Source organism: Lissotriton vulgaris, chromosome 7 (assembly GCF_964263255.1).
Source record: "Lissotriton vulgaris chromosome 7, aLisVul1.2, whole genome shotgun sequence".
NCBI lineage: Eukaryota > Metazoa > Chordata > Amphibia > Caudata > Salamandridae > Lissotriton > Lissotriton vulgaris.
Window position 1 is genome coordinate 450,164,400 of NC_141695.1, and position 144,179 is coordinate 450,308,578.

Genomic DNA, 144,179 nt, shown 5'->3' on the forward strand with positions numbered 1-144,179 from the left:
TGTTTGTTTTAAAATTTGAAGTTTGTTCTGTGGGAATACTAATTTTTACCCCTCCGCAATCCAACACTTTCCCTACTGTTGCACTTGCTCGAGTGGGAATAGTAATTTTATCCCCTTCAGTATCCAACACTTTCCCTACTGTTGCACCCGCTGGAGTGGCAATAGTAATTTTTACCCCACCGCTATCCAACACTTTCCCTACTGTTGCACCCTCTGGAGTGGGAATAGTAATTTTTTACCCTACTCTATCCTACACTTTCTGTACTGTTGCATTCATTGGAGTTGGAATAATAAATTATTCCCCTCCGCTATCCAACAATTTCCCCACTGTTGGACTGGCTGGAGTTGGAATAGCAAATTTTTCCCCTAAGCTATCCAACACTTTCCCTACTGTTGCACTTATTAGAGTGGGAACATTACAATTTTTTACACTATGCTATCCAACACTTTCCCTATTGTTGCACTCGCTGGAGTAGGAATATTAATGTTATCTCCTCCGCAATCCAACTCTTTCTCTACTGTTGCACTCAATTTAGTGTATAATGTAGGTTTAAAATATATTAAATAGTTCAATATTTTAATTTATAATAAAAATATATTTATTGATTTTTATGTCACAGGTGTATGCATATATAATTTTTTTTATATATTTATGACATTTTAAAATGAATTAAAATTATTATGTATTAATTGTTTTTAAGTTAATATATATGTATTACATTTTGGGGTCTATTCCGATTCGGAAAACCAATCCGTACGATGATTAGTATTCTTGGCCTTTCCGTACGAATCGTACAAATCCGTCCGAATCTTTGCGAACGGTACGAAAAGCAAGGAAAAATCCGTACGATACAGACCCTCACAGTGAACCGTACGAATCGTAACCATGCTGTACGACTCGACAAGTACGATCACGACCGGGGGACAAGAACACGAATTGTACGGATAACGTGCATATGAGCAATTCGTATGGAGAGCCACACATTCACATATGCACCACACCCCTGCAATCATGGGGATATGCACCGTACCCCTATGCACCGTACCCCTTCACACCGTATCCCTATGCACCGTACCCCTATGCACCACACCCCTGCAATCGTGGGGGTATGCACAATACCCCTATGCACGGTAAGCCTATGAACCGTAGCCCTATGCACCGTACCCATACGCATCGTACCCCTGCAATCATGGGGTGTACTTACATACCCGGGGAGGTCCGTTTCGTACGCGGTTCAAGTCAAAATCTGCTTTTAGGGACGTTTTCAGCTGTCATAGAAAAAGAGTCATACGGAGTGTTAACGCGACGAATCGTACTTGTTGGGTCGGAAAAAGCTGCTTCGATCCGTACGGACGTCGCGTACTGCGTGTTCCGAATGCGATTTGTACGGATTTTGAAGTCACACAGACTTTCCTACGATTCGTACGGAGATCTGCTTTGGGTTTGGATCGTACTTCATTGTACGTACGGGGACGTTGAAGGTGTACGATTCGTACGGGAAACATGCTCCATACGGCTATTCGTAGGGGATTCTACGAATCGGAATCGGCCCCTTTATATATGTATAAGTTTTTTTAAAATTATATTTATTTATTATAATTGTTAACATTTACAAATAAACCTACATAATGTTTTTTAAGTTACACTATTTATTTACTTCATTTTACATCATTTTTTATATATATATCAAAAACGATATTTTCTACAATTGTATTTTATTCTCAATATTGTTGTACTTACCATTATGAAGATAGGAAGTCAATATTATTGATAATGATATTTTTTACCCAATATTTTGGTAGCTCTATATTGTGGTCATCTATATTCTGTCAGTGATCCATCTATGTCCATTGTAGCTAAAGTTGTAAACATGTATTCCCATTCAACAGTGTTGATTGCCTTCTCCCAGTCCAACACTACACATGCCACATAAACCCATTGGGCTGGTGCACTCTCCAAAACCCAGTAGAGTCTGTGAATATTAAGTGTAGTGGACCGACCCGTTACAAATCCATTTTAGTCCAAATTAACCAGGCAGGGAAGGTGTTCGAGAAGTCACACTGCAGTGATTTTGATAGTTTTTTTTAGTCCGTTCCTAGTATAGACATGGGTCAATAAGACACCATCGCCAAAGGATCTCTTCCAGGTTTTAGAAGCAAAAACAGTATTGCCTCCCGAAGTGTTGGAGGGAGCCTCCCCTGCGTTAGAGCGGCCATATACATTTCCAACACCTTGGAGACCAGTATGCCTTCATTCATTTTATAAAACTCAATAGGTAACCGGTCCAATCCAGGGCGCAGGATGGCACCTCGGATTTCCTGCTTTGTAATGGGTGCACTGAGTTCTTCCCTCCCTATTGGCTCAATGGCAGACAGTGTGATCCTACTGAGGAACTCTCGGATTGGAAATTGATGATCTACTGGGGGGGATCATTGAGAGTTAAATGCCTTGTGTATGTCCATTTGTCTAGTAGCAAGTAGTGTAGGGGCTACTCATATTACTGTTATGGACATGGCCGCTAAGGTGCTTTTCAATAGCCATGCTAACAGCTGGACTGATTTCTCAAGCTTCACTTGCACCCTTGGTACGCTATGTAATCCAGGCTACTCAGCGATTCAAAAAGGCAAGTGTGGCGATGCAGTTAGCACTGGTTTCTGATCAGAGGCGACTTCAGGGTTCCAAGTGACGCCATCACAGTTCAGGACAGCTTGTCCTGCACCAGTTATCATCAGAAAGAGCCAGAACAAGGCCACCCTCCTTGGCTCTACCACCGGACATTAATTGCTATTTGCACTAAGAGTATTAAGCATCCTTCAGATCTATTTCTACGTCAGTACTTGATTGCACCCCCTCTGGCCTGCTTCATGGAAGGGCCTTTCCTCCTATGGACTAAGAGGTGGGATTGTTGGGTGCCTACGGGTGAATGTGGTTGAGCATGGGCCCAACTGTCGTTTGTGCAGCAGCCTACGATATAGCCCCTTTCTTCCTTATGGCCTCTCAATAAGATTCAATCTTGTCCTTCATTGTATTGGAACACACAAGAGCAATTTTAAGGTGCTCTTCAGACATTCTACCCTTTGCCATGGGTTTCTTGTCTATGACCTGATATCAATATTATTGTTTGGGCTAACTTCCCCGACTGTATTTGAATTGAATTAAGCAAGGGAGTTGCTGCGTGGCTGGGGATTAGGCCGTTCATGTGTTCACTGTAACACACGAGGGGAACTCCAAGTTCCAGTGAGCCTTGTGCCTGGAGGTGCCAACATTGAGGAAGGGGGAGGAGTTGGCCCTAACATTGGGGCTCATTACAATGGCTGAAGGACCTGAGTCCGCCCGCCATCGTTGTGGAGTTTGGGACTGACTGCCAGACATGCAGCTGTCCCACCACTGCAATTAGGAAGGGCCCGCCATACTGGCAGGCGCATCGAGGACATTTAGCATTGCAGACAGTGCTGCTGGCTGCAGCATCGTGCGCAATGTTAAAATGTGATACTGTGTATTTCCCTGCACTACGTGGTCGGCACCACGGGGTGCAGCGGGCCCCCAAACCCAATCCCCACCAGCCATTCCATGGCGGTATTGCCTCCATGGAAAGGCCGTTTCTGACCCACATCCTAATTAAGTGGACGGTGCCTGCTAGGCACCCCCACTGTTTTAGGCACCCTGCAACGTCCGCCAGGCAATCGGTATGATTGCCTTAGGCAGTGAAGTGATTGGCGGACTTTACATCCGCCGCGGTACCCACCACCATCCTAATTGGGCAATGGGTAAATCGCTGTCAGATGGCGGAGGGCCCGCCACTGCATGCCTGCGGTGGTGGACCCTGCGCTATCGTAATGAGCCCTATTGTGGCTATGGCACTATCACCAACTTGTGTAGTATACTTGCATCACTCGAGGAGAGCTCCAAGACCCAGTGATTTTTGTGCCAGGAGATGCCAACGTTGAGGAAGGGGCAGAGTTCTCCTTAGTATCACGCTTATAGCGCTGCCGCCACTCCGCAACGCAAGACATTTGTATTACTTTCAGGGCCTAATACTTTCCTTTTTTTCCTTTCTCTTTTTCTAAATTATGGGTGAGATGTTTGATCACTAAATTGTTGTGTAAACTGCCCAGAACTTTCTGGGTGTGTGTAGATTTTACATTAGCCCTCTCTTATGACTTTGCCAAATATTTTGATTCAAAGGGGCTTATCACATTACGTGGAAGAGTGACTTCTAACAAGAGCCCATTTAGCATATTGTGTGCTTTTTAAGCTGATCTATTAGTGGTCTACCCATTTGAAAGGTCCTAGGTGAGGGAACATTGCGAGCACTAGTAGGAGATAGAATTGGTAAATGTAAGGTGTCCGAGGTACCACCTGGCAAAGGGAAACTGCCAAAAATGATGAAAAATGCAGGGGACAACTGCATGATGACAGAGATAGAAGACTTAAGAACTTGAGTCTATACTAGGTGACAAAGGGAAATTATTTAGTGCACAAACCTAAAAAAAACCTTCTATAAAAAAAATCAGGTGTGCAGCGAACAAAAGACCTTTGCCCTAAATCTGTTTCAGGAAACCAGGGATTACCCATCCCCCCATTAGTGGCCTGTAATGTAAGCTCACCGGATATTACTCAAGTAACTGGCCCTACCTCTACAGAGAAGGCAAGTCTGACAATCCCAGACAACGAGAGTGATGAGGAGACTGCCTTGGGGGTCACTTGCTTCAATAGGAACATGCTTTTGGCCCCCCAAGGAATCACCTAGAGCCGGTGAGGCTAATGTTCCTTTCTATAGTCCTATTAAACATGTGTCCGTGCTAACAGACAAACCCCACCCACTAAGTGAATTGCCTAAACCTCTTAACATGTTATGCTGTAACCACAATGATGCAGTGGCAGGACAGAGGTAACTCCGAAAATTGATACCTTAACAAAAGAGATTGCAGATGGGGAAGCATAAAATTGTCTTTACCCTCATTATTATTGACAAGTTCCACATATGTATATTGAGTAACCCTGGGCAAAGCACTATGCTACGCTCGCATAGTTTGCAAAGTTTGCGCTACTTCGCACTATGCGAATTGCACATAGCACAGTGCAAACACGCGTAGCGTACCGCAGCGGTCATTTTTTGCTTGCTCGCGGTCCCAACATCAAGTTGCCGATCGCGAGGGTGGAAAATAAACCTCCCGGCGAGATTCTCAACACAGGGAGGTCAGATTTCTCTTGCGAGTGGTCGCGTATGCTCGCGACCGCTTGCGATGAGAAACTACCAGTCCACGTTGAGAAAGCTGCTGCTCACGTAAAAATCTACTCGAGCGGCATAAAACGACAGCTCATACTGTGCAAGATGCCGTTTTCAATGATTTCACTGTGTGAACAAGCATCCTGCACTGTGCAATCATTGCGAACAACGCACTATGCAGTTCACGTAGCGCTACGCGTATCTCGCGTAGTGCAAAGTGCACTTCGCGCAGCTAAGCGTAGCTCTACTTCGTGAACTACGCCCGGGCTTAATATTGAGGCCTTATTTATTCATGAGATATAATGTAACTCGTAAGTGAAAACTACGCTTAAGGCAACATACAAAGTGCACGTGCTATGCAATTGTGACATTTATCAATGTGTGTGTGTTCGCTAAAGCTTTGTTTCCAGTACTAACTATTTTTAAGTTATATACATTTATAAAAAATATGGTATGCTAGTCGTGTATTAGCATTCATTTTGCAATAACGTCTATTGAAGTCTTGAATTTCTTAATTTGAGCAGCAAATGCCCTAAGCTCCTGGGTTTTAGAACATCTAACTTCAATGTGATGGAGCATTTTTCTCCTATCTCCAGTTATCTGGTACGACAACCTAATGAATGGAAAGAAGGCTCCTTTCGGCAGAAGAGATAAGGCAGGGAGCCAAGAGCAAAAGAAATCTCAGCCAGAGAGAAGGCTTACGGTCTGTGTGGAATGAAGGCCTAAATTCAAGGTCGTCTTGAGATATGTGCACCAAAGGAGAAAGAATTATTGACATGTTTTCGAGACTTACATCAAGGAAGAAGGAATTATGACCGTGTTTTGCTAAAGAAAGTACTGTTTGAAGGTGGTCTCTAATTGGGCTCATGGCAATCATTTAGGAAGGTCTTTGAGGGTGTAACTTGAAACTGTTCTGTGGCTTTCAACACACTACACTGAGACTTCATTAGGATTGGAGCGGTTTAGACCTCTGTGCATTTATTCTTGCTGTATGGCTTCATGCTATGCAATACTACAAACATAAACTTCTACTGATGTTTCACACTGACACCTTTCTGTTTATTTTATGGATCCAATTGAATCTTAGTATTGCATTTTAGTGTAGCTTAATTGGGCAAGTAGAAACCTTCATGCATCATAGAAAGGAGGATCTGACTTTTCGGTCTTCTCATTCTGCTGTGTTTCTATCATTATTTATCATCGCTACTTAGGTTCTCATTTGTTATTTTCTATTGAGAAATAATTTTGTTCACAGAGCTGGAAGTCCTTTGATAATTCTGTATTTCATTGCAATGTTTCTAAGACTGATTTATATGATGTTGGCTTTGAATTTGCAATACATCCATGTTTACCTGACTTCCAGACTTGGATTTTTACTATGTAGCCAAATGGGTTGCACTGTATTTTTGAATTTTAATTGAAATCTAACTCCTTTATTCCTCAAGCTTTCTAAAAATATTGGGATTGGGACGAAAATGGCCCAAATTTCCTTTGCTGAAGCAGATTGTAGCAGAGGATGGTTAGGGCCTTGAGATAGGGAGTTAGTGGTTTTCGTGAAGATAGTTAATGCCCCAGGTTTCAGCCCTGATGTTCATGATTCAATTTGGCAGATCGGCGCAGTTCATTTGTCCGGTGGTGGTGTAATAGCAGCGGGAGGAGTGAGTATTAGTAAAATTGTGTGCATATGGCTGATGCTGAGCTTGCTGTATCATAATGGTTGTGTGATGTCTGGCAGAGGTGTTATGTATGTTGTATGAATATGGTGCTTAGTGTGATAAAGCTGTTGACTGGTCTGATGTGGCCTAAGATAGTATTAAAAGGTGTAGAAGAGATCGTATTGCATTGTCTACTTGAATTTTGTGTGATTTGTCATGAGACGACGTTGGAAGCCCAATTAAGATAGGGACTCTTCTTTTGTGTGATTGAGGAGTACGATTAGTATGGTAGACCTTTAGCGCAGCGGAATGCTGTATTGATCAAGGTGATTCTTCACAAGTTGAGGTTTCACTTGAATGTGTGCTTGAAGACATTTTCTTGTGTGATAGAATTCTGTTGGTTTAATTAATAAAGCAGAAAATTGTTATATTGTATTTGGTTGTATGTATTAAGCTGAAAGAGTACGTTCGTGAAAAATTGTAAAGGAGGGTGAACACTGCAAGGAGTGAGATCGACGTTATGTTGTGCCGTGTTGGTATTGGTTGGTTGGTGTGAAGCCATGCTGTTAATGGTTGATTACGTCACATCGCGACGTGCTGCTATTGGCTGCTGATTCTGAAAACAAATTGTGTGGAAATCGTTGTTTTTCTGTGAAATTGGATAATATTGATTGTGATTTTGATATATTGTATTACGAATGAAATGCTCTTAAGTGATATCGGATTTGGTTAGAGAGGATGTGAATATTCCTGTAAGAGGGAGATGAGGCGTCGCCTGAGGATAAGGCAGGTCAATATATGGCAATAAATATAGGCTCCACACTTGGCTTTTGCAATTGTACAATATCACAGTAAAGGAGGGTGCATTAACGTGTCCTCGCTATGGTACATTTAACATAGGAATCATTGAAAATTTGAGACAAATTTTGCATGAAATTAAGCCACTAATCAGAACAGCATAATTCGGGACACTTAGGAGTCTATTACAATGTCGGGCGGATCGCTACCAGCCTCATGGCGGTGGCGATCCGCCCGACATAATCTCCGCCCGCTTCCCATTTACCCCCGCCATATTATGATGGCGGGGGGTACTGCGGCGGACAAGAAGACCTTCCGCCGCTTTTCCGCCCGGTCGACCAGTTGACCGGGTGAAAAAGGGTTGCATATGGTGGGGGTGTCTGCTAGACACCGCCATGCATATTACAATGGCTGCGGGAACCAGCCTTTCCATGGCGGCGCTGCCGCCAAGGAAAGGCATGCAGTGTTGGCAGTTAGGGGCCCGTTGTGGGCCCCCAGGATGTTGGGGGTGTGGGGGTATATTTTGGGTACCTATTGTACCCCTCTGCATTTGCATGCACGACGTGGTGCCTACCAAGTTGTGCATGCAAATGCAAAGATGCCTTTTTTACATTGCGGCAGGTGCTGCTGACAGCACCGCCCCCGCAATGCAAAAAATGTGGGATACCCCCGCCAGTGTGGCGGGCGCATCCTAATTGTACATGCAGGACAGCCGCACACATAGTGGGCGGTCCCATCTCCTGGTGCCGCCCGCCATCGTAACAGACCCCTAAATGCGTTGTGGGAACGTGCTGCACATGCTAGAGAGAAAGAGAGGTTTCAAGTAAGGGCTAGAAGGACGGTAAGTATATATGCATATGCAAGATGAGATGTAGGACTGAAAAGGTGGGGGGCGGATATGATAGAAGGAGCTCAATTATAACCAGCATTATCGGTTGAAGAGTTTGGAAAAGAAAACAAAAAGAAAGTGAGAATAGATGGGTTGACGGAACTAGATGAGGGAGCTGCAACTGATGAAAGTGACTCCAGTGATAATATTTTACAATTTTGCTGTCTAAGTGTCCACCTCCATACAATGAAACACGAGTGAGGGAAGGTGGAAGTTTAATGATTAACGGAAATTCAGAGAATGCTACTACACCTATGAATACAAGCACTAATGCGGTGGGAGATACCTGTATGAATTGGAATCAGAATATGACACGGTCTAATTCAGGAACTTTGGTACTTTGTCACCCTATAGTCCAAATAACTAAACCGCCCCATCCAGTATGCCCTCACGGTACCAGTCATGATTCGACACGTAGTCCCAATATATAACCGTAGTACTACAGAGAACGCTATAAGCAATGTTTCCATTCCAAGTGAGACAACACCCCCAGAAAAGGTTTCAACTAGATCAAATGTGCATTTTGCCCCTTTAGTTCCCATAAATGAGGATTCTCCTTGTGCTGTGAGTGCAAACCCATCATTGAGCCAGGGAGGATTTCAACCTTTAGGTCATTGCGGGATTACCAGAACTGCGTCCCCTTGTATGGGAAACACCTTTGAATGTACCCAAAAGCACGCCTAAAATTAAGATAGTGTGCAAGCCACCAAGGATGACATGTATACTGACAGATGAGAATATAAGTGAGTGGTTAGGGGAACACAATGTTCTGTCGAATGAGACTCAAAGTACAGAGATAAATTAGGGGAAATTCAGTCAGCTGTGAAGGTGAATTTGGTAGAAGTATACAAATTAAAACTTGAATTGGATGAAATGATAAGTAGAAGTTTGGATTTAAATTGGATTGACACGTATCGACTAAATGAGCTTTTGTTTATGAGCAAGGATGTTACTCGAAAGTTGAGACAGGCTCATGGGAAATTGTCCAAATTGGCACAGAAATATGAGGTAGATTTAGAACATACTAGAACTTTACAGAAAAGTCATTGACTTAATTTTTCCGATCAGGACTTGGGAAATATGAGGACGGTAGGGTTAAAAATGCACATTAGAAAGCTAATTCACAATATTCAAATTTGGGGAACATTGGAGAGGTGGGAAGTTAGATGGTCAAAGAATAAAAGCCCAGGAACACTGTTTGGAGAACTGCCACCTCCTGGAGATGGAGGAGCACGTGTTAAGATTTTATGTTTATGAGAAGTGCCTGGTAGAGATTATGCCATGTACTATAGAGTTGATGCGAACATTCACAAATGATTTTCCCAAATTGGAAGAGAAACCTGTAGATTGGTATACACAAGTTGACAGTTTTGTGAAGATTTCAAAGGTTTTGTGGATCCATTTGAAAACCTCATTTGATATTGTGGTTCTGGGTAGTTTGTGGTCTGAATGTAAAGTAGCAAATGAATGGCCCGAGAGACAGCCAGACAAAGAGGCACTGACTAATGGTCTGTCAGCGATTGTGATGAGGAAGTATAACCAAGTGATGGTATGGTTTTCATCTAAGGCATCACCCAGGGATGTTGATTGGCTTAAAATTGATGGTACAGCTCAGAAACCAAAGGAAGCGGTTTCTGCTTACTATGAGAGATTATTACAGGTGTTTATGCAGAATTATGGAGTGGATACAATGGAACTAAAGGATATGGGACATTTTGGGTCCAGGTTTGTGACAGGATTGAGACCTGAGATTAGCATGATGATAGAGCAGCATTTGATGTGCTGGCAAAATAAATCAGTTGATGAAATGTAGTGATTTGCAAAATGCTGTAGAAAAAATATTGAGATGAAGTAGAAAAAGTTGAAGGAAAAGTTTATGGTGGTACAAATGAAAGCAGCACAGAGAGGAAATTAAGGTCCACAATAAATCAATCAATCAATCAATCAGTCAATCAGGGACTTATAAAGTGTGACTACTCACCTGTGAGGGTCTCAAGGTGTTGGGGGGGAGGGGCTGGGTCTGCAGTTCAGTCGAAGAGCCAGGACTTGTGGTCCTTCCTGAATTGCGGCAGCAATCGTGATTACCTGAGGAGCAAAAACAGGGAGTTCCAGTTCTTCGCAGCGAGGTAGGAGAAGAATCTTCCTCCAGCCGTGGTCTTGTAGATCTCTGGGATGGTGGCCAAGGCCAGTTGGGTGGAGTGGAGATGGCTAGTGGGGGTTTAGAAGGAGAGACAGTGGTTGAGGTATGCAGGTCTGGCATTGTGGAGGGCTTTGCAGGCATGCCTCAGAAGCTTTAAGGTGATTCTCTTGTTTACAGGTAGCCAGTGTAGGTCTCTCAGGGGGCCGGTGAAGTGGTTGAGGCCTGGGATGCTCAGGATGAGTTTGGCAGAGGTGTTCTGGATTGTCTGCAGTTTCTTTTGGAGTTTCTGGGTGGTGCCAGCGTAGAGTGCGCTGCCTTAGTCGAGTCTGCTGCTGAGGAGCGTATGGGTGATTAGTTTTCCTGGACTCTGTTAGGATCCACTTGAAGATCTTATAAAGGAGGCAGAGTGTAAGGAAGCAAGTGGACATGACAGCATTGATTTGGCGGTTCGCTGAGAGCGAGGAGTCCAGGATGATGCAGAGGTTTTGTGTGGGGTCTGTGCATGTGGGGGGAATTCAGAGCACTGCAGTATACCAAGAGTCATCCCAGGTGGAGGGGAAAGAACCTAGAATGAGGAATTCGGTCTTGTCTGAGATAAGCTTGAGGCAGCTGTCCTTCATCGAGGTGGCGACTGCCTTAATCCCATCATGGAAGTTGCTCTTGGTGGCTGTGGATTCGTCTGTGAGAGAGAGAATCAGCTGGGTGTTGTCAGCGTAGAAGACGATGTTGAGGCCGTGGCTTCTGACGATGGCTGCAAGCAAGGCCATGTAGATGTTGAAGAGGGTGGAGCTCAGGGAGGATCCCTGAGGCACTCTGCAGCTGATCTCTGTGGTTCCTGATTTAAATGGTGGAAGTCTGACTCTCTGCATTCAGCCGGTGATTAAAGAACAGATCCATTCAAGGGCCTTGACGTGGATGCCGGCGTTGTGGAGTCTTGTGCAGAGGGTGTGGTGGGAGATGGTGTCGAAGGCAGCCAAGAGGTCCAGGAGGATGAGGGCTGAAGTCTGGCCTCGCTTGAGGAGGCTGTGGATGTCATCTGTAGCAGTGACAAGAGCGGTCTCAGTGCTGTGGTTGCTTCTGAGGCCCAGTTGGGAGGGATCCAGGATGTTGTTCATTTCAGTGAACTCGGAGAGTTGGGTGTTGATGGCTTATTGAATGACTTTGGCTGGGAAGGGGAGCAGTGAGATGGGTCTGTAGTTCTTTAGGCCAGTCAGGTCGGCAGAAGGTTTCTTCAGCAGGTTAATGTCGGCGTGCTGCCAGTGTTCTGGGAAAGTTACGGACTCAATGGAGCAGTTGATGGTGCGGCACAGTTCAAAAGCGATGGAAGTGCCGGCTCTGTTGAAGATGTGGTGAGGGCAGGGATCTGAGAAGGCTCTGGAGTGGATGTTCTTCATGATCCTGAGGGTGTCGTCAGAGGTAAGGTTAGTCCAGTTGGTCAAGGTCTGCTGGGTGCTTGATCCATTGGGTGCGTGTTTGTGGGTGGGGTGAATTGGTCTTGGGTTGCGAAGCTGTCGTAGATATCCTTGATATTGAAGTGGAAGAACTTAAGAAAGTGGCAAGGTTGTCACAGAGGTTTGCATTAGCATTGTTGCGTTCCACGATTTGATTTTGATTTTGATATTTATATAGTGCAGCAGTCACCCCAGGGCATCAATGGCTGCCTTATTTGCTGTTCAAATTAGGCTTTGTGTGCGGGTTGATACATTTGAAGGCTGCATGGTCTGCTGTGATCTTGCTGCCCCACTATCTTTTCTAGAGCCATCTGCAGGTGCTGGACTCTTGGAGGGCAGAAGAGAACCAACTGGCCTTCTTGGAGGGCTGTGTGCCTTAGGGTTTCTTGAGGATGGCCAGTGTGTTGGTGCAGTCGGTGATCCAGGGGGGGAGTTTGCATGCTATGGTGTTGGCATCGGTAGATGTCTATGGTGGGGTCTTGCTGAGGGAGGTGATGAGCTGGTCTTTTGTGGCCTTGTTCCAGTTTCTGTGAGGGTTGCGGTAGGTGTGGTGGTGTAGGGTGCGTTTGGTGAGGGAGATGTGGACGCAGTGGTGGTCTAGTGTGTCTCGACAGTGTGGCTGATAGAGATGTTGTTTGCGGAGAAGATGGGGTCGAGCGTGTGCCCTGCTGAGTAGGTTGGCATTCTGACCAGTTGTTTGAGTCAGATGGTGGTGAAGTTCTCCAATAGAATGAAGTGTGGTGGTCTTTGAGGTTCTCCAGGTGGAAATTGAGGTCACCGAGGAGGATGTAGTCTGTTAAGGGGAGAGCGTGGTGAGCAATGAAGTCGTCTATGGCATCGCTGAAGAGGTGGTGAAGTTCAGGAGATCTGCAGATGAGGGTGCCGTGGAGAGTGGTGTTGGGGTTGATCTGGATCTGGAAGTGGAGGTGCTCCATGTCAGGGTAGGGGTTGTCAGAGCTGGTTGTGAGGCAGAGGGTGTCTTTGTGTACAACGGTAATGCCTCCTCCCAGTTTATTGATGTGGTCCTTGTGAATGATTTTGTATGCATCGAGGAAGTTGGTTGTGATGTCCTGGGCTGAGCTGGAGTTCATCCACATTTCTGTTTAGTAGTCAACGTCAAGGGAGGTGGAGTTGAGCAGGCCCCAGATCTCCACTGCGTGTCTTTTGAGGGAGTATGTGTTGAGTAGGATACAACTGTGGTAGTCAAGTCCGGTTCTTGAGGGTCATGCAGTCGGTAGGTCTGGTGTGCGTATGCCAGCCAAGGTGCAGTTGTAGTTCCAGCAGGTGAATGGGCCTTTGGTGTTCTTCGGTGATTCGAGTTGGCAGGTGGAGTGGAGTCCTATGTTGCACATGTACTTCCTATGCAGGGAGTCCCAACCACCTAAGGTGGAGGTGAAGTTCCATCCTAAGGAATAGGTAGAGGAGTTTTTATTGACCCAGTACTTGAATTGATGTACCTACATTGAAAAAGTCCTATCCATGCCACATCTGTGATAGTTGGGGCACTATAAGCGAGAATGTTGGTTTAATCCAGTAAATCAAGGGCAAAATGCAGTGTTTGTACCTCAACAAGGTAACAGCTTTATGCAGATGCAGAGTTTGCGCAGGTCAAGAGGTCAACATTTCAATGGGCCTCAGACCCTTGTGATGCGGTTTCCACAACCCCCAATGCCACAACAAAATACAGCTGGTCCCTGATTTGTTTTGAATCAGGTTCAAAATGTAAACCAGAACTCAAGTCAGGAGATGGTTTGTATCAGCTATTTTCCATGTACGAGAATATTGACTTTTGTGGTGCAGATCAGTCAGCTGAACGGTGCCCAAGGGGGGAGGAGGATTGCATACTTGGTGCTGTCCTAGAGGTAGACTATAGAGGCCTTTATGTAAATGGTGCAGTAAATGGCCATGATGTATACTTCTTGGTTAAATTGGTGCTACCTGTTCTGCTGAATGATTAGTGGAACTTCCGAACCTATCCCTCTTAGGAAGAATGATCCACGTTTTCGGAGTTGCTAATCGACAGGTGAGGAATCCTATTACAGAGGAAGTCCCTGTTAGAATAGGGAGTTTTTTAGGCTAATCACCATTTCATGGTCATTGATGCAAGTCCAATAAATATGTTAGGACGTGATTTGCTGTGCAAGCTGAAGTGTACTATATATTGTATTCCAGGAGGTGTGGAGTTTCAGACATACGTTGAGGATGTGGCTTTTAAAATGAACAATCACACTCCAGTTGTTGCAATGTATCCCATGATGACATGTGAAGATAGGCCTTTAGACCTTAGAGACTCTGTGAAGGCTGAAGTGTGAAATTTCTCAGGAAAGGATGTTGGACTCATTAAAGGAGATGAACCTGTTCGCATAGAGATAAAGTCAAATGCAGACTTTCCTCAAACTCTGCAGTGTAATTTGTCTCCTGAAATGATTGCAGGAATAACACCAGTGATAGAATCCATGATTCAGCAGGGAATACTGAAATAAATGATGGGAGTCTGTGTAACTCACCCATTATGGGCTTGCAGAAGCCTAGCGGTAAGCACATCATAGTACAGGACCTACGTAAAATAAACAACATCATGGTCCCTTGTTGTCCAATGATCCAGAATCCTGCTGTAATATTGTTCCAGACTGCATGTGAGGCTGAGTGGTATTCTGTTATTGATTTGTGCCAGTCATTTTTCTCCTCCATACCCTTGCATGAGAGCAGACAGTTCCTTATTTCATTCTGGCTGGGTAACCTGTTTTGGTATGGAGTTGAGTTTCACAGGGGTATATATCTTCAACCATATTTTAAAAATAATCTGGAGTCTCTTTAGTCTTGGAATTCTGTCCTGGTCCAGTATATTGATGACCTATTGGTTGCGTCAAATGCTCATGAAGCATGCAAGGCTGATACCATCGCATTGCTGAACCGCTTGGCTTTGAATGAACATGAAGTCCCCAGGAAAGTTGCAGTACTGTCTGAAAGAGGTGTAGTACCTTGGTCATCATTTTGAAGGAGTACGAAAGGTGATACAAGCGAGAAACTCAGAGATTTTGCAAATGAAACCACCACCAACTCAGAAAGAGGTTAGAATATTTTTGGGAATGTTGGGCTACGTTCGCCAGTGGATACCCAACTTTTCCCTAGTGGCCAAGCCTTTAAAGGCTGACACACAAAGATGTGTTTGATCCAGTACCTTGGGACAATTACTGTTTGATTGCATTCCTGGAATTGAGATAAAGTCTTTGTTGCACCCCAGTGCCAGTAATGCCTGATAACAACAACGCGTTTTGGCTCTTTTGCAGATCGAGGGAGGGCTGCACTCTCTCATTGCTAACACAAACACATGGGACTGCCCATAGGCTGGTGGCCTATTTTTCAGCTACCTTGGATCCAGTATGGCGGCTCTGCCTGGATATCTTCAAAGAAGTGATGGCCGTATGTGTCAGCATAGAAAGATGTGAAGGCATTGTCATGGGTCGTCCTTTAAAGGTGTATATGCCTCCCTCTGTGGAAATATTGCTGACACATACCCAGACTCAGCATTTGACAAACAGCCGTCTCACCTGGTATGATCAGATCATACTTGCGGCTGAAAATGTCACGTTGAAGAGGTGTTCTGTTTTAAATTCGGCAACATTGTTACCTAGTCCTGATTTTGATGATGTAGAAAATGAAACAGAGCATGACTGCCTCAATGTCACTGAACTATGCGCCAAGCAATGACCGGAAATTCAAGATGAGCCACTACTTGAATCTGATTTTGCATTGTTTGTGGATGACTGGTGTTTGCAAGATCATGAAGAAAATTTACAAACTGCTTATGCGGTTTGCACAGTTTCAGAAATAGTTGAAGCTTTGTGGCTCCCAGATGTATATTCAGCACAAATGGCTGAGTTGATTGCTCTTACTGGGGCATGCTGTGCCTCTGAGCAACAGTCTACATGGAGAGTCAATAGGGCTTTTGTGTGGTTCATGATTTCGGACTGTTATGGTCCCAAAGGGGTTTTATGAACTCTTCTGGATCGCCCATTCGAAACGGGGAGCATGTTTGAAACTCCTCGAGGCATAGCAAATGCCAGTTCAGATTGCTATTGTTAAGTGCTCTGCACATTGTGAGGGTGATGATTATGTAACTGTTGGATATAGGTATGTAGATGAGTGGGTGAAATACTGTGCTTAAAATGCTTGCAATTTTATTGGTGAAAATACCAATGAGAGAACAGACAAAGCCACCTACAACCTATTATTGACAACAGCAGACATATGGGAAGAAGAAATTAGGTTGCAGGAGGAAGTGTCTGAAGAAGAACAGCTAGGTTGGGTCAAAGCAGGTTGTGTTAAGAGCGGTGAGGACGAGATTTGGGTTTCAGCAGATAGAAGACCAGTGATGTCTAATCGTTTTTTTATCACTGATGGCATGACACTATCATGGTCCCATTCATGTAGGAAGGGATGCGATGGTGAGGCTGTTCTGACAAACCTGGGTTAATCCCAGATTTAAGTTGATGGCTGAAGTGTTGTGTTACAGGTGTGTCGTGTGCCAACAGAATAATGTAGGGAAAAGAACTGCAGTTACATTGAGTCACATTGGAAGGTCTGGTGGTCCATTCAATAGGATGCATCTAGATTTCATGGAGATGCCTGTATGTAATCGACTGCAGTATGTGTTAGTTGCGGTTTGCCTTTTTTCACAGTGGGTCTAGGCATATCCTGCATGCAAGAATGTCAGTTTCAAAGTTGCAAATTTATTGTTGAGAGAGTTGATACCAAGGTTTGGCATCCGGTTGGAATCTCACCAAGGGACACGCTTCCTGAATGAAGTTTTGAGAATGCTGTGCACTGCTGTGCAGGTTGAGCAGTGACTGCATTGCAGTTACAGGCCTGAGGTTTCTGGTCAGGTTGAACAGGTCAATGGAACTTTGAAATCAAGGCTTACCAAAGTGTGTGCTTCTATGTAATTGAAATGGCCTGTTGCTTTGCCACTTGTGCTGTTGAGTCTTCGCAGCATACTTAATCGAAGGACAGAATTGCCCCCCCCATAAGAATATCACAGGTAGGGCTATGAGACTGCCTGCAGTGCCTGCAAATGTGCTTGTCAACATCACAGGTGATTTGGTGCTTCCCTACTGTAAAGCACTTGCTGTTGTGGTGTGTTCCGTGTCTCATCAGGTCAAAGCTGATCATCAGGAGCAATCCTATGACCTGACTCCTAGTGACTGGATCCTGGTCGAGAAGAACATGAGGGAAAGCTGTTTAGAGCCTTGCTGGCACGGACCGTGCCAAGTGATTTTGGTCACAATGATATAGAGAACTAAGAGTTGAGTGACACTGGAGAGGGAGAAGAAAACACACTCAGAAGGTCAAAGAGAGTGAGGGTGCCTTGTTGGAGGTACTCTTCTTCTGAATGAATATATTTCTTTGTAAATGACCAGGAGTTTGAATTGTTAGATTCCTGGAATACTAGTGGACATTTACGCATATCGGAGGGAACCTGATATACTGTTTGAGCTTCAGTTTGAACTTCCTTTGCTAATAAGTGCTTTGAGGTATTTCATTTTCAACATGACTGAGCTTCCTTTCCAGAACGCCAATGAGTATCCTGTCATTGAACTGAAAGATTTTCTTTTGGAACTGATTGCTAGTAAACTTCTGCCTTTTATCTCACGAGACATTTAATATGGTTCAAGAAAGAAAGAAAGAAAGAAAGAAGGAAGGAAGGAAGGAAAGAAAGAAAGAAAGAAAGAGAGAAAGAAAGAAAGAAAGAAAGAAAGAAAGAAAGAAAGAAGGAAGGAAAGAAAGAAAGAAAGAGAGAAAGAAAGAAAGAAAGAGAGAAAGAAAGAAAGAAAGAAAGAAAGAAAGAAAGAAAGAAAGAAAGAAAGAAAGAAAGAAAGAAAGAAAGAAAGAAAGAAAGAAAGGCTCATAAAGATTTTGTACAAAATTGTTGCTTCTGTTACAGAATGCAATTTCACTGGTTTTGGAGCATGAACAAGGGAATGGTTGTCATTCAATCCTGTTTTCAGTAAAAATAAACCCTGGGACAACACTCACCCATCATTGGCATTGAATATCTTAACCAGTTTGTGACATACAAAACTTTTTGGATGGTGTCTTTCCAAACAATAATCCCACTCATCAGCAGTGGTGATCATTTGACATGTATAGAATGCCATGATGCCTATTTCCACGTCCTAATTCATAACAGCTCATGGAAATTCTTAAGATTGACTATAGATGTAAACCATTATCATTTTCAAATTCTATCACCTTCAAAAAAGTACTTGCCCCATTTATCACAGAGTTGCATAAAGGAGGTATTTCTTTCTTCTGTTATCTGGACGAGTGTCTGATTTCTGCATCTTCATTTTTCAAGGTCAAAAGAGACATGATCAGAGTTAAAAACAATCTGACTAAATATAGATTTCTCATAAACATGGAACCAACCTGTGAGCAACCTTGCCAAGATTTGAAGTTCCGTAGAGCTCTGTTCCAAACATTCAATGGATTCATATCCCCTCCAGTGGTCAGAAAAATACCACTTTATAATCTACTGTTATCAGAGCTGCAATCACAACAAGTAACTGCCAGGGTCCAAGAGGCCAAGATTTATAAGCAGCCACAACAGCATGGATTCAACTACCCATAACACCTTGGGTTCAGCATCTTAACAGGAAAAAAAAGTATCAGTTGAAAAAAAACTATTATTCCAGTAAGTCAGGCGGACATGGGTATGAACAGGCTGGTGGTTAGAGGACATGCATGTGCAGCAGTGGTTGCCCTAAACACATTCTATTTATCATCAAGGCCAGTCTCCTGAAGTGATGAGCGACTTTCGAGGACTAATAAATTCAGTTTCATTGGCTCCTTGAGGAGCCCAAGAATTCCTCCAACTGTAGAGAGTTAAAAATGATCTGGAAGTCTCTTCTATACCATACCCCTTAATATCAGCTCAAACAGGTTGGTTAAAAATAAGCAACCAGATAGAAAAGGCTTACGTCAATCACGATGAGAGTACTCATTGTCCGTACCTAATGAGCATGGGCAACCACATATGTTCTGGGGAACAAACTCACGCAGTGCTGATTTCAGAAGCTTACATTTAAGGGAAAGCCAACATTCAAACTGACACTCTTAATCACAAATTCCCATACTTGGGGAGGTTTAGGCTTCACCTTTGAGTGCTTTACTTAATTTGTTGGAAGTGGGCTGCCTTATCCAGATTAGATTGCTTGCAAACTGGATGCCCTGCTGCCCATGTTTTTCTTTTTATAGAAGGGAGAACTGGAGTGGGCAGTAGAAACCCTGCCCATATTCTCAAGAACATGCGATAACCATCGCGAAAGTAACTTAACGCAACATCGCAGTCTATCGCGGGAAAATGACGCTGTGTTAACGAAGCATTCTCAACACGACGGTACCATGCGATAGTCACCAGATAATGAGTCAAAAATCTGCGCTAACACCAACACCACAAAAATGCAAAAGTAAAAAATCCTGCGATGAGGCCAATCCCGGTACAAAAAGCAGCAAAAACCAGCGACAGCCTGCAAATCCCACACATCTAGCGGGAAAAAGCACTATTACAGCTACAAAAACAACACACCAGAAACAATCCAAAGTGCATAGCGGCATGGATGCACCCTGACCAAGCGCAGAGGCAGACTATGAACTCCACAAGCCCCACAGATCACCAGCAAGGACAACGGGGTTGGGGAAGGCCAAGGAGAAGAGGGAGAGTAAGACAGGATGCAGTCCACAGCAAAACAAGCTCAGCGTCATGGATGTGACAGAACACAACCAACAACTGACCCACAATTAGACCACCAGGAATGCAGTCGGAGTGTTTAGGAGGCCAATGGAGGCGTCCAAGAGGTGCTGGCATGATGTGAAAATCCAAACCAGGCACAAAGGAGCTGCCAACAGGAAGGCAGCAACTGCAACAGAAGGTGGGAATCCTGCGCCATAGGAGGAGCTGGAGGAAACGGAGGCCACAGTCAACAGTGTGGAGATGGTGCAAGGAGGTGGGAGTTCGGACACAGCTCGATAGGACCTGACACAACAACAACAGGGTGAGTAACGACCAGGGACTGGGGGACATGGGCACAGTGGCACACATGCACAACGTTGTGTAGCACACTGCACACCCACAATGACCCTGGATCATGTCCCTCATCCCTGTGGCACACTGCAGCACACACACATAGCAAGAACAGCACATCCACATTGACAACAATGTGGTACAATATGAAACCCCGACAGAACAGAGGACACAATTGGCTCCGCACACGCGCAGAAACAGGCCTACTACATCTGACAGAGATGGAAACTGTGAAATGGAAATGTACGGGTACAACCTCACATCTGTCATGTAGTCCAAATGTACACTGTCCCACATCTAAATCCTGCACCTCCAAAACAGTCACAATGTACATTGGCATACCATCTGCATGAAAACAAGAACAATGCGCAAACACACATGTCAACACAATGTCAACATGCATCTCCCCTTCACATTGCAGAGGGATACACAACACCTCCAGCAGAGCAGACCAGACAACTCACCAGTGATGCTGGAGAGGACCACCACACCTTCAAAATCGATGCCCTACAACAGCTCATGGACATCCCACGCAACCCACCACCAGGACCAGGGCAGCCAAGCTACCTAGGGGAGAACCCAGCCCCTGCAACAGAACACACAGCATGAAGCATCCACAAGCACGGCATGCCCACAATACTTCACCGACTCACACATGGCACCCCAATGCCAGGTGTCAGAACGCCAAAAGGAGGTGGGTGAACAGGTGCGGGTGTGATTCGAACCCATGGAAGGTGAACTAGATCACATACGTGGGTGTCCATTACCCTTCAGGGACCACCTATACCCTACAAAGGACACCCACACTGGCATAAAGACATATGCAGATGCACATTTCCAGTACAGAACCACGCCCAGGGGCATGCACATATCAGTCACACACCAACGGTGGCTCTGCGTACGACGGGCCAGTCCACTCCCCTTACGAATGGAGTGGGTGATGATAAAGCTACATGTCCAAGCACTAACCAGCTGCCTGCGGTGACATGTCTGTGTCCGCTGTACACAGCACTATGTAATGTCGTACGGCCCGGGCCCTCATGCGTACAACAAGACCACAGGGACACACGCAGATATTATGTTATAATGGCTATGGTAATGTGAGCCCGGCCCCTTTATTGACAGGGCCACATGTACAGTGAGGCCTGTGCTGGATGTGTGTGGGATGAGTATGAAGCCAGCCTGCACAGAGTGCTTGGTGCCGGCAACAACTTGCACAGTGGACACCAGTGCAATGAAACAGAAAACACGTGCATAACAGAGTCAACTGCTGAGTAACATGGAGAGAGCCGGAGCAAGTACAGCGGTCACCCAACATGCAAACCGAAGTATCCGGGAGTTTCAGTGCGCTGAGTTTGGGGCACTGAGCTGAGTGCGCACATGTAAAGAAAATGTCTAGGACATTTCTGATGCAGCTGCAGGAAGGGTGTCTCACCTGCGTCACCTTCACCATCGTCGTCCCAGATCTCCCACACTGCTTGAGATGACATTGCTGCATGAGCACATAACCAAAACAATAATGGATGATGATTCGTGGGGAACTGAGTTAGCGGCACCTGGAGTGCTGGGCATAGGATCAGGCAGATGATGGCGTCCACGATGGGTGTGAGCAACTCCGTCAGTCTGCCAGTACCACTGTTTCAACTCTGGCTGATGGCGGTTGGAGGTGGTCCTGGCAATGGTGGCGTGTGCTTCCTGCGGTGATGCCACGCCTGGGCCAGTGTGGACTTGATATGATGTGCGAGCCCTGGCGGACCCTATTTGTGGCCGGAGGCTGCGGACAGCGCAGGGCCACAGACACATGGTATTGATGACGTCAAGACCATCACCTCGGAGGTCATCCAATATCTCAGAAGAAGGGGTCCCGGACCTGACCAGCACAGAGTTAGTGGCCCGGATGCACAGCAGCCGGCACAGGCACCCCGCCATGGGACGGTGACTTGCGGTCCACTAAGTTAGGGCCACGCAGACTGAGCCGGTTCCTGTCTAGGTCCAAGGTGAATGTGGCGGAGGGTTGCGGGGGACAGTGGAAGGTGTCCTCTATGTAAGCATGGGCGAATTTTGCGAATCTCGCGTTCGCGAATTTTGCGGATTTGCGAACTCGCAATCCGCAAAATCCGCGAATTCTCGCGAATTTTTTTTTTGTGTTCGCGCGGGTTTCTGCCAGTTCACGAGGGTTTTGTACAATTTCGCAAACGCGAACTTACCTGTCGGGTCGCAAGTTTTGCGAACTTGTTTCTACGTGTCCAGCCTGTTTGGGACACTCTTCTTCATCACTGCCACTCTCTGTCACCACTGCCACTCTCTGACTACTCATGCCACCCTCTGGCCCACCCATGCCACCCTCTGTTTCATCACAGCACCCTCTGGTGTACATTATTGTGGCAAAGCAAAGCACACCTTCCCTGCCTCAAGTGACCTGAATTAATTTGGGGCTGATTAATGTGTCACAGAATATTTTTTTAGCTGGCACCTGCTTCCTTAGTGCTTCCTGATTAGTGATCTTTTGCACTTGCTAAGTGCTTTCATTGTTGCAAAATTAGTTACAACACCTGCCCTGCCCCAACTGACAATAATGAATTAGGGGCTGATTAATGTGTCACTGAATTTGAACTTCCAGCCTGGCTCCTGCTTGTCTGCCTTAGCTGTAATTCAGGACCTTTGTGTAACTATTCTGAGGGTCAGAGCAGGGTCACATAATAGTTGCAAGTAGGCAACTGAACTCTGGAGGGGCCCCTCAGGAAGCACTACAGGAAATGGCTACTAATGATGAGCTTGAACTTTTGAACCTGGTAAGTAGTTTCAGTTTTGCTAAGATCGTATTTCTGCAATTTAGCACTTATTCGCAGGGCGCGAAGTTGAACTGGGAAGCCGCGAACTCACGCGAACAGTGCGAGCAAGCCATAAAATCCGCTATTTGCGGATTTTGCGGGAAATTCGCGAATCTCGCGGATTGCGAATTTACCGAAAATCCGCAAAATCCGCGTGCGGAACGGATTTTCCGCCCATACTTACCTCTATGGCATGATACAGAAGTCTGATCTTATCCGGAAACAGCAAATGGGGGAGTGAAAAGCGACAGCCTCGTTTCCACCACCAATTCGGTATCAGCTACATGAGGATGAAAACTCCCCCCTAGTCCACAGACTCAGACGCCACCAATGTATGACCAGAGAGTGTCGATGAATGTTGGGAAACAGACTTAGTGGCACCGGGGCTGAGGGGGATGCAGTCTGCGTTGATGCCGGTACACTGATATGAACTCAGTAATGGCTAAATCAAGACTCAGTGACCTACTGGACCACAGTGTAGGCAGGAGGCAGAGGTGAGCAGGGGCCCACAGCCACATGTCGTGGGCTCGCGATGCACAGAATTAGTGACACCAGGGCAGCTGTCAGTAGTGTTCGATCACCTCCGTAAAGATTATCCTTTTTTCCTCCCAAATGCAATGCGTCATCCTGTAGTGTAGTTCCAATATTCCCAATAGGCTCTGCGCATTGGAATAATATAAATAGCAGTGTAGACGTAGGACTGAGGTCGACTAGGTCTCTACTGACTATATTAGACTTAATTAGTTTCGCCAACTAGCTCAGAGGTCGCCAGAAACTTTCTCGAATGTTCAGGAAAGAGTTAACTCTCCGGATTAGGCAAGAAGGGATTAGCTTCTGACAACCGTACAAATATGACAACTTTGCTCCCTCAGAAAAGAGTGTATCTCTAGAGTTGTGTGAAAACAATAGGCATCTATTTCACTCAGTCAATCGTGCATACTTAGTTTCACCAGAGTGCAGAGAAATAGAGAGATGGGCGTTTCAATAAAAGGTGGTATTTATTGAGCAGTCTTCTTTCTCATGCAAGAGAAATGAATTGCCACAATTGCAATACTTATTATGAAGTAAAGTGTGTACAGTAAAAGTAGTATTATGAAATAATACTGTAAAAGCATAGATATGGTTTCTTAGCCATATGATACTTAAAATAGATAAAATATATATACATACATAAAACCATTGACTAACGTACTCAACTGGTGCTTCTAACTACGCCTACCCCGATGTACCTGACCTAAGCCTAATACTTGGGAAGTAGTAAGTAAGTAGCAGTTTATTAAGGTGGTTAAGATTGTTTTTGCCAAGGATCCGATTCAAGAATTCTCTTAAAAGGTTTAGTCAGCTCCGTACCTTAGTAATAGAATGTGGGAGGTCTGGTACCTCTTTCTTCAGGACTCGATCTCCCAGCAACCCGCAAGGGTGACTCGGGAACACCGGAGCTGGATTTTCTCAGCGTGAGAAAAAGTAGCTTCTCCAGCGCGTCAAAGGGGAGGGGCAGCTTCAGCTTCAGCTGGGATCTCGGGCAAGTAGATAGCCGCTCTGCTCCAAACCACCAGGTGTTTGCTTAAGGCAAACGTTGGTACTTTATACCTGAAAGGTGCCGGGTTTGACGTAAGGTTGGACATAAGACGTCACTAAGAACTAACAGTTCTTGCTGGACTCCAAGAGTTCTTGTTCAAATCAAAACAAAAGCAGGGGGGGAATTTCCCGGGTTGCTGGAGGCTTGGTTTGTTTAAAGAGCGCGTTGTGCTTTCTAGGAGTCGATGGGAGTAGCCGTGCTGTGCTTTGGACTGCATGGGTTATTACTGAATATGGATATGATTCTTATGCCTTTATAAGGATATTATTGATTATAACCGCACAAGGGCATGAATCGGGAATATCGAATTAGGGTCCTAGATAGAAATACAACAATCCTCTTACGCCTCTCCATGTATGCAATGCTATGTACTCTTCCCTTTAATCATCGATATCCAGTTCTAAATCTGTGACCTACTCAAGCGCAGTATAGGCTGCGGGCAGTACTCCGCGTGGGCCCACAGACATGTGTGGTTCGAATACTATACACAGACTTAATGGCACCACATTGAAGGGAGTAAGCGCTGCCTTAAATAATGTTCTCTGTCATGGTGTTATCAAGACTCAGTTCCAAATGTGTGACCTACTCGAGTGCAGCGTAGGCCGAGGCCAGTAGCCCGCCTGGGCCCACATGCACGTGTGGTTGTGATGCTATGCACAGACTTGGTGACACCACTAATCGAAGGGAGTAGATTTACATAAACTCTGCCACAATTAATGTTCTCTGCCATGGTGTAATCAAGACTCAGTTCCAAATGTGTGACCTACTTGTCCGCTGTGTCTGCCGGTGAACTACGTCAACAAGAACAGAGTACTGCTGGCCTGTGTTGCGGAGGCCGTGATGGTCTGAGAAGGCTGCCAGGGACGCTGCGCTCAGGTATGGAGCTTGCACCAATACGTGGTGGGCCCTCTTCGACACATGCCGGTGTCGGCAGGTGGGCATTGGGGCCTGGGTGCGCAGGCGTGGGTAAAACAGGTTCAGGGACCAGAGTCCCAGGGTGCAAAAGGTGCACAGGATCGCAGGCAATCCCGCTCACTGCAACAACCTTTTGGCAGGGTGAGATGTGCCGCCCTGGCAGAAATGTTTGGCATTCCGGAAGAGGACCACGCCCAGAGTTACATGTCTTTTATTCACACCACTACACCAGCCTGCATACACTCTGCTCACGCTTACTGGGGGAACGTAACAAGCTACATTACATCAATCTTCCCCACTGGCTGGGATGACATGGTTGCGTCCACTGTACACAACACTCCAAACGCCAAAGGCGTGTGTCGACAGGGATATGTGTGGGTGGTGTGCATACCGCGGTCTGGTCTCACATCCACGCCACACTTGGCATTAAGTACATTCTCATTCATTGGTCACTTGCCTCCTTGGCACATGCCTGGTCCACACCTCTTCCGACATTCTGCAATTGTGTGACTGAGGTGCCTAATGTACATGGCTGGGCCATGTTCCCACAGTGAGTTGTGCTGTCATGTCTGGCCGGTGTGCATGTTGTATGCGAGTTTGTGACATTGTCCATTTCCTGTGTTGTGAGTTGCATGATTGTGGGGTTGAGGTGTGTGGTGTGTGCATTTGGTATTGGCCAGCGAGCAGTGCATTTCGGTGGGTGTCGTCCTGGTAGCACAGGTTGATGATGGACTGTCAGAGGTATATGCATCATGCACACTGCCTGGGTGGTTAGCTGCGAAGTTGGCGGAGATTCCCTGGTGGTCCACTAGTGCATACACACTGGTGGGATACACCCGCTTTCTGTTGTGCTTATTGTGTGCAGTGTTGCCAGGGGGCACAAGTGGGACATGTGTTCAGTCAATTGCCCCCTGACATGTGCGGGAAGCCAGCTGTGGCGTAAACGCCTTGCTTGGTTTCTGGCTGTTCCTGCGCAGTGCAGGGGAAGTATTGTTACTGGGGTACAAAGCTGATGGTGTCATCCATGACAATTTTGAGGGGCTTTGATTGCCCTGGCTGTGTGACTCCGCTGACTCAGCTAGTTGTTGTTTGGAGGGAACCAGAGGCCAACAGGTGCATTACGGGCAGCAGCTTTGTCTGAGGTGGGATGTTGGTTGTCCACTGTGTTGGTACAGTCAGCCGGTGGCCAATGGTGGTCAGGAGGTGGAGGTAGGCTGTCCCTTTGGGCCTGGAGTGGGAAATGAATTTCTCTGGTGTAGTGGCTGTGAGGTTGGTGCATTTTCTGGGGTCGCTGTGTTTGTCTGTGCTGCCTCAGTGTTGGGCCGGGGGTGGTGGCGGTGGGTTTTGTCGCACTTTTGGGGCTCCACGCTGCATGATCGTTGGCTCCATGGCATCTGTTACCCTTCAGGTGTTGCTCTGGGCTGGGCTCCCTTCTGTGGTGCAGGCTGTGGTCCGGTCATTGCACCAGGTCAGAGCAGGTGTTAGTTTCTTGCTGCTAATGCGACTTATCACATGTTTTGTGTTCTTATCGCCTATCTGGCTGGTCATTGAGAATGTTGTGGAGTGGTATTGTCGTGGATTTTTGCTTGGGAACGCCTACTCTGCATCTCATAAGCTATAGTTGCCGGGGTCATTTGTGGCAATGTTTTTTGCGGCTGCTATCACGGGTAAACTGGTGCTATGAGCTGTTAGCACCAGCTTGTGACTCTGGCTGCGATAAAGTGCAGTTAACTCGGCGATAGCTCCTTGAAAATATGCCCCCCTCTTCTTTTTCTTGGAGCCAGAGAGCTTAGTGCACACCAGGACCGTTGGACTGGTCCTTACGAATTCCTTGAGAAGAAGGGTAAGGCCACTTACTTGGTGGAACCCTAGGCAACCCCACACGGTGCTGCATGCCAACCGCCTCAGACCCCACCATGAGGTCTGAGCTCACCTTGCTGATGGTGACTGATGAGGCAGAGGAAGAGGAAAGTGAGCCTCTCCCTGACCTCTTTGCCTTCCAAGAGAAGGACGGATCGGTGGAGGAAGTGGTCCTCTCACCATCCTTGACGCCGGAGCAACAGAGGGACTGCCGTCAGGTCTTAGAGCAGTACTCCTCATTTTTCTCCCTTATCCCTGGGATTACCCACCTGTGTACCCATGATGTGGACACAGGGGAAAGCCCCACCTGCCAAAACCAAGTCTTACCGGATGTCGGATAAGGTGAAGGGCAGCATCCAGAGTGAGGTCACCAAGATCCTGGAGTTGGGGGTGATAGAGCTCTTAAACAGCCCCTGGTCCAGTCCGGTGGTTCTGGTACCAAAGGCGGCCCCACCGGGCACCACACCTGAACTTAGGTTCTGTATGGACTACAGAAGCCTAAATTCCGTGTCCAAGACGGATGCTCATCCAATACCTACGGCAGACGAGCTAATTGACCAGCTGGGAGCTGCCCGATATTGGAGTACCTCTGACCTTACGTCATGGTACTGGCAGATCGCCCTGACGGAGGGAGCCAAGGAGAAGTCCGCTTTTTCCACCCCGAAGGGCCACTACCAGTTTCGGGTGATGCTCTTTGGACTGAAAAATGCTCCTGCCACATTTCAGCGGCTGGTGAACCGGGTACTCACTGGTCTGGAGGCCTTTTCCGCTGCTTACCTGGATTCAGTGACAGCTGGGAAGAACATCTGTGCCACCTTCGGGAGGTGCTTCAAGCTCTGCAGCAGGTGGGCCTGACCATCAAGGCCTAGGACACCTGGTAGGCGGAGTAAAGGTGCAGCCCCTACAGGCAAAGATAGAAACTATTCTAGCCTGGGAGCCTCCCAAATCCCAGACTGAGGTCAGGGCTTTCCTGGGCCACACTGGTTACTACCGCCGATTTGTCAAGGGTTATGGCACCATTGTGGCTCCCTTGACGGAGCTCACCTCCAAGAAACAACCCAGAACAGTGATTTGGACCAAAGCTTGCCAGAAAGCCTTTGATTCCCTCAAGCAGACCATGCGCACTGCTCCTGTGCTTAGGGCCCCTGACTTCTCCAAGGAGTTCATTGTGCAAACTGACGCCTCTGAACACGGCATAGGGGCAGTACTATCGCAACTCAATGAGGAAGGCCTGGACCACCCAGTACCTTTCATATCCAGAAGGTTACTTCCCCGGGAACAACGGTTGAGAGCAAAAGAAAGAGAAGCTTTCGCTGTGGTTTGGGCACTGAAGAAGCTGAGGCCATACCTATTTGGCTCCCACTTCCTAATTCAGACCGACCACCGGCCCCTCCGGTGGCTCATGCAAATGAGGGGCAAAAATCCTAAATTGTTAAGGTGGTTCATTTCCCTATACGATATGGACAGATCGAAGAAGTTTAGCCTGAAATAAATGTATTAGAGTCCATATGCCATTAAGTAAAATATAAGAATTAGTTTGGAAAAGTGAAAAAGGTAACCATCCAGATATATTACTAAGCCATATATTTTCCTATGTATCAGCAGACAAGGAAAGTGAAAGTTCATTATTCCAGAACGTTGCAATCATGTTTAAGTTACAACCAAGAGTATTGGACAATTTTTTATATAAAATAGAAACACCGTGAGCACTCATTGATCTAGTTTGGATATAAATGGATAAATCAGCTTGATTATTAGATGGAATAGCTTGCGAAAAGGAATCTAAAATCAAATTAATTAAATAATCATATTTTATAAGTTCAGAATCAGCTAAACCAAACTTAGGGGCCGATTAGGATTGCGCTGATTCTGCATCCTCCGGGCCGGCGGAAGCTACCGCCGGCCCTGGAGGATGCGAAATCACCGCAGCAGTGCCTCCAAAGACCCCATGCCAGATTAGGACAGCTGGGGGGTCATCGGGGAACGGGAAAACCGTCCACCGCTTTTCCGCCGCGGTCGCCTTACAACCGTGGCGGAAAAGCTCTAATATGGTGGAGGTGTCTATCAGACACCGCCAGCCATATGAGGATGGGGCAGGAAACATGCTTTTCCACGGCGGCTTTTCTGCCGTGGAAAAGCATGTGGTCTTTTCAGTTTTGGAGCCCCTTGCGGGCCCCCAGGGTGTCAGGGGGTGGGGGGTGCACATGGGGGGTACCAACGGTACCCCCCTGCATTTACATGAACAAAGCAGCAGGCACCGCATGGTGCCTGCCGCTTTGTACATGTAAATGCAATACATGAATTTTTAACCTTGCAGCGGGTGCTGCTTCAAGCAGCACCTGCCGCAAGGTTAAAGATAAGGGATGTGACCGCCAGGGTGGTGGTCACATCCTAATTTGCATGGAGGGACCGCCGCTGCCCATGCGGACGGTCCCTCTACCTCGTGGCGGCAGACGGATGCAGGTTCGTCCGCCATCCTAATAACTCCCTTGATTTGTAAATTCTCAAATGATATAAAAGTGTATTAGAATAAACATCTTTAAGATAAAAAATACCAGCTTTAATCCATGAAAACCAAAAACTAATATCTCTATTCAATGTAATAACATTGCTATACCATAAAGATAATTCCTCAGTACTACACATGGGATATTGAAAAATTGAATCAAAATCATTGAAAATCATTTCAGTGGATTTGAGGATATTAGATTTATGAAAAAATTAAGATTTGTTAAACATTGTTAACAGAGTGGGTTGTGGAAAGTGTTTCACAATGGATTTTTCAATATGGAGCCAAGTAGGTGGATTATGTAAAAATGATTGATTAAACCATATGGTACTTTGTTTTAAAATAAATGCTTTATGATAAAGAAGAAAATCTGGGATACCAAATCCAGCATTACATTTAGACATTTTTAATTTTTTATAGCTAATAAGGTGTGCTTTGTTATTCCAAAGAAATTTGGAAAGAAGTTTATCAACATCTTTATAAAAGTTTAATGGAAATTGAGTGGGGTTCATGGCAAGGGTGTAAAAGATTTTAGGAGCAATATTCATTTTAATAAATTCTAATCTACCCCACCATGAAAGATGCAATGAGGACCATTTAGATGTTTTATCTTTAATATAATCTAAAACAAACTTATTGTTTAAAGTTATTGTTGATTTTATAGAAGAAGAGAATAAAATACCCAAATATTTTAATTTATTCTTTTGCCGAATAATTTCATTCATGGAAAACATATCAGGAGTACAGTAAATATTTAAAGGAACAAATTCTGTTTTGTTAGTATTTAATTTGTACCCAGACACTATAGAATATTTTGTTACTATTTCTGTCAAGGAAGCAAATGAGGATAATGGATCACTGATAAATAAAAGTACATCATTGGCATACGCTAAGGTTTTAATAATAACATGCTTAACATTGACTCCTTTAATAGTATCACATTTTCTTATAGTGGCAAGAAAGGGCTCAATACCGATTAAAAACAATAGTGGGGAAAGGGAACACCCTTGACGTGTACCTCTAAGAAGAGAGAATTGATTTAAAACTTGGCCATCAATAAATAAACTAGCAGTAGGAGCAAATTATAAAGATGAAACCATGCAAGTGTAACCAAAATTAAAAGACGTTAAAGTATGAAATAAAAATTGCCAATGAAGTTTATCAAACGCTTTTTCAGCATCCAAAGCCATGACTCCTGAAGGACTAGTCAACGTATGATCTTGTTCAATGGCATGTAACTAAGTTCTTGTTTTATTAGCTGAATATCTATTTTTCATGAACCCAGATTGATCAAGAAGTATGATAGAATCTAATATAGGGGATAAACGTGTGGCCAATATTTTTGCATATAATTTACAATCTTGATTAATTAAAGAAATTGAGCGATAATTAGAAAAAACAGTGGGGTCTTTGTCTGGTTTAGGAAGAACAATAATGAAAGCCTCAGTAAAAGAACCAGATGTAATTCCTGAGGTGCCAAACAATGTAAAAAGTTGAAGTAATAAAGGTGAGAGTTGGGATTGAAATTCTTTATAAACTCTGCAGGTAGACCATCAGGACCCGGAGATTTATTTAGTTTGAGAGATTTTATAAGAGATAAAATTTCGTCCTTGGTAATGGGTAAGTTCAGTCCAAGTTTATCTGATTGAGAAATCATAGGTAGATCACATGATGATAGGAGAGAATCTTCCAAAGAATCATCATTAAAATCAGGTTTATTATATAGCTTAGAGTAAAAGTCCAAAAATTAATTAACAATATCTTTATGAGATAAAGCAATTTTACTATTGGGGCCATGAATAGAAGTGATTTGAGTTTTATCTTTTTTAATACGGAGGTAGTTTGCTAAAAGTTTTCCAGACTTGTTTGCATTGAAAATAAATTTAGCTTTGGCCTTAGAAATCTGAATGCCAGCTCTTTTACTAAGAATTGTATTGAAATCATAGCGGAGCTTGTGTAATTTATCCCTGTATTGTGGATTATTAGATGTAATAAAGAGACGCTCCTATTTTGCTATTTGTTTTTCTAAACGTTTAATATTTGCATTAAAGGTCTTATTTTCGTGGGCCATAATAGAAATATTAGTTCCTCTAGTATAAGTTTTAAAAGCATCCCATCTATTAACCATAGAAGTAGAACCTTCAGGATTCACTTGAAAATAATCATTAATGGCAGATAAAAGTTTTGGCTTATTATGTTCATTGAGAGCTATGCCAGAATACATTCTCCATCTAGATTTTTTAGTAAAGGTTGACTTTAGATTTAAAATACAAAAAGAAATCATAGCATGATCGGAGACATCAATATTTCCAATCATAGGGGTTTTGATAGAATTAATAAATTGTCTTGTGACTAATATATAATCAATTCTAGAATGGGAATTGTGTGGGTTTGAAAAGAAAGTAAACATTTTTTCTGAAGGGAAATGGAGACTCATCTAATTTAGTAGTTTGAAGAAACGTTTTAAAAGCAAAATAAACCTTAGGGGGACGGAATTTTGTACAAGATAATCTATCCAATAAAACATCAGCGATAACATTAAATTTACCAGCAACAATCAAAGAGGCATTCCCAATTTTTAACACCTCCGTTGCAAGATTATTCCAAAAAATAGGATCCTCCGCAGTGGGCCCATAAACATTTAATAAAAATATAATAGAGTTGTGAACTTTAACTTTAACAATTAAATATCTCCCATCTGTATCTGTAAATTTCCTCAAAATTTGGCAATGCGATTACCTTGAAAATAGTATAGCTACACCATTTTTCTTGCCATTAGCAGGAGAAGAAACAATATTGTCAACCCATTTCTCTTCATTTAATCTAAGATTTTATCATCAACATGAGTTTCCTGTAAAAAACAAAAATCAGCTTTGGAACTGCCTAAAAAATCAAAAAATTTTGTGCGTTTAACTGGATGGCGCAAACCTTTAACATTTAATGAAATTACTTTGATATTAGCCATAATGGAAAAAGAAGAGAGAAAAAGGTAAGAAGTGATACCGGAGAACTTTGAATATAATTTGTCGGAGTTTAGTATGTTGAGGATTGCGATGACAGGAGATCCTGTGGGTCTTATCAATCTCGAATTTTTCTTGAAATAGAATTTGCAGAAAGCCCGGAATCAGATTTTCCAAATATAGGGGCTAATTAGGATCGCGGTTTTCCCGCATCCTCCGTGGCCGGCGGAAGCCACCGCCGGCCCGGAGGATGCGGGAAAACCGCTGCTGAGGCACAAAAGACCCACTGCCAAATTAGGATGGCGGTGGGTCTCAAAATCTGTCCGCAGCTTTTCCGCCGTGGTCGCCTTCCGACCGTGGCGGAAAAGCTCTAAGATGGCTGGCGGTGTCTATCAGACACCGCCAGCCATAGTAGGATTGCGTAAATCATATGCTTTTCCACGGCGGCTTTTCCGCCGTGGAAAAGCATACGAACATTGACTTGGTGAAGGGGGGGTGGGGTGTGCACATGGGGGGTACCTATGGTACCCCCGAGCATTTGCGTTGGCAAAGCGGCAGGCACCGTGCAGTGCCTGCTGCTTGAAGCTGCACCCGCCGCAATGTTAAAGATTGAGGATGTGACCGCCACCCTGGCAGTCACATCCTAATCTGCACGGAGGGACCGCCGTAGCCCCTGCGGACGGTCCCTCCTACTCTATGGTGGCGGACGGACTCAGGTCCTTCCGCCATCATAATCGGCCCCTTAATCTGCAATTGCCACCCTCAACATCCTCTGGCAAATTAAAAATGCGTAAATTGTATTGTCGGTTGCGATTTTCCATATCTAAAAGCTGCATAGACATAGGTGATATTTTTGCAACAAGTGGGGTAAAGGATTCAAGCTTTGCCTTATTATCCTGTATTTTAATGGCATTATCGGAGGTTTTTATTGACAAACTCGCCATTTTCTTTCGCACATTTTTAATCTCTGAGGCCATAGAATCAGTATTAAGACAAAGTGCTTGAATTTCTTCAAAATTAAGGCTAAGGAAGGTTCTGGTGAATCTACAGCCTTTGATTTGATTGGTGGAGGTGAAACTTGCTGCCTCCTTTTAGAGGGAAGAGTATTTTTTCTATCCATTTTTGGATATGTGAGAGTAAAGAATTCGTAAATAGTAGAAAGAATGAGAAAATTACAGGTAGCAGTGAAGAAATCCTTATTAGAGCTGGTGCAGCAGCTAACATGGGCTACGGGAGTGGCTAGGCCTCAGCCAGGCCCTTTCCTAAAGAATTGCTCTGCCCCCCTGACTAACAAGTCTGGCTGTACCTGAAGGCAGAGCTGGAGCAGAGGCTGTAGGACGCAAAACGCCACTTTCTTCAATGAAATACAGAAAAAAACACACCAATCCACAGGTACTGGCACAATCAGCACAGCTTCCTCACTTTAGCGACATTTCTGGTGTTTTTGAGGTAAAACGGGCAAGAAAATTACAGAGCTCACTGGGGAGCGGCCATCTTGCGGTGTGCGCTCGCACGAGTCCTAGATACCTTTATTTCTTTATAAAAACTGGTGTGATGTCCTTTCATGAGTGCTTTTACTGTGTCATTGGAATGGTGTGGTTCACTGGTTAAAGGCGGCAGACCCGGAAGCAGAGGTCGGCCCGCGACCAGGGTTCGATTCCCAACGCGGCAGGGTCTTGGGCCTTGGGCCATGGTCAGCGGACTCGATAATTCTCGCCTCGGTGCCTACTCCAACCATGGGTCCCACTCAGCAAGTCTGGGCAATAGCTTGCTTAATCTCTACTAACAGCCCCATCAGCACCGGGGATGCTTGTCTTCACCTTGGAGATGCCCAGGAGGGACCATCTCACAGGGAAAGCCAGGATGGGTTCCCAGCGGTATACAGCGCCGGGACACCCCTTTGCTCGGGCATCTGTTCGCTTTACAAGCATACGACATTTAACATTTAACATTCATTGTCAGTGTATGTTGCTCAAGTACTTTACACATTGCCTCTTAAGTTACGCTTTCCTGCTCTGTGCAAAGCTACCCTGTTGAACGCGTTGGTCACTACTAGGACTGGGGTGCATACCCCTGTCAATTAGAGACCCCGATTCTAACATCCTCGAATTGTCATCAGACCCTCTAGTTCCTTTACCACAGAATCTTCCCCTACTGCTAAACTCTCCTTTTCTACCACATATTACAGGAAACCACATCTGGCAGCCAGGAGATTGATAGGGAAGCCCTTCAAAAGTACGGCTGTTCAAAAGCATTGACAGAAGAGCTTCGGCCATTGAGGAAAGCTTCCACTTTAGCTAGTTATCCCAGTCACTGAAGGAGCTTTAATAATTGAAGTAGTTTTAAAGGATACTCTCCATTGTCTTGCGACCCATTTATTAAATATCTAAATATCTTCTGAAGTGAAATTCTACAGAATATTTGTGGTGAGAGACGAGATTGTGACTGCACTCAATATTGATACCTTTACCATGGTGAGGAAGATCAAATAGAATTCCATTCAATAATTTATCATGTCATCCCTACAAACAATACATTTCATTCTTTTGATTTCCCTTACCTTGGGGATTAATACTTTGTGAATTTAACACGAAAAGGTATCTATTTATTGCTACTAATAACACAGTGTACTACTTTAGATGGTCGTGACTTTGATGGACCTTTTCTTCTTAACATTTCTTGCATAAAGAGAACGATCTATTCATTAGCCCCAAAAAAGCAGCTGTAGTCACGAAGTCACGAAACACGTATTGGCTGTTTGTTTGTCATGCTTTGTTTTCTGAAGTTCTGAAAATCAAGCTCAAGATTTAGGATGATGATGTATATAAAGGACGTTTTATAAAAAAGGATAACAACAATCATGATTGTGTTGTTTCCACCTCTCAGATATTAAATGATGGCCTTAGTTACTTAAAATATATGTATTTCTCAAGCAGGGACATAAAGGCGAAAAGCAATGCCATCATTAAAAACCTTGCTACTTAATTTTTTTGAAATATCGAGATTTCATTTTGATGATTAGTGAAAACTTCAAACTCAACCTTAATTCGAACACTTTATATGTTGAGCAACATGATCAGATAGACAGTCACTGGTGCATTTTGATAGGCAGTCTTTTTATTCAACATAGCGATAAGACTGTTGACCTTCAATCAATTTTTCATGGCTTTAACACACAGACATGGAATGGCAGCTTTAATCCTGAAAATCCATCACTCTTTCCTAGCCGAGTTGCATTAGATGACATTTTATATCAGCTCAACCTATTTATTTATTTATTTATTTCAGAGTTGTATATAGCACAGACTTGACCCAAAGGTGTCAGGTATTAGAGTGCTTTACACGAGCATCAGTTGCGTTACACAAGGACACATTCATTTCTGTTAGGGACGGGCCGGGGTAGATTAAGGGCCCGATGTAGGTAATTCCTATTTACCTACTCTTAAATACCGAATCATACCGATTCGGTATTTAAGAGTAGGTAAATAGGATGGGGGCAGATGTAGGTAATTCTTATTTTAGAATTACCGAATCTGTAAGATTCGGTATTTACCGATTCGGTAAATACCGAATCGGTATTTCCTATTGATTCCTACGGGCCTTGAGGCCCATAGGAATCAATGGGAAATACCGATTCAATATTTACCGAATCCTGCAAGGGTGAACAGGGTGTCACTTTGACACCCTGTAGCACCCCAATTCCATGCTTGTGTGCCATGTGGCACACAGACATGCCCTAAGGGCATGTCTGTGTGTCACATGGCACAGGTGTACATGCACAGATGTGCATATACACCTGAATTCGGTATTTTACCACCCAATTGTATTGGGTGATAAAATACCGAATTCTGAAGGCCTGTAGCACTGTAAACATTTCTACCTACATCTGGGATTTACCGAATCGGTAAAATTACTGATTCAGCATTTTACCGAATCGGTAAATTTACAGATTCGGTAAATTTACTGATTCTGTAAAATAATGGCCCCTACATCTCCAAATACCGGTCGGTAACGGCCGAATTCGGCCGTTACCGACAGGTATTTGCCCCTAGATGCATCAACGTTGTCATTTGCGATTCCTTATTTGCGAAAAATAAGGAATCGCAAATAAGGAATCGCAAATGGCAATGCATCATTAATTTCGCTATTTTATTGAGATTCGGTAAAAATCGCAATTTTTACCGAATTCCAATAAAATTGCGAGTTCCAAATAGCGAATCCGCAATTCCCATTCATTCCTATGGGCTGAAATGCCCATAGGAATGAATGGGAATTGTGAATTCGCAATTTCAAATCGGAATGCATCAAAGCCTTTCAAGGGTGGAGAGGGGGGTCCAAAGGACCCCCCCCTGCACCCATGAAATGCACTTTTACATGTGAGTTACATACACACATGTCCTAAGGACATGTGTGCCTGTAACGTACACGTTTAAAAAATGCATTTTTATGCGTTTTTAAACATTTTTGCAAATTACCACGAAGTTCAACTTCGTGGTAATTTGCATTTGCAATTTGTAAAATCGCAAATGTTTTGAGGATGATGCATTGCTTTTAAGGAATCGCAAATTTGCGATTCCTTAAAAGCAATCGCATTTTTGGAACTTGCAAAAAATAGCGATTTTCAAAAAATGCTTCATGCATCCCAGTAACCAATTTAGGAAGTGCAAAAGGCCGATTTTTGCGAATCGCACCGTTTGCACTTCCTAAAAAGGTTGATGCATCTGGGCATTGGTGACCTACATCGGGCCCTAAGTAATTTGCCCAGAATCACAGGATGTTGAGCGTCGTTGCCGAGTCACAACCCTGATCCTCAGATTTGAGGTTGACTGCCCTAGCCGTCAGGCCACATCCTCTCCCTTAGCTTAAAATTCCAAATAGTGTTAAGATTAGATATCAACCTCTTCCTGTAACATTCACCTTGGCATTCACACAACGGCATCCATTATCAAAGTCCATTGGAGATCATATTCTGTATGGTCCAATACAAAGGTACCATCTGCATACATGAGACAGTGATAACGTCGGTCTATATCAAATATTTTTCACAGAGCTGCAGAGTAGAGATTAAATAGAAGTGAGGAAAGGACACACCCCTGCTTTGATCTCGATGTGTATAAATTTGGCATAACACATGTGAACCGTTGTCTGAATGGATGCAAATCCAGGTCCTTGTGTAAATATGTTGTATCCCACTGAGATACACTGGTTCAGGTCTCCAGGTATTTATTTTATGCCACAAGAAGTTCCTGTCAACCTTTTCACAGACAGCACGGTAATCAATATAGCAGGTATATGGAGGGACTGTTAGCGTTCTCTAGGTAAATGAAAGCAGTTACTTGCTGAAGAGTTATCCATTTCTTGAAAGAGGCTGTAACTGTCCTGAAGTGCCATTAGGCCCAAAACAACACGTGTTACCCAGGAAAGAAAGGAGTTGCTGTTTCACAGAGGGGAGGTTGTACAGCATAAATGCCCTGCAGTAGCAAAGGAATTGTGGGTAAATCTATAATATTGTATTCTGGGAATTCCTTGGGAGAAGAGATGGGAATTTACCAAAACTTGACCAGCAGCCTCCTTTGCATTTGTGCAAATGTTTAAGATTTAACAGTAACAGCATTGTACTGAACCCAGAGGGCACCTTCTAGATGAGAGGGGGTGGTGTGTCTATCAAGTATGCTCGATTTCCAGTGAACTTGGCGTGGCATGCGATTCAGAGAAACTTGAATTGGATGCAGGATCTAGGAACACAAAGCCGAGCTGACTGAGTGCAATGTGTTCAGAGACACGTTCATATTGAGATATTCAAGGCAGCTTTTAACTCGATCAAAGATTTCACATGTTCTAGGAAAAGAGACAGGCAGTGATGACTGGAGCACAGCGTTCTGACAGATCAGTTTCTGATCCTATGGATTTATTCAATTAGGAACTGGATTGGATCTGAGATTAGGCACGTTATGGGGAAGCTGAGCAAAGCTGACTATAGATAATGTTCTGATAATTCCCTTGGATGTTTTGAATGAGCTTTTGAGGTGTTATGCCACTTCAGAGAATGTTTGCACAACATGTGTCTTTTCATATGAACTCTTTGTTTAGATGCATCCAGAGTCAGTGAACTAAATATTAGATTATTCTAGTCTGTTTAGGAACAGATGCGAGGTGTAAGGCATCTTGCTTCTCAAGCCATTCGGAGATGACCAATGACACCCTTTCCCTGCCCGCTGAGTCACAGCTTGCTAACCACCCACAACTTATGATCTGTTAATCCCAGTAAACTGGCAAGGGCACGTTGCCTGGTAAACAAACAGTGTTGTGTGCATGCACGGGGGCTAAAATTATCCCATGCCTGCAGCTGCTGTGTAACACTTTACTTTGAGACTATCGCAGCATAAATGTATCCCACGCATAAATATCGACAAGGCTAACAGCACGTTTTTGGAAACATTTCAGCAGGTTTCATTTGTTTATGTAAATGTCTGTTTGGTCACATTTAATTGACCCTGTCATCGATCATTGTCACTAATCCACCGGTGTGTGACTTGCAAGACAGACATGAATTACATTTCTTTAATACAATGTTGAAGCGTGATATTATTAGAAATAATGAAAAACAAACGTAAATTGGCGTTTGAAGTAAATAGACAGAAAACAGGCAGTAAACAAATTACCCCAAAGAACGGGCCATAGTCCCTCATCCTATGTCTGAACAAGCACTGGCAAATCCAAAGGCTTTGGCATTGGCTGTCAGCCTTTTGGCTTTGTTAGTGCACGTTTTGTATTGTCATGGCTTTTGCAAAACTTTGAAGCACTGGCACAAAAAAATATATTCTTGCCTTCTAAAACTACACATTGCTGTCGCTATTCTTAATACTCAGGCCGAAATAATTTTAGATTTTGAGCCCTGCCCAAAATAAGCTTGAATATGGGAAAATACGTTACAAAAGTGTATTCAGCTATTACCAAGAGGAACTTTTACACAGTACTTCCTCCTTGTTATCATGGCCGACTTTAGCACTAGTGGTGCCTAGCCGCCGCTGCTGCTGCAGGTAAGAGGGGTGGGGCTGGCTGGGGGGGGGGGGGGGGGGGGGATTTCGAGAGATGACCACAAGGGAACATTAAATAAATAATTCATTTTCCCTCATGGTCGCCTCTCGAGATCCCCCCCCCCCCCAGCTGCCCCCACCGCCCACCACTCTTACCTGCTGCAGACGAGGCTGGTGGCACCTGGTGCAACAGTCTTTATTGGCACCTACCTGCCCCCAATGGATTCCCTCACTACAGATTCTTCATTATCACCCTCCAAAAGTGCCCCCATTTCTCCAAGGCCCTTCTCACACATATTTTATCTGTTTTATGGGCCTACTCATGCCAGTGTACGGGGTGAAAGCACTTTACATCACACACATATTATACAGAGAGAGTAAATCTGTGTAAGACCTGACATCCTTGGCATGGTATCTCCCTAACCTTTTTGCCTTAACTTCCTGGTTTAGGCTGAACTCGTTTTTGTTGGCCTAAGTACTAAAGTGATGGTGCTCTCTCCTTGAAGCATGTTAACATTGGTATACACCTCATTGACATATATTTGCTTGCAAGACCCTAGTAAAGGGAACCCTATGTCCCCAGGGACTGTACATTAAATTCTACAAGTGTGCCACCCACCAAGGTAGCACTGCAAAACAAGCCTACCTCTGCAGTCTATAGTGCAGGTTTGAACTGCCATTCATACAAGGCCAAAATAACCTTTTGCCAGGCCTAAACCTTCCTTTTTAAAACGTATAAGTCACCCCCAGTCAGCCGCGTAGATAGGGGGGGCGGGGGAGGGGGCGGTCCGCCCCAGGCGGCACCTTATCTGAGGCGGCTGAGGCGGCCGCGCGGGCGAGGCCCGGCCCGTTGCAGCCGCGGAGGCCTGCTGTGAGTGACCTGCTCAGCTGTGCTGTGCCTGTGACTAGGGCGGCCGCGGCGCTCGGTGACCCCGGTGGCGGTGATCAGCTCTGCTTACGTTTACATTACACCGCACGACATGTCAATCATGACAGTTACAGTAGGAGGCAGATTAAGCACGCACCTGATCACGAGCGACGTCTGACGTCATCATCCAATCCATCAACTATCTCAGTACAGGGTGGCAGGCCCCCACCATGTACCACCTCCCTCCCAGTCCCAGACTCGCTCACAGGGCCGTCAACTAGGTAGTGTGCGCGGTGCGCACAGCCACAACCAATGATGACGGCCCTGTAACAGTTTGGGCCAGCCCTCGCTCTCGCCGCCGCACTGGTGACGCGTTACGCGCGGCGCGCAGTGCACGCCGGCCCCTCCCGTCGTGTCGAGCCTCGTGGTCCGGGTGTGGAGACCGAGACCAGCACCATCCTGTCTTGCCGTAACGACCGTTGCCTGCCCTGGCCCTGCTGCAGCTGCCCTGTTGCTTCCTAGTGCTACAGTACTAGAGAGGAGTACAGTACTGGGCTGTGGCAGTGGGTGGCTGCGGGCGCCGGGCGGCACTCTCTCTGCGCGACTGGAAGCCTCTGCTGCCTGCTGCCATCAAGGCTCCTATCAGAGGTCGTCACGCACAACTATAATTGATTGAGGTGAGCTGGTGAGACAGTACTGAGAGAGAGTCGGATCGATCGCAATTTCGCAAGTGAGTGAGTCAGTGACAGTCGAGTCCAGTGAGTCATTGAGATGGATCATGGGGCGGCACCGTGACCGTGCACGGCAGGCCACAGACAGTCGACATACCAGGGTGGTGGTGGTGGGCTGTGATTGTGCTTTCAATGAAAACTGATAACAGACTATCTCTATTCCAGTAACACAGCACCGAGCCTACAGAGAAAAATCATGGCACAGACAGCTCAAGGAAATCAGGCCTGGCTCGACAGAGTGTGGAAATAGAATGTGGTGCCTATTTTGAGGTGGCAGAATAGCGGGTGTGCAAGGGCTTTAGAGCTGATGAACTTAGAAGAATACTTCAAAATGTGGGGCTTGTGTCAGAGTTTGCCTCTTCAGGAGTAGGTGAGCGCCCTTTTAGATGTAACATGGATACAGGAGAGCAGTCTGTGGAAGATGGAAGCTTATGAGGGACAGACCTGGGGTGTGTGGTAAGCAGACTTTGAATCATTATATGTATTATATCTTTATTTCATTATTTGTGATTCAAAGTGTTTTCAGCAACGTCCTAGATTTAGTTCTTTTACGCAATTCCGGCCTAGTTCGAGGCCACCAGCATGACTCATATTCGAGCTGTTAGATTGTATGCTGTGTTGAGTAACACCGTTATTTGCAGCGTGCTGGGCAGTTAGACCCAGCTGCTAGCCTTAGGAACGAACAGAACGAGGAGAAATATATTGTAAGCCTTTGAATATATAAAGAGACAGGCTGAGCCAGCATGTGTGCAGTTGGCGAGATAACCTTTCTGCTGCAGAGGTGCCTTGTAAAACAAGCTGCTGTCTGCCTGCTTTTAGGGTAAATCAGATTGTTCGAGTCAGCAGGTTGTCAGCTGTAGACTTCCGAGTAACTAATGAGGCGACCTCCCCCTTTATCATTACTGCGTCATTGTTTTCTGTTGCTCTGTGAGGCTTGTGTGTACGCATTGCTGTTCTCTTTACTGGCATCTAAGTCTGAGGCAAAAGATTTAAAGACATATTTTACATATTGCTTTTTTTATTCTTCGCTTTCTCTGCTGTATGCGGATGCTCTGCGACGTTGCCATGATAAGGAAAAACGCGCGATACGATGTTATTATATGTGGGAACTAAAAGCATTGAAGAAAGAACCAATCAAACTCATTCTGCATAAATTCAACGGAATTATGGGAAACACAATTTTTTTTTTGCTTAAAGTTGAAATATATAGATATTATTTTTGCACTCAGATAGTACGTTAATTCATTATAAACGTTTTTTAAACCACACATTTACATTTGCTTTTCTGATTTCTGTTCATGCTAGATACCAGCCGTCTAGTTTAACTGTCTTTAACTGTTTAGGCCATAATAGTTCAATTCTATGTCTGTAAAATTCACATGAGACGATAGATGTCACAAGCACTGCTGATGCAATTTACATAGCTGCTGGCCAAGGTTTCAAATCGCTACCTATGTTATGTGTAATAACATCTTCATAATTTCAGTATATGAGTGGCATTTCAACTACTATGAGTTGTCGTAATTGGCATGGCCGCGTTAGCGATTGGCTGAAACTACACGTGTTCCTGTTAACTTGGCTATACATGAAAACGCCATTTTGAATGTTACGGCGGCCATCTTAGATCATGAGCGGCCTCGTGGCTAGCGTGCCCTTTAGTCCGTTGTCCGTACCACTGACCACTTCAGTTTGCCCAGCAACAGGCTATTTTTAGTACTGGTCAAGCTCGTACATGCGCAGTCCCCACTGACCAGTCACCCCTCAGGAATGTGCCGCCAAACTGACCAGCGGAGTTACAAACCCTCCAATGAGCTGGCAGTGTTCCAAAACATGACCATATATGTACATAATGTGTTGTAACTTTGTGCCGCCTATCTTTATTACCTGAACATTGTATAAAAGACGGGGTCACACCGATGTTCGGTGTGATACCTCTTGCATTACCGAAGGGTGCTGTATGAGTGTACCACCACCCCATGGGGTCTTAATAAACTTGTTCTTTGACTTTTACAGCTTCCGTGCCAACAGTTCTTGAGTGTAAGTGGGTTATCTACGGAGCATGTAGGCCTAGGGAACCCTGATTACTTCAAATTGGCGACCACGAAGGGACTCATCGGCGACTCGGATGCCCGAAGGAGAGGTCGTGACGAAGGCTTGGAAACTCGCCATGGACGCGCGCTGCCACTGAGTGACCCGAGTCTTGGCACCCACGGTGTTTCTTCCTTTCCTTCTGATCTGACCTTCCAGGTGGCGCCAGTCTCCGACTGAGTTTTCGATCGTCTGCGTTGCTGGGAAAGTGCCGTTTGGCTGATTTGATCACAAGACCTTGGCAGTTGGAATCTGGACATTTGAGATTTTGGGTAAGATTTGTGTTCGGTAAGGTAGTCTTCGGACGCTTACTGAAGATCTATGATTTGTGTTCGGTAAGGTAGTCTTCAGACGCTTACTGAAGTCCTATGATTTGTGAACGGTATTTAGTCTTCGGACGCTTGTCGGAGTCCTATGACCTAATTTTGATTTGAGTTAGCTAACGTTTGTGAATTTGTGAACTTTGAATCTATATGTGTAGTGCACTTCACATAGGCAGGCATGTAGAGATGTTTCTCTAACTTTGTTTTTTTTTTCCTCTGAACGGCACATTTGTGTGAAGTACTGTAAGTGCCATTTAATACGGTGTCACGCTTTCGTGATACTTTTTGAACATGCCTGTTTTAAGCACACTCCGAGGGATGTGCTGTCTTGGAAATGGTACCACAATTAGGTTAGCAGAAGCACAGCCGGCTCCCCCAGAAGGCACACCGAACAGGGATATGTATGTCAAATTTGGCCTTCCCCCTATAATGTACAGCAAATTATGGCATAAATACACCAAATCTGATCCTGAATTGCAATGGCCTCTACATGGGTCGTTCGATTTACGTAAAGTACAGTTTGTGGAACAATGTTTGTTTCAACGCAGGTCTAGACAAAATATGTTTGATTGTGTGCGAATGTGGGAGAAAGCGGTGCGTGAACGAATGAAGCGTGAGGTTGCCTTGGCGGACAAAGAGCAGCGCAAGGCTGCTCGAGATAAGGCTTTACAGCTTGAGGAAAAAGAGGCTCAGCAGAAAAGAGAGAGGGAGGAACGGGAACGTAAATTGCAAACGACTGGTCAATTTCCTATTCGCCGACCGCTTTATCCTGTCCTTAATAATGAAATTGATGATTTTTCATTGCTAGATCGGTCACCGCCTCCGTACGTTTCGCCTACTGCTCCAGATGCAGATTCGGAAGATGATGGATAGGATAAGTCGGAAAAGAAGGGTGTATCCGCTCTCAGGTTTACTGCGGAGAGGTCCGCACATTTACGTAGTTGGGCCCGTAAAGTGAATAAGAACTGTGTTTCTCAGTCTGAGGTGATTGCGGAAAGGGCTAGTTGGACGGATCAGGAATTACTGTATTTTCTGTCTACTTTAGCGGATGAAGTTGTTGCCGCATATTGTCAACTTTCAGATACGTTAGAATCTAAAGCTGTGTCAGTTCATCGTGAGAATCTGGATAAAGGTTTATTTGCTATTACAGATGTTGATGACCTTTTCAAGCAACTGGTCCAGCTGCGAGATGAGACCACCAGATTGCGGGAGGAGCGGAAGAGGAAACAAAAGGAGTCCGAATCGGAGTCTAATGTGCAGATTAAGGAGTGTTCTCTCCGGGGTTCAGATAAGAGTTCTGCGTTGCATGTTATGCCTATGCGTGAAGCCGCGCCTTTGTATGTCCCTCCTAAAGGGCAGGGTACAGATGAGGATAAATTATCTAAGGATGCAAAGGGATATTTTATATATAACTGGGTGTATACTCCTTGGAATAGAGCAGATGTTATGGCATTGAAAAACTCTTTACCTGACCTACGGAAAAATCCGGCGGCATTTTATGAAGGGGTGGAAGGGGCCATTTCGTCTTGTGTGATGACTCTTGTTGATATAGATCTGTTCTTTGGGTTAATTCTTCCACCTGATATGTGGAGACAAATTCGTAAAAATAATGATGAAACAATACTGGGGGGGACATGGAAAGAAATAAATCAAGCAGATTTAGATAGGGAACCTGCATGTAAGCCATGTGACCTGATTTTAGACCTTCCGGCGGCTATCTTGACTAAACTAAAAACGCTTGTTCCTTCTAAAAAGATCGATTGGACCATGTTAGCTTCGTGCAAACAAAAGCCTGATGAAACGGTTTCTGATTTCTTTACACGCTTCGAGGATGCGTTTCATGATTACAGTGGTCAATCTTTAACAGATGATACGGGTAGGCATTTGTTCGTAGATAAGTATGTGGCTAATCTCCTACCGGAGATTGCAAAACGATTGAAATCGAGTGAAAGTTCCTGGGCCACGGCGACCCCTGCGTCTTTGTTAACTATGGCTCAGTATTATGAGCGGCAGGAGTTGGAGGCTAAAGAGAGTGTTGATAAGAAGGCGAAAGAATTGAAAACGAAGGTGATGTTGGCACAGGTTCGGGGAACACAGAGTAGAGGGAATGATAGAGGTAGACGTGGTGGAGGAAATGCGTCGTACGGTCGTACGGATATAGCGGAGGATCAATGTGCCTATTGTAAAGAGTTTGGGCATTGGGCTGACGATTGTCCGGTACTCCGTGAGCAGCATAGCCAGCGTGGTCGAGGAGGTGGTAGGTCGAGATGTAGCTATACGGGGGCGAGAGGTGGCGGAGGTGATCGTGGAAGGGTCGAGGAAAGGGGCCGTGGCCAGGACGAACGAAATACGTTTGATAGACGACACCAATATCAGATATCGGAGGGTGAGAATGTGGAACACCAGGATTATGTGCATGCATAGGACTGCGTAGGATGGGGTACGGAATCAATTGAAGTGCCAGTAGATCAGAAGGGTCCATATGTAACAGCGGGTATTCTGGGTTCTACTGATCAATTTTTAGTCGACACAGGGGCTACTCGTAGCGCTTTGTCAAAAAACTTGGTTCCGAGGGCTCCCCTGTCTGGCGAAATGATAACATGTGTAGGGTTCGATGGCACACCCTCCCCTAGCCCATTGTCAAAACCCCTTGCACTTTGTCTTGACAAATTCTTCAGTTTTGGTCAATTTTTGTTATCGCCCCATACACCTGATAATATCCTGGGCATTGACTTGCTTAAATATTTTCGAGCAACGATACGGTGCGCTCCTGAGGGAGTGCGGGTTATCCTGAATGACAATTATCCTGACTCAGATAGGTTTTGCACTATATTAGACATTCCAGCCTTGGCCTCTCTACCGCACATGTTATGGGCGACCTCAGATACGGATGTGGGAGAGATGCGTATTCCACCTATTCACATTACTGTTAAGGAGGGGGCCCCTCTACCACGAGTACCACAGTATAAGATTTCGAGAGAAGGTGAAATTGCCTTGACACACATTGTTCAGGACTTGATTATTGCAGGAGTGGTGGAGGAGGTTCCTTATAATGTTTGTAACAGCCCGATTCTTCCGATCCTTAAGAGAGACACTGACGACAAAGTCTATCGGTTTATTATTGACATGAGAGAGATTAACAAAATTGTCATTCCCCAATACCCGGTGGTCTCTGACATTACGACTTTGCTTACATTGGTGCCACCAACGGCCATGACCTTTAGTGTAATTGATTTGAAAAATGCGTTCTTTTCCATCCCTGTCCATCCTGATAGCAGATATTTGTTTGGCTTCACGTTAAATAATAAATCGTATAGATTTTGTCGTGTTCCCCAAGGTTACACTGAGAGCCCGAGTATCTACAGCCAGGCTCTGAAAAGACAGCTTGATTCCTTTGAGTTACAGACTGGCGTTGTCCTCATCCAGTACGTGGATGACCTTCTGCTAGCTGCAGACTCTTATGCACAATGTGAAGAAAGTACAATTGTGTTGCTTTCTTTTCTGGCACAGAACAATCATAAGGTTTCGAAGAAAAAGCTCCAATACTGTAGACCTAAGGTGACCTACCTCGGTCATCTTTTGTCTAAGGAGGGGCGTGCATTAACATCTGATCGAATTCAAGCAATTTTAGACACACCAGTCCCCCGCACACAGAGAGATGTACGTGCCTTCATAGGATTAACGTCCTTTTGTAGACAGTGGATCATGGGGTTTTCACACATTATAAAACCTTTGCTAGTGTTACTGTCTAAAGCTACACCAATGCCCCTTGAATGGACAGATGAATGTCAGAATGCTTTCGAACAATTGAGACAGGCTCTTTGTTCTGCACCCGTGTTAGGTACACCAGACTATACAAAACTTTTTACACTATACGTGCACGAGAACGATGGGTGCGCGTTGTCAGTGTTAGTGCAAGCACACGGGGATAAGCAGAGACCATGTGCGTATTTTTCTGCCGTCCTTGATCCTGTAGCACGAGGGTTGCCTGGGTGTTTTCAAGCAGTGGCAGCAACAGCAGTAGCCATACGGCAGAGTGAGGGAATCGTGTTATCACACAAGCTGTTGGTGCTAGTTCCCCATGCAGTAGATGCTCTGTTAAATCAAACAAAGACTCAATATCTTACGAGTGCACGGCTAACAGGATGAGCTTACACTTTTGGCGCCACATATCACACTGAAAAGATGCGCTACCCTGAATCCTGCCACTTTATTGCCCTATCCGGTCGAGGAGGGTCAGGAAGAAAAACATCATGACTGTGTTTTCCTGACCGAGGAACAGACAAAGGGTCGTGTCGACTTACAGGATATGCCACTTCCAGATGTGGATGGGGAACTGTGGGTTGATGGATCGTGTTTGAGGCTGCCAGATGGTACGACTTCCGCAGCCTATGCGATCACGACACTTAAGACAGTGGTAGAAACAGCACGAATACCACAGAAATCGGCTCAGGCAGCAGAGCTGATAGCTTTAACAAGAGCCTGCGAATTGAGTGCTGGCCTATGTGTGAATATATACACAGACAGCCGGTACGCCTTCGGAGTAGCACATGACTTCGGGCTACTCTGGAGAGAGCGTGGGTTTTTGACTTCGCACGGAGTACACATTATGCACGGAGAACTAGCGCGTGATCTCTTAAACGCCTTGCTTTGTCCAAAGAAAGTAGCGATAATTAAATGCAGTGCCCATAAAAAGATCACCGATAAAGTGGGTCAAGGAAATGCCTTTGCAGACAATATAGCAAGACAAACGGCTATGTCTCGGACTGACTCCCCCATGTATGTGACACAATCACAGGCTGAGCGATGGAGCGATGCTAGAGCAGAAATCTTGGATATTCAGAAATCAGCTACTGAATCAGAACTTGCGGCATGGGCAGCAGATGGGGTACTAGATGATGAGGGTTGTTGGAGAAGCAAGGATATGGAGAAATGGAAATTGCCTGCAGCTTACTTGCAGGTGATGGTCCAGATGACACATGGATTGGCGCATGTCGGAGCTCTTGCAATCACTCGGCTGTTAACACGAGTCTGGGAACATCCCGAGATTGCTAATACTGCAAAGAGAGTAGTGCAGACCTGCCTGGTGTGTTTACAACACAACCCTGGAAAGGGGACCCATACTCCGAAAGGAGGGTTCGTTCCACCTTCTGCACCATTTGAGGTACTCCAAATGGATTATATCCAACTCGAGCGCTGCAACAACCTGAAGTACGTCCTAGTGGTGGTATGTGCCTTTAGCAAATGGGTTGAGGCCTTCCCCACGAAAGACAATACAGCCCTAACAACGGCTAAGGTGTTGCTTAAGGAATTCTTTCCTCGTTTTGGAATTTGCAAATTTTTGTGGAGCGACAATGGGCCTCATTTTGTTGGGAAGATTGTGGAGTATGTACTGAAGGGGTTAGGGATTCAGCAGAAGTTCCACGCTGTGTTCCACCCTCAGTCGGCAGGTCTGGTTGAGCGGTACAATGCTACGTTAAAACTCAAATTGGCCAAGATTGTGGCATCCACGTCGTTGAAGTGGCCCGATGCTTTGCCGCTAGCACTGCTCTCTCTTAGATCAGTACCCCATTCACGAACTGGCCTCACACCATATGAGGTGGTGTTTGGTCGCCCTATGAATATCTGGGGGGTGCCCAAGCCGCGATTGATACATGATGTGCCTTGTATAATGATGAATGATTATTTGGCACGATTAACAAATTATTTGCTTTCTATTCATCAACAGGTTCGAGAAGCGCTCCCTGATAACTCTACTGGAGAGGGCCATGATCTTCGCCCCGGTGACCATGTCATGATTCGGTCATTTGAGAGGGCGAGCAGTTTGGAGCCGAGGTGGAAGGGCCCCGAGCAGGTCCTCCTGGCGACCAGGACCGCTGTACGAGTGACCAACAGGAAGCGGTGGGTGCACTCAACACACTGTCATCGTGTCTCTCCTAATCTGGTGAATCCTGCTGTGTTAACTGACTACAAAGAGATTCTGGAGAAAGAAAAGAGCCCAGCTGTGACGTCGACCGAAATTGAGGGAGCCTTCCCGGACCACGCTGTTGCTGGACGAGAGCGCTACAATTTGAGGCCTCGATAAGAAGATTTTGGGGGTTTTTTTTATGACTAGTTGGTTACCGCTCCAGGTTTGTGAAATGGAGACCGGGAATTCCAAGGGGGGGGGATCAGTTCTGCCTAGTGTAGCGACACCCGTCTTGGCCCGGAGAAGAAAACAACGGCTACCTCGGAGCTCAGCACCGTATTTTTCTTTTTTTTAGGTATACACACATGTGTATTTGAGACTTTGTGAACAATTTGAACTATTTGAGATTTTGTAAGAACTTTTCTGAACTATGGCGTCATCTGCCTCACGAGATAAACGAATACTAGGTGCCATTCTCTTCGTCTTGACTATTGTGGTGATAGCTGTAATAGCTTGGGTAGTTGAACTTGTGGTACCTGCACGTGAACATTTGCTGCCGACTACCCCGGCTCCGTCTGAACATTTTCACTTTACCTTACCATACCATGAAGAACGACATCAGCAAACGTATCTGAACAATAGTTTTATCCAGATTCTCCATCACACGCATAATATGACTAATACTTCCAATTGTTGGGTGTGTGGGATGTTGCCGGGGCACCAGAAGAAAGGGGGCACCCCACTCATTCCACTCCCGTTCTCACATAATGGATCTTGCAATGCCTGGTACACCCTCCTCTTTACTCTGAGATGGCCAACGAAAGGGGGGGTGCTTTTCCGTTTGAATAAAATATGTTTCCATGACAAGGATGGTTTTCCACGGGCTGAAGGTACTCGATTTGAATGGGAGGAGTACCGGCCCGATAACATATCTGCCCCGCGTGTGTACAGCAATCAACGAAATATCAATGTATCAAGTTCTCATGTTATTAATGTTATTGCTACTAAAGCCGATTTGTGTATACGAAACAAAGGTTCGATTCCGGTAGGGAAAAGTGAGTGCAATACCACACTTACTTTTGACAGTCCGAATGGCATCTCGTTTGTAGCCTCTCGAAATACGAATTTTATTTGTGGAACGAAAGGTTATCATCAGCTTCCATTGGGATGGTTAGGCACATGTTATGTATCATTTGTACTAACCCCTGTATTCATTGCCTCGCCGATGTATCACAATGATTATGTTCTGTATCACGATTTTGTCCTAAATAGAGTCAAGCGAACTGTTGTTCTGGAGGACATTGACCAGACTGATACTGCCTTGCAGCAGTATGTGGACTTCAATTTGGGACTGTTTTCCTTTGTGGGGGCCGCATTGAACAGTCGGAAAATAAGACGATTGACACGTGTTGTTGAGGCTGTAGCAAATGATACTGCCATTGCACTTGGGAATATTACTGAAGAACTCCAGATTTCTAGGATCGTTACGCTCCAAAATAGGATGGTGTTGGATGTAGTTCTAGCTGACCGTGGGGGGGCATGTAGAATTATCGGAAGTAGCTGCTGTGTGTACATACCTGACAATTCACCATCTGTTTATGATGCCATATCGAAGCTGCATAAAATAGCAGCTGAAATACACCCGGACAATGGAACTTGGACACTTTCAGGATGGTTCTGGTCAATACTTACTGCTTGGGGCTGGAAACTGTTAACGATTCTATGTATCATTATAGGGGTACTGTTCTGTGTGTGCTTATGTATCCAATGTGGCCCAACTTTATGTTCTATGTGTTTATCAGCTTGTATACCATCAAGACGAGCTCTTGCTCATGACAAAATGATGCTTCATAAAGAAGTGACGCAAATAATGTTAATAGATATTGAGGACGAACATCCTGATTATGTTCACTATGAGGTAGCTTCAGCTAATCGCTAAAAGGGTTGTCTGTCGTAATTGGCATGGCCGCGTTAGCGATTGGCTGAAACTACACGTGTTCCTGTTAACTTGGCTATACATGAAAACGCCATTTTGAATGTTACGGCGGCCATCTTAGATCATGAGCGGCCTCGTGGCTAGCGTGCCCTTTAGTCCGTTGTCCGTACCACTGACCACTTCAGTTTGCCCAGCAACAGGCTATTTTTAGTACTGGTCAAGCTCGTACATGCGCAGTCCCCACTGACCAGTCACCCCTCAGGAATGTGCCGCCAAACTGACCAGCGGAGTTACAAACCCTCCAATGAGCTGGCAGTGTTACAAAACATGACCATATATGTACATAATGTGTTGTAACTTTGTGCCGCCTATCTTTATTACCTGAACATTGTATAAAAGACGGGGTCACACCGATGTTCGGTGTGATACCTCTTGCATTACCGAAGGGTGCTGTATGAGTGTACCACCACCCCATGGGGTCTTAATAAACTTGTTCTTTGACTTTTACAGCTTCCGTGCCAACAGTTCTTGAGTGTAAGTGGGTTATCTACGGAGCATGTAGGCCTAGGGAACCCTGATTACTTCAGAGTGACATACTGTCTTGAAAGCCATACAATGATGACAAGGGAAACTTATAAATATTTCATTTGAAATTAGACTCACTTGAGCATAGCTGCCAAGGTTTCAGATTGCATTGCTATGTGTGACATTTTCTTAATTCCAGTGAAATATGAGTGACATTTCAATGACTATGTGTGACACTTTATAGGAAACAAAATCAAGCAAGGAAGACTGGGAAAACATATAAATAACAGCAATTTCACCCATTTGAGCAACAACACTCTCTAAGAAGATGTTTAAACTGTTGGAGAAGTATGTTAGTAGATCTTTTATGCTTAATTGGTTACAAAGTCTGCATGTCCTAATATTTTTATAGGGTTAAGGCATCTGCTTCAGAGGTGCCCAGTAACTATCAGGTAATAACAATTGGTGCGATAACCCTGGAGGTTAAAGTATTTCTTGGAGAAATTTCTGTTTTGTGTAGTCTCAGATCTGACTATGCAGGTGACATATTTTGTTTTAATGTAGCTAGGTAAAGTTACTGTTTTTAACACAGCCAGATCCTTTTGTTATTTAATGGTCAGCTGTAGATGATGGATCCCTGAACAGTGTCATGTATGTGCATGTTTGCTTTGTGCTGAGGGGTAATTGTTCACACAGCTCTCTGATGGATGTCACATGTGGTTTTTCTGAGTCCCCAGATAGATCATGCAGTCTTGTGTGTTCTCTTTTGTACTGCCAGTCACCGGTGGATTCAACTGTCTAACCTTTGACCGTGTCATGTATGTGCATTTTTGCACACTTTGAACTATTTTTCCATCCTCTAAAGAGCATCCCTAGTTTACAGTATTGTTGCATTTTATGGTTATTGGTCTTGTGTTAAGTCTATGCATAAAGATATGTATTTTTTTATAACTTCTTGTGTGGTGTCCCTTTGTAGTGTTCTTCACTGTGTTACTGTGTATGATCATAAATGCTTTACACACTGCCTCTGAGATAAGCCTAGCTGCTCGTGCTACGTTACCACAGGGTTGAGCAGGGGTTATCAAAGGGTGTAGCCCCCTTACTCTGACTTAGGAAGAAGGGTCCCCAGTTGGACAGTGGCCAGCCATTGCTAACTAGAGACCCCCATTTCTAACAAACAACCATTCCGATTTTGAGAGGAGTAAACATCGCAATGCCCATTAGATTCCCCATGTTAGACTAATGTTCTGATTTGTTACCTTTGCCTCAAATTGTAAAGCGCTCTGATTTCACGCTATATAAAAATTTAAAAATTACTAAATGTAACTTTCATGATCGAGGTAACTGTTAGCAGCAATACTACGTGTCTCTCCTCGGAGACTCTGACATCTTTCAAGTGCTCACCGTCCTTTTTCCCCAGTAGCCGCCCCCCCTTACCCCCAAGGGGCGGCACTCTGAAGGGTAGCCCCGGGCGCCACAAGCTCTAGCTACGCCCCTGACCCTAGTGTAGGTCTTAACCACTCCTAGGGCAGGGTGCATAGTATTTCAAAAATAGGAAATGTGTGTTTCAGTATTATGTACGCTGACAGTTACTCCGGTAAGGCCTATATCTTCCATAGACCAACACTATGTTAGCTTATTGCATTTAGTAAGTGTCCACTTCAGAGGTATTTTTACAACATATGGAGTTGTAAATATCGGGAGACAGAAATATTGAAAAAAATAGTGTGACAAAAATATTGTGGTACAGAAATATTGTTGCCAATAATATAGCTTTCTTCTGGTAAGTAATATAGTTGTTAACTATATTGTTGTGGTCTTTTTTTTAACACATTTTCTTGATTTTCTTAACATGCTACACATCACAGCATAGCAGATAGAATCACCCCTCTAATATTGTCCTTACTCCTGTGCTGCTCATAGCCGCATTGGTGTCAGTCAGCTTGGTCCTCAGGTTCCTACATTGTGACTGTGAGGCTACACCCACTTCCTCCTTCCCTGTGAGTCATGGACACAGGTGTGTCTGAATCTGTCTGAATCCATTCTGGTGTACTTAATGTCGTGGGTCAGTAGGGTGGGACATCTTTCCCTAGTGGTGTCTCTCATCAGTATTCAATTATCATTCTGTGCCCATGTTTGTATACTTCCATCCTCCTGTGTCCCGTTCAGCCCAGCCACCCCTTGCAGATTATAGGCCTCATATATCAACGTTCCTCTTGATAGCTCTAGTAGTCTCTAGGATGAATGTTTGGTGTCCGGTGTTGATGATTCCCCTGGTGTATCTGTCCCTGTGGCATCTGCTGGGTGTTTTGGGGTATCTAATAATGTTTCCCAGGCCATGGCTTTGTCTCGGGGTCTTATCCCTCATTTGGCCTCTATGATATGTACTGTTCCCTCACAGTTTGCCCACTTCTCTAGTTCTTGTTGCCATGCCACCAAGCGGGGAGCCACACAAGGATTTTCAGTTTCTTGTTATTTTCCTTTTTGCTAGAATGATGGCTAAGTCCTGGAATTTACTAGTCACCTTTGTTTTGGACGTATGAGGGAACTGTCCCAATAAGCAGTGAGAAGGAAGGCAGGCAGGGAACTGTTTTTCCTGTAACTTCAGCTACTGTTTTTGTTACCCCTTCTTTAGTAGTCATGTAATACCAGGCAGTCCCATATCATGTGTAGGAGCTCTAGTCCTACCTCTCCGCATCTGGGGGAGGCAGCATCCGTCCTGTGGAATATTTTATTCATGCGGCCTGGTTTTTTCTATGGAAAATGTAGAAGTGCATCAATATAAAGCGTGGATTCTTTGACCCCCTGGTGGTACCCTGCAGGACTCCTTCCCAGTCTCTGTCCATCATGGGAGTGGTTAGATCCTCCTCCCATCTAACTCAGAGGCTATCTAGTGGCTTAAGCATGTCTCCTCGTATTGCTTTGTAGAGTCATGTGACTGCCTTAAACATACCTCCCAACAGGCCAATATATTGGCAGGCCTTACAGGGGTGCGGTTCCACTGTGCCTATTTTCCAGTGCCGTTGTTTGGTCTCAGTTACTGCTCTATACAGTAGGAAGTCACTCTGTGGTAAATCAAACTCCAATTGAAAGTCCTCTTAGGGGAGTAACTCCCCCTCCCTGTACAGTTCCCCTATTGTAGTAGCATCTGTGCCTCCCATTCAACTATGGTATTCCATTGTCCCCTATGTGGTAGAACATTGAGCATGGTCAAGAAGAGGACTGGTGAGTACAGGACCAACTTGTGCATCTTTTGGAGGCATCTAGCCCAGCAGTGACTTTCCACCTGCAATTCCCCAGATGCATTTGGGGGTAAGTGCCCGATCCTCAGTAACATTTTGGTCAGAACCTCTCTGTTGGGAACCAAGGGACACACAGCACAGCCTTCCTCTCGTCTGCTTGCGAGCCATTGTGTGAACTGCTGTAGCTAGGTAGTATGACTCATTGTCGGGAGTCAGCCATTTCAGACAAGGCCACCCTCTTGTGACCCTCTCTCAAGATAAAAGATGTTATCAAGGAGTCCAACTCAGCAAACCACATTCTGGGGATCCGGATAGGTAACATAACAAATATATATAACAGCTCAGGAAGCACTACTATCGTAAGGAGTGCAATCCTGCCTGCCATGGACAGGGGAAAGGTTTTACAGAACTCAATTAAAGCCAGAACTGCTCCAAAGCATCCTTTACACTTGCAGATTAACTGATTTGCATTTCATTCAGGCAAGCAGCTGATAACGATCTAAGTTAGCCATCCCAGGAGGGCTGTCTTTTTCCAAAAGGAAAGCAAACATTTTGAATTGCAGGGACAAGCGAAGCTGGGTAATGCGCGACCCCCTTTCCAGGGCATCCTGCATCATAATAGGGAGCATTCCAAATGTTCTAGCCGCCGTACACAGTTCCAGCAGCTGGGGGGCCAGTTATGCAGTGTAAGCCATGTTGAACTCTACTATAATAGCCGGCCTTACCTCCTGTATAGAAATTGCCTACCCCCAGCCTATCCACCTACTCGGCCATGAGAGTTGTGAGGGGGAGCTGCAACAGAAATTCCTGTATCCCAGCCTCACCCTGCCTGGCCACGCTCTTATAGAGGGTGGTGTAGTAATCGTACAAGTGCAGGTTTATCTCTACCTGCCTATATTTCCATCTCAACTATGTTGGAGCTTTTCCTAAAGGGGTTAGCGATCCATGCCAGCAACGAGCCTGTGCGGTTCCTTTCAGGGTGGGTGCATTCCATATATTTTTTGTAATCATGACAATGCAATTTCTCTGCCTGTGTTGCTACCACCTCTCTAGCCTCCAAAAGAGACAGGTGCAGCACCAGAGTTCCCGGTCTTTGCTGCTCTATTCCCTGCAGGTTCTGCTCCCTACCTCCTCGAGCAGCAACGTCTGCCTCACCCCTTTCGAAGCCGCTATACATCTACCCCAATCACTGTCTTAAAAGCATTCCGTTCTAATTGTGAGGAAGAAGCTGTGCTTGTGTTTTCACCAAAATAGTGGATGATTTATTCTCAAATTACTTCTAGGAATACCTGGGCTTCTAAAGCCTCTGGTTTAAGTTGCCTGGTGGCTATATGCGGTAGGGGAGTTTCCCATCCTAACTGCAATAGGGCCGGGTTAACAATATTGTTGTTGTTAATATTGTTTTCAATAGTATGGTTGTAAAAAATATATATTTTTAATTATCTTAATGATTTTTTGTTCATATATTAATTGTATGTGTTAATATTGTTTGTAGAATTGTTAATTTTATTTTTAAATATAGTTTGTAATTTTAAGTGATATATAATTTCAAATGTCATTGTTCATAGTAATTTATGGTGTAGTAGCGGGTTGCTGGGTTTGTAGGGGTATAGGGCGGGAAGTTCATTAAGTAATAATTAATTTAAAATGAATTCTTACTTTATTAATTATTATTTAATTGCTGATTATTAATTAAATGTATGTTGTGATCTAGTAATTCTCATCCAGATTGGATTTATAAATTATGTAAATTTAATGTGCTTTTATGGCTATAAATGGTCACAATGAAGTTTTTTTGACCTGATTATTAATCATGTATATTGTGCAATAACTTTATATTCGAGTTATATTTTAAATGTGAGCTGTTGGGTTTGTAGGTATATAGGGTGGGAAGTTAAATAATTATTATTGAACAGCTAATTATTTTATTAATTTATTATTCACTATTTAATTGCTAATTCATTATTTATATCATGTAAATCTGATTTATTTTAGTCATATTTTAGTTGGGGGTTGCTAGGTTTGTAGGGGCATAAGGTGTAACCTCAATCTAGTAATGATTAATTAACCAATAATTACTAATTGTATCATATGTCCCATGCAGGCCCATTGTCGTTGTCCCTATGTTAGCCCGAGTACGTTGCAGGCTGCTCTCTGCTTTGCACATGCGACTATACAAATGTATTTTGCATCTGTCTTGCTGTGGTTTCGCACAGAACCTGCTGTTGTTTTTGAATTCTGTCCTTTCTTGTGATTTAGTATGAACACCATAGACAAGGTCGAACAACAATGCCCTTTGTTACTCTGTTATAGGAAAAAATGGTGTGTCCTTTGACATACCAATCCAACAAATATTCTTCACTCAAACAACACACCTATCACTTTGACCTAGTTCTAAATAATAAAGCAGTATGCCCACACACAAATGATATTGAAATTATTCTATATCAGTTTATTAAAATCACTACAACCTGTGACCAGTTAAAAACACCAAAACATTTAGTCATATTCAATTCATCTATCCATATAGCAAATAATTGCACAATAAATCAAAAGATAAAAAGGTAAGAAAAAGGAAAAGATAAAAAGAGAGTATCAAGAGACAGTACACTTTGTCATTAAAAAGCCATATCGGTGTTCAGATGCTGGTGATACCGAAGCCTTATATTCAGAAACCAATCAATATCTAGTATCACAGCCCACTGCACGGATTATGTAGCTATGGTGTTTTCTTATTGATCAAGTCATTCATTCATTTTCATTTATAACTTTATTCGGTTAATCAGCGATAACCATAAAAGTACACAACATAAAATCATTACAGAAGAATCTCTTACATAATATATCATAAAAACAGTTGATCAAGTCATACAATACAACTCTCTGACTGTATATACAAAGAAAATCTTATGTTAATAACAAAGCGCAAAACTCCAAAGGTTATACTTGAGTGCGCCCAGTCCCTTTCTCCAGGAGCAAAGAAATGCCCCTTGCGTATAGCAGAAAGCGGTATATGAAGATCAATCCGCTGTAATGTGCCACATAAATATATACGAATGTCCCTCTGGCTTCCCTGCTAGTCCTTTCAATAGTGGACTCTCAATATTATTCAACAGAAGCCAGCGTATTATAGGCACAGCAAGTGGTTCTTCAGGTTAGGATAGAGCTTCTTATGTATGCTCAGTCACTGTTGAACAATTTCTATTGAACAAGGTTCCTTAGATGCCCTTCATGCAATTGGGCCTTTGTAGACTGGATCCAACGCTGCTCTGCGTACGTCTTGTGGAGTTATTGAAGCTGTACTGTTTGCCACAACGGTATGCGCAGACATGCAAAACGCACACTTAGAGAGAGATTTTCAGGACAAAAAATCGTGACTATACCCTGTTATGTAGAACTTTCATCTGTGCATGCTATGGTACGGGGTCAGATACAAACACCCAGAGATCTTCAGATATATAATCACTTTGCTTTTGCAGAAGGAGAGAGGGTTAGTCTACCATGTCTAGTACCATGACAGCTCCTTATATGGTTTATGGATTACTTACTATGCTGACCGTATTTGTGTTAGGCATCTTCTTACTTATTGCGGCAACAATACTGCATACTAGAGCACTGTAGCTAGCATAAATATTTTAAACTCTTCTTGTGCCTCTGTCAGATCTTATGGTGTACATGTACGAGTGTGAGAGCGAAAAGGTGTGTCCTGTCACTGCGATTCCTGAGAGGGTCGCAACTGTTGTGTTTTGGGGTGTCTAATCACTTGTTCCTCTGTGAGTGAGTAGGTGTCCAAATAAGGCACTATAGCTAGTTGGTCTGGGGCCCATGGGTACTAATGTGGTAGGATATATATATACTCTCTTTTCACCCTGTAATATTGAAATGATCCAAGAATAAATCACGCGTGCTGTGGAAAACTAATGGTGTGCGCCCCATTTTTTTTTCCGAAGAAGGATTGTGTTTGAATATTGAAAGTGGTGTGGTTCCTCCACAGGGACAGGCACCCATGGTGAGCACTGCGATTCCCGATTAACCCGAACCGAAGTGTCAGCATATATATATATATATATATATGCGGCACACTTCACCTTGCACTTTCCACCTTGCCCTGAAAGTGAAGCATGGACCCAAGTAGGGCAGTTTCAATATTTATTTGTCTCTCGCAGCAACCTCAGCAGCCATGACGCCTTTTGACACTCCTGGTGTCTTGATCAAATGACGCGCACATCAAGGGGGAGGTGCATTTTAAATCATTTTTTTGATAGCTTTTTTTCGAATACTTAAAGTGACAGTGCATTAAAGCAATATACAAGGTCCATACAAAGAGACAGGTGACAAATGTACAAATATATAAATATATCAAAAGTTGCTTATGCTAGCTACAATGTATCAATTCTCTGGTAAATGATATTTGTATTACAGGATAAAGGTATAAATACCACATAGCTCTTGAACTTAAAACATTTCATTCCAATAGTCAAAAAATTGTAATGTCTAATATCGTGGCAATGCTCCTAGGTTGACTTATTCAATAGAATTTATCCTCAATTTATTAATAAATAAATAAACTGTCAAAAAGTTTGTTAAAAAATAAGTTTTAAAACCAACTGATCGGCACAATGTGACTTCCATGCCCATCACCATTGTTGTTACCAGTTGATCCTTTTTTAAAGAAAGTTTAAGCTAAACCTTGTTGTATACTCAATATTTGTAAATTTACCAATGATATTCACAAGTAACTCCCTTTGCACTGAAAATGTATTCTTCTTTTTAGAGGACCTTGTATCTGGAAAGTGCCTAGTGCAATGTGTATGTGCAAAAAAAGTGCAAGTCGATACCCTATGTATAATAAAAACATAAGACATCCTGTGAACAAAAAGCGGAGAATAGTGAAAATTAGTGTAAAAACCTCCACTACCTGTGTATAAATTTAAAAAGGGAGATTTGCGGCAGGCTATTGTTAACCTTGATGGTAATTCATTGGGGTTGTGACTCATTTTATTCTACTCTTACATTTTTTACTTTAATATTCGATAGCTCTCTCTGTATTACCAAATTGATTAGATGTAAAGTTTTCCCATATTGCAAACAGATGTGCAGTTCATCAGTGGCATTAAGCCCCGTCGGGTGCTTAGGGCATCATTAGGATGGTGGGCAGACTTTGTCCGCCCACCATCCTCACGGTCAAAGAGACCGCCCGCCATAAGAGCGGGGGTCCAGTGGGGAAAATTAGGATGCACCCGCCACAGTGGCATGTGCATCCTGTATTTTTAACATATATTTTTAGCATTGTGGCGGGCGGTGCTTTTAGCACCGCCCGCCGCAATGCTACAAATACATGTTGTGCTTTTCAAAGCTCAACGTGACAGGCACCGAGTGGTGCCTGCCACATTGTTCTTTGAAAGGCAGGGGGTACCATAGGTACCCTCCATGTGCACCCCCCACCCCGGGAGTCCATGGGGCCCACAACAGGCCCCCCAAGCAGACTCCGCTTGCCTTGCCACCACAGAAAGGCAGTCACAATAGCACATTTTAATATGGCTAATAAGACACCGCCACCATATTGATCCCTTTTCCGCCCGGTCGACATGTCAACCATGCGGAAAAGCAGCAGAAGGTCTTTCCGTCGGCAGCGGACCCCCCAGCCATTTTAATATGGCGGGGGTCTTTTCTACATGGATGGCGGGAGGATTGCCCCTGCCGCCGTCCTAATGGGGCCCATAGTGTCTAAATTTAAAATGGATCAAATCTCCAATTTTGTAAGGGTTCTTACTCTGTCCCCTCCTCTCCTATTCGGGGGAACACTGTCTATTAAAACATATTTAAGATCCTTTCAATCACGTTCATGTATTTCATTAAAATGCCGGGCCACCGTGTAGGATTGGTCATTGTTTTTGCTGGCTTGCAAGTGTTGGAGGACCTTTTGTGCCCCTGCAAAATTGTACTCCCTACTTATCTTAATTTGCAGGGGCACTCCAACACGTAAACCACATGGTCCGATTTGCAAGTAAGGGATTTTTGTATTGTAAATTCCTGTGCACTAAATGGTGTTTTATAAGTGGTTTTATTAAGCCCGTGCTGACTGGCCTTACATACCTTACATCTGAAGAAGCCTTTTCCTTGGCTAAGCCAGTTACCCTTCAGCTGGCCCCCTGGATCATTCTGTACCAAGGTGTCCTTCATCGAAGGAACTCTACTGTAGGAGATTGCTGGCCTATTTGGTAAAAGAAGGCCAATGATAGGATCCCCTAGTACAAGAGGTCGATGTTTCCTTGTTATTTTTCTTATAGTCTTCTCCTGTCTATTATTGAAGGATAAACCTTATTCTTTTTCAGTAGGAGTGATTCTCTCAGAATTTTTTTACTTATGGTAAAGGCTGCCTCCACACATTTTTTGCTGTGGCCCCTCTCTAAAAATCTCTTTTTGCTGCTCGCTTGGGCTCATGTTAGATCTTTTTCGCAACTGCAAATACTCTTCAAGCAGAGCATTTCCCCATAGGGAATGCTCTGAATGCGATGTTGCGGATAGGAGCTGCTGGCATGGAGCACAGTATTCCCAGCTGTGGGCCTACGGTGGAGCTTGGTTTTCAATTTGCCATTCGAGATAAATACGTCTACATCCAGGAAATAAACACTATTGTTACTTATTACAGTGGTAAATCCCAAGTTTAGGTCGTCAATAAACCTCCACCATGCCTTGATGTTATCATTGACATGCTGACTGTGCTCCTTAAGTAGGACCAGATCCTCCCATTATCCCACATGGAGACAGGCATAACTGGGGAGAAGTTGGCCCCCATTGCAACGCTCCAAAGTTGTTGGAATAGTGCGTTTTGGAACATAAAAATATTGTTGATCAAACAAAATTCAACCATGTCAATTAGCATAGAATTATGTTTTGTAAAGTCCACTCCTCATTCATAGAGGTAGTAGCGACGGGCTTTGAGACCATCTATACGTCTGATTGAAGTGTAGAGGGATGTTACGTCCATGGAAATAAGTAGATAGTTGTCTTGCCAATTGCAATTTCTCATGTTGACTACAAAATCTCCAGTGTCTCGAATATAAGATGTTAATCGTTGGACATGCTCCTGTGGGTAGAAGTTCACATATTTTGAGGTGTTTTCTAACAGGCTTTTTCTGGCCAATATAATGGGCCTTCCTGGAGGATGTGTTGAATTTTCATGTATTTTCGGGATGAAATACATGATTGGTGTGACAGGATTCTCATCTTTTAAAAATTTAGATTCATCTGATGATAGCAGTCCTGCATTTTTCCATGCGATTAATTTGCTTTGTAGTCATTGTTGGTTTTCTTCAACTTTATGATGTCACTTTGGCAGTAACAATTGGTGTTGGTTAGTTGATTCATTGCCTCCTGAGTATAGTCTTTGATGTTCCATAGGACTAAATTGCCTCCCTTGTCCGCATTGCGGACTACTATTTCAGAGTTCCTCTTCAATTTCGTCATGAGTTGATAGTATTGCAACTCTCGATGATTTACTTTGCGTTTTTTAGTATCTGATGCCTGGTGATTGAGCCGTTTGATTCTTGCTACCACCTGGTCATGAAATATATCTATAGACTCTTTTAACATGATTGGATTAAAATTTGACCTTGGCTTGAAAGGCGTTTTGATGATGATTGGGCCCTCGGTATTGCCGGTATTTTCCACATTGACTGCAGTTGGACTAAAGATGTTGTTTTCCTTTGCTAAGTCCTACATGTCACGCAGAAGTGCCAAATAAGAGCTGTCAAAGTTGAAATTGGACTGGGAGTTTGTTGGATGTTCATTTTGAGCCTCCACTGGGTTCTCACTTGGGTGCTTTTGGGTTTTAGAGTATTTCTTGAGTTTTAATTTGCAAACCCCTCTGTAGACATCCATTCTAGTGGCAGCGTAGTCAAAAGAGATTTCCAGGCAGAAAGATAAGCCAAGCGTGAGTAATTGTTGTTTGTAGGAGCCTCAGTCTTGGAGTCATTTATTGCTGTCTCCAGTTCCTTCTTGGTTGTCGCTTCTGTTGTCGTTTGTTGCTTGGCTCTTCGTTTTGCTGCCCTCCTTGCTGCCCTCCTTCTTTCCCTGAGTTTGATGGTCTGTTTTTTTGTTGTTGTTTGTTTTATTCATGGGGCGTAGAAATAGCAACCTTTGGTGACATAAAAAATCTACTTCATCCATGAGTGAAATTTGTGCTGGGACCTGCCCCATTGCCTGTCTGCGAAATTCTATTTCCGTTTGACTCGCAACAGCAGAGCTTATATCGGAGCTTGAGGCGCCTCCATATCATGCTCTTTCCTCCATTCTATTTTGTTTAGCCATTTGGTTGTTTCCATACTTTTCATTGCGTCAAATTTCATTGCGAAGGAAAGAATACTTCCTTTCTCGTAATCCGCCCGGTCTCTGTGAAAATGATACGCTTTCCTCTCCCTGATTTTATCCTCTTCCCTTTTAAGTAATTTGTTCATTTCATCTCTTAGTTTTGTGGCTTCTTCTGTTTGATTTATAGCGCTGATTTCACCATTGATTTTCTCAATTTGCTCCTGCAGTTTTAGCCTATCCTTCTCAGCATATTTTACTACAATTACCAGCAGTCTCGGTGAGGATTCAAGGTTAGTTCCAGCCCATTCTCTCATCACGTCTCTATCAGGTGTCTCATAACTTGGGGCAATTAAAATCCTCAAGCTTCTAGGTATTCGTCCTACATCGAGGTACCGCTGTAAGGATTTCGCTCGCAGTATTGGCTTTGTTCATTACGCATAGCTTTTTCCATTTGTTTAAAGTGCTCTCTTAAGATTATATTTCGAGGCCCTTGTGATGCATTATGGGTGATTATGTTTGTTATGGGGACTTTGTCGTCATCAAACATATTGGCTGCCGGAATTATACCAAATTTGGTAAAAAGGTAGAGTTTGGTTGACAGATGACGCTTTTTGTTAAATGGTGTAAATCCGTGCAGTAGTTTCTGAGAAAATCAAAAGTGAAATCAAAGATATAAGGACGAAGTAGGGTACCCGTATCCTCCGAGGATCATGCGCATACCCTTACGAGCACAAGCTGCATGCTAATTCGCTGTCAACACTCCAAACCAGGAAGTGTTTGCATCCATCTTGGGTCTAGGTAGAACCGAGGCACAAGAAAACTGAAAAACAAGTGCGCAAAAGACGCAAAGGGGGGCGGGTAGAAACACCCTGACCACCTAAGCCTGCTAAGGGGGTCGCACAAGGACCCCCAAGGCCCCACCCCCCCCCCCCAATTTTTTAATTTTTTTTTTAATTGCAGGATGCGGGTAGGATACGCGTATCCCGTGAAAAAAAAAACACGAAGCCTGACTAATATGTAATTAGCCTCCAGGGGGGGCAAATCCCGGGGGCAATGTAGATACTTAAAATGGGGGCCCCGGGGACCACCACCCACAGGGGCTTCAATGTTACGAATGCGGGAGGCTTACGGCCCCCTGCTGCGCCGGGGACCACCCCCCCCCGGGGTTTTAAATTTCAGGATGGGAGCCGCGCAGCCCCCCTCCTGGGGCCTTGTGGTGGCCCTGTGGACCGCCACCCCCAGGGCCGGCTCCTGCAGTGTCCCGGGATGCCTACCCCCTGGACACTGTAGTTTGCTATGGTAGGGCAGAAGCCTAGCGGCTCCCGCCCTACCGTAGCAAACTGCTTTGGTTTTTGGAAGAGAGAGCAGGAAACTCTCTCTTCCAAAAACCAAAGCCTACTGCTTTTCTACATGGTAAGCAGCATGTTAGCTGCTTCCCATGTAGAAAAGCAATGCCGGCTCCCGCAGGACGTGGGGAGCCGGCAGGGACCGTGGGAGGATTGGGACCCCCACGGTCCCCAACAGAGAGGGACAGCCCCTAAAAATGGGGTCCCTGGGGCCAGAAGTGGCCCGGAAGGGGGGCCATGGGCCCCCCTCCCCAAAAAATGTTTTTCAAAAAACGAGGCAGAGCCCCAGGGGATAGGGTCCCTTGGGGCTAAAAGAAGCTTCAGGAGGGGGCCACGCAGCCCCCCTCCCCATATTTTTATTAAAACAAAATATTAGGGGGCAAGCCCTGGGGTCCCCAGGGCAAAAAAAAATTGAAAAAGAAGGGGGCTACACTGCCCCCCCCCTTCTTAAAAATTAAAAAAAATAAAAACACCGGCATTGCGCTGGAGGCCGTGCCCCCTTCATGCAGCACTTTTCAAACGCGCCGCTGGCACATTTGCAGAGGGGGAACAAATTCCCCTTGAATACCGGGGGTCCCTGGGGGCCAACTAGCCCACCAGGAACCTTCAGTATGCGCCAGGGGCTGCATTGCAGAGTGGTGTTCTGAGGCCACGCGCCTTTTTACACCTCTCTGCAACGCAGCTCCGTGGAGCTTACTAGAGGTAACTGGTGGGCTAGTTTCGCCCCAGGCACCCTCAGGATTCAAGGGGAGTTAATCCTCCAACTTAAAACGCGCCACAGGTTGCGTTTGCACAGTGGTGAAGGGAGCTGGTGGGGTCTGAGTTCACATGTGTGCAAACACACCCTGTGGAGCGGTTTAAGTTGGGGAATTAATTCCTTGTCATTTGGCCTACTTGTCTGGGAGCTCTTCTCCACCCAAAAAACGAGATCAAAATGGCTACAGGTATGGAAGTCACCTTATGCCCTAGTAGCATAATTTCTGTTTTGGAGCCGTTTAGTTTGAGGGAAGACTCACTCATCCAGGCATGTATTTTCATCAGGCAAGAGTGAAGACTATCAGGACATTGGTCCACTTGGGAGAGTGAGATGACAAGTTGAGTGTCATCTGCATAACTCACTATTTTGATCCCAAATGGGGCCACAACATCCTCCAGGGGGGACATGTACACATTGAACAATGTGGGGCTCAGGGACGAGGCCTGAGGTACGCCACACTGGAGGGGGATTAAGGCAGATCGTGAGTTGCCTTCCCAGACTTGGAAGGTGCGATTAGTCAGGAACGATGTTAGCCAGGCCAAGACAGACCCTGCAACTCCCACGTCGGATAGGTGCTGAATTAAGACACAGTGATTAACCGTGTCGAAGGCTGCGCTCAGATCCAGGAGGATCACTGCCACCACTCCTCCCGAATCCAGGATGCACCTCGCCTCCTCGATGACTGAGAGGAGGGCAGTGTCAGTGCCCTGGCCTGGACGGAAACCTGTTTGAGAACTCCGCAGTAGCTCATTGATTCCAGAAAGTGGGAGAGTTGATGATTCACCATTTTTAAAATGGCTACAAGCTGCATTTATACAGGGGTGAAGGGAGGGGATGGGGCCTCACATGATGTGTGCAAACACGCCCTGTGGCTCGTTTTAAGCTGGGGAAAAAATTCAACTTCAAACCTGAGGGACCATGGGGGCCAAGTAGTTCACCAGGTGCTTCCAGGAAGCGCCACTGCGCTGCGTTGCAGAGAGGTGGTGCATGTGTAATGTTTAGCAGTCTAGTCTCTGTGTGGGACTAACCGCACCACATCCGCAGGCCAGGCATAGTAGACAGTAATTTGTCAATTGATTTTCAACAGTACTTTCCCAGGAAAATCCCAGCAGTGCCATTTGAGAGTAGCTGTGTATACTATGATCTCAAGATTTTTGTCTCGCTTTCTGCTTTTCATAGATCATCCCACATTAGAGCTAAAAGCTAAGCTGATACACGGGGCGGAACCCAGATAGGCTTACCCCTTTTTGCTTATAAATGAAATAGTAGACAGTAATTTGTCAATTGAGTTTCAACTTATTCACGAAAATCTGGATAATGCTGACATCATTGTGCGTTTGTTCCTGTGCCCCTAGATTGATGTTCACAGTCGTTGTGATTACGGAGACTCACTTTTGGAGTACTTTTTTACCCTCTTAGAACCCCTGGCAGCTGGTATAAGTACAGCAGGCTGCTTAAGGGTAATCAATGTTTACACAACACTATACATATAGCTTTAAAGGTTGGCTTATGGGTTTTTAATTTCTCTATTGTGCCTCTTGTTTTGACAGTTGACATATAACAAGTGTCTAATAGTGGTGTGGCAGCAAATTGTGCAGCCCTGATGAATCTGCCAAAATCCTTACGGCAGAGAAACATGTCAGCAATAGGTAATGGTGTGCATGAATAGCTACCAGCCTTTTTAATTCAACAGTGCACACCCATTTTCTATGAATACATTTGCGGAGAGGTGTGCCTGCTGATTTTAAGCACTTTTTGATTGTTACAAGCAGATTTTTTCTGCTTCCACTGTTTCATGCACTTTTCTGTTTGTTGTTTTGGACACATTTTCTTTTGAACCGAATGACGACCAATGATGAGACAGGGGCCCTGTCTGGAGATTACATACCAGTTGCCCCGATGGTGGTGTTTCCGTGAGGTCTTATTCGGTTCTTCACATTTTTTTCCTGAGTAGAACTCTGCCTGTTCCTAACCTTGTGTGGTGGATACCTGGTACTGATTAAGGTTTCAGACAATTGTCTGCTTTTGTTCTGTGTGACTGTCAGAGAACTGTCGGCCAATAGGTTTCCCTTTATTTTTAAAGACTTTGGACGTAGTGCAGTAAAACATCTCCTGAACATAATAAAATATATAGGGGAGGATAACAGTTATCAGTACTAATTTACTGTTCCGTTATAAAATTAACTGACATAATTCACGTCCTCAAGACAGGGTTTTTGTTGTCGATCAGTTTTTGAGTGGAGGGCAACCCTGTCCGTTTTCCTTCTGAGCTCCCTTTTTTGATAGAGCTGCTAAATAAGTAGGACCCACAGGGGAGCTGCTAAGAAGCACACAGCCCACAGGGGAGCTGCTAAACAAGTCGTGACCCACAGAGGAGCTGCCGAGAAGCACACAGCCCACATTGGAGCAGCTAGAAGATCTGTCGAGCTTAGGGAGCGACACCCCAACTGCCAAGAGACCAGAACAAGAGCCCGCTTTAAGGTGGTAGGCCTTAGCACACAACCCCACAAAGGACCGTTTTATGCCATCACTGCTGCTGGGCCCGCGATGGGAGCGTGAAGTGCAATGCTCACCCTGACACACCCAGAATCCCCTGGAAACAGACGCCATGGAAGACAATAATGAGGCAGCTGCGCCAGACCACACACCATTCCAGCGCGCGGCCTCAGGGGCCCTACCCCCTTTCAGCGAACTGGAAGATACTGTGACGGCCACTCCGCGATGGAAGATTTGGATCAAACGCCTAAACAATTATTTTGTCGCAACCCGGAAGACGGACAACGCAGTGAAAAGGTCTCTGCTGCTACACTACGTCGGGAATTAAATATTCAAGCTCTTCAAGCATTTGCCCAATACAGGAGCAGCAAACGACTACATTTGTGTCACCATTTACCTGTTATTTTAAAAAGCACGCCACTCTTGGCATTCAGGAAACCACTGGGAAGTCACTCGCTGCACAGCCGATTTGAGCGCTGTCAGTGCAACTCACTTTCCCTGTTTACTCTCGCCACCATCGACCGCGAGACGTGAGGCCACGCCCACTCGAGGCCACGCCCCCTACCCCGCACTTAAAAGCGCTGAATGCGAGCGCTTTGAGTCAGAACCTGTTTCCTCCTGAGGCGAATTAGCCGGGAGTTTGTTTGCTCATTTTTAAAACATTTGTGTCACCATTTACCTGTTATTTTAAAAAGCACGCCACTCTTGGCATTCAGGAAACCACTGGGAAGTCACTCGCTGCACAGCCGATTTGAGCGCTGTCGGTGCAACTCACTTTCCCTGTTTACTCTCGCCGCCATCGACCGCGAGACGCGAGGCCACGCCCACTCGAGGCCACGCCCCCTACCCCGCACTTAAAGCGCTGAATGCGAGCGCTTTGAGTCAGAACCTGTTTCCTCCTGAGGCGAATTAGCCGGGAGTTTGTTTGCTCATTTTTAAAACATTTGTGTCACCATTTACCTGTTATTTTAAAAAGCACGCCACTCTTGGCATTCAGGAAACCACTGGGAAGTCACTCGCTGTACAGCCGATTTGAGCGCTGTCGGTGCAACTCACTTTCCCTGTTTACTCTCGCCGCCATCGACCGCGAGACGCGAGGCCACGCCCACTCGAGGCCACGCCCCCTACCCCGCACTTAAAGCGCTGAATGCGAGCGCTTTGAGTCAGAACCTGTTTCCTCCTGAGGCGAATTAGCCGGGAGTTTGTTTGCTCATTTTTAAAACATTTGTGTCACCATTTACCTGTTATTTTAAAAAGCACGCCACTCTTGGCATTCAGGAAACCATTGGGAAGTCACTCGCTGCACAGCCGATTTGAGCGCTGTCGGTGCAACTCACTTTCCCTGTTTACTCTTGCCGCCATCGACCGCGAGACGCGAGGCCACGCCCACTCGAGGCCACGCCCCCCACCCTCGCTCCCCTTGATAGTATGTGCTTACACCGTACGCGCAGCGGACGGGCGCAGCGGGCGCGCCGTCAGCGCGCCGAAGGCGTGCCAAAGGCAAGCCCGTCTGGGCCAGTCCGGGCCCGGACGGCCTTAGGCCTAGACACTATGCCCAATCCGCAGAAACGTATCTCTTACACCCAAGATACACTGCTCGCCTGGAACACAAAAAAACACCCCCAGTGCAAATTCATCCTCAAGGAAGACACCCCTTTCTTAGGATGTATCCTCTGTAACACATCCGAGGAAACGGAACGCGGCCGAGTACTCCGGCTCGGCCTCCTGAATTGCAGATCCCTTGTAAAACACGCCCACGAAACAAACATCCTCGCCCAAAACTCGACTCTAGATGTATTGTTTCTGACCGAAACATGGCTGACCCCTTACAGTGACTTTGACATGGTCAACGCAACCCCTCCCGGTTACCAAATCTGCTGCTTGAATAGACCGGTCGGCAGAGGTGGTGGTCTAGCCATACTCTACAAAAACCATCTTAACTGTAGAATCGAATGTGGAACCGTCAAAGACTGTGAAAACTGCAATTTCACCATCCAGATCTCACCATCTATCTCACTCTCAGGACTTTTAGTTTACCGTCCACCAGGCTCGCTAGGAGAATTCCCCAGCACCCTGATGGATCACATCTCACTAAAGACAATGTCAGCCTCCAATTTTCTCCTCCTAGGGGACCTTAACCTGCACTTCCTTGACCCTGCGGAAAATGCCGCAGCTAACCTACTTGCAGATCTCACAACAGCCGACCTCCACCTCCTGAACTCTAAAGCCACCCATGAGAAAGGACAACTCCTGGATCCAATTTTCACTAATATAAAGAACCTGAAAACCCAAGATCCTACCCCCCTACCATGGACCGACCATATGCTGGTTCCCATGCACTGGTCCCTCCAAACTACCCCAGCATTCAAACAGAAAACCAGGATACGAACCAGACGATGGCACAAGCTAGCATCAGAGGAATGGGAAGCGAAATTACGGGAAACCGTCGGACCTCTCTCCGCGGACCCTAACACCGCGGACAGAGAATTTAACGATTGGCTCACTCACCCCCTGGACAGCCTTATCTCACTTACAAGCACCCTAAAACATGTAAAAAGGATAAACCCCGCTCCCTGGTACACACCCGCCCTTAACGTCTTAAAGAAGGAGTGTAAAAAGACAGAACGCACTTGGAGAAAAGACAAGTCGCTGTCGGAGAAAGAAGCCTATCAATCATCTATGAAAGCGTATAAACGAGCCCTCCACAACGCGAAATGTGCCTACTACGAGGAAAAAATAAAGAGTTCCTCCTGTTCAGCCAAGGAGACCTTCTCTATCCTCAAAGAGCTCCTCCATGTCCCGGACCCCCCGCAAAAACCCATGGACCCCAAAGCAGCGGAGGAAAAATGCGTCAATTTGGCCACCTTTTTTGACGAAAAAATTAAAAAAATCCTCGCCTCCCTCCCTGCTGCTAACCCCGACACCACAGAGCGAGCTAAGGACCCGCCGCCCTCACCCGATAAACCTTATTTAGCGCCGTTCGGCCCAGTTACCGAAGAGGAAGTGGCGGCAACATTGACATCAACTAAGAGTGGTGCCCCCAGTGACCCAGTTCCCATACGGTGCGTCAAAAACATCACCCAGACCATAGTGCCCCAATTGACTGCCCTTATCAACATCTCGTTGGCACAAGGAGAAGTCCCTTCAAACTGGAAGGAGGCTGTCGTAAAAGGGCTCCTCAAAAAACCATCACTAGACCCTGCAGATTTATCCAACTATAGACCAATCTCACTCCTCCCCTGGATAGATAAGGTCGCCGAAAAACTAGCGAATAAAAAATTGTCACACTTCCTGGAATCATACCAACTCCTCAACAATTCACAGACAGGCTTTAGACCAGGTCAGGGCACGGACACTGCTCTCCTCGCAGCAGTAGAGAAGGCCAGGGAAATTATCGATACAGGAGGATCAGTGGCAGTGGTCCTCCTAGACCTGAGCGCGGCCTTTGACACGGTCAGCCACCAGGTCCTAACCCAACGTCTTGATAACATCGGAGTAAAAGACAGGGCGTTGAAATGGCTCATGTCCTTTCTCACCCGACGCTCCTTCCAAGTATGGGAAGGCGAAAGCCGCTCCCCCTCCATCCCCCTCCAGTGTGGTGTGCCACAGGGCTCATCTCTAAGCCCCACGTTGTTTAACGTGTACATGGCCCCACTGGAGGAATTAGTCTCGCCTTTTGGAGTTACCATCGTCAGCTACGCCGACGATACACAGCTGGTGGTAACGCTGTCCCACCCCAAGTTAGAGCCCTCCAATCTCCACGACTGCCTCTCCAACGTCCATCGGTGGATGAGTGACTCTGCCCTTAAATTAAACGGATCCAAAACAGAGATCCTGCTTCTAGGGCACAACACCACGAACCTTCCCCCTAACATCTGGCCCGCCTGCATGGGTGAACCCCCCACCCCCAAGACGGAGGTTAAGAGTCTGGGAGTGTGGCTGGAGACAGATCTCACCTTCAGGACACAGGCGAGAAAGACGGCCGGCATATGCTACGGACCACTCAGATCTTGCAGGAAGGTAATCTCCCTACTGCCATTCCAGTCGCGTCTCTTGCTGATCCAAGGCCTAGTTTTATCCAGGCTGGACTATAGCAACGCCATTTATCTGGGAGCTCCGGAATCCACTTTCCAAACTTTGCAAAAAGCCCAGAATGCCGCAGCCCGACTTCTGACGAACACCCCAGCCAGATCATCAGCTAAGCCTGCACTGAGGAAGCTGCATTGGCTCCCAATCAGGGAAAGGGTAACATTCAAGGCCCTTTGTCTGGCCCACAAGGTACTGAACAACACAGGCCCCCAAATCCTCAACAACTGGATCACGCCCTACAGACCCACGAGAGCGCTTCGATCCGAACATGGAAACTTCATCACGATCCCCAGGGTGAAGAAGGCCCGTGTTGGTGGCCGCCGTTTTTCAGTCAATACGGGAAAAAAATGGAACGCACTCCCCTCGAGCCTCAGAGCAGAACCAAATCTCTTACGATTCAGGAAGTCTCTTAAAACCCTACTTTTCCCTTGAGCCGTCATCATTCCCGTCCTTCATCCCTTGGGAGCACGAGGTTCAGCGCTGGGATACCCGTTGGGTGACTACGCGCTCTAGAAAAAACCTAAATAAATAAATAAATGGCCATTTTGACCTGCAGCTGAACCCTGATTTTGAACGGTTCAAGCTCCGGCAAGCTTGCCAAAGAGAGGGAGTCTATGGACATTTTCTATGCCCGACTTCAAGAGCTTGCCAGCACGTGCACTGAGGATGACCAACCAAAAGAGATCCGGGCGCAGCTCATTTAAGGTTGCTGCGACAAGACGTTGAGAGGCCTTATCCTGCAGCAACCGAAGATTGCACTCGAAGACATGTTGATACTGGCGAGATCACACGACCTATCTGCGGCAAGAGCAAATGAGATGGACAAAGCACTCATCAAACCACAGAGACGGTCCGCCACGTTCCAGACACAGCGAGCTGACGCCATTCGAACCAAGACAAAGGGGGACTCATTTTGAAGACTGAAGCCAGAGACATCTAAATCAAGGTGTGGATACTGTGGACACGAACCACACACCGCGAAAGACTGCAACGCACAAGGAAAGACCTGCGTCAACTGTGGAATACCTGACCACTTCGCCACCATATGCCGAAGACGAAACAGAGGACGTGAGTTTCGAAACCAAAAGGCTCCGGCACGGGCAGTGCAACAACTGTCAGTTACCGAATTGACGCCACCCGAGGACCCACCAATGAGAAGCAGAAGATACCCGGTGCAGGCAGAAGACTCATCAGAAAATGACGAGGAAGAAGTATACTTAATCTCTTTAACAAGGGAACTCAAACGACGCCGCAGGCCCCAACCAACGTGCATGATCCACTTAGCGGGAACAGAAATAAAAGCGGTAATCAACACTGGAGCCACTGTAAACGCCATGGGCCTCCAACAGTATCGCCGTCTACGGCCGTAATCACCAGTAATGCCGTCCGAAACCCGGATTTATGCCTACGGGATGGACACACCCATTCCGCTGAAGGGAAAGATCTAAGTTCCTATCAAAGCAGACGTCTTTGAAGTGACAGTGACAGTCCACGTCATCGACAGGGAAGCAGATACCCTACTGTGCAGCCATACAGCAGAAGACCTTGGACTCATCTCCTTCACGAGGCGGATCCACACTCACCAGGTAGACAAACTGCTCAGTCAATTCCCTGAACTGTTCCACCGGTTGGGCCGCATTAAATGCGACTCCATCAAGATACACATCGACAAGACAGTCTCCCCAGTCACCCTCTGACGCAGGAGAGTCCCGTTCCACCTGCGTCCACTGGTGGAGAAAGAACTGGAGACTCTGAACAACAAGGCGTCATCGAGAAAGTATCGGGCCAACACCCTGGTTGCCCCGATGGTCATCGCGGAAAAGCTGAAGCAGCCTGGAGCCATACGCCTCTACAATGACATGCGTCTACCCGACAAAGCCATTCGAAGGGAACACCACATCACGCCAACAATGGATGACATCATCGCGGACATAAATGGCTCGAAATGGTTCTCAAAGATTGACCTGAATGCAGGATATGACCAACTCCCGTTATCAGAGGAAAGTCGCTATATTACCACTGTCAGCACTCATCTAGGATTAAGGAGATACAAAAGACTGAATTTCGGGATATCCTCGGAGGCTGAAGTATTTCAGAACACGATACGGGAGATGCTATCAGGGTTACCCGGAGTACTGAACGTGAGTGACGATATCCTAATACACTCAGCGAATGCCGCTGACCATCACAAGCATCTCGGCAACACACCACAACGCCTTAGTGAACATGGGGCGACCCTGCATAAGGATAAGTGCCAGTTTTTCCAGCCCTCCTTCAAATTCTTTGGGTACATGTTCAACCAAGAGGGCATTCAAGTGGACCCGAGGAAATCGCAGGCCATCAAAGACTCACCCCCTCCAACCACACCGACGGAAATACAAAGCTTCTTAGGCATGGCCACATACTGTGAGAGAGTCATCCCAGGACTTCCCACCCGAACTGAACCACTGAGGGCCCTTACGAAGGTGGACGCCATGCGGCAATGGGGACAAAGAGAGGAAGAAGCGTTTCAAGGCATTAAAGAGGCCCTTCTGGGAGAGGCGACACTAGCGTACTTTGACCCAACGAAAAGAACAAAGGTACTGGTCGACGCCAGCCCGTGGGGTTAGGAGCAGTACTGACCCAAGAACATGAACCAGGCCGCTGGGTGGCCCTAGCATTTGCCAACAAGTCCTTAACGCCCACCAAAACGAGATACGCTCAAATCGAGCGGGAGGCGCTGGCCATCAAATGGGCCCGCAGACCATCTCGATCTGAAAGGACAGCCGTTTACCATGGTCACTGATCACCAGCCTCTCATTCCTCTTTTCAAAGGGACTGCACCCCAACCCCCCCCACGGAACGAGCAATTGGGCAATCTAGCTGCAACATATGAAATGGAAGTAGTCTACCAGCCAGGAGCCAAAAATCCTGCAGACTTCCTCTCAAGACAGCCCCACCAACGGTACAAGACAACGATGAAGACGTCGACCACTCTATTCACCTAGTGTCTGTCGCAGCATGCCCCTAGAGCATGACCCTGGACGATATCAAGGAGGCAGCCATCACCGACACCGTGTATGCCCGCACCCTGCAAGCCGTCCAAGAAGGGTCCTGGGCGAACTATCTTCGTCATCCGAACTCCTGGACCTCGGAAGATCGCGGGAACTTGACAAAAATGTGGCAGATACTAAACGAACTCAGTGGTACAAGCGATGGAGTCCTGCTAGGAGGACCCAGGCTCGTAATACCCCGAGCATTACAGCAGAGAGCAACCCAACTAGCCCACGTACGACACCAGGGGGTTACAAAGATGAAGGCACAGATGAGGGAAAAGGTGTGGTTTCTAGAGCTGGAAGAGATGGTGGAAGAGTATGTTTGTCGCTGCCCACCGCGTCAACTGACCAGTGGCCCAGACAGCCAATCCCAGTAATCACAGCGGACGCGTGCACCGTCCCGTGGTCCAAGGTGAGAATCGATTTTAGTAGTCTTCCGGGAGGAAAACATACGCTAGTGATCGTGGATATATTTTCAAAATACCCCATTGTGGAACCAGTTACATCCACTGCCTTCAACCACGTGAGTCCCCCACTGGACAAAGTGTTCGCGATGTTTGGTTTCCCTCAAGAGATCTGCAGTGACAATGGGCCTCCGTTTCAAGGTGCCGAGTTCGACGCATTTCTTAGACAGCGAGGAATTCATCACGGACGAGTCACCCCACAGTGGTCACAAGCCAACGGCGATGTCGAACAGTTCATGCGTTCGCTGAACAAAATGTTTTGCATAGCGGCAGTCGAACAAGCGGACCCAGAGAAGAGACTCCATGAGTTCCTGAGAGAATACTGAAGCATACAACCTGAGGCCGAACCCCCGCCTGAGCCAGCGACTACGAGACTTTGCCTGCTGAAAGAGCTGACCTCTGCATCCAGGGCTCACGCAAGTACCAAGAACTATGTGCCTGACAGCTAACCTATCCTAAACTATTTGTAATGTTTTGTTATCAAGAACTAAGTTGGATAAAGATGTAATGTTTAGCACTCTAGTCTCTGTGAGAGACTAGCCACACCACATCTGCAGGCCAGGCGTGGCCTGCGGGACTCAATAAAGGGAAGCGCCCGCTTGGGGACTGGACCTCCGGACCGGTAAGGAGTGTGGTCCAAGTCATTGCTGCTACCCTGCAATAGCCCCTGCACAACTGCTCCAGCTATCGCTGCCCCCCCCCCCAAGCGATCACCACAGCATGCCGTGCCCCTTTTAACATCTCTCTGCTATGCAGCTCTGTGGCGCTTACTGGATGTACTACGAATTCTGATTTGCTCACCTGTTATCAGGAGAGACCTCAGTGCCTCATCTTTGAGCCCAGTACTGATCCTCAAAAGTAATTCCAACCATACTTACCAGTAACTTGAATTTCCTTCCATAGGCTAACATTGACTGGTCCCACTTGGAAATTCTTCTAAGTGTTGAGTTTTGGAACTTTGAAATATTCACCTAAAATCATCTGAACAACGAACTCCAATTTACTCACCTGTTATCAGGAGAGAACCCAGTGATGCATCTTTTAGCCCAGCACTGACCATGAAAAGTAATTCTAACCGTTCTTACCGGTAACTTGTATTTCCTTCCATAGGAATCCATTGTCTGGTTTTCACCAGAAAAGTTTCTGTGTCTATTTTCACAAACTAAAAATATTCCTTAAAAATCGCCTGTATGACTTAAACGCATTCTTTTAACTGTTTACAGGAGATGCACCAGTGCTGGTTCCAGGATCCACCACTGAGTAAGAAAAAGTAATGATAACACTACTTACCTGCTACGTGAATTTCCTTCCATAGGCTAACATTGACTGGTTTTACTTGGAAATGTGGAGTTTTGGAACTTTAAAAAATTCCTCTATCAGCCGACCTACGAATTCCGATTTACTCACCTGTGACCAGGAGAGACCTCAGAGCTGCATCTTTCAGCCCAGTACTGATCCTGAAAAGTAATTTTATCCGTACTTACCAGTAACTTGAATTTCCTTCCATAGTATATCATTAACTGCTATATAACATATATATAAATTAAAAAATATATAAAATAAAATGTAAAAAAATATTACAATTTCAATATTTAAAAAAAAATTCAATGTATATTAAAAATATGTAATGTCATTTAGAAAATAAAATATCTAAAAATAAATAGTTTAAAACAATGTAGTAAATCAGTATAAAAAAATATAACAATTAATGCATTTAAAAATGATCATTTACAAAACCTTTGAAATTTACTGAACAAAACGTAGGTTTCAGCCATGTTATAGTTAGGAATGAGCATTTAAAAAAACCTTAGAAATTCACTAAAAAAAACATAGGTTTCAACCACGGTATAGTTAGGAATTAGCATTTAAAAAACCTTAGAAATTCACTGCAAAAACCATAGGTTTCACACATGTTATAGTTAGCTGGACATTTCACTCATACAAAACCATTGAAATTTCCCTCTTATAGTTAGTTCAGCTAACTATAACTTGTGCACCCGCAATGCACTGCTGATGACGTCACATATAACATCGCTCATGACATGGTCAGTGACATCACTCATGACATCACTGATGACATCTCAAATGACATCACTCATGACATCACTGATGACATCATCCTTGTGAAAGAGTGGCAGACCTCCTCTCAATGTAATATAAACTTTGATACACACATTCAAAAATAGAAACTAAAATTCTCAAAAAAATGCAGATACCAATACCAGTTACAACAACCTATTCAGTAATTCCAACATCTACATACACATCCACTTATTCAACAACAGTTCTATATAGTCACTCATACATGTACTCACTCATCATATGTACTCATACACCTATACATACTGTTACACCCCGACACTCATCCATAGAGGCGTCCTTGGCTGAAACGCGTTGTTGTGGCTGAATAAATTACCTGATTCACGGATGGTTGTGCCGCCTCTTTCCTGACCGTAAGTAGGTGGGGAGGGCGTTCCCTATGTTGGCGGAGAGTTGGGAGAATGATCTGCCACAGGAGGTCGCTCTTCAGATGTGGGGGTCTGTGGCGAGGGCGAGGTCGGCGGAGCGAAGCTGGCAGGTGGGGATGTGGAAGCTCAGTTGTCTGTTGAGGTATGCTGGTCCAGTGTTGTGGAGTGCCTTGTGTGCGTGGGTGAGGAGCTTGAAGGTTATTCTCTTCTTGACGGGAGCCAGTGTAGGTCTCTCAGGTGGGCTGTGATGTGGATGCGGCGTGTGATGTCGAGGATCAGGCGCGAAGAGACGTTCTGAATGCGTTGAAGTTGTTTCAGGAGTTTGGCCGATGCCCCTGCGTAGAGGGTGTTTCCATAGTCCAACATGCTGCTGACGAGGGCCTGGGTGACCGCTCTTCTAGTTTCAATGGGGATCCACTTGTGGATCTTGCGGAGCATGTGAAGGGTGTTGAAGCAGGAGGAGGAGACGGCGTTGACATGTTTTGTCATGGAGAGAGTAGAGTTGAGGATGAACCCTAGGTTGCGTGCGTGGTCAGTGGGTGTTGGAGCTTTTCCTAGCATGGTCGGCCACCAGGAGGCATCCCAGGCGAGGGGGTGGGGTCGAGGATGAGGTCATCCACTTGGCGACGGCTTTCATTCCTTCGTGGAGGTTGGTTTTGGCATTTTGGGGGTCCTTGGTGAGGCAGAGGATCAGCTGGGTGTCATCGGCGTAGGAGATGATGTTGAGGTCTGTTGTAAACTATCTACTTGCTTTTCTCTATGGTTTCTATTGTACTCTATGATATATGTGCCCTGTTCTAGAATGGCTGTGTGCTGTGAACTCAAGGTTCTGCTTGTTCAGTTGGTTCACTGGTCAGCAGGCGCTGGGTTTCTTACTGCTGTGCTTAAGAATAAACTCCTTGTCTCAACTTACCTTGTTGATGGTGTTTACATACAACATTTTGGCGACTTTTGCCTGCTGATTCCTGGCTTCTTTCGTCTTCCAAGGCATCTCTGAAGCAGTTTCCAGTGGGAGCACGGTTTGGCAGTTTGACCCAGCAACAACGAACCCAGTGATGTCTTATATCTCATAGCTTGAGATTTGTGACATCGGAAGCCATCTCGGAGCTGTTTAGGGAATTCAAGGCTTTTCTCGAAGATTTCAGTGAAAATATCCTCGGCCCGTGAGTACTGTGTTTCCTTGGCAACCAGCTTGAATTTCCTCTGCTCGAGCGAGCGAGCGTGACATGGAGCGAGCGTCTGATGCTTGGATTGTCAGAGCGAGCGCATAGAGCGAGCGAGTGACGTTACAGTTCACCGCAAAGACTTTCCAAGCCTCGTTTTCATTTTCTGTCCATTTCCTGTGACGATTTTGCGTCCCAAGCCTCTCTTTGGTCCAGCGGCCATTTTAAAAAGGAATTTGGCCATTTTCAGTGACGATTTTGTATGTCAAGCCTCACTTTCGTCCGGTGGCCATTTTAAAAAGGGATTTGTCAACAGTTTGTGTCGAGAGTTGCCGATCACCTCATTTTCAATCGGCGATCAGTTTAACGAGTTGAAGATTCCTTTTCTCTAACAAGAGAGGTATTTACAATTGACATTATTTTCTTGTTTATCCTTACTTAACATGGCATTGGCACAGAATGTGAATATTACGCTTCCTCCACCATTTTTAAATGAACCAGGGAATCCTCCAGTGCAGTGGGAGGATTGGTTCATTATGTTTGACAATTATTTAGAGGCAATTGATGGTCAAGAGCTTTCTTCAAAGAGGAAAAAGGCTATCTTGTTAAGTACACCTGGCAAGGAGGGACAGAGAATCTTTAGGTTTTTGCCAATTGCTCTACAGGCAAATGGTGAAGCGATTCCTGATCTCTACAAAGAAGCTATTTCCCACTTGGAGGTTAAGTTTTCTAAAGAGGAGAATCTTGTGATGCATCGGTATAAGTTTTATACCCAGAAGCAGAGATCAGAGGAAAATATTGATGACTTTGTTACCCGTCTGAGGGAGTTATCGATTAAGTGCAAGTTTGGAACTATGGCTGAAGAGCTTGGGTTTCTTACTGCTGTGCTTAAGAATAAACTTCTTGTCTCAACTTACCTTGTTGATGGCGTTTACATACAACAAGGTCGTGTAGTCGGGTGACGTGGGCGAGCGGTGCCATGTAGATGTTGAACAGCGTTGGGCTGAGGGATGAGCATTGGGGTACGCCTCAGATGATCTCGGTGGCTTCGGAGTAGAAAGGGGGGAGGCGGACGCTGTGTGTTCTAACAGAGAGGAAGGAGGTGGTCCAGTCCAGAGAATTCTCTTGGATCCCGGGGTTGTGGGGGTGTGTGCATAGTATGCTGTGGCAGACTGTGACGAAGGCGGCTGACAGGTCCAGGAGGATGAGGGCCGCGGTTTCTTCGTTGTCGAGCAGGCAATGAGGGCAGTTTTGGTGCTGTGGTTGTTGCGGCACTCGGACTGAGACGGGTCCAGGATGCTGTTCTCCTCGAGGTAGCTGGTCAGTTGTTTGTTGACGGTCTTCTCGATAACCTTTGCCGGGAATGGTAGCAGGGAGATGGGCCGGAAGTTCTTGAGGTCCTTGGGGTCTGCCTTGTGTTTCCTGAGTAGGGCAGTGATCTTGGAAAGCTTCCAGCTCTCCGGGAAGGTTGCTGTTTCGAAGGAGATGTTGATGGCTTTCCAGAGATGGGATCCGATGGTGGTGCTGGCTTTGTTGAAGATGTGGTGTGGGCATGAGTCTGATGGACATCCGGAGTGGATGGTGTTCATGATTTTGATGGTGTTGTTGTCATTTATTTTAGTCCAGGAGAGCAGGTTGTCGGTGCGGATGGTGGTCGTGGGGACGGAGGTCTCAGTGGTTGTCGGGGTGGTCATTGCGTTGAAGCTGTTGTGGATGTCTGCGATCTTACAACGGAAGAAGGTGGCAAGGGAGTCGCATAGGTCTTGTGAGTGTGGGATGTCATCGGTGTTGAAGCTGGGATTGGAGAGTTCCTTCACATTGTTGAAGAGCTCTTTGCTTTTGTGTGCGTTGTTTACTAGGCGGTCTTTGAAGGAGGCCCTTTTGGCAGATATGATGAGGTGATGGTGGCGTTCTTGTGAGCTGCGTAGCTGTCTGGTATTCATTCACCATGCCATTTCTTCTCTAGCTTTCGGCAGGTTTGCTTGGAGGTCTGGAGGTCTTCATTGAACCAGCTGGCTTTCTTGCTGTTGTTGCTGTTGGAGGGTCTCTTGAATGGGGCAAGGGTGTTGGCGCAGTCGTCAATCCACTGTCTGAGGTTGCAGGCAATGGTGTTGGGGTTGGTGGGGTCGGAGGGTGGGCTCCGGGCAAGGGTGGGGGTTAGCTGGTCTCCAGTGACTTTGCTCCAGCTGCGGGGAGGGACCTGTTGGGTGCGGTGGTGCCTGCTGGGTATCCGGAAGGTGAAGTGGATGCAGCGATGGTATGTAGAGTTGAGTTTGGTGGTGTTGTTGAAGGAGACGTGGGAGCTTGCAGAGAAGATGGGGTTCAGCATGTGGCCAGCGGAGTGGGTGGGCGTTGTGACGAGTTGTCCGAGGTTGGCGAGGTTGTAGATCAGGGTGGTGTAGTTGGTGTCATTGTTGTTCTCGAGGTGGAAGTTCAGGTCTCCGAGGAAGATGTAGTCAGTGGAGGCAAAGGCGTGCATGCTGACAAAGTCGGCGATGGAGTCGCTGAACTGTGGTCGGGGTTTGGGGGGTCTGTAGACGAGGGTTCCTCTGAGGGTGGTGTTGGGGTTGGTGTGAATTTGAAAGTGCAGGTGTTCGGCGGTGTTGAGGTTGTTGTCGGTGTTGGTTGAGACTCTGAGAGTGTTCCTGTGGACGATGGTGAGTCCTCCTCCTACTCCATTTGTGCTGTCCCTGCTGGTGATCTTGTAGCGTTCCGGGATGGCTATGTCGAGCTCGGGTGCCGAGGAGGGGTTCAGCCAGGTCTCCATCAGGAATGCGACATCTGGGGAGGTTGAGTCATGTAGGTCCCAGAGTTCAACGGCATGTTTGCCTGTGGAGCGAGTGTTGAGAAGAATGCATCTGAGGTGGGTGGGTTATTTCCTGGTCGGTGGGTTGGCGGGTCGGATTCTGGTGAAGCTGCAGTTCCAGCAGGAGAAGGGCCCTTATGTGCCCTTCGGGCGGTCAGGAAGCAGGTGTGTGGTAGTCTAGCGTTGAGTGCCTGGAGGGTGCTGGCATCGTAGCGGAGCCAGGCGCGGGGCAGACGCGGGGGCCAGGGGTTCTGGCACTGTGCACGGTCCAGGTGCGGACGGGCAAAGACGGGCTTGGCTTAGGTGCTTTACGGCATGCCAGTGGCTTGCCCACGCAGCGGCCACCATAAAAAGAGAAGGTGGGGGGAGGAGCAGCTGGGAGGAGGGAGCGGATGAATGGGAGAGCAGGTGGGCGGGGCCGCAGTGGACGCAGCGGTGGGAAAGCAGGGAACAGCGAGGGAACAAAAGGAATAAGAGGGCACAGAATATACCACAGGGAAGACAAAAATTAGTCAAATAAGCATTAGAAAACAGAGGCAATACAGTACGAAGCAGGGGGGCGGGCATGCAAGGGACGCAGTGGTGGGAAAACAGGGCGGCAGAGTGGGCTAAAGACAGTGATGGATTAAACCCAGATCGGTTGCCTGGGTGTGAGTGTTTGATTGGTTCAGATGCTCCCTCCATCACCACCCCCTTTTGTACTGCTTTGTTCGCCATAAGTTGGCAGGTAAGCTCAAACGTGAGTCCCTTGCTCACTTTGCCACTGGATTCAAGCAAGCCTGGCTGAAGAAGGCTGAAATGCCAGAAACCGGTCCTAGGAGGCTTGTTTCCGGTCCAGGGAAGGCTTGGCTTGGCAGTTCGGGCTGGACTGTTCCATGAGGCACAGGGTCAGACTGATTTGCATATGCCCATGTCTGAACTAGGGTGGCAGAGTGGGCTAAAGAACGGTGATAGATTAAACCCAGATCTGTTGACTGGGTGTGAGTGTTTGATTGGTTCAGATGCTCCCTCCATTACCACCCCGTTTGTACCGCTTTGTTCGCCATAAGTTGGCAGGGTATGCTCATAGGTGAGTCCCTTGATCACTTTGCCACTGGATTCAAGCAAGCCTGGCTGAAGAAGGCTGAAATGCCAGAAACCGGTCCTAGGAAGCTTTTTTCCGGTCCAGGGAAGTCATGGCTTGGCAGTTCGGGCTGGACTGTTTCCATGAGGCACAGGGTCACACTGATTTGCATTTGGCCATGTCTGAACTGGGGTGGCAGTGTGGGCAAAAGAACGGTGATGGATTAAACCCAGATCTGTTGACTGGGTGTTAGTGTTTGATTGGTTCAGATGCTCCCTCCATCACCACCCCCTTTTGTACCGAAGAGGGGGCGAGGCAAAAGAGAGAGAAAAGGCAGAGATAAGTGAAAAGAGGCAATGAAAAAGAAAAGAGGCGAGAAAAAAGGGCAAAACTTAAGAGGCAAAGAGAAGTGAAACGAGGCAATTTAAAGAGAAAAGAGGAGGGAGGAAAGGGCAAAACAGAAGGAAGAGCAAAGGCCAAAACACAATGGCAAAGAAAAGAGAAAAGAGGCAAAAGAGAGCAGAGGACACAGAACAGAATAGCAGGAGAGCATAGTGCTCTTCCACTAGCCCACCAGGGATGAGGCTAAGGCAGGAGCCTGCAGGTGGAGTAGGGCCTCAAACTCGACCAGGAAGGAGCTCGGGCTCAAGGGCAAAGCTGTAACAGCAGAGCTGTGCAGGAGAGTGACACTGAACAGGAAGGTCAGCGGCTGCACATGCATGTCACATGGAAAAGAACAGGATAACACACCGCATGATTCAACAAACTGCAGTAACAAAACCCACAACTCCCCATCCAAGTCAACCCCTAAACATATGACCGCCAAAACAAGCTATTATGGGTCCTATAATAGGGAAGCTCCTCCATGTGCATCTACTCATATATTGCCCAGGAGTTAGGCAAGGGGGTTATCCAGACAATCTGTGATGATGTAGCCTAAAGACCAGGTGAGAGGCCTACAGAGTGCAGGTCCCTTCAGGAGACCAATTTCTTCACTGTCTACTTCAGTAGGGATCAAGTGCCGCTCCCCAGTAGATGTCCAGTGCGATCATACATTTTACTGGGTTCTGTGCACTCAAACAAGCTCCTTGGCCATTGAGGGTGTTACATTCAGCAGTATAATCAAGTCCACACTACTAACAGAGAGGTAAGAGTCTAGTCCCGAAGTGGCAAACAACAGTGATAAATGCTCTGCTTAGAGATTTGCCATTACTGTCAAGACCTGAGTCTTTCCTCCCCTGGCCTGCTCTTGTTTAAGGCCCCTCCAAACCTCTGTTCTGCCAGCACGGTGGGCACCTTGATTCCTATGGCATGAGGAGAGAGCCGGCCTTACTGAGTAACAGGCGAGGCTGGTACAGAGGTCTCATAGTGCCTCTGCTCCATTTAGTCCCAGGCATATCTAAGCTCAGTGAAAAAATAGTATTTGTGTCCATCCATTACTTTCAACATGGAGCAGGCAAAGCAGCTAGTAGCAGAGTCCAATCTACCGGAGCCTGCTTTTTCCCCCAGGAACGAGGCTCTGTGATGCTAAACCACTGAGGTTTAATCCAGGAAGATTAACACCCTTCTGTTGTCATATCACAGCGAAGAGCTCTCTCTAGCGATTTAAATATTAGGGGGCAGATTTACTAGGCCAGTATGGCACATTTGCGCCGCCATTGCGTTACTTTTGTGATGCAGTGGCGGCGCAACGCCAGCACCATGCTGCGGGGTATTTACAAAGTGACGCAGCTATGGAGATGCGTCACGTTGTAAAGCCCAGCGCCACATGTGGGCATTTCTGCAATGGGGGTGGAGGGAGCGTTCCGGCACAGGAATTCCTCAAATAAGTGTCTGAGCGAAATCTACAAGATTTCACTCAGTCACTATTACAGCCATGCTGCCTCAAAAGCCTGCACCTGCTTGAAGCAGGCATAAGGATTGACGCAGCATGTTGGGAATAACGGCACCCCAAGCCTTGCTGGAGCTGCGTCTTGCATGCAACACGACTCCAGCAATGCGCTGCATTTCTACCGGGGGATGCGTCACGCATCTGCCCATCCGAGCGCCACGGTGCACCGCATTGTAAATGCGGTGCATCAGTTGTAGCGCACGGGTGTGCAGATGCGTCGCAACTCTTCTGGCGCTTCTCTGCTGATTAGCAGAGATGCACCAGAAGTCGAAATATGCACCTGTATCTTTGTCCCTGTAATGCATTATTCGTGGCACTACAGGGCGCAACAGGGCCCCCACCAGTGGGCATCGTGCCGGGACCCTGTGGGCACATTCAATCAAGAAATGAGCTGATGACTGGCCAGGAGCCACCTTCTGTAACAGCAAGTCATGTAAAACTGCACAGGGTCAGATCCTTCCCCTCCCTCTGGGAAGTCCACGATGCAGAGAATGTTTCTCTGCTCGGGCCTCCAATTCCTGCACTTTCATGTTAAGGGAGCGTACCTGCCCCACCAGCTCCTTCACTGTCAGATGCATGTCTATGATCTCCTGCTCATTATGGATGGCACATTCTACCAGTTTACGCTGGTCCGCATACACTATTCCCAGTTTGAAAGCCACCTCATCCTCCCTGAAATGCAGATTCTGGGGGGTTTCTGCTATTGCAGACAGAATTTTATACAGTTTAAGGTTGGTGGTCAGTTGAGAGTTTGTGCTCTGCTCTGAACTCCCAGGTCGACACCCTGTTGGTCCTATTGTTGTTGAAGTCCGGTGCAACCCTTCCTCAACCCATGTCGTGAAGTTCACCGACCCTCAGTTGTGCTCAGTCCTTGTGGGCTAAGAAGCCAGTAGGGGTGATGGAGGGTATTAGGTACTGGGGGAGGGCTGCAGATCCTAATGGACACTAAGGTTCAGACGAAGAGCCATGTCTTGAGATCATTCCTGAATTGAGTCAGCGACGGTGACAGCCTGAGTTGGAGAGGCAGGGTGTTCCAGGCTTTGGCGGCGAGCTATGAGAAGGATTGTCCTCTGGTCTTAGTATTGTGTAACCTAGGGACCATGGCAAGGGCCAGTTCGGCAGAGCGGAGGTATCTAGTGGGTACGTGGAAGGAAATTCGGTGGTTGAGGTATGCTGGTCCGGCATTGTGGAGGGCCTAGTAGGTGTGTGTTAGGAGTTTGATCCCTGCAGGCAGGGCAGCTATTTTTAGTTCCCTCTACCAGTCGCACTTGAAGGAGAGCACAATTGAACACAGAACACATAGTCTCACTGTTGCAGGACCCGCCGTGCTCCCAACAGGAAGGAGGAAAAGAGGAGCATCCACCACTCTATCGCTCTAGCCCCTCCTGATCAGGGAGAAGACCATTGCAGCTCGTCCTTGATGGTGGATGCATACAAATGCAGGAAAGCCCAAGAGTGTACACAGCGGGTTTGACTGCACTTTACCTCTAGTTGTGCTAAACAGAATGCTTGATTCAGTCATGGAAAATACATATCCCATGAGATCACATGTGCTCAATAAGCCATTATGAGTCATCTACGACTTACAGAGTAAAAGTTCCTTATGGTCCAGAGTGTTCTTGCTTGGCAATTGAGATACAAAGTTGCTGCTGCCGGGACCATGCTGTCACTGTTTTAAAACTGCTGAATGTTATATTATATTTTTCAAATTGAAGAAAGACCAAATTGGTAATACAGATATATTCTAGGAAACTATTTGAACAATTAAGACACATTAACAAAGGAGTCAACCTTTAAGGATTATGATCTCTGATAGGTGTGCATCTCGTTATTTTTATTCAAGAAGCAAAAAGGATCTTTGTATCTTTATAGTATTAATTTGTTTTCTTTGGCACTAATAAGGTTTTCGTGTATAGACAATTGGTGAAGAAGTGATCACTGCATGTCATGTGAATTCTTCAACACTAATTTATTATGTTGCAGCCTCTTGCTTTTATTAATTGATAATTTAATATAATTGAGCCACAGAAGTATGGTCATATATCACTGAAGGTAGTGTTCTGTAGTGACAAACTCATAATGAATGTGCATACTCTTGTTAATAATTTAATAGATGATCATTGTGTATCAGTTATAGAAAGACAGAATTTCAGCAACCATTAGAGAGTTGGAAATACAGAGAATCTTTGAGGTATTTTTTTACATTTTATTATAAATCACGCTGCAGCAATATCTATAAAATCAGTAAAAAAAGTTCTTCCTGTTGTCAACCCTCCACCAGCTGAAGATGGGGTCCAGGTATGTTCCCAAGCACAGTAGAGATTTTGATGGTCGCTATTTCTCTCTTCTAAATTCCCCTTTCAAAGAGTCTAACTCCAACCAAAATATATATCAATGTATGGTTTCCACCAGTTCACAGAAAATAACATTATGAGAATTATGTCAACAATAGTCATTTCATAATTAACTGCCCACCTTAAAACACACATTCACTTCAGTGATCCAATCTTGAAACAGACAATACTTCAGTGATTTCCAGCAGCTTTAGACCACACTGGAATTAGGAAACCTCTTTAAGCAACATCAGTAAAGAACTTACTACTGCCAGAATGCCAGTACAATGGTGCTCTAGTTCCATTAATCAATAGACAGATTTTCGCATGGTTTGACATAATATCTCGCACAATCAGTTGGCCAAATAATACTAGTTAAGGGATTAAGGGACAGCTTTTCAGTTGTACAGATATCACTTTTCAGAAAGTTCGTAAGAGGTCAAACTTGTTGCTTTCCTCTGAAGCAACAAGAGTGACTTTTGGTATGCAACTTTCTCCTTACTTTGTGGTATCTAAAAGCATACATGGGTCATCTTGTGACCATCATCAGCCACAACCTCATCCATACCAAGCATGCTGATGACATCTGGATCTCTAATAGGACTGCTGCTCTGTTAAAGATTGCCTTACCTACATTCAATAATGAATCAGCTATAACAGGCTACAAAAATGGATATCATGCTATGCAAACCCAGATATTTTATAGTGTGCTTATTTACAACCAGCTGCTGCCTGCAATGGATAGGCACCCCAATTCCTTCTAGGTTGGTCCAAAACCTCAAGGTCCAAAACCTCAAGGTCGCATTCAGCCATCAAACAAGAAAGGCAGAAAAATTGTGTTGTGCCACCTTCATCACTCATGTGATCTTCTTGGGACTACATACATTCCACCAAATTGTCCTCGTTCCTGCAGCAGGATACTGCCTGGCCTTGACCGATTGATACAGTTCTGGCCTTGACCGATTGAAAGGGTGAGCAATTTCATGCTTCCTCAGCTTAGGAAGAGATGATCAAATATCACCTGCTCTGAGGTCACTTTACTTTGTGCTTCCTTGTCTATAAGTCATACCCCTAAGCATGTCTTAGAAACTTTCCACACTCTTGATGTCCTACCACCCATTAACATACCTAAAGTCAGACTAATATTACAACTGGTGCGGTTCCTTTCAAGACACAAATGTTTCAGGAGAAAACCCATACACTCTCACAGAGCAACTGGAATTCAACACCATTTCTGCTTGGCATTATACAAAAGTGCTACAAAACTCTTCATATCTCACCTCTTTCACCGGGATAGGGACTTTGCTCAGTATGCATCTTTTGGTTCTTATTAATCTATTCATTTCCCAAAGATCTCCTCTAGTACAGCAAAATAACTGTCCAGTGGCACTAGACCTGTACAAAAAGAATGAATGCTTTAAAAGGTACAATCAAATAATTCAATTGAAAAAGAGCTATGGAATAGCTGTTATTTCAATATGAAAGTGTTCTTTAACATGAAAAAGATAATACATTGCAAACTAGCAACAATCCTTGCCAGATGGCCATAAATGATCTGCTAAATATAAACTAGAAAACATTTGAAAATATAGTAATTATTATATCATTAACTATTCTAATTTCAACTACAAGATAAAGGTTTTCACTTTTTGTGAAAACAATTTTTTTTTGTCCCATTATCACCAGCATGATTTTTCTGGAAAAATTAATTATTTTTTCCCCAAAAAGTTCTTTGTTTTTAGTAAATAAACATATTTGGTGCCCTCATATATGTTTACTATTGTGAGAAATGATATCCTTTTCCCCTCAAAAATCAGAAATAATATTTTGTTAACAAACCTTGGGGGCTGATTAGGATGTCAGTGGGACTGCCAATGACAGGTCATCGGTGGCAGTCCCACCGCTATCCAGCTGAGCGGTCCAATCGCCGCAAGATGATGCGGTTGGTCGGTCCGCACGACCGACCAACGCTTCTCACAAGCTCCTTGAGTTGGACTGTTGGTCGGATTGTAGTGCCTATAATAGGGGCGTGCCAGATCAGGCATCACAGTAGGGATTACGATGTCCCTTCCCGACAGCCTTTCCGTGATAGTCCACCTACCATGGAAAAGCTGTCAGAAAGGGACTTTGGAGGGCCCCTAGTGGGGCCCCCATTCTCCCTGTGCCTCTGCTGTGAGACCTAAACATCCCTGCCCCATGTGCCAAGCACCGGGTGTAAACATGCCTTTTGCCATTGGGGTTGTCCTGCGGCCCTTTTCTGGGCTGCAGCACATGCCTCAAATGCAAAAGGCATAATTTCGACCACCTACACGGCATTCGGATCATAATTTGGCATGCAGTACCGCTGACTAACTTTCGGCCGGTGCCAGTACCGTTCCCGCAACGATGGTGGTCGGGCACTCGTCCAACCACCATCGCACACGGCCCTCAATTTTGCTGACACATATTGTTTTCTAATTTCAGAAAATGCAATCTTTTGTCCCCTCTTTCCAGTATTTAATTTTAAGCCAACTTACTTTGTGTTTAAATATCACACCAAATTTAATTTTCAGTTTATCAACATTGTTTGCAGTTGAATTTCATTGTGTCATTTTCTGAAAGTTTCCTAATCCTCTCTCCACATGCAAACGCTTCATAGATATTTTTTTAAATAATTTTGCAATCCTAACACTTGTCTTTTTCCAATACTATTTTATCCCCGTATACCAGCTTTTTTAGCATGTACACCCATTGTTGCGGGGATTCTGCACATATACAGAACTATGCACAGGAAAACAGGACCTCAGTGAATAGTGGTGTACCAACCTTCCACATTAGCACCCAAAATCCCAAACCAACTAGCTATAGTGTCTCATTCATTCTCTGTCTAATGCGAAGCTACCAATGATTAGACAACCCAGAACACGTCAATCTATCTTGGGAATCGCAGGAGCCAGACACTTTTGCGCACTCACTCGTACTTGTCCACAATGCGAGTAATCTGAGATACGTTATTGTTTAAAATGTTTATTCCAACTAATGCCTTCTATGGTGTGTAATGATGCGGAGCCTTTATCTCAGTTTTAAAATATTATATGGACACAGAACAGCCTATTTGGTTCCAACATCCCAGTCTACAGCAACAGACTAAACTAGAACCCTTGTAGATTCTACGTGGCCATGGCTACAAGACCACAATTCTATCCATGGCATCACTACATCTTCCCCCTTCTTAACAACAACATTTATTACAAATAACAAATGACAAATAATAAAAAGAGAAAAAGTGAAATTAATCCTTAACATTGTTCAATCAGTCTTTGAGTTTTATTTGTATCCTTTCTGTTCTTCTAAGAGGAACACAACACTGACACCATCCCCTCCTCTGTAGGTTTCATTTGAGGGGCTTATAAACTTATTTAAATGTGCCCTATTTCTTATTATCACGTTATTCTCATTCTGAGCAGTGATAGCTGAACCTTTCGCCTTAGTCACTTCCAATGGGTGAAATCTGCTCATAGACATTCTTGTTTGATTTTGCCTAACCAACATCAGAACCCCTATTTCATAGTTTCCTCTGTGAACATACTTTCTTTGTTCTGCATTCTGCTTCATTTTTTGTTTCATTGTCTCATCTCTCTTTTCAATTTGTGTATGTTCTTTAGGAGGTCTCAAAGGCATTTGTGGCAAACATGTTTATCTAGACTGGCCAAACATTAGCTCTTCAGTAGTCTTTCCAGTCGAACCATGAGGTGTATTCCTGTACTCACGTAATACTTGACACACAGCTTGGTTTACACTCGGCACACTTTTTTTAATGTGGCCATCAGTCTTTCTGCTATAGCATTTGCTTGTGGCCAGAGTGGGGTAATTTTCCTATGTCTCAAACCCATATACTCAAGACATTTTATAAATTCTTTACCATTAAAAGGTGGACCATTGTCTGTTTTTAAAACATTGGGTATACCACAAGCTGAATAAGTGTCAACAAGAATAGGCAAAATCACAGAGGTAGAAGTGAAAGACACTGTTTTTACGATTGAAAATCTAGAATATTCATCAATCAGAACAAACAAATAACGCCCAGAATCCAGAGGTCCATAAAAATCACATGCCAGATCAGACCAAACAGCATCCGGCAATTTAGACATTTGCACTTCTTTAACAGTTCTTTCTCTTGTGGTGCACTGACAACAATGTCAAGACTGCACAATTTATTCTACTTGACTGTCAAGCCTTGGAAACTACACATTTTCTCTTAAAATACTTTTTGTTGCTGATAATCCTCCATGACTCTCATGTGCAAGGTTAATAACACGTCTTTGCAGACTGCTTGGAGTTACTATTCTGTTTCCTCTTATAAGAACACCAGAAGTGGCTTTTGTCATTTTGTCTTGAATATTTTTGAAAGCAAGCATATCTCTTCTGCATACTCCTGGTTGAAATTTTGTTAAAACATTAACATGCTTCCATCTATTTAAGTTTATTATTCTTTTCACTTCCACTAAAGTATTATCTTTATTGGATTTGGGAATTAGTTCTTGTTCAGATATCACTTCATGAACTGTTGACCTAATAATGAAATTTATGTGGTTTTCTTTATCATTCATTTAAATGTTATCCTTATCTGTTGGATGCCTAGACAAGCAATCAGCTGGATTATACTTTTTTTCTGGCTTATGAATTATTTTAAAATCTTAGGGGCATATTAGCAACAACTACTGATATTTATCGCTAAATAAGCTTAGCGAACTTTTTTTTATCGCCGCGCATCGCCGGATTTTATCGCAGAGATAACGTGCTATTAGCAAAGTTTATCTCTAAAGCGATAACATTTCCGGCGATAGCGGCAAAATGCGTGAATATCGCTGGTAATCCAGCGATATTCAGGTATTATGACTAACAGTGTCTTAGCCTGAATATCCACCTCCCATTGGATATACAGGCTAAGAACTAGTCTGAGCAGGCGTTAGGTTTTGGAGATATTCTCGCTTAGTGCGTATATTTCCATTGCTACGCCTGCGTTGATAATAGGCGATAGCGATGTTCGCGACTGCTTTCAGTTGCTAACAGGTTGGGTACGCCCACTTTGCATGTCATTAGTGATAAATATCGCTGACATGCAAAGCGGGCCCCAAACCGCTCGCTATCGCCTATAAGCTGTCGCTAACTGCTGTTAGCGACAGCTTGCTAATAACGTAATATAATTATCGCCCGCTTTGATAATATGCCCCAAAGTCTATTAACCCTATCTCTCAAGCAGAAGGGGTCTTTTTGCTTTCGGATTTCCAAAAATAGTTGTGAGAGCTTGGTGACCTGTCCCTATCACAACTGTTTTTCCATACAAAAAATCATGATTGTGCTCACATGCCCAGACTACTGCCAAACTTTCTTTTCCGGTTGAGAATATTTTTTTTCTAAATCCGTCAGGCTTCTGCTAGTACGTGAGACCAAAAATCTTGGTGCGTCTTTTACTTGTCTATGCTGAAACAGAATAGCACCTATTCCCACTGGACTTGCATCCACCACAATTACTGTGCATACGTTTGGATCAAAGTATGTCAAACTAGCTGCTGTTGCTATGTTACTCTTTCTTTTCTTAAAAGCAATCTTTACTTCAAAGGAATGTCTTGGTTTTTTTCGTTAGCTCTCTAAGGGATGCACTGACAGTAGCATAACCTTTAATATAACAAGAACAATAACTAGCCTTTCCTAGAAAACAACGTAGGGGCATATTAGCAAGAACCTCTTTAAAATTATTGCAGTGTTAGCGGCAGGAAACTGCTGCTAAAACGGCGATAATGGGCTTGCTAATATGCGTTATAGAAATCCAATGGAAGCCCAGGTTACATGTGCAGGACATCTAACCTGTGCTTCTATTAGAATTCTGTAACATATTAGCAAGCTCATTATCGCAGTTTTAGCTGTAGTTTTCTGCCGCTAAAACAGTGATAATTTTAACGAGTTTCTTGCTAATATGCCCCGTAATTCAGTTATGTCTTTCGGACAAGACATTGCCACTAGACATGACACTTTCTGTGGATCCGGTTTTATTACTTTGCTTGAGAATATATGGCCATAAAACCGTAACTCAGTTTTACCAATTTCACACTTTCTAGGGTTCAGTGTTAACCCAGCTTTTATAAGCTCTTGACAAACTTCTCTTAGTACTTGATCATGTTCACTTTTTGTTTTTACAAACACAAGAATATCATCACTGTAATTCATTGAATTTTTTAGTGGTCTAATAATTTTTTTAATGATTTCTTGAAAGGTCTCTGCAGATGAGCATATTCTAAAATTAAGGGTTCCATTAGGATGTAGGGCGGATCGCCACCGCCCACATGGCAGTGGCGATCCGCCCTACATCCTAGCCCACTCGCCACCCATTTCCCCCGCCATATTAGTATGGCGGGGGACTGCGGCAGACCGGAAAACCGTCCGCCGCTTTTCTGCCAGGTCAAGGAGTTGACCGGGCAGAAAAGGGTTTCATATGGTGGCGGTGTCTGCTAGACACCGCCATCCATATCAGGATGTAGGCGGGAGGGAGCCTTTCCCTGGCGGCATTGCCGCCAGGGAAAGGCATGCGGTTTTTGGTTTGGGGGCCTGTTGCAGGCCCCCAGGATGTTAGGGTGTTGAGGGGCACATGGGGGGTACCTATGGTACCCCCCAGTAGTTCCATTCATAACATGGCAGGCACTGCGCGGTGCTGGCCATGTTGTGCATGGAAGTGCACAACATGCCTTCCTGGCATTGTGGCGGGCGGTGCTGAGTGCACCACCCGCCACAATGCCAAGAATGCAGGATGCGCCCGCCACATTGGCGGGCGCATCCTAATTGCCCCCATGGGACCTCCGCCCTTATAACAGGTGATCGTTTTACCGTGACCGCCTGCCATGCTAATGATGCCCTACGTCTTTTGTAATGAAATACACCCATATGTGTTGAAAAAGTTGTAATATATCTTGATTTCTCATCAATTTCTAATTGATGATATCATTTACAGAGATCCAATTTCAAGAAAAATTTCACCCCATTCAAAATACTAATCATGTCGTTCAAATAAGGCCCAGGATGTCTCTCTCTCTCTCAATTTCAGTGTACGGTAGCCTCATATCAACACAGAATCTAATCTGGTTTGTGTCTTTTTTTGGCACTACAACAATCGGAGACACCCAAGGTGTTGGACCGGTAGCAGGCTCAATCATGTCTTGTTTAAGTAGTGAATTAATTTTATCTTCAACTTTACTCTGTATATGAATTGGAGCTCTCCTGTCCACTTGTGCTACTGGTTTCACTTTCTCATTTATGTGCAACGAAATAGTCTTCCCCTTCAATTTTCCAAGACATTTTGTCAGAAACTCTTTTAAAATATGCTGTTCCGTTGTCACATGAAACATCATAGCCAACAGTCCCATTAACTGAGCTGTGACATTGCTTAACAAACATGGCCCAGCAGTTTCTCCTTTCAACACATGTATTTCTTCTTTAAGAGATACCTCTCCATACAATAAATGTTCTTCAAATTTCCCTAAACATGTTACAGGGCTTTTTGCACCCCATTGGAAAACTTTTACATTTGATGAAACAAGAGGATGATTGTCTTCCATTTTTTCATATTCAATTGTGCACCTGATATTACACATTGCTCCACTATCTAGCACAACATGAACTTTCTGAGACCCTACTAAAATGTCAATAGAAGCTGTTTTTTAATATCTTATTTTTTTGACAAATGGATCTTCTCACCTTCATTTCCTTCTGGCATTAAATAAAAACGCTCCTGTTCAAATTCATAAGCAGAGGAATCATCAAAACTTTCCATTTGTCTGACATATCTCATATTTACTTTCACTTGACGCTTCCACATTTTCCCACTATCCTTTCTTTTGAATTTACATACAGCAGAGAAGTGATTCATCCTTCCACACTCTTTGCACTGTTGTCCGAAGCCTGGATATGTATTCACATGTGGAAACGATTGTCCACATCTGTAACATATTCTTTTTCCCTTCCTAAAGCATGTTGGTTTTTGCACTCTTTTATTACTTTTTTCATCCTTCTTTTCATCCTTTTTTTATCTTTTTCTTCACTTTTGTTGTCTTTTTTGGCCATTTGGTCAATCTGTTCAAACGTTTTAACTCTTCCTTGCTCCACGTTATTTGCATGTTTTTGTGCTAGAGCATCAGTACTTGCCATACGTAAAATTGTTTTAAAATCATAGGTTTTTTTCAAGAAGTTTTTTCCTGAATTCTACTGAATTGCACCCTTGAATGATCCTTAAACCAACAACATCCTCATTATTAAACTTATCAAATTCACAAAACATGACTATTTTTTTAATTTGGTCACAAATTCATCAATGGTTTCATTGTCTTGTTGACACGTCATGTTAAAAGTGTTCCTTTCAAAATCTACATTTCTTTGTGGGTCAAATCTTTTGTTCAACCTTTTCCTGATGCCTTCATACATATTTTTATATGTATCTGGGAATATAACAATAACATCTTCCACTTCATCACCCACTAAATTGAGCAGTAAATCTTCTGCTTGTTCATCAGTATAATTTTTAAATGTGGCCTTAAGAATATGCTCAAATCATCTTATCCCATCCTCGTCACCAATCTGTAATGATGCTGAGCCTTAATCTCAGTTTTAAAATATTTATTATATGGACACAGAGCAGCCCATTTGCTTCCAACATCCCAGTCTCCAGCAACTGACTAAACTAGAACCCTTGTAGATTCCACGTGGCATGGCTAAACGACCACAGTTCTATCCATGACATCACTACATGGTGCAGTACACAAGCCAATACTAGCAGCAAAATGCATAAAAACAATATAGTTAGCATTGTTAAAATACTATAGAATACAAACGGGGATATCATGTTATAAAAACAGTGGAAAAGGGCTGAATGACCTAACCACCCTCGCCGTGGCAAGAGATAGTTTATTATTAAAAAGAAGACCTCTGGGCTTTGTCAGTGGAACCCCATACCTCAAGGCATAGATGCAATGTTCACATCTCAGGACAAGCATAGATCTTCTCTTAAGAAAGGTGTCCCTCCAAGTGCCTCAATACTTGTTGTGCTTGCAATATTAAAGCACACAATTTCCAATAGTGCATCTGTGTGTAGCATGTTATGTCTTGGTGCGAGGGACAGACCAGAACGGAATAACAAGGGGCATTTTTGTTTAACCTTGAACAGCGTGTGCAGACTAAACCTCAGAGCACAGCAGAGAACATGCAAGGTAGACAGTTCTCATGTGAAAGGGGCACAAACAGGCTCCTACAAAATATATGCATGCAGTGTCATGCGCAAAAGCAGCCTCATGGCAGCGAAGCTCAAACTAACTTAGCAAATTTCGATAATTGACCTATAAGCCATACTACACCCTCCCCCTGGTAAGTCCATCGTATGTAGACATAAGAGGAAAACGGAGTTCAAAAAGCGTGAGCAGATATCAAGAGGCATGTCCATAAATTTAGAAAAAGCAAAGACCAAAGTCTATATTAAAAAACAAGTTCAGGAAGATGCAGGGAAAGAAAAAAAATGTAGTGGGAAACATTTATCCAAAACCCAAATGATGTTGGCTGGCCATGTTCCATCAAGGTGTGGGTGCAAAAGAATGCAATACCCTGCAAAAGGTCATCATTTTGGTCTGTGGAAAAAAGAGATTCTATCCAATTTATCAAGCTGAAGGAACAAGAGTGTTCTTCATAGTCGGGCGCTTCCATTAGCATTGCAGGATAATTGCGTGATTTTCACTGTAGCTTTGAAGTAGGAGATTCTGTGTAGCTTCACAGATATCCCATTGTGCCAAAATTTCAAGTGCAGCAGCACATGCTATTAAGCCAATCCCAGAACAGTCCTGCTCATGAGCAATTTAGGGACTCATAAGCTGATCGAAATCCGGGACTGGACATGATGTATTGGAAAGGCATAAATCCGATGCTCACGTAAACTGACAGTGGAGGCATGAAAATACGGGTTGCATGAATGTGAAATATGCCAAACGGAAGTATAATCCATAAGACACGCTGAGTGTCGCAAGTGGCAGTGTGCCGAAGCATTCATGCATCCCATCACGAAGCAATTGCAGCCGGCCCGGGTTGCGCAGCACCACAAGAGGAGAAGTCATTGTGTAGCAGGGACAGCAGAATCAGGATTCCAGCGGCTAATGCCAATATTACCGGAAAACAGCCAAAGACCCTGGAAAAGATAGAATGAATGAATGCAAGTATTACACCAAATATAGGTGTCGATTACGATGGCGGCCGGAAGGACGACCGCTGGCCTAGAGTATGCGCAAAATGCCTTTTCCAGTCCGCCAGCCGCGGCTAGTCCGTCCGCCATATTAGGATGGGAAGCACTGTCAAATTTCCGTACGCCGCGGAAGAACATGCACCGCCGCGTGAATACACCCGACCCCGCGGCGGACGTAACCAATCCAGAGACACCGCCGTACGGAATGGCGTCTCGACCGTCCTCGAAATCAAGATGGCGGAAATGACACAGCAAATCGCTGCGGAAAAAACACCAGCCTGAACACGGTGGATTCACCACAGCGGAGAGGCAAAACATTGCAACGATACCCACCACAGGCAGACCGCCATCATGGACCCAGCTCTACACGCATTTCCGCTACTCTTCGTGCTCCACCACCACCAAGTCATGGACCGTCGCCGACGATGACGCAGGTACGCAAACACACCAACCGCTGTCGGAGTACCTGCCGGGGCTGTGACGTGGGGAGGGAGAGGGGCATGTTGGGGGTCAATAATGTATGGTAAGCGGATGTATGCAGGTAAGTAAACATATGAATAAATTGTACGAATATCGTAGCGTCCACTGCATCGCATTTGGGTATGCAGTGCACACAAAGAAAATCTAATGAGCAACACATATGTTCACTTACCTGCAAACATCCATCATCCATACATTACTATCCCCCTATGCCCCTCCCCCTCCCCACGTCACCATCCCGGCAGGTACTCCCCTGCCGACCACAGTTGCAACACACACACCACACACGTGCCGGAGCCCCTGCCCACAACAGAACACCAGCTCAGGACATGAAAACACATACATGCACCACCAGCAAAACCACCGGGGCACAACAGACCCCACTCACCCAGAACACACACGCACCGCTAACAAACAGCCACACCACGGACAATGCAACGGAGCAGAGCAGACGACGGAAACCATGCCCACAATCAACTAGGCAGGCAGGCAGGAATGGCTAGGCCACACAGCTCACAGGCCCACATACACACACCAACACAGAAGGCATACCACACATAAGGAGACATGCTAGCTCACCCTCAGGCCAACCTCACACCTACCCCACTAACAGACATGGGCCCATACACCACAAAAAACAACACTGCTGCACACACATAAACAACCAGCACACACACGATGAGCCCTGACATGTCACTGACAAAGTCGACACTGAACAACCTACTGTGTACCCACAAATCATCAGTGTGACACATGCACCAAATGAAAAACATCCACATAACCTGCAGTGCATGGTAAGCCACTGTTGTCCCGAAATAAGCCTCAGAGTGCCTCCTCCACCCTTACACAGCCCACAGCCACATTGTAATGACTATCCCCCCAGCCAAATTAAAGGAAACAGTGCTGTAAAATGGTAATGTGAAAGTGGCAGACACAGCATTTACGATAGCACCAATATATCAACAATGCAAGGAGACAACCAGGATGACACAGAGAAACCACTACACAGGAGTAACTTGCTTTATTGCACATAATAGAGGTTGACTCCTAGAGTAGCCAGGAGCATGGCCACTGGATAGAACAGAGCAGGTACATCTGAGGCAGCTCATGAGAGGGGCAAAGAGCATCAACAGGCCATGGCACAGATCAGAGCAGGTACATCTGAGGCAGCTCATGAGAGGGGCAACGAGCATCAACAGTCCATGGCACAGAGCAGGTACATCTGAGGCAGCACATGAGAGGGGCAAAGAGCATCAACAGTTCATGGCACAGAACAGAGCAGGTACATCTGAGGCAGCACAAGGGCGTGTGTCATGCGCACCGTCCCATGGACAACAATAATGCAAGGGTGGTTACAATGGACATTCCAGACATCAAGTACAATTACATTTCAGTGATGGGAAGTGCACCTCACAGCACAGAATCAGGTGGACTGTGTGAGCTCGTAGCTTCGGACACAGTCACAGTAGCTGATACAGGATTGGGAGATACAGCCCCAGTACTAGTGATTGACACATGAGCCATAGATCCAGACACACTGGCAAGACCGGATCCAGGAGTGTGAGACACAGCCACAGATCTAGTGACTGACACATGAGCCATAGACCCACACACACTGGCAGCACCAGATACAGGAGTGTGAGACACAGCCACAGCTCTAGTGACTGACACATGATCCATAGACCCAGACACACTGGCAGCACCAGATACAGGAGTGTGAGACACAGCCACAGCTCTAGTGACTAACACATGAGCCATAGACCCACACACACTGGCAGGACCGGATACACGAGTGTGAGACACAGCCACAGCTCTAGTGACTAACACATGAGCCATAGACCCAGACACACTGGCAGCACCAGATACAGCAGATACAGGAGTGTGAGACACAGCCACAGATGTAGTGACTGACACATGAGCCATAGACCCAGACACACTGGCAGCACCAGATACAGGAGTGTGAGACACATCCACAGCTCTAGTGACTGACACATGAGCCATAGACCCAGATACACTGGCAGCACCAAATACAGGAGTGTGAGACACAGCCACAGCTCTAGTGACTGACATATGAGCCATAGAACCAGACACACTGCCAGGACCGGATACAGGAGTGTGAGACACAGCTACAGCTCTAGTTACTGACACACGAGCCATAGACCCAGACACACTGCCAGGACATGTCCCTGTACAGTGACCAACAAATACCATGCCAGCATCTGAGACATGAGAGTGGCGGACACACACAGTGGCAGTACCTGAAACATGAGAGGGCACAACTGATACAGTGCTACTACCTGAGGCATGACAGCGAACAACAGACACAGTGCCACTATCTGACACATGAGAGTGAACTGCAGCTGACCCACTGGGACCACTGAAATGATGAGCCACAGGGCTGTATGGGCCAGGAGGCAGGGTGGCTCTGGGAGCTGAGGACAGCTGTACTTGAGTGACATTGGGGTAGTCAGGTGTCACCAGTGTGTGTTTCCGTTTCTTTGGGATATGCAAGGGCACCCTCGACATGACTGGAATGGTAAGTGGTGCGGGCTCATCTGAAATATCACCCATCAAAGGTGGATCATGTGCTGGTGGGGGTCTGCTCTCTGAGGACGTGCTGGACCCTGCTTGACGCTTGCTCTGGCCCTGCCTTCTGCCCTCTGCATCATGAGTAATGGGGGATGCAACAACAGTGTACTCCTTCCTCTGCTTCACTGGGGTGTGGATGGGAATAGAGGTATGGGGGGACTCCAGCCCGGACACATGTGGTCTATGTTGCTTCATCAACACCAGCTTCAGGGGACGCAGGGGTGATATATGCCTGTCCTTGATGGATGTCCTGTCCATGGGAGAAGCCTTGGCAATGGGAGATGCCTGCTCCCTGGGAGGTGCCTTGGCCGTGGGAGATGCCTTGGCCTTAGGAGGTGTCCTGTCTTTGGAATGTGCCTTATCCGTGGGCGGTGCTCTGTCCCTGGGAGTTGGCCTGTCCTTTGTAGTGTCCCTGTCCTTGGAAGGTGCCCTGTCCTTTGTCGTGTCCCTGTCCTTGGGAGTTGCCCTGTCCTTTGTAGTGTTCCTGTCCTTGGTAGGTGCCCTGTCCTTTGTAGTGTCCCTATCCTTGGGAGGTGCCCTGTCCTTTGTAGTGTCCCTGTCCTTTGGAGGTGCCCTGTCCTTTTTAGTGTCCCTGTCCTTGGTATGTGCCCTGTCCTTTGTAGTGTCCCTGTCCTTGGGATGTGCCCTGTCCTTTGTGGTGTCCCTGTCCTTGGGAGGTGCCCTGTCCTTTGTAGTGTCCCTGTCCTTGGGAGGCGCCCTGTCCTTTGTAGTGTCCCTGTCCTTGGGAGGTGCCCTGTCCTTTGTAGTGTCCCTGTCCTTTGTAGTGTCCTTGTCCTTTGTAGTGTCCCTGTCCTTGGGAGGTGCCCTTGCCTTGGGAGTACTTTTTGAGGGGGATGCATGTGTGCCATATGAATCCCTGTCCCCCAACACCCCTTGAGGATCCTGTGTGTCAACTCCAGGGTAGCTGATGTCGTGTTCTGTGAAAGATTTCCCTGTCCCAGGGGATTGTGTCTGTGGCCTCCGTGCACTGCCTTGCTGCCTGTGCCTGCTTCTAGTGAAATACCCAGAAAATGAGGCCTGTTCTGAAATGTCACTCTCCCCTGAGACATGAAGTGGTGTGGATGGGGGAACTGAAGTAAAACCTTGTCCATGCGACTGTTGAATGGCTGCAGACACTGCGTTGGATAATGACTGTATTGTTCTTTGGAGACCAGCAACATCGCCATGCATCCCCTCCATGAATGCTACCACCTGACCCAACTTCCTATCGTGGTCCAGGAATGTATTAAACATGTTTGTCTGCCCTACACACAGCTGTCGCAGCAGATCAACCGTCTCAGCACTAAGGGCAAGTTGTGTTACAGGGGCAGGAGCAGCGGTGCCTGCACCGAAGGCCACTCTGCTCCCCCTACTCTGGTGAGCATGAGCAGTACTTGTTGCAGTTGGTGACAGTGTGGGCCCAGTGTGCTGTGTACCCACTGATGGTGTAGATTGTACACTCCCTGTCTCCACCAACAGTGCACACTCACCACCACTGTCTGAAGATGAGGACGATGGGCTCTCCACATGTGAGTCCTCAGGGACAGTTCTGTCCCCCTCTCCGGGGCTGCTCTCTTCAGTCTCAGTCTGCGTGAGTGTGATCTATGATCCGGATCCATTGCCACCACTAAGCTCCATCGTTTGTGGGTCAGTGCCCTCGTCCAAAGCTGAAAAAGATAGAAAAGAGGTATACCTAAATGCCACACTCACGTACTGCAAATTACAAAATCCAAACTTCCTTGTCTGCTGACCAACATGTAGCACCCATCCTGCACACAAACCACCCCTACCAGACATCCTCATGTCAAAGAACCAGGGGGTGCCTGTGAAACATGTACATCAAACAAACAGGGCAAGTGCATGCTGACCACCACACATCTGATGCCATGGGACCACAGACCTCAATGGCATGTCTTGGGACCCTGCACTACAATGCAACTGGTATGTCCACCTGGCTAACATGGATGCTAACGCTCACTCCACTAATGGTACCAACATGCAATTGCAGCACAACATATACACCACGGATGTCACTACTGTGTCAGCACAGCAAGACATGCATGCACTCACAAGTCACAAACCCATTCAGTGTGCTTACCGCGAGTTTGCTGCTGCTCTCCTCTCAACCGGGCGGACAGGTCAGGATGTGTCACAGCTATGATATGGAGCATTAGAGGGGTCATGGTACATCGTGCAAGCCGGCATGATCTTGGAACCAGCCCCAGTGTCATCTCCGCCGCATTCTTGCTGAGCCTGGAGATGTCGTCCCACCACTTGTGGCAGTGTGTGTCGCCTATTGCACACTACCCACTGCCCGTACATCACATGCGATGGTACTCCACATGGCCTTGTGAAGGTGCAGCTTGACGTACCATGATGGGAGACAAGAGGGGGAAAGTCAGTGAACAGTTGGCCATTCACACAGATAGAAGGTACAGGTATCTTTCAGAATCCATGTACAGTAGAACATATGTGAAGGACAGGTCAATATGTCACTAGTCCATCATGGAAAACAGGTGAGGTACACACCCACAAGATAGATGTGATCAGTCGTGACCCAGCACAGTCACAAGACTATACATGTCATGTTTTTGTCCCGTCAAACATAAACTTCGCAGCATAGAGGTCAATCAGTCAGTGACCGAACCAGGAACACATCACAGTGTGACTGCCATGCTGGGGCATACCCACACTGCCTCCCACAGCACACCACCAAGTTTGCAGAGGCCAGGAGTCAGTGACCACCTCATGCACACCAACATGTCCCCCTCTGCTCTTACCACCTGTCCTGGGGCACCGTAGAGCCGTTCATAGTGGTGGAGCACACCGTCCACAAGGACCTTCAGCTCCTCTGCGGTGAAGGGACGAGACCTGATTTCTCCAACTCTCGGCATGGCAAGGTCCAGGACTGTGGCACAACAGCAGCAGTTGGTGGAGTGCTCATCAGCAGCAGGTAGATGTGATGTGTGCAGGCAGCAGTGGCTGGAAGCAGTGGATGTGTGCTGCTCAAATTCACACATTTATAAGGCCCTGAGCTGATATCAGTGGCACACGTCTGCAGCAATTGATGTTCCCGGGCTGCCTCATTCAAAATGAACCAATGACTGGCCTTGCTGTGGCGGTGCACGGCTTCCGCTATTTTTGAAATCACTTATGTGTCCCGTGTTACCTGTTTCCATTGGCTACATGTGCAAGAACCATCACGGTCATACATGGTGCATCATTTGAAAATCAACCCTCACTGGCATCGAAATGGCGGAGCACGCATTCCGCGGGGGCGGGGCAGGCTAACAGATACATTTGACTGTGCAAGTGGAAATGGCAGTTGATATCTCCCCATTCTGTCACATAGCGCCACCCACCGCCGGGTCCGGGCGGTTACCTACCGCAGGGTCCGTGTGGTTAACTACCGCAGGGTCCGGGCGGTGGGTGCCAATATGTGTATTGATGTCACTGTGGCATGGATGGCCATGGCCGGTCACCCACCGCCGGGTACGGGCAGTGGGTGACCGCCCTGTGTATTGATGTTACCCTGGCATGGATGGCCATGGCCGGTCACCAACCATCGGCTGCGGGCGGTCACCCACTGCCCGCACCCGGCAATGGGTGACCGGCCATGGCCATCCATGCCAGGGTAACATCAATACACAGGGCAGTCATCCACCACCTGCACCTGGCAGTGGGTGACCACCCGCACCCGGCGGTGGTTGACCACCTGCACCCGGCGGTGGGTGACTGGCCATGGCCATCTATGCCATGGTAACATCAATACACAGAGCGGTCACCCACCACCTGCACCCGGCGGTGGGTGACCGGCCATGGCCATCCATGTCAGGGTAACATCAATACACAGGGTGGTCACCCACTGCCCGCGCCCGGAGGTGGGTGACCAGCCATGGCCATCCATGCCACGGTGACATCAATACACAGGGCGGTCAGCCACCACCCGCCCCCGGCGGTGCGTGACCGCCCGCACCCGCTGGTCGGTGACCGCCCGCACCCGGCAGTTTGCGGTGGATGCTGCCATGTGACTGAAAGGGGGGATACCAACTGCAATTTCCACTTGCACATTCAAATGTATGTGTTAGCCTGCCCCGCCCCCCGCGGAAAGCATGCTCCGCCATTGCGATGCCAGTGAGTGATGAATTTCAAATGATGCACCATCGTGGGTAGCGCGCACATGTGGTTGGGGGTGTGTGGCCGTGATGGACCTTGACCAAGCAGCCAATGGTACGCACAATTGCAGTATCAAGGATCATCTTCTGTGATGGCGGAAGTCGTACCCGGATGCCGTGTGTAGACACACTGCATGTCTCCGCACACATGTAAAGATTATAGGTGTACATCTGTGTCAGGCCATGTCCGGAATGCGTCAAAACTCATCATGTCATGTAAATGGCCCCCGTCCAGGTGTCACATTAATGTCCATTTGTTGCATATGTGATCATACTATTGACCTTGCCAGTGCTTTACTAAGGACAGTGATGGGAGCCCAAGTTGCATCAGATGTGCACAGCTATGTGGTGACATCTTGGTTTTGAGGTCACACGTTTCTAATTGTACACATCTACACAGTCGATGAAGGCTGTGCACCCACATTTTTAAGCAGTCGTGAGTGTGTGTTTTGTGTGTGCAAGTAGCAATGATGGGGGTATACATGCTTTCTGTGTATGCGTCTGTGTGTCGTCTGTTGTATGTCCATGCCTGTCATGTGAGGATGCACAGCATTGTTGGTGTGGTCATGGGTGCATCAAGCCAAGGAGGGTGTGTTCCATGTTCGTGTTGTGAGTGCACATCCATGTGTGTCTGTGGGAATGCTTGTCCACACATGGGCCCTCAGTCATGTGATGTTGGCTGTTCTTTCAACATGTGTGCACGTATAATTGGATATGTTTGCACACAGGATGTTGTTTGTGGGTGAACAGTGTGTGTGTAGTTAGCTGTAGTGCCTTATATTTTCTGTCACGTCACACATACAATCAGTGTATGCAACATGTATTATTTGTATTGTGTTGGTCAAGATGTGATAGTGTGGTTCAGCTAGGCAGTGTTGGAGAATTGACATCTGCTACCATCTACTCCCACATAGGAGGGCTCCAAATGTGCATCGACCATACACTGTGCTGGAGGACATGGTTGAAGAGGAGGTGATCCGAAAATTCCGGCTTGACCGACCGACATTGCAGGACCTTGTAGCACAATTGACACCTCATCTGCAGCCACGCAGGCCATATTCTGGAGCAATTACACCCACAGCAAAGGTGATGGCGGCACTTCACTTCTTCGCGACAGGCACATTCCAATACACAGTTGGTCATGCCGGGGGGATATCCCTATCCATGTTCAGCATGGTACTGAGGGATGTGCTGGAAGCCATGATGCTTTACAAGGATGATTACATCCATTTCCCACGTCCGGCAGAGCGGGCTGCAGTGAAAGGGGACTTTTATGCCCTGGGCCAGATTACACACGTAGTGGGTTCCATCGATGGCACACATATTGGTCTGGTTCCACCCCAGGCACGTGAACCCATCTATCACAATCACAAGCACTACCATTCAATCAATGTGCAAGTGGTGTGCCTGGCTGATAACATCATCTCACATGTGTGTGCTAGATTTCCCGGGTCCGCACATGATATCCTGCGGAGCGGCATTGTCCCCCAACTGATGGCTAATCTGCGTCAAGAACGTGCGTGGCTTGTAGGTGATTGTGCTGTGATGACTACTGTGTTGTATGTGTGCCATGCTGTTCCCACCCGTCCTGGTAATGATGTATGTGTCTGTCATCCCCCCACCTAGGTAATTCTGCGTACCCAAACCACAAGTGGCTGCTAAGCCACCTACGGAATCCTACTATCCCAGGTGAAATGCGCTATAATGAGGCCCATGGAAAGACACGTCGGGTGGTGGAACGTACATTTGGACTGCTGAAGTCAAGGTTTCGTTGCCTGGATAAAACCGGAGGGGCCCTGCCATACTCACCCGGCAAAGTATGCAAAATCGTGGTTGCCTGCTGCATGCTCCACAACCTGGCCTTGCGCAAGGATATTGAACTGATCATGGACCCTGCAGACCAACAGGTTCCTCTGCCTCCCATCCCACCCATGTCCAGTGATGAGGATAGTGGGGAGGAAGAAGGTGTGGACCAGAGGCGTCAGCTCATTGATCGCTACTCTCCTTGAATGTGAGTAACTACCTCTTGTGCTGCTGTTCAATGCGTGATGTATGTCTGCTGGTGATGGGTGGAAGTGGTGTGTGAATGCTGCCTGTTCTGTTATCTTCTGTTTGCTCATGGGTGTGGGACATGGTGTACGAGCAATGCTCCCTGATGTGTGTCCTGTGATCCGCTTACTTTGTGATGATTGTGGTTTGTGGGATGTTGCAGTACGTCTTTGTGTGATGGGTGTGATTCAGTTTCCTGACCTGTGCTTGTTGTTCTCTGATTGTCCCTAGGTCACTCACACAGAGCCATGATTCCAAACAATATTGATCCCTGCGCCTGCTGATGACAACAACTGAGACAAACCTGTGATTAAACATGGAGATCACACAGCCTTGAGTGTTTCCGTGATTTTTATTTACAGGGTGTGGATTAGTGTTAGTACATATTTACAAATAGGTGTTGGAGGGGAAGTGTGAGTTGAAGGTCATGTCAGATTACATCATCGTGGGGACACCACATTGTGTGATGTACACCTAGTCCAACAGACGTGTGCCAATGCTTGCAAATGTGGGGCAAGATAGTTCACTGAGTGAATGCCAGGCTTAAGGAAGGGTGTAGTCAGTGCCGGCCCCCCTTCGTGCGGGTGGCTGGTGCATTGCCACTGCTCTGTCCTGGATACAGCCTCGGACGACCCCTCTGTCTTGGAGCCTGAGTGGACCCAGCTGTGGGGGCAGGTTGTTCGGGGGCCACCTCCCTGTCACTGGCCTCAGGGTATGGTGGCAGTGGTGGTGGTGTCTTCTCCCGCTGGCCACTTGGGGGAGGGGGAGGTGGTGTGGCATGGGATAACCACTACCTCCAAAGAGTTGTTTGCTGCCCCATGAGGTCCACCATTTGGCGCGCCCGATCCGCCTGTGCCTGCGACCGCTGGTACGACGCTTGCACTCTTGCAATGGCATCCAGGGTCTCGGTCCCAGGACTGGGTGGGTCTTGTCCCCCACCTCGCCTTGCACCTGCCCTCCTGTTTGTGAGCTGTGGCCTCACCTGTGTCCTCCCCCGTCCACTCTCCCTGCTAGCCTGTGATGTTGATGGTCCATCATTGTCCGATGGGTCAGGCAGGGTGGCACTGGCAGGAGTGGTGGTGGTGGTGGTAGCTGCATAGGTCACAATGGCAGTAGTTGCTGTGGTTCCACTGGCCGAGGTGGTGGAGGCAGGGATGTCCGGGGAGCCTGATGGTCCTGGGATTGTAGTTTGACCGGCATCGTCCTCCGCACCCGAGGTGTCCAGGGAATCATCACCGGAGAGTCCAGGCTGTGAGGAGGCCGACTGGTGCTGGCGGTTGGTGTTTTCTCCTGTCAAGTCTCGGTCACCTGAGGGACAAGAATTTAAGAATCAATGCTGTGGACATGACAGGTTTGTTGTTGTTACATTTAAATTTTCTAGGGCTTCAGGACATGGTTGTTGGTGTGATCAAATTGGTGTGGTACACAGTACTGGGCATTATGGTGGTATGGAGGTGGGCAGACAATACTTAGATATGTGTGGTCTTGTCCTACTATTGGATGGTGCCCCTGTGAAGATGGCTACCTACATGTAAGTTTGAAGAGGGAGATGCACTGGTCAGCACATGGTAGGCGGACTCCATCTTGCTTTGGGATGGGACATGGGTGCCTGTTGGGAGTTGTAGTGCTGGACCTACCCTCACTGTAGACATGGAGGCCTGTTGGGAGTTGTAGTGCTGGATCCACCCCCACCCTCGCTGTAGACATGGGGGCCTGTTGGGAGTTGTAGTGCTGGACCCACCCCCACACCCACCCTCCCTATAGCCATGGGGCCTGTTGGGAGTTGTAGTGCTGGACCCACCCCCACACCCACCCTCCCTGTAGACATGGGGGCCTGTTGGGAGTTGTAGTGCTGGACCCACCCCCACATCCACCCTCCCTGTAGACATGGGGGCCTGTTGGGAGTTGTAGTGCTGGACCCACCCCCACACCCACCCTCCCTGTAGACATGGGGGCCTGTTGGGAGTTGTAGTGCTGGACCCACCCCGACCCCCACCCTCCCTGTAGACATGGGTGCCTGTTGGGAGTTTTAGTGCTGGACCCACCCCCACCCTCCCTGTAGACATGGGTGCCTGTTGGGAGTTGTAGTGCTGGACCCACCCCCACACCCACCCTCCCTGCAGACATGGGGGCCTGTTGGGAGTTGTGGTGTTAGCTGCTTGACCACATGCAAGCCTGGGAACGTAGGTGGCTGCATTTGTGGTTGATCATGGTGGGTGCATTTGAGCCCTGGGCCTCACATTTGGGTGACTGTGTGGTCCCCATGCATGGATTGGAGCCTGGGAGATGTGTCTTAGCAGTTGTGCAAGGCAGAATATGACAGTGTGAAAGTGGTCATTGTTTTGCACTTACCAGCTTCAACTCCCTCTTCTATTCCTCCCAGACTCTCAGGGTCCAGTATGCCTAGCACCTTCTCCTCCCATTCGGCGTATGGTATTTGATCTGTGGGTCCGCCACCGCCAGTGTCGTGTGCCCGCAGGTGGTTCTTGGACCTGATACCTTTCACCGTTGCCTTGAGGTCGTGCCACCGCCTCTGGATATGGTGTTTGGTGCGTGACACAGTCCCTGAAGCATTCACTCTGGTCACTATCCTGTCCCACATAGTAGTTTTAGTTGCCAAGGTGGTCTGCTGCACTAGGGTACCGAACAGATGTGGTTCGACACGGATGATTTCATCCACCATGACCTTCAACTCACTCTCTGTGAACTTGGGGTTTTTCTTGGGGGCCATGGTGTGTGATGTGCATTGTGTTGGTGGTGTGGGGCGTGCAGGTGTGGTATGTAGGGATGGTGTTGTGGGGGTTTGTGTGCTGGGTGTGTTGGTGTGCAGGTTGTTTGTGTGTTTGTGTGTGTCTGTTGTGTGTGATGTGCTGCATCTTTCTTCCAGCTGTGCTGTGATGCAAAGGATTGTGGTAATGGGAGGGATTCCTTTTATACTCTGTGTGGTGATGTGTCCCAATGGTTTTTAGCAGTCAGGTGTTCTGCGGGTGTGGAGACTTCGGTGCTCTTGTTTGTCCTGGGGGGGTGTCATTGGGGTGTGTAGTTTTTGGGGGTGGGTGTTCCAGGTAGGTCTGTGTCCTGTTTTTTTGTTTTACTATTTACTTCTGTCCGCCATTTTTGTTTTGGTTTGACCGCAGGGGTGATGTTCGTTTGGTCCTTCCGCAGCCAAGCTCCGTTTGTCGATGCTTTTTTTCCGCGGGGGTTGAGGACGGTGGTGAGTTACGTTGCGATGGCGGGGTTATCCTAATGGTGCGGCTGGACCCTCCACAGGTCTGGCGGCGGTTGGGCCTGTTTCTGCGGTCGTTGCGTCCGCAGCGGAAGGTGTTTCTGTGGTACCGTCCACGTACGGCGGCCTTTGAGGTGATCCGTCTGCCGTGGTCGGTGTGTGATGACAGAAATATCCTAATCGCACCCGCGGTTTATCCGCGGTGCGGTCTGGAGTATATTTGCCACGACCATGGCGGTCGGACCAGTTTCCGTCCGCCATCGTAATCGACGTCATAGTCTGAAAAGGAGACTCAAGGCCAGAACACACAGCCTTAAAAAAATGTGCTAGGCCTTGAGTAGTCAATGCATTGAAGATGCGATTTATTAACTCCCCAAAATTTCGTTGGAAGTTTGTATTTAAAAGTGTTTGAATTTCTGTGGCCACGCTAACCACCTGGAGGGTAAATGGTTCTCTTGTGGAAGTCAGTGCAACTTCTTGTTGCGTTAAAAGCACTTTTAATCTGCTCAGCTTGTTGAAATCTGCCTTCAAAGTTGGTATTAAAGGCCAAACTGAACTATTCAGCAGCCCATGCGGGGTGGAAAAAGCAAATTATTGCAACAAATTACCCACTGGGAAACCGTTACAATGTACGGTATCCCAGCAAGCAAGCCGCAGTATTCCTGGGTATTTAAAATAAGATAGCTCCCGTTATCAAGCAAGGTGAAAGTGGGAATGATGACGGGCACTGGTTTACCTTTCAAAACACATGAGAGGTTTGGAGCTGAAAGATTACATGCTCCATGCAATTGTATGTTTTTGCATAGTAGGGAATACCCTACTGTGGAATCACAATCCTCCTACTAAGGTAAACCTCTGTATCTTCCCTTAAACAATGGCAAGTGAAAGGCAAGGACCACAGTTCATGTGGAAAGGCATTGCCAAGGGTCTTAAAGCAATCTACAGGGAAACGTTTTGTACAGGAGCTGAGTTGAAACAGAGAGAAAGGTAAAGATATGACCCCATTGATTAACCAAACAGCAGAGTCAGGTTCTGCTACAGAAAAAGGTACAAGATCTATTTTTTCAATGTGCAAAAGAGTGTAGGTAGCATCTTTCATGGACATGATTTGCTGTTTGTCTGTAAAATTAAACAGTAAAAAGAGTGCAATTGCATTCAAATAATCCCACTGTACTTTTCCCATTTTCAGAGTTTGCAAAGTCCATGCAAATTGCATTACAGAATGCAGTTGATTCCGACCATGATATAATAGAGACACATCTTCTTGTACAATGTCAATAACAGAGGAAACAATATTATCTAATGTATATATGCGTGAAGCCAATGTATTAATACTGTTGTCGACAACGAATCACTGACATAATACCGAAAGTCACATTATCGAACTGCAAATATTTTGACGCAAAAATATCAATATCAAAAATTTCGATGTTATATACTTAATTATAAAAATATACAAATATCGATACCACAATATTGTAATGAAACTATATCGACAACACAAATATCGCACACATAAACATCGCAATACAAAATATCGACGTTTATAAATAAATATAGGACATGTCTAAAATATCGACTACAAAAATATAGACATCAATATTATCGTTTTTTTAATATATCGACAACTCAAAAATACATAAAAAAATTACTTTAAACACCATAAATACGATCATTTACATAAACATACATATCACATTAAATTGAACCAAAAACATAACTATCAAAATGATAACAACGTAAATAAATATTAACATAATAAACACACTAATAACAATATTTTAAAACATATACTTGCAACATATTTAAACATGTTAATACATATTATATATATTTTATTAAAATATAGTTAGTTCAACGTCTCCTCCCTCACCCCCAAAAATAATTACTCTTAATTAGCATTTTCCATATAAGAAAAACAATTACCAAACAAAGAAACAAAGTAAAAATTAACCAATGGAAATACAGAAGATCGAAATAAACCAATGAAATTCAACAAACAATTAAAAATACACTATATAAACCAAGAAAAATCTGTCTTATTTTACACCTAAACCAAAATAATTAAGAAAGGGGAAACTGCCTGATTTTGACCACTATCAAAGACTGCATTAAAATCAAGCCTACTACACTTGGGAAAAAGTAAGTAAATTACTATTTCTAAATAAGCAGTTAAATTAAAATGTAACACAGATTTCAATTGCAAACTAAACTTACTAACTCAGGGGCTTATTAGCAAGAACATCGTTAGAATTATCGCCGTTTTAGCGGCAGGAAACTGCCAGCTAAAACGGCGATAATGGGCTTGCTAATATGCGTTATAGAATTCCAATAGAATCTCAGGTTTGATGTGCAGGACATCTAACCTGGGCTTCTATGGGAATACTATAACGGATATTCGCAAGCCCATTATCGCCGTTTTAGCTGGCAGTTTCCTGCCGCTAAAACAGCGATAATTCTAACAACGTTCTTGCTAATATGCCCCTTATATATTTTATCTCTTTATATTTCCACTACAGATATTACTCCAAAGAATGAGAAAAAAGATTTTACCTTGCAAAAACAGCTCACTAACAAAGTAAGTATACCTTAAAAAGCCTTTGTAAAATCTCACTAAAATACAACTAAACACCTAATATATCCTAGACCCCCAAAATACCCCATTTACACTTTTAAACCTTTTTAAAAGCCTTTCTAAAATTCTAACAAAAACTTTAATAAAACTATAGTCTATTCTAAACACCAATACCACCCCATGTAAAATATCAAAATAAATACGCTTTATTTTCCTTTCACATAAAACTTTGCCCAAACAGCATTTATTGAACAAAGAACATATCCATTTAAAGACAACTAAATAACACTTGGTAAACATATGTAAAAAATGTTTTCTTTTTAACCATATAAACATGTATAATATGCTTTATCATGTATCTTCATATTCATTCTTCATAGAATTTTCCACATCACAATGACTGAAGGGGCCCAATTTATAACATCTCAGAAAGGGAAATTCTTATTGTGTTACATGGGGTACGTCTATACCCAAGAGAAGCAAACAGGCCTTAAAGTGAACTGGAAATGTTCTAAAGATTATTCAAATAAATGTTATGGTCAAGCTACCATGAGGGAAACAACTGTATTATACTGTAGAGAACATAACCATCGGCTGAATGTTTCTGAAATTGAGGTGAGAGCAAACCTTGATAATATAAAAGAATTAAGGACTAGCTCACAAACTCCTACAAGTCTTATACTTAGAGGAATTTTACCTAAAGTACCCAAAGAAGCAACCAGTCAATTACCATACATTGGTTCAATTACAAGAACAATAGCTAGGACCAAAAAAGCAACAACAACGACAATACCTATGCCTGAAAATGTTGAAGATATCATAATTCTCAGAGAACTAAGTATGACACACAATGATCAACCTTTTATTTTCTTTGACATTAAAATAAAGATAAAAGGATTACTGTGTTTGCTACAGCAAACAATATAACTAAACTTCAACAATGCCAAACATGGCACCTTCACAATATGCCCCAAACCATTCTAACAACTTTACAGTATCCATGGGCAATATCATAACAGTTGCATCCCCTTTATATATTCATTGTTACCAAATAAACATAATGCAACATATACTGAAATGTTAGGTAAAATAAAGCAAGAAACAACCAACTTTTTTCCTCAGAGAATAATAATAGACTTTGAGCAAGCCATGATAAATTCTATCCTTAAATTGTTTCTCCACAAGGATGTTACTTCCATTTCAACCAATGTTTATGGAGACATTAACAGAAATCTGCACTCTGGGGTCAATTAGGATGGCGGATGGATGGCCGACTGTGGAGCATAATAATTGGACTGGCGGTTTTCCCACAGTCCTAGCGGGTGGTGTTTTACCGCTACCATGGCGGTCGGAGCGATTTTCTGACTGATATCCTAATTGACCCCTTAGTGTGGAATATGCAACAAATATTTCCTTTGCATACCACAATAAAAATCTAATAGCCCTGGCCTATGTGCCAGTGACAGATGTGGCTGAGCATTATAACATTTTAATTGAAGTCCATTTTACCAACAAAATGAACAAAAATGATCTCCCCTCCTAGATTATTTTGATGCCTGCCGCTTTGATTATGCAAATGCAGTGCCCCCCGTGTGCCACCCCCCTTTGGCCTTCACTCCGGGGGCCCACAGGGGGCCCCCAGAGTGAACACCGCCTGCCTTTCTGTGGCGGCATTGCCGCCGCGGAAAGGCATTGCACTCTTGCCATTGTAATATGGCTGGCGGTGTCTCATAGACACCACCACCATATTAATAATTTTCCGCCCCGGCCGCAATGCGACCGGGGCGGAAAAGTGGCGGGCGGTGTTTTGCTCCGCCGTGTTCCCCCCGCCATTCTAATATGTTGGCGGGGGGAATACAGGGAAGGATGGCGGGTGGATTGCCCCCGCCAGGCTGGCGGTGGCTACCGCCAGCCTGGCGGGGCAATCCGCCCGCCATCCTAATTGACCCCATAATGTAATTAATGTACTATTCCCACTCCAATCTGTGTTTAATAGGGATAGGTGCTGGACACTACACTTAATTAATTTACTATTCCCGCTATAGTCAATATTTATTTGGGGTAGGTGCTGGACCCTGAACTTAATTTAATTACTATTCCCACTCCAGTCTGTATTTAATTAGGGTAGGTGCTGGACACTAAACTTAATTAATTTACTATTCCCACTACAGTCAGTATTTAATAAGGGTAGGTTCTGGACACTAAACTTAATTAATTTACTATTCCCACTCTAGTCAGGATTTAATAGAAGTAGGTGCTGGACACTAAACTTAATTAATTTACTATTCCCACTCCACTAAGTATTTAATTTAGGTAGGTGTTAGACAATAAACCTAATTTAATTACTATTCCCACACCAGTCAGGATTTAATTGGGGTAGGTGCTGGACACTAAACTTAATTTATTTACTATTTCCACTCCAGTCAGGATTTAATAGAAATAGGTGCTGGGCACTAAACGTAATTAATTTACTATTCCCACTCCACTAAGTATTTAATTTAGGTAGGTGCTGGACAATAAACCTAATTTAATTACTATTCCCACGACAGTCAGGATTTAATTGGGTTAGGTGCTGGACACTAAACGTAATAATTTACTATTCCCACTCCAGTCTGTATTTAATTGGGGTAGCTGCTGGACACTAAAATGTATTAATTTACTATTCCCACTCCAGTCTATACTTAATTGGGGTAGGTGTTGTACACTAAACTTAAATAATTTACTATTCCCACTCCAGCCTGTATTTAATTGTGTAGTTGGTGGACACTGAACCTAATCAATTTACTATTCCCACTCCAGTCAGTAATTAATTTGGGTAGGTGCTGGAAACTGAACTTAAATAATTTACTATTCCTACTCCAGTCTGTATTTAATTGGGGTAGGTGCTGGACACTAAACTTAATTAATTTACTATTCCCACTCCAGTCAATATTTAATTGAGATAGGTGCTGGACACTAAACCTAATTAATTTACTATTCCCACTCCAGTCAGTATTTAATAGTGGTTGGTGCTGGACACTAAACTTAATTAATTTACTATTCCCACTTCAGTCTGTATTTAATTGGGGTAGGTGCTGGACACTAAACTTAATTTATTTACTATTCCCACTCTAGTCAGTATTTAATAAGCGTATGTCCTGGACAGTAAACTTAATTATTATACTTTTCCTACTCCAATTAGTATTTAATTTAGGTAGGTGCTGGATACTAAACCTATTTTAATTACTATTCCCACTCCAGTCAGTATTTAATTGGGGTAGGTGCTCAACACTATACTTAATTAATTTACTATTCCCACTCCAGTCAGTATTTAATAAGGGTAGGTGCTGGACACTAAACTTAATTAATTTACTATTGCCACTCCAGTCAGTATTTTAGTAGGGGTAGGTGCTGGACACTAAACTTAATTAATGTATTATTCCTACTCAAATCAGTATTTAATTTAGGTAGATGCTGGACACTAAATCTATTTTAATTACTATTCCCACTCCAGTCAGTATTTAATTGTGGTAGGTGCTGGACACTAAAATTAATTAATGTACTATTCCCACTCCATATGTGACCGCCACCCTGGCGGTCACATCCTGGATCTTTAACCTTGCGGCGGGTGCTGCATGACGCAGCACCCGCCGCAAGGTTAAAAAAGCATGTTTTACATTTACATGCACAGAGCGGCAGGCACCGCAACACCCAACCCCCTTCAACCGGGGGGCCCGCAGCGGGCCCCCAAAGAAAAGACCGTATGCCTTTTCGTGGTGGCATTGCCTCCACGGAAAGGCATGTCCCAATGCAAATCCTAATATGGCTGGCGGTGTCTGATAGACACTGCCACCATATAAGAGCTTTTCCGCCATGGTCGGAAGGCGACTGCAGCGGAAAAGCGGTGGACGGTCTTCCCGTCCGCCGATGACCCCCCAGCCATCCTAATATGGCGGGGGGTCTTTAGAATCGCCACAGCGGTGAATCCGCATCCTCCAGGCCTGCTTCCGTCAGCCCGGAGGATGCGGATTCACCGCAATCCTAATCGGCCCCTAATTTACTATTCCCACTCTAGCCTGTATTTAATTGTGTAGATGTTGGACACTGAACTTAATCAATTTACTATTCCCACTTCAGTCAGATTTTAATTTGAGTAGGTGCTGGACACTAAACGTAATTAATTTACTATTCCTACCCTACTCAGTTTTTAATAGGTGTAGATGCTGGACAGTAAACTAAATTAATTTACTATTCCCACTACAGCCTGTATTTAATTGGGGTAGGTGCTGGACACTGAACTTAAATAATTTACTATTCCGTCTCCAGTCTTTTTTTAATTGGGTAGGTGCTGTACATTAAAATTAATAAATTTACTTTTACCACTTCAGTCTACATTTAATAGGGGTAGGTGCTGGACACTAAACTTAATTAATTTACTATTCCCACTCTAGTCAGTATTTAATGGGGTTAGCAGCTGGACACTAAACTTAATTAATTTACTATTCCCACTCCAATCAGTATTTTATTAAGGTAGGTGCTGGACACCAAACCTATTTTAATTACTATTCCCACTCCAATCAGTATTTTATTTAGGTAGCTGCTGGACACCAAACCTATTTTAATTACTATTCCCACTCCAGTCAGTTTTTAATTGGGGTAGGTGCTGGACACTACCCTTAAATATTTTTCTACTCCCACTCCAGTCAGTATTTAATTGAAGTAGATGCTAGACACTAAATTCAATTAATTTACTATTCCCACTCCAGTCAATATTTAATAGGGGTAGGTGCTGGACATCAAACTTAGGTGCCCTTCAGGTTGGCGGGCGGATCGCCCCCGCTGGCCCGGCGTGGTCAATCCGCTCGTCGTCAGCACAGCAAAGACCCCCCGCTATATTATGATGGCTGAAGGGTCCACAGCAGACGGAAAGACCGTCTGCCGCTTTTCTGCCCGTCGACTCGTTGACCGGCGGAAAAAGTGCCTGCATTTGGTGGTGGTGTCTGAGAGACACCGCAATCCACAATACAGTGTTGGCGGACAATGGCCTTTCCACGGTGGAGTTGCTGCAGTGGAAAAGCATATGGTTTGTGCATTGGGGGCCCGTTGTGGGCCCACAGAGTGAAGGACGGGTGGGGGGTGTACATATGGGATACCTATGGTACCCCCCATTGACATGCACGACGTGGTAGACACCACGTGGTGCCTGCAATGTAGTGCCGGGCGGACTATATCCACCCGCCATCGCAATAGGCCCCTTAATTAATTTACTATTCCAAATCCAGTCAGTATTTAATAAGGGTAGGTGCTGGACACTAAACTTAATTAATTTACTATTCCCACTATAGTCACTATTTAATTAACACATGTTTACACTAGTAGATATATTGTATAACATTCAAATTTTTTTAAATATATTTTATAATTTCTTGTATTATTTAAATTTTTTCAATTTTTTTTACATTTCCCAACAGTTTGTTAAATGTTAATATGTTTATACTATACAAAATTTTTAATTTTAATTATGTTATTTTTCTGAAATAAACACCCTTATCTCCTCTAAATCCAACATCCCACTCTTAAATCTTACTTAGAAATTTGAAAATAATTTTAAATAAAATTTTAATTGTTTACAATATATACAAATTAAAATATTTTTTTAAAACACTCTTTACCCTTATACACAATAAACACAACAACCCACTCCTACATTTTAACCCCTTCGATGCTTTTGACGGAACCATTCTGTCATCAGTCACGGTTGGGCTGTGCTGATGACGGAATGGTTCCGTCACGACCACACCCATTTTCATAGGGGCCCAGCACAGAAGGAAAATATTGCCCGCAGCGATGCGGTTAACTTTAAATTCGAAATTACATTAAAAATTCCTAAATACAATTGTAAAATTTTACCAAATTATTTTTTACTTTTTTAAAACACTCTCCACCCTTATCCCCTATACACCCAACATCCCACTCCTAACATTTAATTTGAAATTCGAATTTAAATTAAAAATTCATACTGTTAATATTCAAATTTATACAAATGAAATTATTTGTAGAAAACACTCCCCACCCTTATCTCCTATAAACCCAACATCCTGCTACTAAATTTTATTTTGAAATTTGGAATTACATAATAAATTCACATATTTCATATATTTCAATCAAATTAAATTACTTTTATTAAAAACACTCTCAACCCTTATGCCCTATAAACCCATCATCCCGCTCCTAAAATTATATTTGAAATTCAAAATGTAATTACAAATTAATACTTTTCATTTTCAATTTCAGACAAATTAAATGTTTTCATTTAAAACACTCCCCACCCTTTTCCCCTATTACCCAACATCCTGATCCTAAATTTTAATTTCAAATTCGAAATTTAATCATGAATTCATACTTAAAATTTTTAAATTTTAATCAAATTAATTTTAACTTTTTTAAAACACTCTTCACCCTTATCCCTTATAAACCCAACATCCCGCTCTTAAATTTAAATTTCAAATTCGAAAGTTAATCATAAATTCATACTTAAAATCTAAAACTTTAGACAAATTAAAAATATTTTTTTAAAATACTCCTCACCCTTATCCCTCTAACCCAATATTTAAAAAAACTAATATTTAAATTTAAAAAAATTACTACTTAACATAAACTATAAAATATTTGAAAAAACATACAATAGCAATATTTTGACATGTCGATATTTTTACTATCGATATTACTAACACCGAAATTTACCTAAACACCTCAAAACTATATTAACTACATTGATATACAAAACATTGATATTATGAACTCGATATTTCTGTACATCAATATAAAAATGTTGATATTTTAACTGTGCACCGTTGACAACAGCCAAAACTTTTTCTATGTTGCCTGGTCTATTTCCCCCAAACAAGATACTGCTTTGATTTGAGAAAGTTTCCAATTTTCATTGTATGCAGCGTATGTCCATTGTTTTGTTCTAGGAGCTCTAGGTCCTAAGACAGAATTGGCCAAATTAATATTGTTGGACAACAACGACAACTGTTGTTTAATTGACGAGAGTGTAGAGTGCTGCAACCACTGTTGACATAATTTACCCACGGAATAAGTTGTGACAGTTTGAGAATCAGAAAATCTTGTGTCAGGTTTGCCTTGCTTAAAACCTAAGTCAGAGTTAAGGAAATGAAGTTGGCAGGCATTCAAACTAGTTTGCCAAACTTGCCAACCCAGGGGGTCCATGGCCGATTCATTAAAGGAATTATTTTGAAATAAACTTTGTAAAGCTTCAATGGTATAATTTGTATGTGTGCGCCAATCATTTTATTCAGCTAATGTTGGAAAGGGAGGGGCATTCATTTTCTTGGCAGTAGCCAAATCAAAGCATGTGGTTTGGTACACTGTATTATTTAGAAACAAAATTTGTGTTAGGATGAGGCAGACATTATGTAGGGCTTCAGAGCCTCGCACTTGCCAGTCCTTAGAACCCCAAATTGATTTTAAGTCAATGGTGTCCTTCCAATGATCATAGCCTTTTAGGGACAGATCATATCGGAAAGAATTGGAATGAACCAATTTACTATGGGTTTATTTATTTATTTATTTATTTATTTATTATAGGATTTATAATGCGCATGGCTGCCTCAGCGACGAGGCGTCCCAGCGCAACCAGAAACCCAAAGAAGAGAGCATGAGAGACCAGCCTAGTGATTAAACATCAGAAAATGGGAACAGCCAGGTTTTTATGGTTGTACGGAACGCAAAAAGATTATGAATATCTCTAATGTGAGGCGGAAGAGAGTTTCAGAGTTTTGCTGCTCAAAAGCAAAAGGAGCGGCTTCTTGCCCTCGCTCTCCGAACTTGAGGAGCACAGACAAGCGCAAAGATGGCAGATCTGAATGCACACCCTGGCACATAAGGCGTCAACAGGCAGGATAGCCCACCAGGGGTTGGTGCGTCAAAATCTTGTATGAGATGCACAGCACCTTAAACTGAATGCGCTTGGGGAGCATATGTGCCACCGAGCATGATCTAGGTAAGGCCACCAGAAGACGTGCTGCCGCATTCTGGACCCTCTGCAGGCGTTTAATACTGGCTTTATTAGCGCCCAGATACAAAGAGTTACTGTAGTCAAACCTAGAGAATGGACGCCTGAACAATGGTCTGACGAACTCTAGGAGGGAAAAAACCAAGCAAGGGTTTCAACCCTCGCAAGAGCCTGAAACAGACAGCGGCAACAGCTTTTGTCTATTTCTCAAATGTCAGGCCGTTGTCGAACCACATGCCTAGGTTCTTCACAGCCTCCTTAGGTAACAGGGTGGGTTTGAGACGGCTCGGCCACCACTGCTCAGAACATAGCTCCCTATCCTTGCCAAACAGCAAGATCTCAGATTTACTGGCATTTAAATGTAAACAATTTGCCGTCATCCAATCTGAGATAGCCAGCAGATCCTCCTTGAATTTCTCCAAATTGGCACAACAGTTTTTAGAGAAGGCAATTACCAACTGGGTGTCGTTGGCGTTCAACACCCAGCCCCCTGCCTTTTGCCACTTCCACAAGGGGTCTCACATAAAGATTGAACAGAAGTGCGCTTAAAATGGAGCCCTTTGGTATCCCCTGGTGCAGGGCACATTCTTGTGGTACTGAGACCTGGAGGGACCGTTCCTCCAAAAAAGTCCGGATCCAGTCCAAGGCTCCATCCCTAATCCCAACTTCCCTGAGGCATTGGAGGAGAATCACATGAGACACCATATCAAAAGCGGCGCTTAGGTCCAACATGACCAAGGCCGCCGAGTCTCACACATCAAGCCGACTCCGGATGGCTTCTGATACTGCCAATAGCACTGATTCAGTGCTATGCCGTGGTCGAAAACCATGCTGTGATGAATAAAAATGTTATGTTGTTCAATAAATTTGGATAGAGTGGAGTTCACATGTGCTTCCACCAGCTTAGCCAAAAAAGGCAGCTGGGAAATGGGGCGATAGCTGCCAGGATTTTCCGGATTAAGAGAGGATTTTTTTTATCAAAGCAGACCTCAAAGACAAATTGTCCAATTCTAGGCTCACAGGAGCGATTGATGAGTGGAGCTGGCGAAAGTAGGCAGATGACATATGGTCAGCTGGGGAACCTGACTTGACTTTATGGCACAGGGCCTCAAATTCCGGGGGCGTCAACAATGGGAAAGATGATAGACAGTTACCCTCCATGGTGTCCACTACTCCAAGCACCACTACTTTCTCTACAGGAAGGGACACCTTAGAGAGGCAACATGACTTTTTGAGTTGAAGGGCCACCTAATTTGAAATAATATGATTCTGGATTTGATTTTTCAAAATCTGTGAAGTATGTACATTTTTTCTTAAGTATATTGGAGCTGCCTATTAACGGTGTAGGGCAATGTTCCCCTTGTGTGTAATTTATGACAGACATAATGTACTGGTCTTGTGTATGAAATGATGCCCATAATGTTGATAACAAAATAGGTCTGCATAATTGGCAGAATTCCTATACAAGTCTTCAGCATTAAAAGCATCATGATATTTTAATTCTGAAAACAAGGCTTGTTTTGCATGCACATCCCAATCATCAGAACGTAGGTCTTGTGTCACCAAATCACCCATATAGACACAAAATATGTACAGTACATTAATGAGCTCTGACAGACCATGAACTTGAAAATCCATCCTATCCCAAGTGAATGGCTAGAAATTCAATTTGCAGGGCATGTGGAAGAAGGGGACACATTGCCAAAGCTTGCAATGCAAAAACTCAATATGTTCATGAGGTAGATGACACATGTGAGAACATTCAAGAACTCATGTTGTGTGTTGATGGGGCACAAATTCAAGAGAATACGTCTACTGAATCAGTTTGTAAGATTGATGTAGCAACAGAAAGCACAGATAAACTCGAAAAACCTCATTCAATCATAAGATTTGATGACAAAGAAGTCAAAATGTTAATTGACTCAGGTAGTTTGTACACATTATTGTCAAACGATATGTATCTTCAAATATGGGGAGACGAAAGTGATGTTAATTCATGGGATGAACCTGATATCAAAGCCGTTGGTTATGGTGGGAAAACTATCGACATTCTGGGTCTAAAATGGATGGTTATAAGTCTCTCAGGTAGGAAAGTATATGGGGGAGTGTATTTAACGAAACAAGGTTCTAACTTGTTAGGATTGCATCACCAAAAAGACTTAGGAATTATGCTTAATCCTAATGCACTTGAACCTGTAACAGCTATGCCTGTTCTTAATGTTGATAGTTATGAAGCTGATATCATGGGAACATTTCCAAATGTCTTTTCTGATATACTAGGAAAGCTGGTAAATTTTTCTCATGAAATCATTCTTAAGAAAAATGCAGTGCCGGTAGTACATAAAGTAAGGAATATACCTTATCTAATGAGAGGTCCTCTTCAAGAAGAATTGGACAAATTGTTAAAATTGAACATCATTGAGCCAATTGAGGCCTCTGAATGGCTTGCGCCCATTGTAGTCGCGCCCAAGGATGGTGAAAACAAGATTTGTTTGTGTGTTGATCTTCGCATTCTTAACAAAACTATTTGGGTTGACAGGCAACCATTGCCGAATTTTTCTGAAATGTTGACAAGCATGGGTGGAGGTACGATTTTCAGCGTAATTGATATGTCTGCTGCATATCACCAAATAGATCTAGACAAGGAATCAAGACATCTTATTTCCTTTGTGACACCGCTGGGTGCATTTCGTTACTTAAGAATGCCTTTTGGTTTGGATTCTGCCTCAGCGGTGTTCCAAAGAGTCATTCAACAGATCTTTGGTGATATGAGTAATGTCTTGTGTTTTCAAGATGATGTGTTAATTGTTGGGAAAAACAATGATAATCATGATTCAGTTTTGATGGAAGTCTTAAAGCGAATGGAAGAGAATGGGCTAACTATAAAGAAAGAAAAATGACAATTTTAAACAACTTGTGTAACCTACCTAGGGCATGAGATTTCAGGATCAGGGATAAAACCGAAAAGGAGTATTGTTACTGTCATTAATGATGCACCTACTCCCCTTAACAAGGAGCAATTGAAATCCTTTTTAGGATTATCAGAGTACTGTTCAAAATTCATAAAAGGGTTTTTGGAAATTGTTGAACGATTGTTAATGAAGAATGGAGTTGCTTTTCACTGGAATTAAACCTCTGAGAATGCTTTTATGTCCATAAAAAAAGAAATCCTACATGCACCTACTCTTGGGCACTTTGATGTCAAAGGACAAACCTACATTACCACTGATGCTAGTGCAGTGGATATAGGAGCTGTACTATCACAAATACATGATGGTATGGAAAGGATTATTGGTTTTGGTTCCAGGAGGCTTCAGGGAGCGGAAGTCTCCTGTTCTACAATTGAGAGAGAAGCTTTGGGATGTTGTTGGGGCATTAAACATTTTAGATACTTTGTTTGGGGACTACCATTCAAGGTACGTACTGATCACAAACCGTTAATACATTTATTTAAAGGATGAAGAGGATTGGAGGGTAATGAAACTCCCCGGATTTCTAGATGGATGTTATCAGTGCTCGAATACAAGTTTCAAATGGAGTATATGAAAGGTTTAAAAAATGTGGTTGCTGATTGTTTATCTAGAATGCCTGTAGATGCCACAAAGGAAGATTTAGAAAAAGTGTAATGAGGAACAAGCATTTGATAAAGAAGAATGGGATAGAAACATTTCAGAGGATACTTTGTTACTCAGGGTGATAGATTGTGTATCTAATGGATGGACAAAGGAAATTATTGATGATGTGCGCTTTAGGAGTTTTTATCACGTCGAGGATGAACTTAGTGTAAGTGAAGGAAAATTGTGGAGAAGGAACAAGTTGGTACCACCGAGTAATTTGAGGAGTAAAATTATCAATATATCACATGAAGGACATCTTGGAAAGAATATGACCAAGAGGCGTGTTTGGTTACCATTTTGGTGGCCAGGCATGGATAGTGATATTGAAGAACTTGTGAAGGAATGTTATGCATATGGCTGAGATACCCGCCACCCCCTCTCAACACAATCCCCAAGGATGGGAAGACGGAAACAGTTCTGAACTTGTGGAAGGCGGGAGGGAGTTACCCTCCCGGCCGTATTTATTAAAATATGAAACAAAATTAAAAACGTTAAAATAACAGTTTCATATCATGTACAATTTCATTTACACATTACGATGTTCTTGGCTGACCTTAACACATCTCTAATACAAAGGTTCTCCTAGCCGATACTAAACATCCTGCAAATGCATTACTCAAACTTTGAAATTGTACATCCTAACATTTACGGGCCAACGGCAAGGTCGTAACCGGTGTCGGATCCCCACTACCAGAACTCCCCCCCTCACTTGTGAGGGGCGGTCGCACAGAGGACTGTACCTCTGTGCCAACTTCCAATTTCCCTTGTCTTAGCGGGGGCCCCTTGATAACTCGACACCATCTTAAGTGGTCGTCCGAGGACTCGGGTGAGGTGTCTAGAAGGTAGCGTAGACCCCCCTCCCACCCCACACAACTTACCACATCTGCCGTCGCAGATGTCCTGGCCCCGGGAAATTCCCAGGAGGGGCCCTAGCCCCTCCTCTCCAGGGAGGGGCCTATGGCCGCCTTCCCTTTCGGCGTCCCCATCCTTAGAAGGGGACCGCCTCCCCGTTTGAGGGGCCAATGGCCGCCTCCCCCCGGGCGCTCCCATCCATAATGGGTGACGCCCTCCCTCTAGGGATCTTCTAATTCCTGCTCACCGATCATGACCTTACCGCCCGACCAAAATAAATACGACAATCTAAGACTAAATTGGAGAAAAACAATGTATACTTAAGCGAATCGAAGTATAATCTCTACCGAGCATCCGGTGCAACTACTTTGCCGAATAAAACACGCTGAAAAGGAAAAATTATCAACTTTATTACACACCAAATTACCAACTTTATTCAAAACAACCTGTAAGAAAACAATATCATGACACTCAACTTTATTCCACAAAATCGCTGACATCAGGGGCTGGTGGGTGGGTCAAAAATGGCTCTTCGTTCCGTCTCGAGCTCACGTGCAACGGGGAGGTGCAGCTTCCGAGCACAGGAACAAGAGGATGCTTCCTTGGCTTGTTGCTCCTTTTATCCTTCTTCGGGCGGGCGTGTACCCACCTCCAATCCGCCTCTAGGGCGTGGCTAGCGGTGTTGGTGTCTAGGACAGCCCCCTCTTGGGCGGGAAAAGGCGCGCCCCGGCTACGCCGCTTCGGGCATACTAGCCGAGACTCGCCTCCCGCCCAAAATGGCTTCCCGGGGGGATCGGGGTACTCCACCATACGTTCGGGGGGACCGAGTGGTCAACCCTTTCCATATGGCTGAGATACCCGCCACCCCCTCTCAACACAATCCCCAAGGATGGGAAGGAGGAAACAGTTCTGAACTTGTGGAAGGCGGGAGGGAGTTACCCTCCCGGCCGTATTTATTAAAATATGAAACAAAATTAAAAACGTTAAAATAACAGTTTCATATCATGTACAATTTCATTTACACATTACGATGTTCTTGGCTGACCTTAACACATCTCTAATACAAAGGTTCTCCTAGCCGATACTAAACATCCTGCAAATGCATTACTCAAACTTTGAAATTGTACATCCTAACATTTACGGGCCAACGGCAAGGTCGTAACCGGTGTCAGATCCCCACTACCAGAACTCCCCCCCTCACTTGTGAGGGGCGGTCGCACAGAGGACTGTACCTCTGTGCCAACTTCCAATTTCCCTTGTCTTAGCGGGGGCCCCTTGATAACTCGACGCCATCTTAAGTGGTCGTCCGAGGACTCGTGTGAGGTGTCTAGAAGGTAGCGTAGACCCCCCTCCCACCCCACACAACTTACCACATCTGCCGTCGCAGATGTCCTGGCCCCGGGAAATTCCCAGGAGGGGCCCTAGCCCCTCTTCCCCAGGGAGGGGCCTATGGCCGCCTTCCCTTTCGGCGTCCCCATCCTTAGAAGGGGACCGCCTCCCCGTTTGAGGGGCCAATGGCCGCCTCCCCCCGGGCGCTCCCATCCATAATGGGTGACGCCCTACCTCTAGGGATCTTCTAATTCCTGCTCACCGATCATGACCTTACCGCCACAGGCCGGATAGTTGACCGGCTATCCGGACCCCCCACAAAAACTCCTACTTAAAGGTCATGGCTGCAAACTCTTTAACCAAGCTACGAAGTCTCCTATGAGTAAGGAATTCCCCACCCGGGACAAATGAACTCCATCTTCTAGATACATTTGGTCCCCCCTGATACACCCATGCGGAATAGAATGCAATGTACTAGTACGGAACAATCTACCAAGCTTGTTATTCACCTTCTTCACTGAATGATTTACAGCAGCCACCGAAATAGCCCCCCGCCACACTTTTCGTGGAATCATATGGGACCATGCAATCGTGCACCCTAGAACCCTTCTCGCCAACCAACTCACCGTGGATAGTATCAACTCGAGAAGTATACGTCTACCAGTGGTGACCAAATCATTGCCCCCAAGATGCACTATGATTATAGATGGCGGTGACCTTGTCCGCCCTAACAAACCCTCGATAAAACTTTGAAACTGGTCAATACAGAGCCCGCCCCTTCCGTAGAAGGTCACCCTGTACCCGTATTCCCCAGCCATGTGAATCGTGTCACCTGCTTTGAATACGTCTGCGGCACGCCTCACGTATGAGTGGCCCACGACCCACACCACTCTTTCCTCAGCCGGTGATCTTTGACCGCTGGTTCCCAGGTGTCGGGTCGACTGCACAGTCCGCCCCGCTTCGTAAGCTCGCGACACTGTAAACCAAACAGAAACAAGAAGCGTGAGTACAAGACATAGGCTTCACAACATGTGCAACCGCACATACCTTTTATAACAATTCGAGGACCAACGCCCCAACTGTTTCACTTTTTCCACACTCAGACCCCTGGCTGTAGCCTCTGTAGCAGCCCCTATCCTGAAGGAATGGGTCCCAAACTCGCACGGGTTCAAGCCCGCCGCTGCGATCGCCATCGTTAGCACCCGCTGAAACTGAAACCTAGTCAGCGGGGTGGCGTCGGCGTGCCTCAGCAAGCTTCCCTCCCATGATGCCGCCCTCTGCGCCAAATACTCCTCAACGCATGTTACCGGGCACATGGGAGATCCCGGAATCCGCTGAACCACTACACTGTCCCCGATCGCTTTCTGATCGGTCTTGGACCTGACAAATGAGACTACCATCGTCTCCCCCTTAATTTGAATGTGCTCACGGCACAGACCTCCCCCCGTATCCTGCTTGTTCCTCGCTACCAGCTCGCTTACCCGCATAGCCCCATGGAATGCTAATGCAAAAGCGGCCCGGAATAGCACCGTCTCTGATTGAGACGAACATGTCGCAGGAAGTACGGACAGTAACAGGGCCAACCTATCAAGACCTATCGGACGTCTTTCATCCACTCTGCAACCCTCATGGCGTTGCCACCCACGCAGCGCCTTCTGCACCAAGAAAGATGCCGTGGGATCCTGTATGCCATGGGCCCGTGCCATGAAAGAAATGGCGGCCCGGTGCCTATTGGCCGTAGCCACTGATTTGCCTGCCTGATGTAGTGATAACAAAAAGTTCAGGACATATTCTTCTTGGCCCCACAGCTCCCCCCCGGCTGAACCCAAAAAGGACAAATAAGAACGGAACGCCCCTTCATAAGCCTTCCTTGTCCTGGGTGCTAAACTCTCTCCCACGAGGTCTTGTAGTCCGGGGCACCGAGAGACCAGAGAGCTTCTGGAAATGGTGCTGCCACCGGGTCCGCTGAGGGCAGAAAACCCCAGAAGGCCTGCATACGGGAACGAGAAAGTGCATCAGCTGCCTGATTTAACACCCCTGGCACATGTCTCGCCCTAAAGTGGACGTTTAGTCTCATACACAGCAGGACAATTTCTTTCAACAGTCTCAAGATCCATTTGCAGCGTGCTGCCTGACTATTGATACACTCAACCACGGTCATATTATATGACCAGAAAACCACAGAGCGATCACGAAAATCCCCAGGCCATGTTTTCAAGGCCACCAGGATAGGGAACAGTTCGAGAAACCCAATGTTACTTGTCAGCCCATTCTCATGCCACCATGGCGGCCAGGTTCGTGCCGACCAATGATTACCCAGGATGGCGCCAAAACCCACGCTCCCTGCCGAGTCCGTCCACAATCCCAGCTCCACGGAGGAGACCGCTGGTTTGGTCCACACGACCCGACCGTTGAAATCCGCCAGAAATGCCAACCATATGCGCATGTCCTGGCGGACCTCTAGCGAGAGCCTTGTGCGGTGGTGTCCTTCTTTAAGGCCGACCATGGCTTGAGCAATAGAGCTGGAAAAGGGGCGAGCCATCGGTATTACTCTAAGGGCAAAGTTCAGCTGACCCACAACTTGCTGAAACTGATGCAAATTGACCTTCGTCTCACCAATACATGTTTCAAGTGATGTCTTAAACTTTGTTACCTTTTCTGTAGGCAAACGGAAGCACCCCTCTTCAGAGTCGAGCTCTATTCCAAGAAACTCGAGTGAAGTAGCCGGGCCCACTGTCTTACCTGGTGCCAATGGCACGCCAAAGCGGGTCATGAGATTACAAAATGTATTCAAAGCCTGTGCACATTCCATGCCCCCGGCTGCCCCCAGGAATAGAAAATCATCAAGATAATGCATAACATGTGTAAACCCTGTTGTTCTTGTGAACGCCCATTGTAAAAAACTACTGAATCTTTCAAAATACGCACAAGAAATGGAGCAACCCATTGGCATACATTTATCCATGTAATAGCGTCCCTGGAACATGAAACCAAGGAGACGCTGATCATCTGGGTGTACCGGGAGCAACCGGAACGCCGACTCAATGTCCGACTTGGCCATCAGCGCTCCGGGCCCCAGGCGATTCACCATGGCGACAGCCTCATTAAAAGATGCGTACCGCACCGAACAAACCCCCGGGTCAATCGCGTCGTTCACCGAAAGACCCCTTGGGGCTGACAAATTATGTATCAACCTGAATTCCCCTGGGTCCTTTTTGGGGACTACACCCAGAGGCGAACAAACAAAATTAGCAACAGGCGGCATGTCAAATGGGCCGGCAACCCGACCCCGGGTCACCTCCTTCCCAATCTTAGCTTGTACCACCGCCGTATTCTGCAGAACCGACAGTTGGTTCTTGCATTGTGCTTTACCCTGAAAATCCCCCGCCGGGATGCGGAAACCATATGAAAAACCATCTCGCAACACCCCAGCGGAGATATGATCCGGATATTCGTTCAACCAAGGAATCATTGCCATGATATCAATCGGGGTAGGGAGAGGCGCCCCTCGGACTATTTCAGACCTGTTTGGCGCCCCCCCTACTTCCCGTATCACCATTTTTGGCTCTGCACATGGTCTCGGGGTGAGAGGACTGCCCGCACCCAGTACATTCATGCCTAAACCTGCAAGATCCCTGCGGCCTAGTACATTTACCTCTGTTAAAGCTCCAGCAAACCCCTTTTTTACCTGAGTTGCCATTATTCTTTGTGTGCTGATCGTTGCTCGATCCTGCCCGAAAGGGCGTCCCAGGCGAATGGCGGGCAAACTCGACCATACCCCCCCCTAAAGATGGCGACTTCGCCGAGCCTGACTTCTCCATTTTCTGCCAGGAAATGGAGTCGAAACAATCCCACGTCAGGGATGAGTCGTGCTCCTTGGACTTACGAAATATGCTATCGTAATGCAACCAATGATTGCCACCATGTGTCCCAAAAAATTCCATGATACGTGTCTGATACACGGCTAATCCCACCAACAATTCGGGTCTACGTTCCCCCATAATTGCAATGAACATTCCAAACGCTCTTCCCCAATTGTCGATCGATTCATCCACCCTGAAAGCGCCCATCTTGGCGCGCCACACACTAGGATGCAGAAACTCTTTTTGATTTTTAACATGCTCAATCTCATAATGATCGGTCAACAAGGAAAACATGTTCACATATTTATCAGACCATATCCTTTCTTTTACATCCATCGGGATATGCTGAACAACTTTTTCCCTCCTTGAAGGTACCGATCCCTCCCCCGCAATCGGCAATGGCTTACCTGAACTGGCCACTGTGACCGTAGTTCCTGCCGAACCGACGCCCGATACTGGTTGTTCCACGGGAGCCTGCGGGGAAACAAAAGGAGACGGTGCCTTCGCAGCATCTTTCGATTGCCGCAACTGCTTCATTATTGCCCTGGCTTCCTCAGTCGTGGCCCCCTCGTTTTCTTTGCCTAACCATGCCGCCAACTGGGCAGCCAGCTCAGGAGGCTTATCCTCCCCGTTCACTGGAGTGACTACCACAGGGATGGGTTGGCCCACGTCTGAGACCGGAGTCGGGGCCTCGATCGGGGTGACCGGGTGCGCAGGGGGTACTTCAGGCACCGGGGCTTCCCCCCCCGACGCTCCCTTCTTGGCCCTTCTGCCTCTCCCGCTAGGGACTACCCCCGGAAATGCAGGCCTGATGACTCTCTTAGGCCCCCCAACACCATTCATTACCGCCATCTGCTTTTTCATATCCGCCATGTCTTTCATCAGCATACGGAGCATCTGATCGGTCCCGATCCTCTTTCCGACCTTCTTGCTAGGCATCGTCCACGTATATTCCTCAAAGGTCCTAAGCAGAAAGCCCCGAACTCACTGAAAGAAGAAAACACACAATTAAATTCTCAAAAATGGCTCTTCGTTCCGTCTCGAGCTCACGTGCAACGGGGAGGTGCAGCTTCCGAGCACAGGAACAAGAGGATGCTTCCTTGGCTTGTTGCTCCTTTTATCCTTCTTCGGGCGGGCGTGTACCCACCTCCAATCCGCCTCCAGGGCGTGGCTAGCGGTGTTGGTGTCTAGGACAGCCCCCTCTTGGGCGGGAAAAGGCGCGCCCCGGCTACGCCGCTTCGGGCATACCAGCCGAGACTCGTCTCCCGCCCGAAATGGCTTCCCGGGGGGATCGGGGTACTCCACCATACGTTCGGGGGGACCGAGTGGTCGCCCCTTTCCATGTGCTGTGAGTGATAAAACTAAAGTTGTTAGAGAACCTCCTGTGGATTGTTCAGGAATTTCCCGAACGACCTTGGGAGAGATTAGCGATTGATTTTTTGGGTCCCATAAATAGATTAGGTACTCGGAGAAAGTTTCTGATGGTCCTTGTAGATTATCACTCCAAGTGGTTTGTTGTTGAGTCCATAGATTGGATTGACACAGACAAATTGATTGGTTTTATGGAGAGGGTGTTCTTAAATGAAGGAATTCCAAAGACATTAGTTTTCTGGCAATTGAGTACAATGGATTTCCAGAAAAATTTAAGAGTTTTTGAGTAAAATGGGTATTGCACATGAGAAGGTTGCTTTCTTTAGACCTCAAGCAAATGGTTTAGTAGAGATGATAAATCGCTTATTGATGGATAATATTCAACTTTCGTTGGCAAATGGATTGGTGTGGTCTGAAGAACTTGAAAAATTTGTGTGGTCTTACAGAGTCACACCACATTCAGTGACTGGAGTTTCTCCTTTTGTTTCTCTGAAAGGTAAAGAACCAGGTATAAAAGAATTGCCATGGTGGTTAAAAAACAGAGGTTTGGGTGGATCGTGCTGCTGTGGAGCATGATGTTAAAAAACAACAAAAAATGACAATGAATCAATACAATCTAAGAAAAGGAGTTAAGGATTGTAACATTAATATAGGAGATTGGGCTGTAGTGAGAAATTCTGGGATTGTTACCAAAGGGGACAGCAAGTTCTCAAAGCCTATACAAGTGAAAACCATAAAAAAAAATGTTCTAATTTTAACTGATGGATCTGCTTGGATTTGTGGAAATGTGTCCAAATGTCACGCTCCTTAAATTGATTTATGTATCAATATGTTCTTGCATTTAAAGTAATTTTTTCACATTTTAATTATTGTTCTTTGTAAGAGGGGAGACGTGTGGGGATTTATTTATTTATTATGATGGAATGTTATGTGCTGCTAAGAGATGTGGACTGTTGATATTTGAAGAAGAGCAGAGTAGAAACTGGAGTTGAGGAAGCAGCTGGAGGTTTTGTTACTTCATGCTATAATAAAGATTGCCAATCTATATTCAGCGTTGGATCATATTTACATATACCATCCGGAATTGGGAATGCTGAAATGTTAACAAGAGTCTTGTCACGCTTCATGATGTGGGAAGATGAATGGGGTATCAAAATACCATCAACAGAGTTCACAGCAGCGTTCAGGCAAGTAATGACCATTGATGAGTAGGGAAAAAACAGTTATGAATCCAATGGACATAAAAAGAAAAATCACAATTAGTATCAACCAGATATATGTCCATGGAGGGACCAAATAAGTCTGTTTAAACCAGGATAAAAATTGGACCATGTTGTCGGGTCCCTTGAGGAGGTGGATAATGAGTCATAAGAAAAACGGACATGGTGCAAAGGACTATTCGGCAACTCATGCGAAGACACACTCATGGGATATGTGTATACACCATCCACGTTGCAGGAAGAATGCTGGGGAAACAGAAGAATGGTCAACAACAGGGTCCAGTTCAATGACAGCGTTGTGTGGCAGATTGGATGACGTTCCACTTTCATGAGTCCTTGAAATTGTGGGACATGAAACAGCAGGTGTCACATTATTCAGGATCGGCCAGATGTTGAGGCTTGACATTGTCCACTGAGATGAATCTGTTGTTTTTGCGACTAGGAAGAGGAGGTAAAATTACCGTTTGAGTACCTTTTACATCAAGCACTGGAACCGGTGCACGATAAGAGGGACCAAATCAAATAATTTTTTGCTCTCCACCTTTTCTCGGAACAGATCTCCAACTTCAGGAAGCCAGAGAAACTGCCTGTTTCAGGAGTGCTGCATCAGTTGCTGAGGACAAATCGATTGCTCCACAATTGAGTTGCCCTCAGGCCTTTATGGAGACGAGAACTGCACCAGCACCCCCATAGACCTCATCGCATCCATGTACGCCTTAGAGGCGAAGGCTGGACCTTGGTCAGAATGAAAAGTGCCACAGGTAAAAATCCCTACAAAGACACGCAAATCCCTGATGACAGTTCAAGCGTCAGCTCTGTGTTGTGGCCCTACCCAAAGGAATCCAGTGCACAAATCCACTGCAACGAAAATATATTTATATGCAGTATCCGAAGAAAAGGGACCGCAATGATCAAGATACACACAAGAAAAAGGGCGATTAGCAATGCAAAGCGGTGTTTGTGGTGGACATGTTACCGCACAAGGCTTATTTTGCTGAGAGATGTCACAAGAAAGTACATAATTACAGGTCTGTTTATATAAACCACACCACCACACATTGCTGCAAGATAGAAACAATTGCAGACACGCCGGCATGGGCCGAAGCCATGCCTTTGTTTGCGGTTTTGATTAAAGTGTGTCTGTGGTCCACGTTAGGAATCAGACGATCTCCAACTTCTGGTATTCTAGCAAAAGGAGCTTGTCTGGAAGTTAACTCAGAAGAATATTTAGAAGGAAAACCTTGTGGGTAATTGAGGCCTTCCTTAATAGCAGCTATTACTGCCAAAATGTCATTATCAATCATAGTTTTGGCTCTTGTAACGGCTGCTACAGAACACGTGGCTACTGCAGATTTAGCAGCTTCATCAGCCAAACAATTCCCAACAGCGTGTGCTCCCACACGCTGGTGGCAAGGAGTATGTATAACATGTGTGAGAGGCAGACGCTGCTTAAGATCTGCCACTCGAACCCAAAGCGTTTTATGTTTAATTGTGCTGGCTTTAGAATCTCAATAATCATTTTGAGACCAAATGAATAAGTTGTCATTGAAATACTGAACACAGTAGGAAGAGTCGCAGACAATGAGAGTCAAAACATTTGATTCAGCAAATTTGAGAGCAAGAACCAGAGCACGCAGCTCAGCCAATTGAGCAGTATAGTCTCCCTGTGCCTGAGTATGCACTATGGATGATTTGAACTCTCCATTCTCCATTGTACCTGCTACAATGACAAAAGCAGCTGAGTAAGAATGTTATATTTAGAACCCGTGTCTGGTTGCGCCAAGCAATCAGTTTAAATGATGGATGCGTACTCCGCCAAAGGAAGTAAAGGCAGGGGAGGTGGATGAACATGTTCATACTGCAAGAACTCCTATGTCTGAAGAGAGGGGTCAAAGATAAAGGTCACATCCGGGGACATCAAGGAAATAGTCCATTGTATCCAACGGGGATGCAAAGCTTTTGAGTTTGACACACTAGTCTTTGTCACTACTTCTCGAAAACCTCATTACGGCCGAAATGTACAAATGTGATTTGTACGCAATAGGTACTGTATCTCCTTCATTTGTAAGTCACGTAAGTGAAACTCACTGTGCCTGGCACGATTCGTATCACCAGGTTTGTGTGGTTATCACGTGTCAATAAGTATTTAGATGCAAGCAAATCATTTTGCAAAGAAAGTAAAATAGCAGAATGTTCCGGTAACCAGCTGGCTTTTGAAAAAGTAGGTTGTAACAAAGCATAAAGCGTCTTTATGCACTGGGCATATTCGGGAATATAAAAATGCCGAAAATTAAAAAATCCCAGCAAAGACTGAAGTTTTTTCAGGGTAGCTGGAGACAGCAAACATGCACATTTCTCCAGAAAGTGGGGAGCCAAGCCCCGACCTTCATTGTTGAGCTCATAGCCCAAAAAGAGCACCCCATAACATGCGATGTGGGAGTTAGTAAAATTGAATTTGTAGCCGTAGTCCGCAAATTCCAGAAATATGCGGTCAACACGGCACAGATGCAGCCATAATTCGTCGTCTGTGTGATCGATATCATCTGCATAGGAGTATGCCTCTGGGTCTATGCTATTCAACAGAGAGACAACATGTGCTGCGAATACCCCGGGTCTGTTTTTATACCCCATAGGCAAACAGCAGTATTTTTTTCTGTTTTCCACCGGTCGTGAACGCAGTCCATTGACTGCATTCAGGGGACTGCTTATGGCAAAAAAATCCATTGGAAATATCAAGTTTTGTTTTATATTTTTTACGAAATATGCAGTCTGCTAAAGAATAGCTATGGGTATTCTGTTCCACAAAGGTCCGACAATGGGAGTTCAAATCCCAGTATTGAAAAACTATGCGGTATGACCCATCGGGTTTGGATACAGTAAAGAGTGGAGTATTCATCGGTGACACACATGTTTCAATCACTCCTTGATACTTCAACTGGGCGAGAATTTCAGCAACAGAACCTTTGGCTTCCCACCATATGGGATTTTAGGCTTGAGGTTGAGTCATAGACTGCAATGGAATATCATCTGGCGGTGAATCTTTATCTGAGCCAACTTGATTATGGTGCAGAGCCGGTGCCAGGGCCAAAGCCCACTCAGTTGCAAAAGGCTTTGCATGGTCTTTGGAGACGTAATGCGAAAAACTCTGAAGTATCATGTCCTCCCCGCGAGCCGTAGCTAGAACCAAAGGTGGGGGCCAATCTGCCTCCGCTAGCAGAATGTCATAGGAAGCATTTAGATTCTCCCCAAAAAAACCTGTGATTACACGCTCAATGTCACCCTCTATATGAAAAATCATATTTTACACTCAATTCGGGGGGGCAACCCGGGTGTCAGCTGTCTCCACAGTAATGAAAGTATCAGTTGCTGTTGCCTCCAGAATAGGACGCAGTGCCTCCTGCACTACTGTAACTTCATCTTGCCTGTCTAGCAGGGTTACCGCCCTAGTCCAGTCCAGCAGTCGTGTTCTCACAGTCTGAGGCATATCTAGCTGAAAAGGGGCAGGGAAGCATTGTTGTTCCTCCTGCTTCCCCTTGCCGTCAAACTGACGAGGCTGATCAAGTCCCCTTGGAACTGACTGACTCATGCCACGATCCTGACATTCCCCACCACCGACTTTTAAGCCAGATGAATCCTGTGAAGAACGAGGAGAACGCTGATCAGGGACCTGAAATTGATCAGGGAGTCTTAATTTTCGCGCGGTCGCGCAAGTCATAAGTAGAAGAATCATGTGTCGGTGAACCAGCACACAACCCTTGCTTCTGTTGTTGTTGTTGCCCCCTTTTTTTGTTTCTCCAGTTCTTTTTTAGAAAAGACTGGGCGTCCATCTGTGACAGATGGAACTTTTGGCTGAGTTTGCGTTTGAGTAAAAGGTTTATTCCCCAAACTATTGTGACCAATGGTTTTATAGGCCTTTGAAAAAATGTTTTGCCAATCCACATGGTTTGTCCACTTCAGGGACTGATGCCAAGCTGTTAGCGACTTGAAAGCTTACTGCATCGCCCTTGACATTGGCTGAGATCATATCAGCCACCACGTCAAACACTCCCCCAGATGCATCCCCAATTCCACAGCCGTTTTAGCGCCATGCTCATCTTGAAAACACTTAATCACGGAGGCGAGGACTATCATAGAGGGAGTGCCGAAACACTTTGAATACACAGCTGAAAACACCTTGTCCCAGGTGTTACAATCAGCTAACTCTGGAATCAAGTCTTTAGGCAAACTGATAGTCAAAGTTTGCTGTTTTTCTACAGGAGAGGTATTAGGAAAAACAGCTTCAAGTTGCCCAAATTTCTCGGCAAACCAATAAGGCAATTCATCCTTATTTGTCGGTTGCTTGCCCATTACTGAATAATTCATAACGGGACTGATAGTCACCCCACCAGCTCATGTAAGTTGCGCAACAACTCCAGGTGGAGCCACCTGGAAAATATGCAACACAAACTGAATAACAGCTCTATGTACTCCAATCAGAGAAGTATGCAACACGTGTAGCTCAGGCAACATCGGCCATGTGGCCCCTTCTATTGATGAAGGACCTAAGTGGACCGGCGTGTGAGGAAGGGCACCATTAAACCAAATTCGTTGTTGCCAAGCTGTTAATGGAGCCTCAAGGGTCCGATAGGGTTGATACGCAATCAGAACAGCTGCAGCGGTGTATTCATGAAACAGATTGTCCCCCCCGTCCACCACCGGAAAGCTGACCCTAGATTAAAAGACCTCAAACGGGTATGTAGGATCTGCTCCCACCTCAAAAATCTGATCCACACCAGCATTAGGGACACCATAACCTTGCAAGTATTCCCTGAGCGGAGTGCGATTGTGTACACCAATATTATGCGCGATACGCAAAGAAAACAGAACAACTCAAAAAGAGCAGCACAACAAGAGCTAATTAGAGAGAGATAAACTTTTTATTAAAACTTCAAGCTTGAAAGAACCAATAAAATCATCAATATAGGAGGTTGCACCTTCACAGCCGCCTCCGGAGGCAGAAGTGAGGGTATTGCGCACAAGCACAAGCACTACTCAAGCGTCTCGCAGATAAGAACCAGACCAAACGTTGGTGGCGCCATGTTGCGGGGATTCTGCACATATACAGAGCTATCCACAGGAAAACAGTACCTCAGTGAATAGGGGTGTTCCAACTGACCACATTAGTACCCAAAATCCCAAACCGACTAACTATAGTGTCTCATTCGTTCTCCGTCTACAGCGAAGCTACCAATGATTAGACAACCCAGAACATGTCACTATATGTTGGGAATCGCGGGAGCCAGACACTCTTTCGCTCACTCACTCATACTTGTCCATAATGCGAGTAATCTGAGATGTGATATAGTTTAAAATGTTTATTCCAACTAACGCGCTCTATGGTGCAGTACACGAGCCAATACTAGCAGCAAAATGCATAAACTCAATATAGTCAGCATTGTTACAATACCACAGAATACAAATGGGGATATCATGTTATAAAGAACAGAGGAAAAGGACTGAATGACCTAACCACCCTCCCCATGGTAAGAGATAGTTTATTATAAAAAAAAGAAGACATCTGGACTTTGTCAGCGGAACCCCATACCTGAAGGCATAGATGCAATGTTCACATTTCAGGACAAGCACAGCTCTTCTCTTAGGAAAGGTGTCTCTCCAAGTGCCTCAATACCTGTTGCGCTTGCAATATTAAAGCACACGATTTCCAATAGTGCAGCTGTGTGTAGCATGTTATGTCTTGGTGCAAGAGACTAACCAGAACGGAATAACAAGGGGCATTGTTGTTTAACCTTGAACAGCATGTGCAGACTAAACCTCAGAGCACAGCAGAGAGCATGCAAGTAAGAAAGTGCTCATGTAAAGGGGCACAAACAGGGTCTTGCGAAATATATGCATGCAGTGTCATGCGCAAAAGCAGCCTCATGGCGGCGAATCTCATGCTAACTTAGCAAATGTCGACAATGGACCTATATGCCTTACTACACCATGTCACTCCTATATGTAAGCTTGGCACTTTCTGAAAATGCACTGATTTGTAACCCACATAGTAGATTTTCATTATTGGCGAATAATGTTCTTATGTACCTAAATTAGCCCTAACAATCTCTGAAAATACACTCTTTTTATTCCTGAATTACAATCGTTCATTTTCAGGTCACATAACAACTTGTCCATGAAACATCACTTTGCCGCACTCCATCTGCCTACTGTGAATTCAACCTTTTCTGCATAATTGGACACTTATTTTTGTAATGGTAAATTCCTACATAATATTAACAGGGCTAGATCGTGGAAAACTATTTTTAAAAGTGTTTTATTAACTGTCAGGGGCTCCCTTGGTGCATTTGTACTACTGTATGGGCAGATTTGTCAATCAAGCTCCCAGCATACATTTATTTATGCTGCGACAGCTCATATGAGTTTGAGGGGTTCGAGAGATATTCGGGTACGGGCATCATTCAGGAAAGTCCTTCTGATGCTTATTTATTTAGTTATTTTTCTCATATGACCTCCATAGTTATAGCAACCATTCGACCTGTTCCATCTCTGGTGCAAATACTTGGTGGTTCCACTCTCAGTCGATGATCGTTGCAGGCAATACCCGTAACACACAACCTGAGCTGACCAGAGGTTTTGTTCATTGGAACTTATCCTGACCCTTACGCTAACATGACTCATCCAGTTGAAAGATCATCCAAAACGACCCCATATCGTCTCCTTCCTCTATGTGCATTTACCCTCTGATCTAAAGCACTAAACTATCTGAGTTCCACCAAGCAGATACTTACTTATTAATAGCCTGCATAGGCTTAGGTTGGCGCCCGAAGGCATGCAGAACTGACCGAGCTAGATTTTTTGCGGTGAATATTTAGGATACAGTTTTTAGGTTTCTTTTTTCTTTTCTGTTCAGAAAAGGTTGTTTTGGTACTTTCTATGACAGAGACAGCTTTTACTGCGGTTTTATTTTGTTGCAAGGAAATGTTTGTTTGATGGATTTATCAGGGTGCTTTTTTCAAACTTGAAAACGACTTGTGCTTTTTATTAGGGAATGTTTCAGTACAATTTACTTTTGCATACGAATTGTTTTTTCATGCTAAATGTACAGTTTGTGTTATATAATTAGCTGTCTGGCTTTGTAATGTTTATTTTCATTTACTTGACTATGAATGTTTTTTTTCTATGAGCCATTTGTGGTTTATTTTGCCATTTTTTGGGGTTGAACATTTATAATATATGTGGGAATTGTAGACCAACGCTGATCAAAGGGAGATTATCCAGAGAGTATACTGATGATGAGATAGAAGAAGTTGATGTGGATTTGTTCTGCTTTGTTGAGTCTGACAATGTGGCAAAACAGACATCTGTGCTGCTGGAACTCATAGGCCAAAAGATTTGCAAAGGTCTAAAGGTCAGAAGCAACAAATGAGGGTATGTACAGCCACAAGACCTGGAGAAGACACTGAGGACAAAGAATGCCAAAAACATGTTAGGATGCTAAAAGTAGGAATACAAATGCCTCAATGCCAACCTCCTACCAACAGCAGAATATTGTAAGGTCCTTTGGAGATGTTCAATGACTGGGTTTTAACCTAGGACTGGAATACGCTTTTAATTACGCCAGAGCAATCGGAGTAGTTTCTGTAAATATGCATTACACTACTGAAAATATGCTGTTAGGCCATCTTGAGCAATTAAGAGTAATTTGGACAAAAATCCTAAAACAGAAGCACAGGAACAATGAACTAGCAAGGGGTTGCTGTCTGCTGCAGTTCGTCTCCTGCAAGATGTAGGACTATATTCTGAGCATAAAATACATCCACAGCCCATTTTGTACTCAAGGGTGCATTTTATACCAAGAAATATCTCTAAATGCTGGATTATACTTCTCACACAATTAAGCATAATTACGAGTATTTTTGCTGTAATTCCGCCAGAGAAAATTACGTCAGTTTTGCCCACCCCAAGTTAAAACCCTGTTTTGTCTCTAGAGTGTATACTGTCAGTAAACAGAGACTTTCCTGCTAGCCACTCACAAGTTTCCACAGCCCTCTTAAATGAGTTGTAACAGTCTTAGCAGGATGGGTTTGAAAATAACATTAGCCCAGAAGAGCACAGCAGTCCAAGCCAGTGACACTCAAACTCACTTGTTCCAAACACCATAATTTCTATGGGATCAACATATATGTATTATTTTATTTGCAATTAGCATTCACTATTAGAGTTGCTACAAAGTGCCACACATATACACATAGTCATAGTATCACAGACAGAGTCAGTTATAGGCAGTAAATGGCACTCACCCCACATTAACAGGGCACCAGCTCCCAATGGGGGCATGAGGGGGGGGGCTTGTAGTCACACACTGTGGGTAGGAATTACATATGCCAGGGTTTTGTGAGAAAAATGGGGTCAGTTAATGAGAAAATCACATGAGGCGTTTTTGCCAGGCGCCTCAATGTGAGAGAATCAGTCACATACATTGTCAAAGATCCATCTCTGCTTACGACTTACTGTGTGCTCTGCTCCCCTGCTTGCCCTGTTTTTGAGTGCGGCTGCATTGAATAAGTGCCCTTTCTACACATGTGCGCAAAGCCCCAGACGCTGCTAGCTCAGCCCGCGCCTATTCCCAGGTGCTGCGCCGGTATTGGATAGGACAACAACAATATCTCAACCAGTAATATTAAGAAAGGTAATTTAATCAGTATGTACAAGACATCACTAAGAGAAGAAATTAGGGAGTCTCATAGTTTGTTGTAAAATGTGCTCAAGGCATCCTATTTGGAATACGAAGAAAGAGTTGCATCAGCACTGTAGGCAAAAATTGCAAAAACAACCCAAAACTTTGTGCACTTATGTGCTCGTGACACTAGAAAGTGAACGGCACATATGAAAGGAACAGCGGGAAGCGCAATGTGAAAAAGGTTACTGGTATTTACAAGAATGTATGGTTCATATATATTATTACATTATTGATCATGTTATTAAGACATTTTGAATGAACCATGATTAAAAAAAACACCATAAATTGCTCTGAAATGTCGACAGTGTTTTGATCCTTAATCATTCAGGATCATCTCCAGGACTCTGTTCTCGGTCCCCAGGGAGTCTTGAGTCCCAGATCGATGGTTCTGGTGTGTGTTGTCAAAGGACATACGGAACACTTTCCACATGGTTAATGGCACACGACCGGAGGCACATCTCAGAGGGTACTCTGTCTGTTAGTTTCTCCGCTGGTGGTGATGCTGTGTACCAACCTGCCTCTAATACTGAGCCTAAATTGGAGATTGCAACGCATATCAGGATGTTGTTTTCTGATTTGTTGGTCTTTTCAAGGAGGCTTTCTCTGGGGATGTTGCACACTCTTTGTCTCGCTTTATTCAGTATGGGGATGGGGTAGCTCTCAGCCCGGAGTTTCTTAGTCAGTTTATTTTTAATCTGTTCATTGCCATTTTTTAAATGAAAAAATAAAAAAACAATTATCACATAGCATAGACCCAAATTCTGCAAGAAATACATGACTTACAATGTAGTGTAGTTCCTAGTTTCCCACTAGGCCCTGCGCATTGGAATAACATAAACAGTAGTATCGACGTGGAACTGCTTATATTCCAGGCCTCCACTGACTATGCTAAACTTAATTGGGTTGTGTTACCAACTAGCTCAGAGGTCACTGGAAACTTTCTTCTCTGCATAGGAAGTGATCAGCTTCCGTGGCACAGACAAGAAGGGATTCAGCTTTCCAACAACCGTGCAACATGACAACTTTGCTCCTCAGATCAAGAGTCGATCTCTAGGGTCGTGTGAAACAATAGACATAGATTTCACTCAGTCAGTCTAGTGCAGTTTACTTTCACAGTATGTAGAGAATAGAGAGACGGGCGTGTATCAATAAAGGGTTAACATTTATTGAACAGTCTTTCTTCTCATACAAGAGAAATGTATTGCCACAATTGCAATAACTGTTATTATAAAAAGTACGTACAGTAAGATAAGTATTGCGAAATAGAACTGTAAAAGCATTGATATGGTTTCTTAGCCATACAATGGTTTAAAAGTAATAAAACATATATACAGTCATATATACGTTAGGCTAACATACTCAACTGGTGCTTCTAACTAAGCCTACCCCAGTGTGCCTGACCTAAGCCTAACACGTGAGAAGGGGAGCAAGGAAGTAGCTTAAGTTAAGTTGGTTTTGCCAAGTTTTGTTTCAAGAATTCTCGTCTAGGGGTTTAGTCAACACCATACCTCTGAATAGAATGATGGAGGATTGGTATCTCCTTCAGGGGTCTCTCTCGATATCCCAGTCACCCGCGAGGGTAAACCGGAAGCGCCGGGACTGGATTTCTCTGCACGAGAAATGCAGCGGCTTCTCTCAGCGCGTCGAGGAAGGAGGGGTGACAGCGTCCGCGGGCAGCTGGGCTGGATGTCTTCGCAGAGGACGGCTGCACGGCTCCTCAAGCGTACTGAACCACAGTTCGCGCTGTAGCAGCGATAATGGTAATCAGTAGCTTCACCACCACAGGATAGCAGGCTGCAGCGACAGAGTGCTAGTTGTTACCAACACGGGGTCATGCAGGCAGCTGGCATCAGCAACAGGTTCGCTCGCTCAACAGCAGCTAGCTAGCATTGCTTAAGGCAACGTTGGTAATATTTATGCCTGACAGGTGCCGGGTTTGACGCAAGTTTGCTGGACATAAGACGTCAATTAAAGATGTCACTAGGAAGTGGCAGTTATCAGTTGCTCATTAGAGTTCCATTACTAATCAAAACATAGCAAGCGGGGA